The following is a 109,191-nucleotide window of genomic DNA, read 5'->3' on the forward strand; positions in this document are numbered from 1 at the left end:
GCCCAAGATAGACACTATGGGACAGATAATTAGTTTAAACACTGGAAGAACTGCCCCATCCAGTAAAAGACTTCATAGCCAAAAGCAGTCTAAAGTCTGAAGCTGAACAGTCTTGACCCTGCACATCCTCCCTACTCCCTGTTAGTGCTAATGCTATGGCATTGTTTCAGACCAACTGTGAATATGATCATAGGGTCAAAGGCTTTACAATATAACTGCAACATGTATAACTGTGTATTATAAACTCCTACAGAGTGAAAAACCAGCACCTAAAAACAAGTATGTAGGACTATGTAGGATCAAACATATAAACATGAATTCATCAAGTTGCCATTTCAACTAATAAATCTTGAGCTGTCTGGATCCTGGATCAATTATAGGGCTGCCGCAGTGAAAAAATACCCCCGTGAGGTGTTTTATTGGGGCTCATCACTACAATAGGCAATATTACCGTACCAAATTACTAAATTCATCCTGATTCTATTGTTACACGCCTCACTGTCACCTGGAATTGACCTGAACTGTTCCTTTTCAGGCTGCTCCATGACTCTGTGCTGGAGGAGGCAGTTGGGCTTTGATAGTTGGATTAAAAAGGTAGCTAAATGAGATCTCAATTTCGCATATCTTTGTTTCCCTGTGAGTTTTCTGGCACAGATTTTTCATATTGCCTCGTCTGAGTTGCCTGGCTCTCCCTTTTCATTTGGTTGAAAGCTGAAATGCTCACCAACTGTCAAAGCTGCCTTTGGTTTTGCGACTAGGATTGCTGCCCTTGTGTCCATTTTGTAACGAAGAACGAAGTTGTTCAGCTGCAGTTCAGATGCCAACAGTTGGGAAAAATAACACTCTCAACCATTTTTTATACAAATGTATTTAACACTCATAATACACACAGCACAAAGTGTAAAACAAGAAAGACAATGCAAAAAAATAAAAAATAAAAATAAATAAATAAATAAATAAATTATTTATAATAATTAATATTTTTATATTTTATAATTAATATTTTTAATATTTTATAATTTTTATTTATAATTAATTATATAATAAAAAAATATATAATTATATATATATATAATTATATAAATAATTATATATAATATTATATATATATTATAGTGGAGACGGTTCTTGACATTCTTTGCATTTGGCTGGTCAATAGCACGGAATTACTGTACTGCGGTTTTTGCAACAGCCCTAATTAATTACAAAAACAGAATGTAATCCAGATAAATAGTCAGGTACAGGCTAAATGCTTGTACAAATGTCACAATGGATTTTATTAACAGATTTGTATCAAACATAAGGAAACACTTTACCGATCCTCTATTGTTTTATAATTTATCACTTATATTTCAAGCCTCGACACAATCTCCAGGTCTGTACTGCAGATTAGTGTTGTGGATCTAGGACTTGTCACCTATCCACCAGGATCTGAGTCAAAGATCTTAGAGATCAGAAATACAAAGCTGAGAAACTTCACAAACACCAGCTCGTATCACTTCTCTTTAGTGTGAAATTGCACATGCTTTTACTTAGAGGCTCTGGACAATGGTCTCTTTAAGGAAAACTGTAGAAGTATCTTTTATCCTACTTCCCTCCTCTGTCCATTTTAAGAGTCATGCATATGCATGATGACTAAACTACCTCACTCCTATCTCTTATCATTTATCTTGAAAGTCACAATGTTTAGACAAGTATCCGCTTCCTTATTGACTTTATTAAGGGAGCATTTCCATGAAAAACAAAATGTGCAAGGCCAAGCTATGCTTAGCATCTGAAATGTTCTTCTTCAGTTTGGCAATGGAGCTAATAAACTAACATAGCTAACAAGTAATGTAATTGTAATAGCCCTGACCAAACTGCATACCTAAATCAGCACTTTAACTTAAGTTGTTAAGTAACCTCAAAATAGACACTGTATGACATACTGTTATCTGTATATAACAACATAATCTGTAAAATGCACTTTTACTGATTTAACATAATTTAAAGGAACACTGTAGTATTTCTACATTAAAATTACAGGTTGTTATGTTCCATGGAGTAGTAATAGGGAGAATGCAGCCTCTGTAGCGGCTACGCCGGGTCCTCTGCTGGTTACTGCACTAAGCAACTTCTGAATCATGGGGCAGAGGACTCTCCCGATAAATGGGTAATGCTTAACAGCACATAGCTCACAGGTGGATGGTTGCCTAGCTACAAGAAGATTCCAGCTCCATATTCCCGGTACAGACATTATATGATAGAGAGAGCAAGGAGGAAAAAGAGAGGGGGAGGGAGAGAGAGAGAGAGAGAGAGAGAGAGAGAGAGAGAGAGAGAGAGAGAGAGAGAGAGAGAGAGAGAGAATGAGTGGCTGTACACGAGTTAATATTGGACTGAATTTACACAGTAGAGTGAGCTGAAACAGACATGAGGGCAAAAGTTGGGGCAATAAGTATTTGTTGCCCTTGTGGTGCTAGTTAGTGACAGTATTGTTGACGAAAGTGTTATAATCATTTTTTGAGAGTTACTGAGCAGTGATACAGCGATATAATCCGATTTTGAGAGTTACTGATGAACAAGGGCAAGTGGTAGCGCGTGCTTACTTTAGCCAGTTTTTAGCATTGGACATCAATTCTGGTAATAAGTGCTTTACTGTCAGTTGCTATGGTTATAGCGGTCAGTATAACCAACAAGGTTATACTTTATTGTTGTAATAACATTGTGCAGTGTGTACGATTACACACATTTCCCCGGCTCAAAATCAGCTGGAGCCCCAGAGCCGTTCGCTACTTTTGTAAATATCACTCGATAAGCGAGTGAGTAAAAGTGAGATTGAGCAAAAGAGATGTGTGTTTGTCTGTGAGAGAGAGACAGGGAGAGTGTGTGCAAGAGCCGGTCGTGTTTAAGTGAGTGAGCAAGCAAGAAAGATAGAGATGTGTTTGAGACTTGATTTCATATATATATATATATATATATATATACACACACACACATACACATATATATATATATATATATATATATATATATATATCTCACAAAATCTAAATTTTATTTTCAATGACGACACTGGATTAATTTAAGTAAATAGTAGTAATTTAGTAGCTGGTGGTACAGTGACACACAAAGCTATCATTCTAAAATGGTATGATTAGTGCAGTGCTTAGCTAAATAGATAAATGTATACCCTTCCTCTCAGAGCCACACTGACTCAAACAGTGCCACTGGTTAAGAGGCAGAGTGGCAGGGGCTTTACTGAAGAGATACCATTCACAGCTATTTGTAAGTGACTGGTACTCAGCAGGCCGAAGGGGGGGACGCGGCTTTATGGTGGTGGAGGGGGGGATCAATTGATGCTGTGCAACAGGACACACTGGCAGATGTATTAGCATGCCAGGGTAGCATCAGTGTGTGTGTGTGTGTGTGTGTGTACATAATGTGGTGGACTATCAGTTTGCCAGCAGCCTGTTTTCTCTGTCTGAGGAAACGAGGTGGTGGGTGGAAGTTGGAACACAGCTGAGACAGTGTCTCACACTAGGGCTGAACAGTTTTTTAGAACAATATCTCCCCTGTGATTTCAATCAATGCAATGGGAAATTAGGAAATTAGAAATTAGAAAAGGACAAACACATTTTTCCCCACACTAAGAGGCTTGAATGCCCTATTATGCTGAATTATGCTAAAAATTGTTGATTAGTTATATTAATTAAATATACTAGTTTGTTTTTTGATTCACCCACTTAAAATATAAGACAACAATTCATGTTTTCATTGATTTCAGTAACTGGTTCATCCCATTCAGGGTAGTGGTGGGTCCAGAGTCTGGTGCAGAGCAGCAACACCTACAGGGCACCAGTCCATCACAGAATGATGAATAATTGTTGAATATAATTAAAATTGCAGCTCTGGCTTTTTTTTTTTTTTAAAAAAAGACACCTTCTGACACAGAAAAGGCACCAATGACGACTTTCCCTTAAGCTCTGCATGTGCATGCTTCCCTTAGCTGTCTAACACCAATCTAATTAACAAATACATTTTTAGCTTTAAAACAAAAGCATACTTTTGAAGAAATAAAAATGACAATCCTGAAATCAAACAAACACAAGTAAGTGTAGATGTGATATACAAGAAGAGGTTCAAAAACAACAACACAGTTTAATGTGTTTGTGCTGATATTAATATGTTGTAAAACAGCCGGCTGCTTTAGGGGCCACAGCTGGCCAAAATAAATAAATAAACAAATAAACAAACAAGCTGGCTGGCTGTCTAAGGGCCATAATAAATCAGCCAGTATGTTTATTGGTATTTAAATTGTTTTACTCTGTTTGATTTCTTCTATGCTTAAATATGTTTAATATTACAGCACACATAGGTGTTTTAATCAATGTCAGAGAAAGCCCTTTTTTTTCTTCCCCCATTTCCTATAAACACGTTTATCATGAATGGACCGCCAGATCCAAATTTTAAATGAGTTAAATATTTTGTACATTAGCATTCATGATAACTTGAGCCTGTATTTCCTCCTTCCTTTGAAAAGTTATGGTTTAGGATGTACAAGAAAACACAAACATACACTTCTTTTCCATGCATATACATTAGTAACTGCATGCACTATATAGTGCAGAAGGAGATGACATCAGTCATACATAATAGAGAGAGAGAGAGAGAGAGAGAGAGAGTAAAGCACTACAGTGAAGATCAATTACATGCAAAATGGAGAGAAAGTGGATACTCACAGCATAGGCACCGATTAAGACAGCTGCATTAGCCCTCTTGCGCTGGTCAAAGCATGTGTAGTGCACAATCCTCTTTCTGGTCAGTGTGAAGGACTGGAGGGCAACACAACAGGATAAGTAAGGGATTTAAAAAGCTATACATATACAAGTATTTCAGGGCAAATAAAGCAAAACAAACAATTAAACAAAACAGGATGATTACACAGCTGTTAATATAAACATAGGTTGTAAATATAGAAATAAATTTCACCACAAACAATTTATTAGAACGTTATGACATGTTAGGTGTTGAGAAGTGAATATTTAATATCTGACAAAATTCAACTTTCATTTATCACAGCTTAAACAAATATTTTAAAAATCACAGCCATCTCTGAAATGCAGAAGTAAGACAATTCTTTTGCTTTTTCTTAGTGTTCAGCCACTAAGCGAGCAGAGCGTGAAAAAGAGGCTTGAGGCGAACACGAGAGCACCAGACAGATGCTCCAGCATCTGTTCCAGCTGCTGTTGGAACCTTGAGCCTCTGGGCATCACAGGGAGTGGAGCAGCAGGTGGGCTGCAGGTGTGTGTGTGCGCGCGCATACGCAGAGGGAAGCCTGATCATGCAAGAAACAAACAGGCCAAGACATACACTTCTTTATAATCTGTGCTGAATTTGAACCAAATATGCCTTGAAGCATCTGCTCCTCCAACACAGCACATGTGGTAGACAAATATCTTCAGCATTGGCATGAAAACTAGACCATTCAGGAAAGTGGGGTATTTACTGTTTCAAGGGTATTTTGAACACATGTTCAAACCAGTGGTAGCCACTGACTCACTAAAAACTTGCTTCCAGTTTTCCAGCATAATTTAAAGTACAAAGGGAGCAATATGATAGTACAACCTTATCTGTATCAGAAATAATTCTGAAAAAAGTAGACCGTTGTGGACCAGGTGCAAATGAGCATAAAGCCACCAGCCCTCAATAGCAATCCTGCGCTGGAGGGGTACTAGGCTGTTGAGCAAAGTGAAGAATGTCCATTCAGTATACCTGTGTTTGTCCAAAATGATTAATTCCTAAATTTGTTAATGCTTTTATGGACTGAATGCAATACATCTTCAAACAATTGCTTAAACATAGTATAAAGCCATCACAAAGCAGGATAAAGATGTGTACAGAAACAGGGCTTCTGATTTTTTTCTTTCTAATGCACAGGACCTCTCTGCCAAAATGCTATTCAATGTATGTCATTTATGTTTGAATACAGGTAAAAACTCATAGAAAATGGACCTGAAAAGACATCAGTGTACCTTTATTTATCATAATAATACTAATCAATTAATCAATCATTTAAAAAATATATCTGGCAATTAAAAAAAAGGCAATAAATTGATAAATAACATATACGTTTAAAAAGCTGACAGAGAAAACAGACTCTAGAAGGACTAATAAAAAAACTGAATTCCCAAATTGAATGTGAAGGTAGAATTTAATCAAATATATTTTAAATTAATGTCATCATGAGAGCCCTACACATATCATTGTCAAATTTGCAGGATGAGAAGAAAAGCGTTCACGTATTTCACACAGAGCCAACACAAAATATCAGGGTTGACACCTCTTATCTGATAACAGAAAGTCCACAAATATTGGTTAAACAATTGCTCTAGTAAGTCATTTCACAGCAAACCAGGGCTGTAAGCATGCACAGGGGTGCGGATGCTAATGGAGAGGTGAATTAACCATTAGAATGGAACCAAATAAAAATCATCAAGACCAAACAAATTAAAAACTAGCTAGAGCTGGATACAAATAAAATCAAGTTTTGCAGCATGTATTAGCTTAAAATGTTAAAAACAAACTGGTTTAAGACTATAAATGATCCACTCAGCAAAGAGGGAAAAACTGGCTGTAGGTTATCAGCCACACAATCACATGCCAATTTAAAGCACTGTAGTTTCATTAGGTACATGTCCCAGTGACAACTGGAGCAAATATTTTTTTCAGTCTTCCAGTTCCCTCCTTGTTTGATTTGTTTTGTTTGTTTAAAAACTATTTTTAAAACATGCAGGCCCAAAGCAAGTGTTCAGGAAAAAAAATGCTGTCCCCATGGAGACAGAGTAAAATGTAGAAACACAGGGAGGGGACACAGCTGGGAGGGCAGGGCGTGGTGTGAGAGCATTTAAGTATGGGAGGAAAAAAAAAAAAGAACACATACATTCATGCTTCTGCTGGAGGACTTTACCTTCAACAATCCAATACATGAAATCATGAGGTAACTACACCTGGCCAGCTTCAGAAACAGAACAGAACACACAGAGACAGAGCAGGGATTATTTTAACCCCTCAATTTAGTTCTGGGTAGATGGCCATGAATAACAACGAAAGAGACATATTCAGTCATTTTATGGACAACGAAGACTTGGGCCTCCTCTGAGCTTTGGGTTTTGTCCTCCTCACTGACCTGCTCTTAAATTAGGATAATTGGAATCTGAGGCCAGGAGGTTTAGCCAATTAGGAGAGCTCAAATAGCTAATTTTTCTGTAAGCCTTGAACATTGAAAACATAGTTTTAAGTGTAATAAAAAGCTGATTACAAACAGATTTAAGAAAGTGGTAATGTGTATTGTTATTCAGTGATTTAGAGTAGGAGTACTAGCCCTTTGTATACACCCTGCAAAACACACCAATCTAAAAGATATGTGCTCTCATGCCAGATAAACAGTGTGAGTACAGTTTACATCCTAGCTCAGAGCATCATAGGCTTGATAATTAATTGAAACTATCACTACAATGTGAAGAGCGGATGCCATTCGGGTCAGTTAATAACCTCCTCATACAAGTGCACATACATAGAGGGGGGGGGGGGGGAGTTCTGTCTAGAAGTTCTTACTAGAAGATGGAAGTGTATTTGTTAAACCTCTACTTGTCCAGCTGTCATAATCAGGTTTAGAGATACAGGATTGCTATATAAATAGGCCCATAACAAGAATTTTTTGACCTACCTTTTCGTTCCAATTTTCAACTGTGTGGTTTTAAACATGGTAATGAAGCTCACAAACACTGTGGCTTCTTTTCCTGTTTTATGTAATGCATATTTGCACAAATGCAGGGAGTATTTGAAGAAAAATGAAGCACAGAATAAAGAGCACATCCTTTTTTGCGTCTCTGGTCAACTCTTAAGCTTGGACCAGGCAAGACAAGGTGAATGGCCCCAAACACACCCATAACAGACAAACTTGTAGTCTGCTAGAGTGAACTTTGATGCTTTGCGTCACTGCTGGTGTGAACGCCTGGTGTGTGGTATGTTGGATAGGGCCAATATTCTAAGAATCCTCATTAATTACCAGTCCAGAATTAATTTGGTGAAATATGGCTAACAGAAGCTCAGACTGTCCATATCATTTTGTTCTGTGCCCATGCCTATGAGATATGAATTTGACTGTAGCAAATATCAGGACCCTATGAGTTGTGTATACAACAAACACAAACACACATTAATTGGCCACAATGCAATCAATGGAAACACACTTTCTGTTTTCTCTTGAGTAAACATACAGTTGAGAAAAATAACTGTAGAAAAAAATAACAGGCATCTTACTAAACTGATCAGATTCTATTACTGTGAACAGCAGGCAATGCAAAAATGTGACAGGTCAAGGTATGAATTGAACTACCATGTGAAGCTGAATTCAACAAAGAAAACTGTGGTTATGCTGTATTCATAAGAATGTGCTTGGTAACATATTCGGTGATTGGTTTGGCAAATGAAGCTGATTTAAATGATATAAACAGGATATAGCTCTTCCTTACTAGCATCGCTTACATCTGCTCAAGGAACTCGTTTACCTCATAGCTCCCGGTTTTTCTTCATGCTTGACCTAGACGCTGACCCACCCCCACTCTGCCTAATGCGCCCAAAGTAGTACTCAGGCACTCATCTAATCCTTCTCTGACAAACCCTTAGAGACAAGTAAATCCCGGTCATGAGCCAGACACCACTGGATTCTGTTCCACCGGATGAATGAAACACTACAGAATAAAGCACCTGACTTCAAAGAGGAAATACTGTAATATTCTGACAAAACAAAACCTGTTGCACACCACTACTGTTCATTTCAGATCAACCTCATCAACAGTGCCTGTTTTTGTTCTCAGAGAATTTGTTCTTTTTCATACCCTTAGTTCATGTTTATTTAAATCTTGTTTATTTATTAAAAGCATTGTGTGCTGCTTTTTATATGCTTATATTTTCGTTCTGATAAATCATAAATGTTTTAGACATAAGAGTAGGACACAAGGAAGCTGGAAATAAAATGTGAGTTATAAATTAATACCAATTACTAATCTTATTATTTAAGAACTGGACATGGACATATAAAATTGATTTCCAAAGCCACAATCAAATTGCAAATTAGACAAGAAAAAAAATAAATAAATAAACATATCATTATGTCAATATGCTAAAAACACAGAGACGTTGAAGAGGAGGAAAATAACAATTCGCAATCACATACTGGTAAATAGTTTGTATAGTCTAAATGCATATTGTACATGTTTTTATTTTCTATAATATCTCAAAAATTATTAATATGGCAAAGTGTGCCATGGCTGTTACGTATGTTGGTGTACGTCATACTTAAGACTCCTACGTGGAGCATACTTGGTGAAATAAACACCATTGTGGTTTGTAAACATGCAGTCATGTGTTTACAAGGACTGTTATTTTCCCTGGTGCACGAGCTACAGACTGAGAAGTGGACTGAAATCCTGCCAAAAAAAATGCTGGAAAAAAGTACAAGCCAACTTAATGGGACTTTATGGCAAACACAAAAGGAATTGTATGCTCAAGCAGGCCCATGATAGTCCAGTTATTCGACTGTTTTTGTGATTTGTGAATTGCGATTACTGTTTTACTTGAGGCTGCACAAAGTGCTGAGTAATATACAGGCTTTAAGCTACGCATGCCCTGCTCTGTGATCCCTCAGGACAATGTCTATGTCCATACGAAAGTGCCAGAGTAGCTTTGAGATGAAGTGAGTCAGAGGCTAAAAACAGAAAAGCTTACAGTGTGCTGGTAAAGACACTGAACTGAAGAAAAACAGCAGCACATCATTTAGAGAAGTGGGATTAAATTTAAAGGAGATACACAGCAACTACATTTACATGAAAACAAGTATATGAGAATATCTGTCCACTCAGTGGTCACATTAACAGTGTCCCTGGGCAGTTATTTCCACTCATACAATCACTGGCTCCTATGTGTTGAAGGGGAAAACTTTATAAACCCCAAACTAAACACCATAAGACTCAAAAACATTTGAAAAAAACTTGTAAAACAAGGCAAAAATACATTAAACATTTCTAATATTTTAGATATTGTATGCTCACATTTATAGTGGCAAGAATTTTCTCATTTGCAGACCTTCCCACATAAGTGTTCAGAACTTCAAAGTATAATGAATTGTCCCCTTTTCATAACAATCATCATGTAAACTGTGCAATTAAATTGTAATTGATCAAATAAATTCTTAGTCGACCGCTTAAAATGTGCTCAGAATGATTCATTCCAGTCAAGATTTATAATGTAATGGTTTTAACAGCACCTTTATCTCATACACATATTTAGTAACTCTCATACAGCTTTTTTGGTAACATCACATAATGGTAACATGAACAGTGCAAATGTAGGCTATGCTGGCTTGCAAGTGAATGGACCGAGTTTTCAAAGTGCTCTTATAAACATCTTGTTTGGTTCAGGTTCTTAGATTAACTAGGAAATATGGTGGGCTGTTTCGTGCATTTAAATATCGTTACTGGCTTACAGTTATTAACTTGTTTAACGTAATAAACTTGTTTTAGACCCTGAAAGAGCACCTTCTTTGGTGCCAGTTTGAATAACAGATAGCAGCTTGTCTGCATTGGAGCCTACCCTACAACCCACACAGTGCTGAAGTAAAATGTCAGAATGTAGTACATTTGAATGCCAATGACATTACAAATGCAGACACTGAGGAGGAGTGGAAAATCCATGTGCAGCTGTAGCTCTAGTTGCATACCCTAGATATTTTTCTGCAAGTCAGGTGATAAAGCAAAAAGAGAAAGTGTAATTTGCACTCACATTTAGTTTCTTGTTGAGTTTACAGCAGTATCGATACAGCATTGCAAGGTTGAGAGGCCCAAAGTCTGCATAAAAGCTAAAAAGAAAAAACACAGGTCTGTGCTCAACGTCATGCTACTTTCAGTCTGAAAGAGGACAGAGATTTGCACAATGACCCTCAATCAGAAACCTAAATATTTAAATACATGCCAGAAACATTTGACTATTTATATGCTCCCAGTAGGAAACGGAATAAACTGAATGCTAAATGCTGAGTGTAAATTTGGAAGAATAGGGGAAAAGATAACTGCTTTCTAATTCCAGCTGGATGGGAAAATGTCCCATTACAGTCTTTCACAGTGTTGCTGGAGTAGGCTGGGTGGGAAAACCACACTTACTTTTCGTACACAAACTCATCATCCGTGCAGAAATAGTGTGTGTTCACTGTGCTCTTCGGTTTGCTTCTTAATGTGGCAAAATAGAGTCGATCTGAAAACACAAAAAAAGTAATCAACAGCAACAACAACACCAACAGATGGAAAACTTTCAAGAAAACCTTACATTATGGTGTATTTCTTTAAAAAATGATTTAACTCTCAAAGAATATTTGAGGCTGTTCAGTGATGATTACATGCTTTTACTGTACATAGCATCACACTGCAATGACTTCATGAAATAACAAGCAATTACATTCTTTTCTCCGTCTCACATGTTTTGAATATAGCATATATTACATTACACATAAATGTACATTATTACATAAATACAATTATCATTGTTATAATACTATGCAACTGCCTCATAATTAAATACTAATCCATTGACTTATAATTAAATTAGAGAAACACTAAAACAGACCAAGCAAGTCAAGATTGTAGTAAAATAAACACTGTATGTAAACATCATTTTTTAATTTTGCATTAATAGGAACAAACATCCACCATCAAAATTAGCTATCTGCAATGATGCATACACTGATCAGCTATAACATTAAAATGATCTTGTTTCTATATTCATTGCCCATTTTATCAGCTCCAATTACCCGTGCATTTGTAGTTCCATAATTATAGACAGCAATCTATCTGTTGCTCTGCAAACTATAATAGACCCCTTTCACACCTTGTTTATCAATGGTCAGGATGTCCAAGTGGCAGGTATTATTCAGATAGTAAATCATCCTCAGAGCTGCAGTGACATGGATGTGGTGGAGGCTTGTTAGTGTGTATGTATCACTTATACAACTTGATCAGACACAGCAGTGCTGCCGGACTTTCTAACACTGTTCGCACTCACTGGCTACTGTATTAGACACACAAGTTTAGGTCCACCTTGAAGATGTAAAGTCAGAGACAGAATTTCATCTGTTGCAGCATGTTTGTGTTAGTCATTCTCTAGTCCTTCATTAGTAGTCACTGGATGCGACTGACATCCAGTGCTGTTGGCTGTATTTTTTTTTTCTTTTTTTTTTTTGGTGGATTAATCTCAATCTAGCATTGATACAGAGGTGTTTAAAAACTTAAGCAGCCCTGCTGTCTGATCATTTCTCACTACAACACAAACAAGCCACCACCACTTCAGTGTAACTGCTGTGCTCAGAGTGATCTACAACCCAAATAATCCAGTCATGACCACTAAAGAGCAAGGTGAAAGTGTGCTAGATTACAGTTTGCAATTATAGAACTAGAAAGTGTGCTTATTGTATGTGAAGCTGATCAAAAGAGCAATAATGCAAAAGAAGATCGTTTTAAAGTTGTATCTGATTGGTGAAAGTTCACAAAGGTGCACAAGAATATGTCTAATGTTTTCAGAACTAAACAATCTGCAATCTAATATTAAAATAATCCTTTAAGATTAATTCTCCAAAATAAACTAAGGGGCAAAAAAGTAATGAAGATACTTTTAACAGAAAATATCGCTAAGATTTTATCGAATCTGAAATGGGTTATTTGGTACACCTCTAGTAAGATTTGTTTCGCATTTTTTTCGAGTGGTAAATATTGAGCAGTGTAGTGCAAAATGTTGGCTCCTCGGAGCCTAGACTGTCCACAAAACAATACATCACAAACTTAAGACGTACCTTTTATGAACTCGGAGGCTCCTTTCAAGTCATCGTCATCAGCCATTTTAAACAAAGTGGAAAGAAAAGCGGAGTGTTTGAGGTTGTCTAGAGTCATGGGGGGGACACCTAGAACTTTTTGAAGAAGAGAGAACAATTGCTTTCTCTACGCAGCCGCCTTCTTTTCCGTTAATGTTATCTTACTTCTTATTTCTCCTCGGAGCTGTATATTTAGAGCGAAAACAGCCCAAATAAGAACTGCCGAAATCTTTGTTGCTCTCCGTTCGTTTAAAACTCCGAATACAGCGGCTACATTACTCTGTGTCCAGCAGTAGCTAACTGTTATGAATTGAGAATCCGTTAGTAAAAGCTTCCAGCGAGTTCCTGGGAAGGAATAATCAAACTAAAAGGCGCCTGGTCCGCGGAGGGCGCCATGAAAGTCTGGAACTTTTTCAGAAATACTTCTTGTCCCGTTGGAAACTGTCAAAGTCCTCGCGCACCTTTAAAGTTCTCGTGCGTAGCTTGCTCATTATGCGCAAGTATTGTGTGTTCTCGACGCTGACATGCTGTGTGTGTGTGTGTGTGTGTATGAGAGAGAGAGAGAGAGAGAGAGAGAGAGAGAGAGGCACAATAGTGTGAATACGTAAGCGTGGGGAAACATCTTGAAGTATTGTCACGTGATACGAAAAGCATCCAATCACAACCCAGAAGGCCGTGCTTGGGTTAAAGCTCAAATAGACCAATCAGAGATCAGGAAACTGAAAACCGTAATAAAGTCTGTAAACAGTATGGAATTTAAAGGGACATTCAGACCAACACGGAAGCTGTTTATATGATATAAATGTAGTAAAAGCTAAACATATTGTAAACATACATTATGTCTAATTCCTTACTACAGTGGTACCAGAGGAGCTGAGTATATAAGACCAATATAAGACCAATCACCAATGTTCTACAATGATTCTTCTAATTGTGAAGCAGCCATTATACTGGCACCAGGGATAGAGAGGGCTGAGATAAATCCAAGATTTTGTACATTTATTTCAAACCTTGCCTTTGAAGTTGTATGGTATGATGGTTGTATGGTATACGGCACTATTGGAAAGTTTGCTGGTGTACAAAATGATACACCTATCTAGTTAACCATTTCTATCTAGTTAACCACAATGAAAGATGCTTCTGTATGACAAGGAGACCCTCAACAGAAATGACATTGCGTTTTATATTGACTCTCAGTAAGACAGGGATGACCATCTCTATTTTTTATTGGCTCACAGTAAAACAGGAATGCCCCCTCACTTGTTTATGGGTTCATAGTAAGACAGAAAAGCCCATGGTAAAAAATCTCTTGCAGAGAACCAAATGACATACTTCTTCACTTCATATATTACAGTAAGGAATGCAGTTCTGATGGTATTGCACTATTTTGCATAACATCCAATATGGCTTTTTTATTATGTATTATTATTATTATTATTATTATTATTATTATTATTATTATTATTTTTATTCATGCATTTATTAATTAATTAATTTATTGTAGGATTACAGTGAAACAATACTTTTTGAAGATAGGGAAGGTGATTTTTCTTAAAGCAGTATGTGTAAGCAAGTGTTTGAAACAAAATCCAACCGCAAAATACCCACCCTGTACTTTCAATCCTCCTACCAATGCCACTCTTCTAAAATAAAGGAACACCATTGCTTGATAACTCACTCAGAGTGGTGGGCAACACCTTGTCTTCAAACACTATCTACCTACATCAGATCTTATACACATTTAGGAAAATACAACAGCAACACAGATAATCACTTTTGTTTGCCCCCTGGCTTCATTCAGTCTCTTTTGTTGGATGCCATCTTTACCTCCATCCTTCTTTTCCTTTGGTGAGTCCTATATTCTTTTTTTTTATTATTATTTAATCCCTCCCGCTTGTTCTCGAGGGTCATCTTGCCCCTTGGAATTGAGTTACAAGTTGTAATGGTTAAATTCTTTCCCTATAAAATGAGACAAGTCTTCCAGATCCAGATATGTCATCGGAACACAAAATAAAATAATACTTCAGTGGTGCTATGCTGCCAGTCTGCAGTGATATCAGAGATAAGCTGCTGGTTAATTTTAGGGCATGATATGACCTCAAAATGTTTGGCAATCTTATATTATCACCCATTCCTACCTCCCTGTGTTATGAAGCTGAATTCAGCTGCTTATTCAGTGGCTTTTTGTTCTAAATTTCCATTTCCCTCAAAAATGTTGCAGTAGCCACAGACGCTATTTTCACTTTTTAAGGTAGAACTATAAATTCTGAGACATCCACAAAAACTAGAGATGTTTTGTACTTGTTTTGAAGAAAAGGGACATAATGAGGGCATTGAAACTACATTAAGACAACACAGCAGTTACTGTAACAGACTGGAGCCCTGTCCCCTGTGTGTCCCCGCCTTGCCCCTAGTGATTCCAGTTAGGCTCCGGACCCGCTGTGACCCTGAACTGGAAAAAGCTATTACAGACTATGAATGAATGAATAAATGAATGAATACAATGGTCATCATTAGTGGGCTTCATTGATCGTTTGCGCAGCCATCTATTCGGTGATTCAGAAGGCATTCACAGTCCTTTGTTTGAAGTGTGCCTCTGAAATATCTCACTTTTAAGTGCACTTTCCCTTACACTTTCCCTAACCATAGAAAAAATGGAGGAGCTTGGCTAAGTGGTAATGCTAAGGGGTAAAATGGGATTCAGGTTTGTTTAACAGTGCAAGGACCCCAAGTGCATTACTCTGCTGGATTACTCCATCCTTAAACATCATGAGTCGCTGCACATGCATACAGCACACACATGGGGCAGGGTGATGTAGCAGAGTGATGTAGGCCCGAATTCTTTCAAAATCTTTCAGTCTGAATTAAATGATTGGACAAGATCTGGTATCCTATAAAGAAAATAAATCTTTTTTCAGAGCATGTGATCTACTTATTGCTTTTAGGATGTAAAGAGTATTTACAATATATATATATTGCCACACACATTCACACCTACGGACACTTTCGAGTCGCCAATCCACCTGCAACGTGTGTCTTTGGACTGTGGGAGGAAACCGGAGCACCCAGAGGAAACCCACGCAGACACACCAACTCCTCACAGACAGTCACCCGGAGCGGGAATCAAACCCACAACCTCCAGGCCCCTGGAGCTGTGTGACTGCGACACTACCTGCTGCGCCACCGTGCCGCCCGATATATATATATATGTATATGTGTATATATATATCGGGCGGCACGGTTAAATATAAATATATTATATATATATATATATATAAAGCAGTTTTTATTGACAAATAAACTATTTCTGCTTTAATTTTTTCTTGTAAATGTATGTGAGGTAGCAGTTAGTGTCTTTGAATGGTGGTCAAACCAGTCATTAATTACTTTGTTTTCATTTAATTTAATAATGAAGATATTGTTAACTGTCTAAAGAGCAGACCCATGACTGCTCAGCATATCTGAGCCAGGTAGGTCAGGGTTAAACTTTTCCAAATTTGTTTCCTTTCATCCTCTGCTGCTCCTGAGACCCAAACACAAGCATGAAGCACGAAGATCACATATCCATCTTCTTTTGCCAGGTGGCTTTGTGTTTATCCAGGTCACCCACAAAAACAAGCTGTGAGACTGAATAGACCATGCACGGGACCAGTCCCTCAGCATCAGCTCTCACGCAAGAGGTTAGATATAGGTCAGATGGTCAGACCATGAAAACAAGATTCACTTACATTTAGATCTTAATAATTAGCTTAATATTGCATTAAAAGAATGACACATGTAGTGCATAATGCTGTGGGATAATGTATTTAAAAGCTTCAGAATTTTTTAATTACTTGTACTTAATGTCAGTCACTCATAGCAATTTATTATCATTAATATGGGGTTCATTTAATTACATTATTTCTTTAATATTTACAAAACATTCAGCCTAATTTATGTGTTGCCAATTCCATCTATTAGCTATGATTTCCCATGACACACACACACTGCCACCCACATGGAAGTTTAATAGCACAAACATTCCTTATTGGAGCCAACTACAACTTCTTATTGCCATTGGATCTGTCATCCTAACAACCAGATACACACATTGGATAGCATTATGAATGAAATGAAGAACGATGGTGGGTCATCCTTTCCACCAAGCAAACAAGGCCGATTATAGTCTCCTGGGCTCCTGGTCTTGGATGGCTGAGGCATCATAGAGGACAGAAACAATGATCTCCTGATGATAGGGCCAACACTTAGAGGCTTTGTTTAAATTTGACCAATTACATAATGTGCTTTGACAAGCAATATAATTCTAAAATAAGTCTAATTGAAATGTGGGCGGCACAGTGGCGCAACTGGTAGGGTCGCAGTCACACAGCTCCAGGGACCTGGAGGTTGTGGGTTCAATTCCCGCTCTGGGTTACTGTCTGTGATGAGTTTGGTGTGTTCTCCCTGTGTCAACATGGTTTCTTCTGAGTATCCGTATTCCTCCCATGGTCCAAAAACATGTTGGTAAGTGGATTGGTGACTCAAAAGTGTCCACAGGTGTGAGTGTATTGCCCTGGGAAGGACTGGTGCCACCTCCATGATGTGTTCTTGCCCAGTGATTCCAGGTAGGCTCTGAACCCACCATAACCGGTTATGCGGTTACAGACAATGAATGTATTGGTTATGCGGTTACAGACAATGAATGTATTATGTTTGGAAAGTTTAATATACTGTAACAAAACATTTAATTTTGTTAAAATTTGAGGAAATCCCATGATTTGGATCTTTCAATGTGTGTTCTCAGAGTTGTTTTTTTTTTTTTAATTTAATTTTAATTTTAATAAATAGTGGCACTACTTATGAAGCATTGAATAAAAGCATTGTATAAAAGAACTTTACTTGGATTCAATTTATGGATAATTTACCTGTCAATTCTTCCTTTTGTTATAAATATGTCATTATAATGACACCTATGTCCTGGATGTGTCAGAGATTGCCCCCATGTAGGGGACCTGCTCTATGGGCCATATTTGAGTTAATTCAGGCACTACAATGCAGTTTATTCTCATGTAAGATGCATGTGAAAAAGTTTTTTTTAAATAAATATTTTTTGCTGCTTTATGACAGCTAAAGGGCTTAGTGGTTGTTTAAAGCCAATAAATGCTAATCTACAGTGGGATGTTTAAAGCTGCAGAGGCTGATTTGATTTGCAGGACAAACATTTACAGTTCATGATCTGCAGAGCAACAATCACCATTATATTATTTACACATGCGTGTAAACACAACTTGAATACAATTGAAACCAATGAGGACCTATTGTCCACTTTGGGAACACTGCCATTCACGAACAAAAGATAAAATCTGTCCTACCTCCTATTAAAGAGATCCAGACTCTGTGAACAGTTGATGCCGGCTGGCTCCACTCATTACTCTCCTGGCTCCTCCAGGATGTAGCGTCTGACATGCCTTCATGGAAGGTCAGCAGAGCCAGGGGTTTTATGGGAGTCCTGAATCCCCACAATGTCCAAATCCTTAAGCCTGTCTTAGGATGTTATGGACCAAAAACACTGAACCACAGCAGGCTGCTGTACAGTGGTTCTGTGGGGACACAGTGTACCAGTGGAACATAACAGTGGGGATTTGGGCTCTTGTGACTCACTCATGTTTCTGCACATGGGGCTCATATTACAGCCCTGCAGAGGTGTGACTTTCAGGCTTCTTCAGGTTTCTTCACCAATTAATCGGCCCCTTTCTTGTCTTTGGGGGCAGATATGGGCCAAGATTACTGCTGTTTTGGGCAGCCTCTGGCTAACTGTAGGCCTTATACTGAGGTTTGTTTTATATCTTTTTGCTTGCTTTATGTGTAATAGCCTGTGAGGTACTGTTAAAGGTTTAGATTTACAGTTTATATAGGATGAGGTGTCACCCTAGGACTCTTAATAGTGTAGCATAGTGTGCTTGCCTTGAACCCCACTCTGCTAAATGGAAGCCTGCGTTGTTACAGACTACACTTCACCAACCACCATTAATATGATACTGTCAAATTCTGACATCATGGAAACCAGCATACAAGCCAACCTCTGTCCTATTAAGGGGGAGACATTTAGTATGGCAATCAGTTACAGTCTATGATTATGTATTCTAAACAAGCAATGTGATACTAGTATGTCCTATATAAGGCTGTCAGTCTGATATTTTATTAAATGCTGTCTTTTCCCAGATCTTAGTGAGGACCCAAGTGAAGATAATAAGCATTATATCTGTTTTTTAAATAAAAACAAAAGTTGGAGTTACTCTTAATTGAGCTATTTCAATGGTGCACCCATTGTAGACATGCTCAGCTTGTAAAATGATATGCATAATATGAATAGCATACTCTGAAGTAGCTGCACATGCTCAGGGCCCAGCATAGACTAGAGGGGTATAAAGCCTCTCACCACTGATTTTGTGGAACAGAGAAATTGTGTTTTCTGGACTGACAGAGCTCCATTAAAAACTGTAGTGGCATTATTGATCCAAAATAAATTGTGACACATCCAACCGCTCAAGAACTCTCATGGCTGCATTCATTCAAATCCTCACAGAAATATTGCAACATCTCAATAATTCTCAGAAGATTGGACCCTTCTCTTGTTTCTGTAGAAAAATGTACCTATTAAAACATGCTATTTTAATTTTGAACTTAAAAATAGCTCAGACTTTAAATTCTCTTCTGGGAGGGGTCTCTGATAAACACAACAGCCCAAATTTTGTCAAATGAATTTATTGCAAGTGCAATTATTTGTTATTGTTCAACTTACAATTAAATGTCTTTAGAATTTAGCCCATCTGTAGCAGTGAACACACACACACACACACATACTAGTGCACTAGGGGCAGTGTTATGTGCTATTATATGTGAAATTTGTCACACACTAAGTTTGTCTGAGAGTTTCTTACCTAAGATTTAAATATACAACAGAGTATGAAGCAAGTTTTATGAGCTAGTACAACTATTGCTACTGAAAAACTACAAAACTAACTGCACAAGACACCAAACAACCCATGGCTTATCAGCTTGGGTAAAGTTTTTTTACATTAACATTTAGTTTCCAAATATAAAGTGCATGGGAATTTAATTTGACATTAATAGCCAGAACAATATTCAGTATAGATTACCTTTTTTACAGTGCTATAGTTATTTTTGTTGGGACATGACATATCTCTCCATATCATTATCATCTTCATTATTCGCAATCACCACGGAACTAAGACTAAAAATACACTAAAAATAGTTTTTCCGCTCATTTTTTTTCCTGACAGTTACCATCAGACTTTTATAAAATTGTTGCATACTTGTAAAACATGCATGTTTATCAGTTTCACATATTCTTTTATTTGTTTCTGTCCAACAAATAATAAATGAATACCCTTTTCTAACTTAAATTCACATGAATAAACAGTAGTAAAGTAAAATAAATATAGGTCATATTGAGTTCATCCATCTGCACCATTTTAAGCTTCTATTTCCAGAATGAAAGATCCACTAACATTAGTTACTACAAGTAATTTACTGACATATTGATTAGAAATGAAGTGTGATTGTTTACTTGGGTAGACCTGTGCACTTATTTGTACACAGGCTTATCCGTGTCAAGCATATTAATAGGAAGTGTGTCTTTCTGTGCTGCAGCTTTCCAGTAGACATTAGAACGTTGTTGTGAGGATTTGATTGCATTCAGCTGCATAATACTGGATGATTAGTTCATCAAACGCTTAGGGGGTGCTAGCCTGGATGAGAGGGAGGGTTTAGCACATGACATTAATTAAAAATAAAACAATAAGTACATTTTTAAACCGTTTAATCAAATCTGTAGATCGCGAAGGTCTACAGCAGGAGCAGATGAAGATTAAAAAAAAAAAAAAAGGACCCATTCTGGATCACAAACACACTTCAATCCATCTCAGAGATAATGAATTTGGCTCAGTTAACCCAAATACATTTCCACTGCTCCACAAACAAAAGTTGGGGTGTATTTATAACTCTCTAGCTAAGGCTTTGCATTAGGCATGGTTACTTTAAAATCATGTGCAGCTGCTCCAGCCCTTCCCAATCTAAATGCTTCTTAGTGTGAATTGTATTAGCTGTGTACGCACAGCTAAAGGTCATCAGTGAGAGCACATTATATTGACTAACTTGTTAATTAGAAGTGGTGTTAAATCTTATAGTATATAATTATAAAAGCACCTGGACTTTATACATGAGAAATGAAATGATGGGACAAAATTAAATCTCTCAATCCAGCTCAATCTGCTGTTGTGTTTCATAGCAGGTGGATGTATGTTATTTTAAGGGCTATGAGGAAAACGCAAGGCTGCAGACCATAAGCGATACAGGCCTCTGTTACATAACGACCCCTTCTAGAGCAAACAAGGCCGGCTGTTTTTCATCCAGGCCTACAGGAGATAATTCCACTGCACATGCGGAGTCCAAGAGGATAAAAGGTCTGGAAATATTATTGAAGGTCTTCTGTTTTTGAAGGAACACATTTATAACATGGTAATTTCTGTCAAACTTCATTAAAGGAACACTAGGTAGTATTTTTCACATCAAAAACAGTGATGCTCCCTTGACCAGACTTTATCATGGTGGCCCCCTAGTACATAGTCCAGGTAATGTTTCAGCGAGTTTGAACAGAGCCCATAATGTTTAGGAGAATCATACTGTGCCTCACAGGCACCACTACACGAGCAGAGACCCATGCCTAAAGCATGAGGAACATTTCCAGGCTTGAGAATGTCTAACGGAACATTGAAAGGACTAGTTTTCCTGACTTTTTCCAAAGTTCATATATGATAGAAGCGCTAGCGTGCCTTTAACAATGTATTTATTGTTAAATAATTTGCCCATTAGGAATTAATTCTTAAATTAACTGCTTATGGAATAAGACACTTTCACTAGATAAACGTACAAACCAAACAAGCTACAATCATCTAGAAGTATGTAAAATAATCTTAAAGGATTTCCATAAGATTGATTTTTAATACCAACTTGCTATGGTATCATTTTATGCATGATTTTGAAAACAAGTTCTGTACCATAATTGTGTTATAATCATGTAGTTATTTTTTCCATGCTGATCTTGAGGCACCCTTTCACCATTTTCAGGGACAGATGTAGAGGACAGCCTGGGACTCTGACCTGACAGGACATTGAATACACCACACAAGCCTCTCCCACCAGCCCCCACCGAGGATACTCACTTGCAAACAATCGTGGATGCACCCTTCCCAGACCCAAGGGCTCCATGCATATTCATTCATCTCACATGGGGCTACCACATGCTTTATTTCTCCCACTATTGTCCAAGCATCTGCTGGGGGTAATTGTATTGGCCCCCCAAACACAAAGGAGCTTAAAGCTTCAGGCAACAACCTTAAAGTTGCACTCTTCACACCTGATATTTGGGAGCCATCTTCACAGTTGGGTAAACACTTCAGATATATTTGAATGCATTTTTAAATAAACAACACTTACTGAAGGGGTTTAGGAGGGAAAGGAGAGGCTAACTAGCCCAACACAAGCCTCAGCACACCTTCTTAGCACTTTTTATTGTGATTTGTTTCTTTCCAAAAATATCTTAAAGCAAATACGAGGCCATTGCCACCTACAGAAAGGGAACAAAAAATTCCAGGCTTATCCTAACCATCATCTACAATCCCTTCTCATAAATAATAAGTAGCAAACACTACAAATTAAACTTGTGTGCAGGACTTAAGGGGTTTCAAATCTCAAATGCTGTCAAGCAGTGAGCTTCGAATGAAATTAAATGAAATAAAGCATGGTGCCATTCATTCAATGCAACAACTTAAATAATTTACAAAAAGACAAAGCAGCTACATGGACTCAATCTTTTGTTCAGGGGCAAGCCAACTTACCCTCCATGTACACATAGTGCACTATATTTAACAGTGACATACATGAATATTACTAATTCCATGCAAATGATTAGATTATTAGGTGTAAACTGTAAACTGATTGTGGTAACAGATGGTTTTCATGAAAACATTTTTAAGGCTTGTGTTGACACATGACAGCAAATCAGAGCTATCAGGCAATAAGGGGATCAAGGTTAACCATCTGGTCCAATACCACAAAGAGTCTAACAAACTATTTCAAATGCAAAAGCTCCAAAGATAACACTTCGTTACAGTGTAAGGCAATACCCTGAGTAACAAAAGTCAGTTGATAAATGGTACGATATTAAAAAGGGGAAAAAAAGCGTAGACAAATTGAACTGGCCCAGAGCCTGTTCAAAGACTAATAAATCAATTGTTCATTCCATGTGGGAAAGTGAAGAAAACATTGTTGTCCTTGGGCCATCCAGTCAGTTACAGTAGTGTTTCTGCTACACGACCTCCAGTTGCCTCCATGGGAACTTCGCTTAGCTCAGCTGGAGATGGGCCAAGCACCATCGACGCAAGTGTTTACAGGTTAGAGTTAGTGGCACCAATACCCTGGCACTCAATGATGTAGGTGTCATTATTGGCATGCTCATCATCTGCTTTGTGTACAACAAATTTGGCCTGAAAGAAGAAAATAAGTAGGATGTAGATTCTCAACATATTTCAGGACAACGTGCCTTGTATTCCAACTACAATTAATTAAAACTTAGTTAATGCTGAATTTACTGACCTTACCAGAGCATTTTTGTATCATTAGATATATTACCTTAGTGAGCTGTTCAGCAACATGAATGGCAGTCCGTGTGTGTAAAGTAATTGGCCCAGTGCGCATTCTAGATGTGCCCTTAGCCAAGGCCATGAAAATAATAAGCTATAAAAAGAAAGGAAAAAAACTCATTAGAAAAATTGACCCTCATTAGAAACACACAGAACGCTTTAGGACTATTTGTATAGCTTATCCAAGTGTACAAAATCACTGCTTGGGGAAAATCTGAGTGGGTATCTGGCCCTGACCTGGTCTTGCAAGAACTCATCCACACAGCCATTATGCCTGATGTTCCTCAAGAGCATTTCAGCAGCCTCTATACCCACTTTATCTGCATATACACCTGGAAAAAAAAAACATAGCAAATAAATTATTTATATATACACAATCAACCAGACTTAATGTTCAATGTTTTCTTTTGCATTTAAATCAACACTTAAGGCAGAGAAAATGACACCGTAAAGACATATTAACCACCCCCCCACAAAAAAAAAAAAAAAAAAAAAAAAAAAAAAAAAACACCTTACTTTTGCTGTTTGCCCTAATGTCTTTGGACAAAAAAAATGATTACTCTTACTCTTAAAGTACTGCCAACTAGTGGCAAAACAATAAAGTGCATAAATCCGCAGAGAATAAAAGTAATGTAAAAGCTGTGTATATTTAAAAACTAGTATGGAATGTCAAATACAACTAACATGAAGACAACACTCACCTTTCTTGCCAAGGGATGAACCAGCAAATATACAGCCTGTAGAAGACTCTGCAATAATTCTGTGCGAAAACAGAGACTGAAATTACAATCCCGTTTTCAGTTCCAGAATTGCACTTATTCCAGGTTTTGTCACTTACATAATTCCATTGCCATTGCCACAGGCCTTGTCCTTCTCTTGCAGGGACTGGATATTGATGTAAAGGTCCTTAATCTCTTTTCGGATAGTGCGCACTGCTGCAGTGGACATGTCCTTTGCCAGCTAAACACAAATGTCATTCCATCAGCATATGCTGTTTCAGTCAAAACAATAACAAAATACAGCTTTAACCCGTCTGGCACCAAAACTAAAAAACAGTTTCATTGAGAATGTATGATACAAGTGATAAACAGACCACTTAAAATAGGTTGTTTTAAGGCAAAATCAGGACAATAATTAGGAAACAAACTTTTATGGGAGATATACCTTGAAAGGGAGTACCCCAGCAACAAACGCCCGTCCATAAATTTTAGTGATGTTGCCTCTCTCAGTCATATTGAAGGGATTCAACTCTTTCACAGGGTTTATTTTTACCACCACTTCTCCACCTCCCTTTGGGTAATAACCTCTGTGGGGAAAATTAATTAATTAAAAAAAAGCACGTTACAGTTCACCATCAAAGCAAAGCCTGTGAAGAAAAAACCTCAATACCTCATTCTGAGATCACAATCGAACTGGACACCAAATTTCTCTGCAATCGGCTTAAACACCTATGGAATATTTGGAAAAGTTAGATGGATCTGCAAAATATTAAACTTATTGTAATATTTTACACAAAGGAGGACAATAAAATAGCAGCCATTGCATTTTTTTTACTTCTTAAAAATCTATACCTTGATTGTGTAATCAATCTGTGGGGCCATTTCTGCATTGGTACCTCCTTTCAAGCACAGCTCTGAAGGGCCATCAGCAAACAGAGCACAGGGGAGAGAGACCTGAAGCAGAAGCCCAACGCTCCTACAAAAGCACAGAGCATATAATACAGTTAGCTTGGTAACTAAAATTATTCAGTTTTTCTTGTTACCCAGTGTACGATTCTACTCAACCTGTGAAGAGCTGACAGAATGACAGTTTCACCTAACGTACTCCAATTTCACATTATCTGCATACTATCCAGAGAATTTCTAGAGAAACTCTGGAGTACCGCTTTCTGAGATTTCCCAGAGTGGTCTTTCACACATGTAGCGAGAGACCATGAAACACGCATTTTAGGCATGGGGCAGCATTTGCTGGAGAAAGTCCGGAACATTTCCCATGACGTCCTCACATGCGCTTACTCTGCCTTTATCAGAAGCCTTTACTGGGGTGTTACCAGTTTAATACCAAGGCTATATCCAAGTAATATCTGTGACGAATGTTGCGGGCAGTCACATTCAAACATACAGCTCCTCCGGGAAAACTCTGGAACATTTTTGGATTACCGTGCATGTGCAAAAGAGGCATTTCTGTACTTTAATATTAAAACAAAAATTTTGGGCCCGTTTCCTTCACCATGGTTAGGCCTTGCATTAAAAATAATAATAATAAATAAATTAATTAATAAAAAAAAAAACTTATACATGAAATTATCCCTTCAAATTACAAAATTTAACTAAACTTTCTAACCATTTCAATGCAAATCATACATTGAAGACCAAGCTTACCCTGCAGTGTGGGTGTCAGCAATGTGATTCCCACATTTAATTTTCCCAGAAGTCAGTGTGATTTCTGAAGAGCCCACTGTAGCTCCCTCTAGATTTCCACCACACATGTCCCTGATCAACTCCAGTCCTGACAGATGCTGAGGCCTGCCGAGGATGAGGGGAGCAGGGGGGAGGGATAACAATAGAGAAAAGACAGAGAATGAGTACATGGGGGCTGCCAACTGTAGACTTTCCTCTTGGTTAACAATGGTGACAATATATTTGTATATACCACAACAGAGTCAAAATATATCAAAGATATTCTACACTGAAAAGAAATACTTCCAATCTTGATATTTCTTTCTGTAAATCGAGACTTGTTTGGCAATATCAACACAAAAATAGTTATCAGGAAATAGAACATACATCAGTATTAATAAAGTTACTGATATTGAAATGAATGCATTCGCACCTGAATGACTATTCCAATATTTACTAATCTTTCCTCTTCTGTAGAAAAATAGAAAAAAAAAAAAAAAAAAAAAAAGAAATGCTCTTTAATGGAAGATGACTTAAGAGTAATTTTCCTACGTTAGTCTTCTTGACAGTTTTTAGCACTAACACAAAGGCTTTTACATATTTTCATTATATGCGTTTTTACTGAATTTTACTGTTGAACTAAAACAATGCCCCTTCTAGACACTTTTAAAAAGTAATCCTAATAGTATGAGGACATTTGCCTTAAAATAATTGGTACCTGTTTGAGAACGTTATGACAGGTATTGCCCCCTCCTAATTTTCACACAAGCACATATCCTTGTTTGCTGCCAGTAATAACACCCTTCAAGACACAACTTTTCTTAAATAAATGTAAGAATGCTATTCAAAGTTAAGTTAGTTGAGTGGAGTAAGACTGGCCATGTGCTAGTGCTGAGACTAACAAAGGCCTCTATTCAGCTTTCATGACTAAGGCATATTAGAGAAAATTCCCTGCTATAAAGTGTATTCTGCGAGTACATTGGCACCAATATGGAACAGTGATCAATGATACAGTGTAAATTTCAGTTTGAAAGCAAACTTTCGTGTCGTGTTTTGAGGCAAGAGGTTTCACCAGCAACTTGGCTTTTGTTTCATGGTTGCTGAGTTGGGGAGGGGTGAGTGTAGCTTGAGGATGATGACTAGGATAATTCAGAAAACTAACGAGGGAAACAGCAAAGAATATGCTTGTTTTGGGAGGATGGGAGTATTTTACATTACCTCAAACCTGGCGTGCTTCTGCCCGCTCTGATTTTGTTGATTTTAATAGAAGCCCCTTGTATGCAGCTAAGTGCAGCGGACACTCTGAGAATTTGTCCCCCCTGAAAGAGACATTAAGGACGGGACCGTTTTATTCAACACTCGGTGGGTTCTATGGGCTTATAAACACTGTACAAAACCTAACAAACATCAATTCATGTATACAAAAAACAATCGGCTATATACGAGCAGAAATACAATGCTAAAGTTGAGTCTTTATCCAGTTCTTGATCGAATTCTCCGTTCCACCTTAAATGATGCAGTCGCCGGACATCAACCGCTGCACCATTTAAGGGGAGTCAAATAATTAGAGTAAAATAATTAAGATTAACAAGCCCGCTGAAGCTAGGTTTAATTCGGCCAAATAAAAGGCAAAGTTACGACCAAATACTTACCCCTTCCATCACACTTCCGTCCAACTCGTACGCTGTTGCGGCCATTTTTTGTCGATATCTAAACGCACTTCGACGGTTTAAAGAACACAGAACCCAACTGAAGACGGTGGAAAAGTTGAGTAAAAGCTGCAGCGCTTTTTTAAGGGGGAGAATATCTCCCACTAACGCTGCACCGGCGAGCAGCTCCCAAACAATGCGGGCAAAAAGCGCGAAGCAACGGCCGCTCAGTCCTCACAAAACCAGGGAAGAGCCGCTGCGTCCAAACACACGCTTTGAAACTGTATAAAGTATCTGGGTCTTATTAAAAAAAATAAAAAGGGAAAATAACATTAAATGTCTGACATGGAGTAACGACACTGTCTCAAACTGCTTTGCAACTAGTCTATCCACTCCATGTACTACAGGGGGGGGAAAAAAAAAAAAAAAAAAAAAAGGCGCATGCGCAGCTCCAACTCGCTGACGCTATGTGCGCATGATTAGATACAAGTTTAGAAATAAGCCAAGAGTTTAATATATTTTTATTCAATCAAATAGTTTTCTTTAAAACAATACAATTAAATCTAAAAGTTCGACGTATAGTATAATGTTAGATAAAGTTTACAAATAAACAAAAGTTTCCCCCATCATTTTTAAATCTACCAATTTATTTGAAGATTCAGTGTGATTCTAAAGTAACAAACTAATAAAAAAATCACCTTTTTTTAATATTTTGATTCAGTCTATTATTAAATACTACACAAATATCTTTGAAGTGCAAAAATATTTCTTTTAATGGAAATGATAGAAAAGCATGTCAGAGTGCCAAGTTGTTCTCATGTAAAACAGGGCAATAAATTGAAATTGAGCTATAAGCTATAAATAGAAAGTTAAATAAGTAAGATATTTAATCATCATCATCATCATCGTCATCTTTTCCACTTAATCCATTTCAGGGTCACAGCTATATTTACTTGTCAAACCTCTTATACTCACACATCCATGTGAGGCACATATGAGCAACTCAGTTGGGTACCAGCAAGTTTTGTGCACAGGTTAAATGTTGGCTGCTCGTACAGAACCCCTCAAGGGTCAGTGATGGTTACAGGATAAATCATTGGGCATATATGGGCAGCCTATCTGAAAACACATAACTTTTTAAAAAATCATTTTCATTCACAACTGTAATCAAAAACACTTTTTATAAAGTTCAAAGGATATTTCCTCGCCATTTGTTGCTCTCCAGTCTATTTGCATGCTGGCAAATGGTTTAATGTAAACGAGTCAAAAACAAAGTGGCAAGGCTTCTCTTCTCTCTGCTCAAAGCAGAGAAATGGCAAAGAGACCTACAAACATTGAAAATCATTAAAAAATATGAGGATATTGCTTTATTCTTCCTCCATAAGTGGGCAATAATGACTTATTTTTTGCTGTTTCAGATTATTTAGGTAGGAACCCAATCTAAATTCACAGGATGACTTACATGAAAATAAACACAAACCAAATATGATACAAAACTAAACAACTCTAGTTATACATTAAATCCTGTGGTAATTCAAACAGTGAAAAAAACTTACAACTTCAGCATTGTACAAACAACAGATATGTTTCTGCTCAAACATACTTTCCACTTTAAAAGATGCTGAACTTCTGAACAGAAACAAAATGAGTTCCTGTGGTAATTCAAATAGTGAATGAAAACTTACAGACAAGATACACTTCAGCCATGCGCAACAACAGCCAAACAAAAGACATATAGCTTCTTAACATAAACAAACCAGACAGAACTGCAGTACCCCACAATTGTACATGTTGCCTTTAACAATTTCAAGTCCATAAATTCAAATCTTATAAGTTCCATGACAGCACACACAGCTCCAGGCATGTTGAGATTTTTTGACTGAAGAGGGTCTGTCAATACACTCAACATCTGTGGTCGCTGTTTAAAGTCTCTTGTGTCTTTTGTATGCTGGTCCCAAGTCAGTTTTACACGCGCTTTTTGTTACAATGTTTAAGTCTTAACATTGGCAGCTGATTCCAAATCAGCTTATATTCGTCATTTTTGATTTGTCACTAGCTCGGGGCGTGATCCTTACGTCATATGCTTCTAACCAAAGAGAACAGAAGAGAAAGATGGCGGCGCTCATGACCGTGAGAGGTTCATTCCCGTTTATTAGACGCCTGGTGGGTTTTGCATGGCTTTTATAGCGCATTTTGCAGGTGAAAAAACGTACAAACCTTGACAATATTTGAAGTTGGTTTTAGTGGTCTGTAGAACAGAGAAACTGAAGCAGTGTTGTCTGCAGTCTTGTCGAGACTGAAAATGAGCTAACCAGTGACTGTAAATGGTGAGATTATGAGTGTAGTTCATAGTCTTGCTGTTTCTCTGTTGAGCAGAAACGAGACAAATGAACGAGAATGAGAAACATCAAGACTCTAAATTACATTCATATAATCTCTCTGTTTACTTTTATTATTTAGCTCATTTTCAATGACTGTAAACAGCGAGATTATGAGTGTACTTTATAGCCGTGCTGTTTATCTGTTGACCAAAAATCAACGAACATGAGAAAAAGCTGATTAACTCAGCTGAAGTTATAACTACTGATAAACACTTAAGAGCACTTTCGATACAGTATATACCTCCTTCATTACTGGGCTGTGGAGCAGTGAAACTGGTTTCTCTGGGATGATGTGTCCTATTTATAGAAAATATGGGCTAGTTTCAAAACTGTACAGTGCACTATATAAAGAGTAGTGAGTGTTTTGAGACGCAGACTTTATTCCTCAGTGCACTTAAACCTTACCATTTTACTGTTTGTGTTTTATCAGTGAAGGAAATTTTGTATTATACTTGTGCATAAATTAAATAACTAACGTTTTTAATATAGGGGTTTGCAACAAATGAAACATCAACATGCCATGTACCATTTAAACAAAATGATAAATGTGAACATTTTCACAATTTTACAGACAATACATTTTACCCTATATCAGCATACTAATTAAAAGTGTTTTATAGTAGTCAAGATATTTTTTGTTTTTTAATCTTCCCAACTCAAGGAGGATTTTTTTTTGTATTGATTTTTATTGCCCTTTTCTATGATCGATGTGATAGAATATGACTAGAACTGTGCAGTCCACATTTACATGCCTATACGTTTCATCTATATGTGAACTGTAATTATAGGTTATTTTATTTTTTTTTTTGCAGGTCCCTGTACAATGTCTGCACAAGTTCTATCCCAACAAGGTTCAAAAAACTTCTTTTGTATATGCTCTCCATTCCTACTCCATCAGTGTTTTCCATCAGCATCGATTTTTCAGAACTAGTTATGGTAAGGGACATTTTTTTTGCTTCTGAAACACAGCAAATAAGACTACATAACTTAATCATATGAGAATGTTATTTATTTTGCAATGCAATACAGCTGCCTCAGTGCCAATTCTGCAATTCAAGCTGTCAGATATTGGAGAAGGGATCATGGAGGTGACTGTTAAAGAATGGTAAGTTTTTTTTTCATGTATTGTCTTATTTTAATCTTTGTTAGCCTGTAGTAAAATACCAGTAAAGTATCATAATATGGTATAAATAATGTGTGTGTATGTATGTATGTATGTATGAATATGTGTGTATACATGTATTTATATTAATATTAAAGACCATATTTGGGGTAAGAGATTCATTTTAACTATTGCACTGACTACAGTTTTAAATTCAACAAATAAGATATAAATGTTAATTAAAATGCACTAATGTTTTAATTGGAAAGATACCAAATTTTAACATGTTTCCAGAGGATATAAGTCCAAATTAATTTAAAATTAATTTAAAAGATACATTACATTCTGTGTTAGGCCCATTTAAATACAAATATGTGTTTAAATTATCCTTATACTCAAGTTTTCTTCACATAATTCTTTGATAGATACATTTTGGAAATGAGTTCATAATATTTCCTCATTGTATAATTCCAATGTAGTCCAATGTAAATAGCTTTTGGTTACATCTTTGTACAAATGCACTGCTGGTGTCTTTAACTGTACATTTAGTGGAATGTATGTTCCAAAGTAAGGCAAAAAGTGTCAGATTCTTAAGTACACCAGCAGAGGGCAGAATTAAAAAAAAAAAAAAACCTCATAATATATAAAAATGAGTGCATATAATTACAGAAAATATATATTATGACTGCTTTGAATAAAAGAAAATAGATGCCATACTAGAAATGACTTCTGATCTGTTTCATTATGTTTTTGTTGTGAAAGGTATGTGAAGGAAGGTGACCGTGTATCCCAGTTTGACAGTATCTGTGAAGTACAAAGTGACAAGGCGTCTGTCACAATCACTAGCCGCTATGATGGTGTTATCCGCAAACTTTACTATGATGTTGACTCCATTGCTCTGGTGGGAAAACCACTGGTAGATATAGAAACTGACGGAGGCCAGGGTAAGCATCAGATAATAACTGCTGTGCATACCATCACAACTTAGTGAAGTTTGGCATCATTATTGACGAACCAGTCAATAACGTGAATAATATAGATTTTAAAGTAACACTAGATAGTATTTTTCCCTTAATATTACAACTTCAAAATCGTTGTGAGGCTTTAATTGTTGTGCTGACCTTTAATGGGGAGAATAGAGCTTATGTCATTGCAACTCAGAAACTGCATTATGTAACTTTTGGAGGAGGACAATTTCTTGGACAGTGTTGTAAAATTAATTACACTCTGCAACTGTAAGTGGAGGCCAGAGTTAGAGTGTTTGTAAGGAGTGGCTAAATCCTTAGCCTCTCTATCCACTGTGGTTATTTATATTATAGGCTAATATATTTTCCAATTCCAATTATTTGCAGTTTCGTTTCTGTGGTTTTTAGCGTTATTCAGCTTTGGTGCTGAAATTATAAATGTTACACATTTTATATAAGGAATTCATGAAAAATACAAAATAAAATAGTTAAAAATATTTTATTTAAGTGTATTAATAGTTTTGATTAATAGTTTTTCTATATTGTATTGTTGTAGCTCCTGAGGAAGATGTGATGGAAACACCAGCTGTGTCTCAGGAGGAACACACCCACCAGGAAATTAAAGGCCATAAGACACAGGCCACTCCAGCAGTGCGACGCCTAGCCATGGAAAACAATGTTAGTGATAATTCATTAATTCTCATCAACACTTCATCTGAAATCAAGGGCATTAATAGTTAGGCAGAAGCAGCTAACGGGAAATTTTTCAGTACAGCATAATATGTAATAATAACCAGGACATAATTTATGGAGTCAAAAAACCTTGGACGTATTCCTGGTTCCCCTCTAAACGTGTAGAAATGCGGGCCGATTCACTGGAAAGAACCAAGGTTCCAAGAATCAGGAACAGAACCGATTCAAGAACAAGAGTTCTTTTGGTGGAAAAGCGCTATGATTGACAGCAACAAATCAGTGTTCTGATTGGTTAAACCAACCTCACTATCTCATTAGTCCAGGAAAAGCTTTCCTTTTGGTCCAGTAATTAGCTGTCAAAAGAGGGCCAAAAATCTCAACTGCAAAAAGAGATTACATATATTTTTCATATTTGTAAGTTTAAATTTGAGCATTCCAATACATTTGTGGATTTGAATTGTATGTGTATGTAGTTGTTCAAACGCAGTTACATCTGGGAATATTGTTTTAAAAGCTCAAAAAGTCTTTTTGACCCTTTTTTGACTCCATAATATTTCAGTGTATGTTCACGTTGCTTTTCTGCGGTTTTCATCTCATATACTGGAGCTTTAGGTACAGAAGCCCTGAAGGTCAAGCTGAATTCAAAATTTTAATTTATATTCCTGAGACATTGTGTTCCTAAGAAAGTTCCACATTATTTTAATTCTCCATGTTATACACACTAAACCGGTTGATAAAATATTTCAGGCATTACTAGTACATTATTGGCCAGTAAAAGCATCATATTTTTTTTTCTTCCACAATATTTTTCCCTTCTAGCAAGGTGTGCCTGAGGGTTTAAAAATTAATAAATAAATAAAAGGCTAACATGCTCTTCCAGCTTAGACCAGCAAGGGGTGGAGTAAAAAAAAATATATATATTTTTTTCCTCATACCCAGATGAATTGTTTTTTAATTATAAACATATAAATTATGATTAATTACATAAAGAACAGCTGAAGAATTTATCTCTCCTGTGGCTGTATGACAGCCTGTTTGCTTGTATCTCGGAAATTAATTTGCTTTTGATTGCTAAAATTAAAAAAGTGATGCCAGAGTTTCTTTTTTTTTTATTTTTGGTGTGTATATCAGGCAGAAAAAAAGTAATGTGGAACTTAGTCTCAGGAACATACATTAAACGTTTTTTATTCAGCTTGACCTTGGCTTTGGTATTTAATGTCTGAAAATACTGCTGCATCCATATGTCAAATATGTAGAATAAAGGTGTTATTTAAACTATTTTTTGGGTTTTTCTACAGTGTGTTTTAATAATTGAGTAAATCCACTGTATTAAGTCTTACAAGTGTTACCAGCTAGGGTTATTTTCAAGTTCTTGTGCTTCTCCAGAGTGTACCAGTTTGTTTCATGCTTGTCTATGGAGATTGCACAAAGTGTGCACAGGTGAATATTTGGATCCAAACTGAGCGCATTATAAACTGAATTGCACCACAAAGGCGTTATTCAGTGCTTTGCAGAATTAATATCTTTGTTTAAAAAAAGTATAAACCATTAACAATTGGTTATTGATTGGTACTGATGGCTCTGATATCATCGTGCATCCTTAAAATTAGCACATTTATATAATTGGAATATATGATAGATGATATATAATAGATTGTAAGAATTGTAAATGCTTGTTTACTCAACCGCTTATACAAATAATTTTACAAAAAATGACAGAAAACCTTCTTTATTAAATATAATTTATGAGATACAATAAATATTTGTACCTTAGTTCAAATATAATTTTAATATATCTTCATATTTATATTGAACTATTACTTTTTAATCCCATTCAGAGTGTCTGCCAAAGATAAAATAAGAGTAAAGAGATTGTCAGCAGGGGATACATGCTCACTGATGTTGTAATTAGAGGCTGAGTATTTTTAGGTCCAGAAGTTGGTGAACAGGGCAATAGCAAACCATAAAAGGAGGTCATGACTGATTACTGTTAGCTAAGGTTTGTATTGTGTGTGTGTGCTGAGGAAGGTTGTGTCTCTTCCTAGTTAAGAACAAAAGTAAGAATGTGTGTTAAATCCTGACAACATCACATAGTTCACCAGTGTTTGGTTGTTTCCATAGTCACTGGTAGGAGGGTGGGCAAGGAAGAGAGCAGTATAAAATGAGAATCTAGGGGAAACTGAAAGAGGGGCTTTTAGGAAAGCTGAATTAGTAATAATGCAAAATTAAAAAATATAAATAAATAAGTACTTGCGGTATTTGTAGCCACATATCCTCAAATGTACATACAGTGTGGCCAGCAAATTAAATTAATCCACACCTAAAGTTTCCAGCATTTCTTTGGAAATGGTTCATGTTTCTATCATTGCTCTAACACACTCTACAAACCTCCAAACCTAGAGAAAGCAATGCCGCTTCTGGAGGTAAAGCTTTTTTTGCACATACATTTTTAATGGCAATTATGTATTGTAATGCTTTACAAATGTTTGTCAAAGTAATCCCTTGCCCATGGGTTAATATCATCTATAGATGAATGACGCTTCTTGATGCAGTGCTGGCTGTGGGAGATCACGGAGGTTTAGTGCACAGGGAAATTCCTCCTGATTCCTTGAATCATTTAATGATATTATGCATTCTACAGAGAGAAAATTTCAAATCCCTGTCAATCTTTCCTTGAGTAAAATAGTTTTTAAACCTTTCCATAACTGTCCTCACATATTTGTTGACAAACTTGCTAGCGCTTTTGAATCAAATCATGATTACTGTCATGTGTTGACATCACCTGTTTGGAATCACATCATTATTTATTATCACACAGTCTGAAGTAAATGTAAGCAACAACACCCAGGGTTGTATTAACTGTACAATAAAACACATGCTACAGTGCACAACATGCACCTTAATGGGTGCTGAATTCACTCTTTGTAAAGGGAGGCTACAAAGTTTGGACAATTAGTTTATCTATCCTAAAAAGCAGATATGGGAAGTATTTTAACCATGTTTTATTTTTTAATAAAATTTCAGTTTTTTGTTATATGTAGTGCAAGTGATTGAAAAACTGTTTTAGCATTAATCCCAGTCACTCATATTTTCACAGATCAAACTAAGTGAAGTTATTGGAACAGGGAAGGATGGTCGTATTCTAAAAGAAGACATCCTAAACTTCCTAGCTAGACAGACAGGGGCCATCCTCCCGCCGAGCCCTTTCCAGGAGATCCAGCCTCCACCTCCTGCAGCCCCTTCAGCTAAGCCCCAAGTGAAGAAAACCCCTACAAGTCTTCCAACACCAATAGCCCCAAAACCTGTCTTCACAGGAAAAGACCACACTGAACCTCTAAAAGGTGAGATGCTGTGTATTAATATAAGAGAAGCAATGTGTGTTATGATTATTTTTTTTTTATTGGCCAGCAATAAATTACTCAACAGCAGTTTGTATATTGTCTGTAGGAAACCATGAAATGAAATAGGATGGTCTGGAGCAGCTACCCTTGAGCTTATGGTCCACATGTTCAGTGACATACATAGACAGGGTACCATAACAGGGCACAGGATCACACTGTCACTCAAACACTCACACATATGGACACTTTTGAACAGTTTACCCACCTAACATGTATTTTTAAATGGTGGGGAAAAAAACAGCACCCGAAGGAAACCCCCACAGACACAGGGAGAACAGATCAAATTCCTTACTGACAGCGAACCGGGGATTGTTTGAACCCACAACCCCAAGGCCCTAAAGCTGCTTGACAGTGACACAGCCTGTTGCACCAATGATCCACCTCTCCTATGGCAGACCAGTGTAAATAAACATTTAATGGTTTGAATAGGTTTAATACATCTCTCTTTAATTTGAAACCAGGTTTTCAGAAAGCCATGGTGAAGACTATGACAGCAGCTCTCAAGATCCCACACTTCGGCTACAAGGATGAAGTGGATGTAACCCAGCTGGTGCATCTTCGAGCAGAGCTTAAGGGAGTAGCAGAGTCTAGAGGAGTGAAGCTCAGTTATATGCCATTCTTCATCAAGGTACAACATTTTGCTTTGTACTCCTAGCCTAGACAAATAAAGGTTTTTCAAAAAAAGGGCCTCATATGTCTATCAGTTAACTCATCTTACATCTAGTGGCATTCTCATTATCATGTCAAATTCATACAAAGTGTCAATTAATTGTGCATACTTTTGAGGCAAAAGAAATATCCAGAAATCTGTAAAAGCCTTTAAATCCCATAAATCTTATCAAATGGAACTTTTTTTTTTAAACCAAATAGGCTGCTTCCCTTGGCCTCCTCCACTTTCCAATCCTGAATTCTTCTGTGGATGAAGGATGCCAGAATATTACCTACAAGGTATATTTATATTTAAATATTCTTCTCATTGATCATGAATGAAAGGAAATATTGTTGGTAATCATTGAACCTGTTGGCTGGATTCTTTACTCAGGCAGCTCATAATATTGGACTGGCTATGGACACCCCTCAGGGCCTGCTGGTGCCCAATGTGAAGAACGTCCAGATGCTGAGTGTTTTTGACATAGCTCTGGAGCTCAATCGGCTGCAGTCTTTAGGAGCATCTGGGCAGCTCGGCACAGCAGAACTTACTGGGGGAACATTCACTCTCTCCAACATTGGCTCAGTGAGTGTGCCACAGTTAAACTGATTGCAAAATAACAATGTGTGCATTTACAAGTACTCAATAATCCCATCTTAATTGGATTTCCACATTTATCTGATTATTCAAGTGGTCATGTAAATGGCATACTGTGATTTCTGAGATCAGATTACATTCTAGAAACCTGATTAAGAAATATGTTTAAGAGAGTTGGATTTAAGCTTAGTAAACTGATTTCTCATGTATACACATACCCTGATTCTTTTTGATTTCTCTGTCTGCACATGCATGCAAACATAACTGGACAGAGTGTAGAGACATTTCTGACATATATTTTGCTGTTCTCTTACTATTCTGTATCTGACAATACATTGAGTACCTCTCACTTTGACGAGTGCTTACCATGAACACACCTCCAGCAGCTCCGGTTGTGGTCTGTAATGGAGGGACATAATCTGCATCCATGAACAGACGCTCTTTTTAAAAGTTATTCTCTGTCTCAGCAGAAGTGTGGAGAACAATCAGTAAGCTGTGAGAATGGTAGCACTGTGTAATATTAGAAATCATATATATTTATTTGATACAAAAGCTATTGTATCATATAAAAAAAGAAAAATCCACAGTTGCTGGTATAGTGGGTTCATATTTACAAAAAGCTTCAGAAGGAAGTTTGTCTTTCTGTGATATTACTGTCTGTTTTCAAACAGTAATTCTGAATCATGAAATAGTGCGCATAATTGTGAAGTGAAAGGTTTGACTGATTTTTAAAATGAAAAGAAAAACTTCAGACATGCTTCTGCACATAATATTACACATTTTAAATTTGATAGATCAACACATACCAACTATAAACTGCAAAGAAGCTTTTCTTTCAAATCAGAATATAAACACGTAACTTCATAAATCCTTATACAGAAGCATGTATTGTAGTTCATTATCCCAGTTCTAAATTTATGCTGTCTAGTCAGGATGGTTCAATTGTCAAACAATCTTTTAAAATCTTTCAGATTGGAGGCACCTATGCAAAGCCTGTGATCCTGCCACCTGAGGTGGCAATTGGTGCTCTTGGAAAGCTTCAGGTTTGTGAAACTCTTATGAGAGTAAATATTTGTAGGAGATTGTTACAGTTTTAAAGCTGGTTTTACGTAAAGGAAAGTGAGATGATTAGAATAGTGATGTGACAAACACCACTGGCTTATATACAAACGTCTGGGAGTTTGATTTCTTGCTCAGGGAGGACTACATTGTACCAGTAAGAATCCTTGGCCAAAGATCCTAACCTAGTACTTGACTGTGTCAGTAACATGATTTTGTGTGTTGTTCTGAGTTTTCCATATGCAGTAAATGTGGTTTGATTTATTCATGCCAGGTCTTACCCCGATTCAACGCACAGGACGAGGTTATGAAAGCACATATCATGAATGTAAGCTGGTCCGCGGATCATAGAATAATTGACGGTGCCACCATGTGTCGGTTTTCCAACTTGTGGAAATTCTATTTAGAGAACCCTGCCTCCATGATCCTGGATCTGAAGTAAAAAAAAAAAAGCGACGACAAATAGGGAAAGCACATCCAACTATGTGAATCTTTGACTGGAGACTGAATTGTGTTTTTGTTGTTCTTTCTCTGAATAAGTTACTGTCTTCTTTTAGTTTTTGAACACCTCTTGTTATGTTCTCATCACATGGATGGTTGCACAAGCCAAGGACACTAAAACTTTTTTAGCTGCGTGAAGCTCATACCCTGTTAGCAGTCTTACATGGGTCATTGCATTTCTCTATATATGCCCTCAACCACACCTGGTTTAGAGTAATGAACACATGGTGTTTGAGGCATCCAGCACAAGCCTACCATCATTTTCCATTGTTTGCTTACCTCCATCATGGTTTTGTTGTGTTTATGTGAACAGCATACAAAGCGTGAATCCCATTTCTTAATTTTACCCCCACTCCTAGTTTTTGAGTGTTTGTGCCCCTTGGAACCAAGCTACAAGGTGTAGTTTTTATTCCCTCACAGAACAAAAAAAGCAGCACTTCAGCAGCGCTCTGCTGCAAGTCTGCAGTGATATCAGACCTTCTAGACTTGAACGTAGTTAAATTTGCCTTCAAAAGCGTTCCAAAATCCTATATTTTCATCCACTCCTAACTCTCTGTGTTATGCAGCTGAATTAGAAACCTCCGTTTTCACCTTAACTTTTGCATTAGTCACAGGTCCTGGAATGTAATTGCTTTGCCTTTTAATGTGGAACTGGAAATTCTGAGACATCTACAACATATTGGCAATGGTTCATTTGCTTGGTTTGTAAAGGGATTTTTTTTAATATTAAAGAAAAAAGTACTGACATTTGTGGCTGTATTTGGTCTCTTGCACCGCCATCTTGCTGCTGATTCACAAGGCACACTTTGCCCTTCATTTAAGGTTTGCCCCTGAAAAATCTGTTTCAAGTGATAGATAGCCCTCCCCCTTGGCTCTAATTCTCTTTCACAACAAGAATTGAGAATCCCTACACCAAGGCAAAAGGTAGGGCTAAATGGTAGGTCTACGGGGTGAAATGAGGTTTATCCAAAGTCATATGCAAAGGTTTGAGTGCCCTGGAGAAATGATCTATAGCAAACACTCACTTGGAATCATCAGGTTAATTCATGTTTGCTTCATGTAACTTGTAATTTCCACATTTCCACTAGATATTTCTCAAAATCCATGAAAAGAATATAGATGTGTTTGAACTTATTTTCACTTATTAAATGTTTTCTTGATTTAATTTTTCCAGGACTGTTCAAATGTTTGCCTACGACAGTGTTTATGATGTTACAGGTTGAGTACCAACCTCTTCCTCTTACAGCCTTAATAAGTTATGATAGGTTAGGTCATATATAGGAGCATGCCATTGTTAATGAAGTTAATGGGCTCAAAGTAGCAATGGTGGCTGGTGTTCAGCTCTTGAACTTTTTCATCACATTGACCTTGTAATATATGACCTTGATATTATGTGATTACACTTTAACAGCATTATTGCACAAAAACCTTTTGAGTGTATTCATACTAGCTGTGATTATGGAATGGCAGTGGAGAAAATGTCATGTACATGTCCTTGTATCAAATATGCTGCATTCAGCAACATTCTACTGCATTTCTATGTGTCCAGTACTGGTTTTAAGAAATCTAAAGTTTTGAGATCTCTATGTAGTTTTAGAATGGGTTTGTCATATGGGTATTTTGCTCTGTATATATTTTACTGTTGATTTCAAGGAGATGAATACAGGGATATACATGTGAGTAGTATTTATCCTTGAGGGTTTTTATGTGGATTTGGAGGGACAAAAAACTGCAATAAAAGATGCAATTACGAAATGGCAATTGAATTATGTCATTTTTGAATTTGAAAATGTTTGAATGCACCTCCTGTTAAAGGGACATCCAATGATTTTCATCATTATACTGTAAACCAAACCACTGAATTGTTGGGTCTAAAATGGTTTATTCAGTATTGCACACAGTGGTGATTATTGGAACCAGATATTTAAGGCATTCTAATGCCTCAAAAACCTCCCTCACACAATACATGGTATTGTGAGATGAATTATAGCTACAATTTTTTTTTAGAAATTCTCTTACAATGCACAAAGTAAAAATAATTTTTTTCCATTGTCAGAAATGGTGGAATTCCCCTTTAAAAGTGAAAATCCAGTATTGGAGGTGGGGCTTACACAGGGTTGATGTGACCAAAACTTGCCACCTTGCCCTTGTCGTTCGGCAGATTCTAGGACCTTCTTTTCAGCACAGGATTTTGAATAAGGAAGATTTTGAGCAAGATTCTGCTGAGAGGAGACATGCTGGTATGAAGATTTTTTTTACCATTACATAAATTAAACATTCAGTAAGACATTTTAGTGTTGCTGGTGGCTGGAGTATTATGAATATTATGGGTTTTGTCAGTCTGTATAAAGAGGACTGAATTATTTTAAATAATGAAGATATAGAAGTAACCCAGCAAAACAACATAAGGAAAAACTCCAGTACTGTGTTCCCTTATAAAACAATAAAAGACAAAAAGTACTATATCGGCACAGGAACCAAAGTTTGTTTGTCTTTTGTTCTAAAAATACTAAAGCCCCTGTGTCAGAGGTGTAAATGAATATAAAGCAACGCAGGACTAGAAACAACACAGCAGAATAAAATTAAACACGAATAATAGAGAAGAGATTTCCCTATGTTTTGTGTACATATTCAAGTAAAAACAACATTCTGGCCTTATACAGTCATTAAAATGCTCAATTATAAGGGAGTAAAAATATTTAAATGTTTGCTTGTATTTATACAATTTTGGCTTTTGATGGTTTGCAGCTGAACACATTTTAAATAAAATAATAATAAAAAAAAAATAAGACAGCCTTGTTTACTCAGGTAGGTTAAATAAATAAATACTGCGTTCTTTTTAGTGCAAAAATAAAAATCTACTATTTGGGAATTTTTGCTTGCATTTTTGGTGCAAATAATTGGAATGAGAAGCCTATCGTAGCCTTGGAACTGAGTAAATTAAATGATCAACAATCTCTGTTTACATATTAGCGACTTTAGATGGTTTTGTGATTTTTAAATGAGGCATTTACTCAGTTGCATATACTTGCATATTTCTGAAGACATGATTTTTAATCTATTGTTGTTTCTCAAGTTTGAGTCATGCTTATCAATTTAACAAAATCCAAATTATACTAAACTGTAAATGTAAATGTGGTTCTACCCACCTCTTTTTATAATATTTTTTATTTTAATATATGCATTTTTGGCTACACAGCCCTGCAACTCGTGCTCAAACAAGAGATCTGGCCTCGAGAGTGGGAAAGGAGCAATGGCTCAGATACTCAAAAGAGCCATAAATGCTGAAAAGGACTCCAAGCAACAAAGGAACAAGACAAAGAAAACTGCAGGGTCTTCACAAAGACCTCAAAACCAGGCAGTAAAGATAGAATACATTCCCTGGACATCCACCCTCACCATTCATCCAGGAGAGAGTGCAAGGCATCAATATCAAACCGCTCCACACAAGAGATTTCCCAGTGATGTGTTGCGGTCAGTAATGAACAACATAGTGGAGGCAAGGCTCACCTCAGTGGAGTACACAAGCAATTGTTCTGTAATTGCCAGAGAGCTGTCTGACTCTATCAAAGAAGCAGCAAAAAATCTCTCATATGAACGATACAAACTTATTTCTTATGTGGCCATTGGACAACTCAGAGACTCTGATGTCATATGCTCAAGCCGAGGAGTTTGGTGCCAAACTGCAGACACTTTCACAGAATACATTTTCAAAAATGATCAACTTTTTGCTTTATGTATACTCTTTGCTGTGTACCAAGAATAGACAAATTTGTGGAAGTGTGCAGTTTGTGCTATTAATTTCAGTAAATTCACATATACTGCTAGTAGAAATTGCAATTTAGAAATTAATCTATGAATTTAGTTTTTTTTTTTTTTTTTTACCAAAATCATTTTAAAAGCAGACACAACACAGATAGCATGCAGATTTGTGTAACTTTGGGCAAAGCTGTGCCTGAACTGCTGGGCACACAGCTGGCTCATTGTCAATATGGTGAACTGCATGTAACAAATATAACAAAACATACCTGTACCATGCCTGTCTGGCTGTGGAAACTTGGATGTCAGCCAAAATGGTCCAAAAAGTGACTTTTGGAGACTTTCATTCATTATCTGTAACCACTTATACAGTTCAGGGTCGTGGTGGGTCCAGAGCCTATCTGGAGGGGGCGCCAGTCCTTCACAGGGCAACACAGACACACACACCAACGTGTGTTTTTGGACTGTGGGAGGAAACCAGAGCACCTGGAGGAAACCCATGCAGACACGGGGAGAACACACCAACTCCTCACAATCACCCGAAATCGAACCCACAACCTCCAGGCCCCTGGAGCTGTGTGACAGCGACACTACCTGCAGCACCACCATGCCACCCCTTTTGGAGACTTTTGTTGGCATTAATTTTGTGTTTATGTTGTCCTTGTGTGACAAGCCAGAACTATCTGCTCAAGAGCTGCCAATCCATGTGCAAGTGGAGCATAAAAATTGCAGATGTGGTATAGACTATGAAAAGAATAATTTTGTTTCCTTAGAACTACCACTCTTACAACTACATTTTTGATATTTTTATTTCTAATAGACCTCTCAAATCATTTGGAAATTTGCTTAGCTTCAGAGCCCAGACCATACTAGGCTTTCTGAGACAGGTAGTGCTGAATGTAGTGCTGTCTGGGGAAATCTCTATAACTCTTTCAAATATTCTGAGGATATAATTAACTTTAACTACTAAAATTAATTGATTATATAGATTACTTTTTCTTTGCTGGTCTATGGTCTATCCCTACCAGAGGTAGGAAACATAAGGTAAAAGATCAGAAAACCAGACCTGAATAGGCCTTCTGAAAAAGGTAGGGCTAAATGAGTCATCTAATAACTCTGAAACTCTCTTAGTTCTGATTTCTAAATATAACTTATTTTCATTTTGCTGCTCTAATAAACTTTAAAGAACTGAACAGACTTGGTTTTGTCAGGCATTTTAAAAGAATGTCTTCCTTCTTCTTTGTTCATAGGCTTATAGTTACGCCATTCAAAATCACAGCCTAAAGACCTAGGGTCCCTAAGTAGCCTGGTATTCAAGGGTTGACCAGGACCAGTGTTGCTTGGCTTACAGAACCCAAACCAGATTTGGCCTTCTCAGAGAGGTATGGCTGAATGTGCCACCTGCTAGCTGTGGAGTTACCTTTGTCTTTTTAAATTTTCTAAATCAAGAACATTTTCTCATTTTGAGGCTCTAGTAACCTTTAGCATACTGAAAAGACTTGGTTATCTCTGGCTTTATAAAGTTTTCTTCTTCCTTGTTTCAAGGACATCTGTGGTTACTCCTTTCAAAAAAAAAAAAAACACATTAGAGAACCAAGGGTACGTAGTCTCCCAACCAAGAGCTATCTACAACCAGCCCTACTTAGCTTCAGAACCCAGACCAGTTGGGGCCTTGTGAGAGAGGGAGGGCTGGTGGTGCCACTTGATTTGCTCTAACTGGGTTTTCTCAGGCTGTTAAAAGATTTCCTTCTTCTTTGCTTCATGCACTTCTATAGTTACTCCTTTCAAATTCAGAGCCTAAGGTAAAAGCATAGAGGACCAATTTCCCTTCCAAATGTTGAATAGGAACAGTCCTGCTTATCATCAGAAGCCAGACGAGAAGGGGCCTTGTGAGAGAGGTAGGGCTGAAAGTGTCTCTTGCTGCCTAAGTCTCTTTCAAATTTCAAAATCAAGAACTATTTGTCATCTTGAGGCTCCAAAAAACTTTGCCATACTGAAAAGACTTTTCTTTGGTTTAATAAAGATCCTCCTTCCTTGCTTCAAGGACTTCTATGGTTAATCCCTTGATGCAAGGAGCCTAGAGGTAAATATCAGTCCTGCTTGCTTCAGAACCCAAACCAGATCTGGCCTTCTGAAAAAGGTATGGCTAAATGTGCCACATGCTGGCTGTGGACTTATCTTAGTCGTTTTCTAAGTTCTAAATAATAAACATTTTCTCATTTTGAGGCTCCAGTAAGCCTTAAAGCACTGAAAGGTTTGTTTTTTAATAAAATTTCCTTCCAACATCAGAGAATCCCTAGTTAGTCTTCTAGCCAAGTGTTGACCAGGACCAGCCAAGCTTAGCTTCGAAAACTAGATGAGATTAAGTCATCAGAGAGAAGCATCTCTCTGGGTCATCTCAGGCTTTTAAACAATTTTCTTCTTCCTTGCTTCAGAGCCTTCTGTGGTTACTCCCTTCAAAGTCACAACCTAAAGAAAAAGATCAGAGGACCTAGAGTCTCTAGGTAGTCTCCCAACCATGAGCAGTCCAGGACCAGCCCTGTTTAGCTTCAGGACCCAAAACAGATCTGGCAATATTAGAGAGGTATGGCTGAATGTGCCCCGTGCTGGCTGTGGACATAGTCATTTTCCAAATTCTAAATCAAGAACTTTCTCTCATTTTGAGGCTGTATTAAGCTTTAAAATACTGAAAAGACTCAGGCTTTTCTCAGGCTTTATGAACATTTCTTCTTCCTTGCTTCAAGGACTTCTATTGTTTCTCCCCTCAATATCACAGGGTAAGGTAAAGCTCAGATTACCTACGGTTCCTAGGTAGTCTCCCAACCAAGGACTGTCCAATATTGAGCTAAATCAGTGACATAAATATTTGAATCTGAATTTTCAATATTTGAATTATATTTGTCTGAATTTTGAATATTTTAATTATATTTGTCTGAATGTATTGTATCTGAATTATTTTTGTATAGCATTGGATAAGCTTGAAATTTTGAGGTGGTGAAATAAATATTCAGATTTAAAAAATTCACATAAAATATATTCAGAGTAAAAAAATTAGATAAAAAAAAAATACGGACCCATAAATTCAAGTCGAAAAAATTCAAAAAACCCAAAAGTGTTCACCATTTCAATAAAACATCTGCCTATGCAGGAGAACGTGAACGAGCAGCCGACTGTTTCCCTGCATTTATAAGTCTTTACTGTCCAAGTCCACAATAAATATTTTGACTAGATAAGGCTCGTGTCAAATGTCGTTTTAACAGGCACATTTTTATAGTCAAACATTTTGTTTCACCTTACATGTGTTTGTTTACGAGTCTTGTTGGCGTTATTTGCCAGGTTCTTGAATTCTCTATTACACCTTAAGGGCTGAAGCTAGCACTATAGGTTTTTAAACTTTTTGAAGTGACATTTATTCCACTTTATCTTTATTATGTGATGTCACTAAACATTTACCTATTTAAGTAAAACGCAAAAATGGAAAGAGCCACTGCTGTTGCCCCGACATGAATGTAATTTCAAGAATGTAATTTCAAACCACCTTAAAGTTTTAGACTAGACAAGGCTGGTGTTATTTTTCCCATCAACCATAAATGCCATTTTAAGAGGCACACCCTTGCTTCTTATTCTTAATTTTCATATTCAAGCATTTAGTTCCACCTTAAATGGGTCTGTTTAAGAACCTTATTTGCATTATTCTCCAGCTTCTTATTGAATGCTCATTTCCAGCGCTAGGCTTTCTAAAGTAAACTTGTTGTGTAACACTTCTTATTTCCCAATTTATCCATTTAAAACACATGACCAAGGGTACATCATGTCACTAAAACATCTACCTACTAGTGAAATGCTTATGTACTACCATGCTTGATTTCTCTGTTACACTTAAAATTTTGAAACACAATTCTTACTTCTTAATTTGTTTAAAACACACACACACTACAGAGAAACACACATGAATCTGCCTCAATTTCTTTAAAATAAACAAACAGTGGTATTTACACTTTTCAATCATGTTGTTAATCTTTGTATAAAACACACAAAACACAGTTCTAACACCTTTCAAATGTTGCAATGCCTCACTTTCTTTATATAAAACACACAACCTATGGTGTTCACTCCTTTTAATCTATACATAGGTGCCTGTACTTCTATATTCTTTTTAGAAATGATTTGCTGTTACCTGTTCAGGAGAAAATTAGTCAGCTCTGGCTCTGTTCTGTAGTTTTGCTGCATCTAAACTGCCTCTACTTTTCAAACACAAGGCCGATATTATCTCTCATTTTACTTTGTCTTTGGTCATGGAGATTTTTAGAAGGGAAATGGGCATTTTGGGTCCATTAAAATATAACATTAACTCTGTTTACTTGGTCATTTCCTGGCTGCAAGACACTATGTTTGTAGACCTGACCTGGCAATGAGGTGGCTTTGGACTATTTGTGATTGAACAGAGGGCGGGATGACAGGCAGGACCTCGGATGGCTGGATCACAGGAGCACCACTCCACTGGGCATTTCTCAAGGAGAATATACTGCTTTAGCAATGCTATGAGAGGCAGCAGTGATTTAACTTTGACTCTTTCCTTAATCTATGATCACACACCCTAGACATTTTATGATTAAGTACCTTATCACACTGCTGTAACTGCTGCATGTCAAATGGGAGGTTTTGTGTCAAATGGCTGCACAGATACCAGTTTCAACAATTCCAAATGGGCCAACTATTCCTTCTTGCATCAGCAAAGATGGTAAATACAAAACCACTAATAAATAGGTAATTAGAGATTTCCCAAGTCCCATTTTTATTTTTGTGTTTATTACCTTCAACAGGCTTTAGTTATCTGATTTTTCATCACACCATTTTGTATATATTAGTTAATGAAGGACCAGGATCTGCTAGCCAGTAACTGCACTGACCAACAACATTTACAATTGGCTTAAAATGTCTGTCTCATGACAGAAGTCCTACATGTATCACAGAGGCCTGTGTTCCCTATGCAGAACTATGATAATAGTTACAGTCTCCCCTTTCTAGAGCAGTCTGTAATTCACTGTTCTCTGTGCCCAATTTTTCCACTGCTGCCTGCAATTTTGGAGACATTTTGGAGATTCCTGTCACAAAGTATATTTACATTCTCTAGCAATATATACCTCTTTAGCACATGAATAGCACACTTGGTCACTTTAGGATTGTAGGGTACTAGTCTCTCCTGAGCCTTTCTAGCTACCCACCATTCATTAATAAAGGAAAACATTTCTTCAAGCTATTTTCTGATGGAAAGCTTTATTATTAATAGCTGCTATGGGAGTGAATTTCCTGGCACCAGCATTGCTATTGTAAAATGGAAACATTTTTGTAATGGTTTCATTGTAGGAAGACGTAAGTGTCACATGCATTGCTAGGGCATCACAGGTAAAACTGTTGCTCTGACCAATCAGAGCGGACTTAAATCTCTAATTCTGTGTAGTAATGTCACTAACACTACTACAGGTTACAAAAGAATCCATGAGTTGTAACCCCTGTGATCTTTTCCCAGTTAATGACTCTTGCTCCCAAAACATCCAACAATGCCTGTTTATTTTGGCCTTGTTAGTTAATAATATTTTGAGGCCATGAAATGACTGCACACCCTGACAAAACTTATACAAACCTACCTTGTCTTCCTCCATTTTTGCTATTTGATTCTCCTCCATATATCTCTCCCAGAGAAAGTTCTCTAATTCGCTCTGCTTTTCCATGTTGTCCATGAACCTGAAGGCAGTGTGCATTAACATTAACCAACTGCAATCCGGTGTTAGACTTACTCTCAAAGGTTAGTATTTTTCAGCTGCTATGCCAATCACACTTGTGTGGGTTGCAGATGCAGGTCCCTTGGTCCAAACTTTAATATATTAATTCCTGGCCTCAATATATTATTTTGTGGCCTCAAAGTACTATTTTTGTAGCCTCAATATATAATTTTGTGGCCTCAAAATACTATATAGTGGCTACAACCAGCTAAAAAAAAACACCATGTCACCTTAGGGGCTCAGTAAAAAGTCACTATTTTAGGGGATGGCTTTATGAAAAGTGGGAAATTGTTCAAACATCTTGGGGTGGATTCCAGCAAATGACCAATCTCCTTTGCACCTCAACCGAGGGCGAGGGGAAAAAGAACTTAAATTTATCTTAATAAATAGGTGAATGTTTGTAAGGTTATTTGTATTAGTTTGTAGAACTGTGTAAAATATAACAACGTTATATTAGTCTTGGAGATGAAACAGGGAATATGAAATCAACACAACAAAAATCAACCATTATGAAATGATTCCTTAATTATTAAATAATAGGTACATTTTCCTAGGTCATTTGTCATTCCACCTTATGCTTCTTCATGTACCACCAGTGGTATTTGTTTCTCAGTTTGAAAACCAATGGGATAAGGACTTGTTTCCTGTTCTTAAAATATTCCATTTCAAAATGAAAATCGAAATGTCAAATAATGCAACGACCTGAAGCAAAAGTTGTGCTCGTAGCTGCTGTTGGTCCTAGTTCTGTATTAACACTTATAGGTGACTGGGGCAGATCTAGCAAGGTAGATATTTTACAAATTGGCTTGTGGCAAACTTGGCACAATGTGTACAGTCACTGAGTTTTCCATAGGCCCACTCTACAGCCAATGTGTGTCTACAGAGTGTACATGCCTATGTGCTTTCTTATATACATTTCTTAACAAAGGGTTGGGCAGCTATTCCAGGTAGGCTCTGGACCCCCCGCGACCCTAAATTGGATAAGCGGTTACAGATAATGGATGGATGGATGGGTTGGGCAGCTGACAACATACTGTAAGAGTGACTGGATGTTTGAATAAATAAATGAAAGAAAACATGAATGTGTGATGTGAAACTGAATTTGCTTAATTGCTGTGTTCTCCTTAATTAATAATCAATTATAATATATCTCATAGATATTTTGGTTAGCATAGACATGTTTAATATAGTTTTATGCAATGTTAGGAGTCTTGCAGTATGGTGTGCTTACCTGAGCAGGGAATCACACCATAGTATTTTGCATGAAAGGCAGCCTGTCATTGATCATAATTTGTGAAAGTCTATTGTTAATCTAGTTATGTCTGGTCTATTCTTGAGGGTCATTGTGCTGTGTGGCTCAAGGGACAGCTGCTTTTGTGCCAGCTCTACCATGTGACCTAGCTATTCCCAGCTCAGTCCCAGCACTGGCTCTAAATTTGGACCTGGCCAGAGTTACCCTTCATGTGAGAAAACCAATGACAAACACCACATATATAATTACTTTCAAAGCAAAAGGGAAACTTCTTTCAATTCTTGCTGCACACATTAGGACTGTAGAAGGAATTTCAATGCTGGGGAAATGTTGGTGTGATCTGTGTTCAATCAAAGACAGAGAATTTCAGGACAAAATGTGAAGAGACATGGTGAAAACTGAAGTGGACTGATGAGAGTGGTAAGTGCAGTCTGTCTCATAGCTGTCTAGAAATATGTAGTACTAGAGATTTTTTATAGAAATGTTTTATAATTGTTTTCATTAAATGTAATATAGGTTTGATATTTAAGCCTTATTTAATTAATACATATTTTTTTGCAATGTTACATTGTACTGGTCCTGCTTTAATAATGTATTTTATTCCTATTTTGATCTCCACGTAGTTTTTGTGTGACTGTGCCGTAGTTCTCTTACATGACTTTTATTAATTCCTTACAGTTAAATAGACTTTTTTGGCACTGTGCCTCTAAAACACATACACTCCATGTAACTTCTGTATGAATGGGTGGGGCTAAAAAGCTAAGGCTGAATAAATACACCCACTCCATCTGTGCCCACTCACTGTCCACTCTATTAGGCACTCAATCAAAATTGTTGTTCTTTGTAGATGTAAAGTCAGAATTAATAGCTCATGTGGTGCTTCACAGATTGTGTAAGATGTCCCCTAGTCCTTCATAGTCCACGGGATGTCGTTGGCTGTGTATTTTTGGTTAGTGAACTATGCTCAATCCAGGAGTGACTGTGATGTGTTTAAAAATCCCAGCAGTATTCAGTGTCAGTGCACTGCTTAAAGTGATCTGCCTATCAAATAATAACTGATCCATGGTGGACCTATGGGGTTCCAAATCATTACAGAACAGAGCACAACAGTTAACACAGTATGAACAGCAACAGATGGACCACCACAGAGCATGTGTGATTTGGGTGGTGGATCATTCTCATCGCATTGACACTGACGTGGTGGTGTGTGTTGTTCTAGTATGAAAGCATCAGACACAGTAGTGCTGCTAGAGTTTTTAAAGATCTCTGTGTCACTGCTGGACTTAGAATAGACCACCAAACAAAAATATCCAGCCAAATATCCAACTAGAATACGACCAGTGCAAACAGCAGCAACTGTCTCTGACTTTACATCTACAAGGTGGACCAATGAGGTAGTTGTTCCGAACAGAGTGGACAGGGAGTGGACACTGTTTAAACATTTGTGCAGTACTGCTGTGTCTGATCCATTCATACCAGAGCAACACACACTAACACACCACCATGTTCTGTTGAGGTCCTGACCATTGAAGAGCAGAGTGAAAGGGGGATAAGAATATATGCAGATAAACATGTGTATTAGAATCTATAACTGTAGATCTACAAAGTGCTCCTGTATGGTCAGTGAAGCTGAAAAAAGGACAACGAGTGTAGATACAAGGTAGGTGTTCCTGTCCCAGTGATCATTCAGTGTTCAAGCTGTATCAAACATCCACAATGAGTGTACCATAAAGTGGCCAAATTGATTAACGATAAGCGGTGTCCACAAATCACTAAACAGTAGGGGAGTACATTCCAGAGTGTGTCACATATCCCAGCAGCAAAACGAAGTTTGTGTTTTGTGTCCAGGTTCAACATGACTGGGATGATGGTATGTTTTGGGACAGTGAACTCTATCAAATCTTTGTGGGAAACAAGGATAAAAAAGAGCAAAGATGATCTCAAGAGAGAGAAAGAGCAGAGGGAAAGAGCAGCAGTGGGCCGGTACGTGACTCTCACAACTGTTTAAACTAAATAAATAAATATATATAATTTAAGAAATTATGTAGACAGAGATGTACTTTCCTTCTATAATGTCTTGGAGTTGCTTTTCTTTTTTCCAGCCTTCTACATTCTACATCATCTGATCACACACACACACACACACACACACACACACACACACACACACACACACACACATATATATTATTATATTATTATATATATATATTATCAGTCACTGTGACCCTGAAATGGATAAGTGAAAATGATGATGATGATGACAGTGATTTAGAGAAATATTTGTAGACTTTAAATGAGTGAACCTGGCTGCTTCAAATACATTCGTTAATTAAATACAGTGGGGTGGCATGGTAGCACCTAAAGCAGTGTTGCTTTCAAACAGCTCAAGGGTCTTGGGTTTATGGGTTTGAGCCTTATCTCCTGGTCACTGTCTGCGAGTAGCAGAGATCGATTGGCCATGCAAAAGCCAAATGTATATGTGTGACTATCTGGTGCACTGTGATAGACAAACACCTCATACAGGGTGTGTTCCTTACCTGTACCCTGTGATTCTGGATAGTTTTTTAGGATCATTCACGAGGGGGATTTAAGTTCCTCAACCCATGTCTGGTGAAAGCTGAGGGCACAAAACTTTCCCAAAACAGCACCTGTCCAGAACTGGAGACATCACACATGGCATGCTGAGCCTAAAAACCTAAAAATATTACAGAGAAATATACATACTGATTAAATTATAACCATAAATTATGGTTATGTGAATGTGTGTGTGTGTGTGTGTGTGTGTGTGTGTGTCGCACTGTGAAGGACTGGTGTCCCCTCCAATGTGCATTCCTGTTTTGTGCCCAATGATTCTGGGTAGGCTCTGGACACTGAACTGGTTAAGCGGTTACAGATAATGAATGAATGACTGAATAAGGTTGTGTAAACCTAATGATTGTATGCCCCTCTGTCTGTGGTACAGGTTGGCAGGGGCTTGGGAGAACAGGATCACTCTTGCCAAATTAAAGGAAAAAGTGGTGATGGAGGATGGCAGGGTCATTTTACGAATTGAAAATGAAGAGTGGAAGGTATCACTCTCCTCTTCTCAGAAGTGCACATGACACTAGATGTGATGCTGCTCTAGAGCATCCTGGTGTCTATATAACTTTTTGTGCATGGTAGAAAACATGTATCAGCTAATTGTACATACAAAAGTAACTAATTAAAGGTGTCCATTAATTTGTGGACATGTTGCATTGCCCACATAACGTTTCACATTTGTGCTGTTACAGACTCTTCCTCCAGCTCTTGTCCAGCTCACTCACATTCAGGAGTGGCACCTGCACCGGACTGCCCTTCAGAACATACCCGGCTTCATCTCCAGCTTTCAGAGCCTTATAGTACTGGACTTGTCCCGCAACTCAGTCACTCGCCTCCCTAAAGAAATAGGTAAGTTTGCCCCACATCATCCACATCTACTATTGATAATTTATGTTGTTGTGTAATTTCATTTAGGGTATATGTACCTTTTATGAACTTTTTACCAGGTAAATTAACTCGATTACGAGAGCTGCTGATGAGTTACAACAGACTGAGCTGGGTTCCAGAAGAGCTGTGCAGCTGTGAGAGTCTGGAAAAGCTTGAACTCGCAATGAACTCAGATCTGGATGAGCTGCCTGAGCAGGTAGAATGAAGCAAATCTATTCTCCCGTATTTTCTATAAACTGAGTATAGTACAGTCTTTTGAAACTTAAAAAGGGAAATAAACTGCTTTCTTCCCAGTTTAATCATTGCAAACTCCAGCTACTAGCTTGGTCAGCTAGGACATTTATTTCATTAATTTGTTCAAAGTAATGATGATGGAAACCAGATGCGTAAAAAGTTTGTGCCATTCCCTCACAGAAAGTTATGTGAAATAGTTATAAATACACCACCTAAAGCCAGACATTGCTTATTTTGGTAGACAAATAGTCTAAATATTTTGAGCTGAAACAGAATTTATATTTAAAACACATCATTATGTAGAGGAATATGTAAGGAATAAACACATTTACAAAGAAATCTACTGGTTTCTTAGCTCAGCAATCTCAAGAAACTGTATCACCTGGACCTCTCCATGAACCAGTTTTCCACAATTCCTGAGTGTGTAGTGAATCTTCCTGCTCTGGAGTGGTTGGACATGGGTGGGAACAAGCTGGAAAGCCTACCAGATGACATCCACAGGTGCAGTCTCAAGCTAATATATTATTCAAGCTTAAATATACACTCAACTCAGCTCCTGCTCTTTGAGATTTACACTGAAGTTATCTTACATCTAGTTAATGTATTTAATATTTATGATTAATACAAACCCCTTTTCCAGAAAAATTGGTAACTGCAAAATGTAAATGAAAACAATGTGTTATGATTTGCAAATCATTTAAACCACATATTTAATTGAAAATATTACAATGACAATTTTTCCAAAAATATATGCCAATTTTTTATTTGATGCTAGCAACCTGTTTGGACAGGCATCAAAATTGTCATAAAATTGTGTAATGCTACCAACAACTTGATTGGAATCATGTTTTTGATATGACTGGGTTCTTTCAGTCTAGTCTTTCAGAAATAAAGATGGGTAGAGGTTCAGCATTCTGTGAAAGACAAATGGTGCAACAGAATAACCTTTCTCAACTTCAAATAGTAAAGAACTTGTGGATTAAAAAACAGAGAGGTTTCTGTAGTGGAAATTACTGCTTGGGCTTAGAGACACATTGGAAAGCATTGTCAGTGCATCCAAAAATGCATGTTAAATCTCACAGATGCAAAGAAAAATGCATTGTATAAACATGTTCCAGAAACTTTGCTGCCTTCTCTGGCCACAAGCTCATTTAATATGGACTAACTGCCTAAACAAAATTTGACATTATTTTTTTGGAAATTGTGGAATGCCGCATCAATGTTATTTACTGGGAATGCCTTGCTTATTTCAGAAAGACAAGGCCAATCAACATTTTGCATAAATTACAACAGCATGGCTCCTTATGGCGCTTTTCTACTGCATGGAACCTACACGACTCGGCACAGCTCCTTTGCTTTTCCAGTGGCCAAATTTGGTACCTGGTCCCTAAAGGTTTTCAGCCCCAACTCGCTCCGTGTTCCAACCGTGCTTAGTAGGAACTAAATGGTGACGTGTAAACCAGGGCTGATTGGCCAAAGCCATGTCAATCACCACAAAATACAGAGCTCACTCAAATCCAGCACATACTTGCCTCTTGTTAAATCTATTAGGTTACAGCAGCTTTCACATATTTAGTTAACAGCACCTAACTTTACCGCCGCCATTGTGGTTTTCAAAGCCAGTGATTCCTCTTAGAGGCGGGGGTTTTGTGACGTCACTGGCTCCATTTTGCAGGGGAGCCCTGCCAGTGAAAAAGCGGCGTAGAGCCGGACCCATGCAGTGGAAAAGCACCATTAGTAAAAGAGTCTGGGTGCCTGTCACCCACTGAAAATCAATTTGTGCATTATGAAATGAAAAACAGTACAGAGCTGTTAAACACTGTATATCCTATAACTATCAAGAATGGGAAACATTTTTCTTTCAAAAGTACAGCAGTTGGTCTCCTCAGTCTACAGAGTGTTGTAAAATATAGAATTGATTCAACACAGTGGTAAACATGCCCCTGTCCAAACTCTTTTGGAACATTATTTTTGCTGGCATTTAATCAAATGGGCAAAAAAAAACAATTAACCTTCTCAATTGCGACATTTAGTATGCTGCCTTTGTACTATTTTCAGTTAAATGTATGGTTAAAATGATTTGGGCATCATTGCACTTTGTATTTATTTACATTTTGCTCAGTGTCCATCATTCTGAAAACAGGGTTACCCCAGATCATATCATTTTTTCAAGAAATAATATGGATAATTTTGCCTTTCAAGAAAAAAAACATATAAAATTATCTGGCATTAGATAAAGTCACATAATTAAACTTAAATTGTCTAGGAATAGACTTACTATAAATCTGGTTCAATAGACTTAAAATAGTCTTACAACAAATTCATAATAAAATATTTAAGATATTTAACATTTATTGTATGTAACCGCTTATACAGTGCACTAGACAATACACACTGTATGGGATGCCAATCCATCACACCACCACACATTCATACATTCACGTCTGTGAACACGTTTGCATGGCCAATCCACCTACGAAAATGTGTTTGATTTTATTTTTGAACTGTGGGAGAAAACTGGAGTGAAACTGTGCAGGCTGCATATCTCTATGATTCAAATTGGGAGGTAAAAAAGGAATCCATTGAAGGAATGCATCACTTTAAAATATACAAGCGGCTCAAATTTTGTAACCGCTGGTTTTGAAATTAGACAGAGAATTCTACAACCACATCCAAATTCGGCCATGCCTCTCTCAGAACACCTGCTCTGTCCTGATCCCTGTAGCTAAGAAAGTTTGTGACTGCTAAGTACTTGGATCAGAGGCTGCCTGAAACTAGAAATTGCTTTAAACCTTTTCACTAAGGGTTTTAACCTGAAAAGTGAAATATAAACGTTTATGAAGAACGAAGAGAAAAGGCTTAGAATGCCAAGTGTTTTCATTTACACACTTAAAATTTACAAGTGGCTCTAAATTTGCTCTTGGTCCATAAATTAAAAAAAGACTTCTATAGCCAGAAAGATTCACATTCACTACTCTCAGTACACCTGGTGTGGACTGGTCTCTCTGGACCTGGATAGTACTTGGATAGGAAACTGTTATAGGTCTAAAGAATAACCATAGAAGTTTATGAACCACTGAAGAGAAAGAAAAAAGAAAGCAGCAGAGAATGGAGCTCTTTGAAGTTTACAGGTGGTTCTAAATTAGCAAAAGCTCTTGGTTAAGAAATTAGAAAGGGACTAGCGCAGCCAGCAATAATCACTTTATGCCACTTTTTACCATGCTGCAAAACAGGTGATTCTGTGAGGAGTTTGGTATGTTCTCGCAGTGTCTGTATGGGTTTCCTCCAGGTGCACCTGTTTCCTTCTACAGTTAAAAAACATGTTGTTAGGTTGTCTATTCAAAAGTGACCATAGGAGTGTGTGGTGCCTTATGATGCCTTGTACCCAGTGAGTCTGGATGGACTCCAGAACCACCCTGAATTGGATAAGCAGTTACAGACAAGGAATGAATGAATGCTGAATTTTACATTTGTCATTCAACGCTTGATCTAGAATGGAGAAGTTGCACACCCTTTGGCTCCAGAGGAATGAGCTGGAGTATCTCCCGGACAACGTTAGTCGAATGCCCAATCTAGACACACTGGTTTTAAGCAAGAACAAGCTGAAAGACATTCCTCCACTTATGGAGGACATGACAAACCTCAGGTAATGTAGATGTATTAATGATTTCTAAGGTTTTGTTCCATTACTTACATGGACCTTTCCCACTTACACATTAATGTATGTAAGATTTTATTTTGTCCAATTTTCTTCATTTTTCTACCTTTGAGGAATTAATCATAGGTATTATAAAGGATGAGACCAGTCACTGGTTAAAAATGAATGGCAAGTCTTGTAACAATATCTATAAATAATCACTTGTTTAAGTCTTCCATTTAAAATAAGCCCCTCAACCTTGGTAATGCTCCCAGTACGAAGAGCCAAATATTCTTGTGCATATTTTCCAGTTATATGCCATACAATGCCCTGCACAAATACTAACCCCCCTTGCAAACATCAACATAATAGTTTGTTAAAGAAGCAATCTCTAATACTGACAGCATGTCTTAGAAATGGCTACTTTATTCCAACACTGGGAACAGAGGTGTCTGGCCCCCACCCTCTTCTCCCCAGACAAGTTCACACGAGGTGCCCGTATGAGGACACTGAACCTATATGAACAAGTTCAATTCAGCTTAAAAATGTTCTGTTTGGCTTTACACACATTCTGAATCCTCCCTGAACTACTGCCCACAAATATTTTTGTTTCAGCCTTCACGGGTAAGGTCTGTACTAGCAAGTATAACTTTATGCCCAATTCACTTGCTTGCTTCCCTAGCTGCCTTTTTGCTTTTTAGTCTTTTATTAGGCCATCTCTACATAACTCATAATTCAGGTCCTTGAAAAGCTCTTTATATATGTAATGTAATTTGGCATAATGAGCAACTACCTACTTTAGCCTGCTTATAACTATGCTTCAAAACAGTGTGACAAATTTTCTATGAACATTTCCCTCTTATGTTGTTCCTTTTGGGGCATGCTGCAGGGATTACATTTCAAAATTAGATCATACATTTACAAAACACCATTTCTTTGTCATTTTTGTTAGTTAAAAGTCCAAGGAAATGTCACAGTTTCTCATTTTTATTTCTTTTTACAAAATGTCCCAACATTTCTGGAAACTGTAATTTAGGAAATGTAATTTGGTTTGATATGTGTTCTGGCAGGTTTGTAAATTTCAGGGACAATCCACTGGTCTATGACGTTACTTTGCCAGACATCAAAGAGGATGTGGACGAAGAGGATGACAGGGAAATGTTTGGCCTGGAGTTCATGCGCTACTACATCCATGAGGCCCGCAAAAGAGGTTATGCTATACTCAATATTCACTGTGCATATAAACTGTAATGTTCATTCATTATCTGTAACCACTTATCCAGTTCAGGGTCGTGGTGGGTCCAGAGCCTACCTGGAATATAAACTAAAATGTTTTCAACAAATGTAAAAGTAATAAAAAAATGAACTAATAAAACCAAAGGTAAAATCCTTAATGCTGGTGAATAACCTAATTTCAATCTGTGTTTCAGATTCCCAGACTTATACCTCTGTTCTAAATGTGCCACTGGCTGCTGTTTTGGAGATCACTGCTTCTTAACTGTGATGTCCTGCTTGCCATTGTGTGGTCTGTCTGGTCTGGCCTGTCCTGTGAAAACGTTGACTTCTGATTTTTTTTTTTTGCCTCAGAGAACTAGGGGTGCAGTACTGCGGTCTGTTCTGTTGCTCACTCTGCCTATTGCTGCTAGCTTGTCCAAACACATGGCAAAACAACTAAAAGGTGTTGTTAAAAAATCTTGAAAATAAAAAATAAAAATCTCTCTAAAGGTTACTATTTTAATAGTTATAACAAGACCTCTTTAAAAGAAAATTAAAACAATAATCTTTAATCAATGTGTACCCATATTTCAAGTAATTTCAGATAGTATCCTGCAATTTGTTCGTCTTGTAATCTTGTAGCAGAATGTGACTATTGGCTCTGAAATATGAGATTAATTACCAACCGAGGGAAATAAAAACATTGTTACATACATGCTATGAGTATGCTTATGCTCCACCACACTGAAATGACTTCATATGAATGTTTATTAATTTACCTGATTGATTTACAACATATAACACAACTTTGGCAAAAATGGCATTCTTATGAAACAAGTTCAGTTAGCTGGTGTTACAGTATTTGTGTTTTGACTTCTTACCAAACACAACTTTGTTGTTGTGATTTTCAAATGAACAACAGGAATAAATGTTTTTTTTATATATAAAATTTGTATTTGCCGTAGTTGACGTTTGATGTGAACATGTCCTTTTTTCTGCTTTTCACTGAAAACACATCTTACACCTGGAGTTCCTTATATGTACATGTCCCTGACTGCACACTGATGATACATCTTCATAGATCCATGAAACAGCCATTTTCATGAAGAAAAAAAGAGGGGGAAGAAATTGAGATTCCGAAATGCCAGTGATTACCAAGTCCAAGATTTTCATGTAGGATTTCAAATAGGGGGTGGCACGGTAGTGCAGCAGGTAGTGTCGCAGTCACACAGCTCCAGGGACCTGGAGGTTTGGGGTTCAAGTCCCGCTCCGGGTGACTGTCTGTGAGGAGTTTGGCATGTTCTCCCCGTGTCCATGTGGGTTTCTTCCGGGAGCATCGGTTTCCTCCCACGGTCCAAACATGTTGGTAGGTGTATAGGCAACTCAAAAAAAAAAAAAAAAGGTGAGAGTGTATCAGTCGCCCTGTGAAGGACCCTCCAGGATGTGATCCCGCCTTGCGCTCAGAGATTATAGGTGGGCTCCGGACCCTGGATAAGCTGTTACAGACAATGAATGAATTTCAGATAGGAACAGCAGTCAGAAGCACATTCTCTAAAGACACATCTCGGCTAGTGTAATAACTGAGGTTGGGTTTAAAGCCTCTTTGCTGTAGGTAATGAAGCCTGCCATGATCAATCAGCATCTTGCAGAGGCGGCCCATGTGCTCCCGTTCCTCTGCTGAAACAGCCCTGTGAGGGAACAGATATTTATAATCAAATATATAAAGATAATTTATATATACTATCAAAATGACAATGACCCTAGCAAGTCAATACAAAGTCTACTGAATAACTGCTGAGCACCAACCTGTTTAGATGATCTGTTACAGCCTCATAACCCCCTTCATGTTCAGCCTCTTCTTCATCTTCTTTGTCCTCTGTACTGTCATTCTCTTGTGCAGAGATCTTGTGGTCATGGCCAACTCTAGTCATGCCACAAGTGGCCCAGCTGGACATACGCTGGAAAGCTGAAAACTCTCTTGGTCCAAGGCCTCGTTCTTTAAAGAAATCCTTCCCCACGTAATGCCTCCATTCACAGCGATGATGACAGCAGAGAGCAATCGTGACTCCTGCTACTACAATTTCTTGTCTAGTTTCTGTGTCTTCTTCTGAGATGGGTGGAGCCCTTTCCTCCTCTAGTCTTTCACTTAGCTTTATACGCTTGGTAGGTGGTTGACACTCTTTGTCTTTATGACTGTGCTCAAACAAACACCTTAGAGCCAGATCTGTGCAAAGAAATACACTTTGTAAAAGAAAGCCTAAAAGAAAAGAATAACTCAAGGGACATCACAAATAACAGATCAGATCAACTTCTAACCACTTACCAGTTGCTGCACCACAGAGGTGCTTGCCCACTGCAATTACAGGAATTCCCTTTTCTTGCAAAAATGGAACTTTCCCTACAGGTGTTTTTGTGAATTAAAGAAAAGACCAGCCGTATATCAGAATCACCAAGTGTAAATAAATACACATAGTATAAATCATATTTGGTTTATCATCAACTTACTTAAATCAAGGTGCTGAATATCAACCTGCAGTCTGTCAAATGTTGAGTCTGTGTTTTTGTGTTTGCCATCTACCTTAACAAATGAGAAAACAGCACTTTAACAAGAAAACACACACACACAAGTTTAAACCTCATATGTTTAAATGAGCCTTGGGAGAATTCATTTAACCAGCTCCATGGTCCTGTTGGTAGACTGAGAATTCTCCTTACTCAAACTTACAACTATATCATGTAGATAACATTGTTAGAGATGGGTATTTTATTTGTTTTTGCTATTTAAAAATCTATATATTAAATTATAGATCTGGAACTCCTACAAACCCAAAAATTCTGAAATTAAACATCCCAATTGGATGACAAAAATACATTTGTCTAACTTGAGTATCAGATTAAATAAAACAATACTGCGATGATTAAGGATGGAGGTATGTTTGAACAGTCTTGAGCATTTGCCAACTTAAACATATTTACTGTGTAGTTATTAACAAACCTTAAAAAGAATAACTAAATAACACATCTGGAGTTTAAGAGATTTAAATAACCCCTAGTAGTCATTATTGTTGCATACCTTAAAGCGAGTGCTGGACCTCTCCACAAGCAGAAAATGGACATTCTCTTCTTTCTGAAGGGCAATGTGAATCCAATGTGAAAGCTTTCCTTTACCAGCACCAAATTCAATATAACATCTGCCAGGGCCAAGTAGCTCCAAAGTATCCATATTTCCAAGGATTGAAGCCTGTAGAGAAAAGAACATGTTAAAGCTTGTGAACTCTTATCTTGGATGATTTTTTAAAATCTGGATAACATTTTAATGGTTGCATACCTGCTGCTTGAGATGTTTAAAAGCAAAGTTGCCATTCTTTGGATCGTTGAGAGCTTCATTTAGGACTGGATGGGAGAGAATGCCACTGTCAGGTTTGATGTTTAGACCTGAGAAAGGGAAGTCAGATGAAAATTCTGTTGGTTTGGTAAATTCATGTAGGTTGTTGCTACTGTGTATTGGATAACAAAGCTGCCTTACACACCACAGGGTTCAGTTCCCATCTTAGTCAAAGACACCATGCTAAACACATCCTAACACTGTATAATCCTACATACTGTGTCACACAGCATCAGTGTCCTGGGGATGTGGGTGCAATCCCTGCCTCAGGTGACTGTGAGGAGTTTGGAGTGTTCTCCCTTTGTCTGTGTGGGTTTTCTCTGAGTGCTCTGGTTCCCTTCCACTGTCTAAAATAAACATGCTGATAGGTGGACTGGATGTCCAAGGTGTGAATGAGTGAGTGTGATGGTGTAAGATGCCCAGAGACTGGATGTGTTCCTGCGTTGAGCCCAATAATTCAAGGAGGACGCGGTAAGATAAAATGAATTAATTATTTTTATAATTATTATTATTATGTCATAGTATTAGTTCCAATGATTTACATATGTTTTTTACTTGTTTTAAACTTAACTTTAATTCACAGAAATCCCAGGGTACAAATAATCAAAAGATATAGGATTCATGTACCTTGTAATGCAGTTTTCATTCTCCCAATAAGTTCATCCAGTTCATTTTTGGACCGATCAGCGATGGAAACCTTCATATAATAACAGCAAGTTTATTAACAAGCAAGACTACATTTTGTAAAACATAGGCATGCATGTAAAATATTTATATTTGGCTTAGGTTGAATGAGATGTTAGAAACAATCATATTGAAGAAAATTTTCATAATGCTGGCCGCACGGTGGCGCAGCTGGTAGTGTCGCAGTCACACAGTAACCTGGAGGTTGTGGGTTTGATTCCCGCTCCGGGTGTCTGTCTGTGAGGAGTTATGTGTGTTCTCCCGTGTCCGCGTGGGTTTCCTTCCAGAGTCCAAAAACACACGTTGGTAGATGGCTTGGCGACTCAAAAGTGTGTGTGTGTGTGTGTGAGTGAATGTGAGAGTGTATGTGTTGCCCTGTGAAGGACCGCCGCCCCCTTCAGGGTGTATTCCCGCCTTGCGCCCAATGATTCCAGGTAGGCTCTGGACCCACCATGACCCTGAACTGGATAAGCGGTTACAGATAATGAATGAATGAATGAATGAATGAATTTTCATAATGCTCTGAATGTGCTGCAATAATCAGCTTTTCTTAGATTTATAAACAAGCAGGAACAGACAAAAATTATGATGTTTGCTGAGGTAATCACCACATCTATTAAATCTTCCTCTTCATTTATGGACCCAGCATTGATGTCTTTCACATAATAAACCTGTAATGAAAACCAAAAATTATAAAGAGAGGATTACTCGCGGTAATGACCAAGACACATAAGCCCCTTTCACACATGCACGGTAATCTAGAAATGTTCCAGAGTTTACACAAGGAAGTTGTGTGTCTGAACAAGGCCAACAGCAAAATTCATCCCGGACCTTACCCAGACTTTAGCCTCTGTGAAAAGTCTGAGTCAGTGCATGTGAGAACGGCGATGAGAAATCTTCCAGAGATTCTCCTGCAGCTCCTGTTTCATTTACCACTGTGAGAGTGCGCCTGACACATAAAATCTCCCAGTGTGCACTGCATGTGTGTTTCTCTAGAAATTCTCTGGAGTTCATGTGTGAAAGAGGCAATAGTGAGTAAGTGATAACACAGTATATAAGACATTCAATATCAGTGTGAGGGTAAAATACTCACAGGTTTTGGCTTCACCTTTGAGTTACACTTTTTCAAGTGTTTTGCCAACCTGTCTTCAAATACAGTGCTGTGGAAAGAGAGTATATAAAAGCTCTGCCTCATTCCTGTATGGGCTGAGTCCTGAAAGTCAATATTTTTAATGATATTAACGGAACAAGTTTAGTTCTATAGAGTACAAATTTAAATATGTTTATAAACTGATCATGGCATGTCATTTTCTTTTAGGATTTCATAGATCCCCAAATATTTATGCATAAAAAAGGCACCTCACCTACTTAACAGAAAACCCCTAAATGTCTTACTTCCTGTAAAACCAATGATACATTCTGTAAGATTTAGTTATACAGGTTTATATCAGTTGTCATGAAAGCTATGTAGGTGTCATGCTGCCTTGTTAACAACAACCTACAAGGAAGTGCCACCAACACATTTTTATTTAGAAAGCAAACAAAACATAATCTGAACATTAAACGTTATCTGAACTATACGCCACTTTATTTACTGCGGTTAAGCCAGCCGCCGTTTGAGAAAACACGGTTAAACTAGCCGCACGTCAAATTTTAGTGCGCGTATACTAGTGACAAACCGGTAATACTCAAGGAGCGTGAAGACTTGAGCTTATGCCCTTCATTTTAAAGCAAAAGTAACGGCATTTAACCGGTTATATTTCTAGTAAGCAGTCCATATAATCAACAGATATCAGTTCAGGGTTTACTACACTATCTATCTATGAAGTATGAGATGATTTTACTGTATAGTTTTTATGTAAGTGACATTCAAAATCCCTATAATTGTCCATTGTTTTTTTTTTTACCTGAGTCAGGTTCACTGCTTTATAATATGGTTATTTCTAATAAGTAGTCCATACAACCAACAGATATCAGTTCTGTGTGTACCACACTATGTACCTATGAAATATGAAGTAATTTTACTGTATAGTTTTTGAGTAAATGACATTCAAAATCCCTATTATTGTCCATTGTTTTTTAACATGAGTCAAGTTTACTGCTTTATAATATGGTTATTTCTAATAAGTAGTCCATAAAACCAACAGACATCAGTTCAGTGTGTACCACACTATGTACCTATGACATATGAAGTGATTTTACTGTATAGTTTTTGAGTGAATGACATTCAAAATCACAATAATTCTCCATTGTTTTTAATGATGATATAAAGCAGTGGACTTGACTCATGTTAAAAACAATGGACAATTATGGGAATTTTGAATGTCATTTACTCAAAAACTATACAGTAAAATCACTTCACAATTTATAGGTACATAGTGTGGTACACACTGAACTGATATCTGTTGGTTTTATGGACTACATATTAGAAATGACCATATTATAAAGCAGTACACTTGAGTCATTAAAAACAATGGACAATTATGGGGAATTTGAATGTCATCTGCTCAAAAACCATACAGTAAAATTACTTCACATTTTACAGGTACATAGTACGGCAGACACAGAACTGATATCTGTTGGTTTTATATACTACTTATTAGAAATGACCATATTATAAAGCAGTAAACTTGAGTCATCATTAAAAACAATGGAAAATTATGGGGATTATGGGGATTTTGAATATCATTTACTCAAGAAATATGCTAGAAAATCACTTCATATTTCATAGGTATATAGTGTGGTACACCCTGAACTGATGTCTGTTGATTGTATGGACTACTTATTAGAAATGACCATTTTATAAAGCAGTGAACTTGACACATGTTCAAAACAATGGACAACTATGGGAATTTTGAATGTCATCTACTTAAAAACTATACAGTAAAATCACTTCATATTTTATAGGTACATAGTGTGCTACACCCTGAACTGATATCTGTTGGTTGTGTGGACTACTTATTACAAATGATCATTTTATAAAGCAGTGAATTTTAATTATCATTAAAAACAATGGACAATTATAGGGATTTTGAATATCATTTACTTAAAAACTATACAGTAAAATCACTTCATAATTTATAGGTACATAGAATGGTAAACACTGAACTGATATCTGTTGGTTTTATGGACTACTTATTAGAAATGACCATATTATAAAGCAGTGAACTTGACACATGTTCAAAACAATGGACAATTATGAGATATTTTAATGTCATTTACTCAAAAACTATACAGTAAAATCACTTCATATTTAATAGGTACATAATGTTTTACACTCTGAACTGATATCTGTTGGTTGTGTGGACTACTTATTAGAAATGACCATATTATAAAGCAGTGAACTTGACACATGTTCAAAACAATGGACAATTATGAGATATTTTAATGTCATTTACTCAAAAAGTATACAGTAAAATCACTTCATATTTTTTAGGTACATAGTGTGGTACACCCTGAACTGATATATGTTGTTTGTGTGGACTGCTTATTAGAAATGATCATTTTATAAAGCAGTAAACTTGAGTCATCATTAAAAACAATGGAGAATTATTGTGATTTTGAAAGTCATTTACTCAAAAAGTATACAGTAAAATCACTTCATATTTTATAGGTACATAGTGTGGTACACCCTGAACTGATATCTGTTGGTTGTACGGACTACTTATTAGAAATAACCATATTATAAAGAAGTGAACTTGAGTCATCATTAAAAACAACGGAGAATTATTGTGATTTTGAATATCATTTACTCAAAAAGTATACAGTAAAATCACTTCATATTTTATAGGTACATAGTGTGGTACACCCTGAACTGATATCTGTTGGTTGTACGGACTACTTATTAGAAATAACCATATTATAAAGCAGTGAACTTGACTCAGGTTAAAAAAAAATATTGGACAATTATTATTTTGAATGTCATTTACTCAAAAAGTATACAGTAAAATCACTTCATATTTCATAGACACATAGTATAGTAAACACAGAACTGATATCTGTTGGTTGTATGGACTACTTATTCAAAATTACAATTTTATAAAACATCAAACTTGAGTTAACATTAAAAACAATGGACAATTATAGGGATTTTGAATGTCATTTACATAAAAACTATACAGTAAAATCACTTCATACTTCATAGATACATAGTGTAGTAAACCCTGAACTGATATCTGTTGTTTGTGTGGACTACTTATTAGAAACGATCATTTTATAAAGCAGTAAACTTGAGTCGTCATTAAAAACAATGGAGAATTATTGTGATTTTGAATATCATTTACTCAAAAACTATAAAGTAAAATCACTTCATATTTCATAGATACATAGTGTAGTAAACCCTGAACTGATATCTGTTGATTGTTTGGACTACTTACTAGAAATGACCAATATATAAACCGGTTAAATGCTGTTACTTTCTTTAAAATGAAGGGCATAAGCTCAGGTCTTCACGCGCATTGAGTATTACCGGTTTGTCACTAGTATACGCGCACTAAAATCTGACGTGCGGCTAGTTTAACCGGGTTTTCTCAAACGGCGGCTGGCTTAACCGCAGTCTTTATTTCTACAAAACACCAAAACCAAACAGGTGTTGTAAAGCTGAGCTTGAGTTTGGCTTTGGCCTGAGCTTGGCTTCATATTGAGCCTGTTGAACCAGTGTTTGGAGTGAGCTTACTGTTTTGGGTCCAGAGGGCAGGGGATCCTTTTTCTGTCACTGTCATTATCCTGTAAGAAAAAGATACGGAGGATTAAGCAAACAAACTCAAAGTTAAACACATACCCAGTAGTGAGTGAACTTCAGAACTTAATGAACAGTAAACGAGGACAGAGACCAGACCCTTCAGATCAGTGAAAGGATAAAACGGAAACTCATACAGAAGTTGCATGCTCCCCACAAAATGTTTTTCCACTGCCGACGACCATTTTGCAGTAACGCTTCTTTTTTACTACATAAAAAGCGCATCTTCCAGGCAGAGGACCTGCCACACCGTCAGACACAATTTCAGCCATACTGACACTCTACCAGCGCTACTTTTCAAAATAAAAGCTCGCTTCATATAATAATAACTAAACGGTGTTTTACAAACTGCTTCCAGAATATATTTTTTAAATGCGATAAACAATTTTTGATATGTATATTATTTTTAAATAATAAATACTAGAAAATACGTTCCCAAAGTCTTCTCTGACTTACTTTATTTTGTAAATATAAACAAATTTGATGACTACAACACATTAAATGCGGCTGGAACAGGGTGAAAGATTTTTTTAATTACCCAAAGTTGTATTGAAATACTGTAAGATTCTACAATAAGCAGGTGATAGAAAAGCTGAAAAGGGAGCATCCATTGAGGCTCAACCTGTGTCAGCAAAGTGGCTTACTCTGTCAAAATATGCGTTCCCCTTTGCAAAATCACTAATTTTTTTTATGTATTGACTCTAGTGTCAATACATCTTAAAACACAATTCATGGATTTCGCAATGTGTTCGATTGTACATTGGACGAATAAGGCGGTTTTTGGTTGGTAAAGACGGACCGTCACTCGCTATATACGCACTACGTAGGGATCAGACAAATATTCTGGACTGAACCTTGATTTTCACGTCAGCTTTTATTATGTCTGTGTTTAGAGCCCGGGAGGTGGTGTTGTCGTGTGTTGACTGCGCTCAGCTGGGAGGTGGCTAGAGCTGCTATTGTGCTTAAATGAAGAGTTAAAAAATAGACTTTTTATATGGGGCATACCTTCAGTTTCTAAACTAATGCGAGCGGAATGTGGCACAGAACTTGGACACATCGCGGAAATATTGTCCCATATCTGGAGCTCAGGGCTCAGAAGATCACATGCTTCTTTTAATCTGTCATCTACCGCTTGAGGAAAACCGTGTCTTATTTTGAAATTTTGAAATGTTTCTCTCTCAGGCAGAATCCAGAGTCATGTTTTAAACTTTAGAGCCCGGTAAGTCTCCACTGCGAATACAGAATTATTTCTTTCGGTTTAATCCAAGCTGCTTTGTTTCTTCATTGACTTAAAGGGGAACGCCACACAATCTTCAAAATCTTTGTATAATTAAATCGTTATCTAATAAACAAAGTAATTCAGAGAGTTTTTTTTTTATATAATTTGCCCTTGATGAATCAAAAGAGAGTCTTTAATGCTGACAAGAACCAGACATCTGAAGAGGATGAAAGCTCTCTATTAGAGAATATATTGCCTATTTATTACAGCGTGGCTGAGGCTTTGGCCTGTGTATTATGTAATGCAAAGTAGTCCTCACTTTAGGTTTAGCGTTATGGTGAAACTTTTCCTATAATGTGTATTACATCAATCAGCCAAAACATTAACATGACCAACTTGTTTCTACAAACATTGTTCATTTTGTTCAGCTCCAGTTATCATATAGATGCACTTTGTAGTTTTACAATTGAGTCAATTTTTGGTAGTCCATTTGTTGCTCTGTGCACTTTGTTAGCCTCCTTTCACCTCGTATTTAATGATCCGTCCCACCACATAATAGGAAATATTTGTTTTTAAATATTTTAGTCTCATTACTGGACTTGAAATTAGGCCTGTTGCAATAATTACATTATCAATGTGTTGTACAATGGACATTTACTCAGTAATGTTTGCTGACTTTAATATTACTCAGTGTGTTTACTTGTGTGTTTGTTTACATAAGAATTAATGTCACAAATATTCTAGCCATGCGTATTTTTCTGTTCCTGTTTATTTAGGATATTTAAACATTTTTTTATATTCCAATTCCAATGTCTGGTTATTCTTAAATCATTGGCTAAAAATTCATTGCTGTTTAAAGGTGATATTTGCTTTTTACTATTTGATTTATGCTATTATATTATCATTAATTCAGTTAGGTTTTCTTAAATAACAATAATGTTATTTAATTTAATTGTTGGGACAATATACTGACCACAAAAATTGCTATTAGAATAACCAACCAACCAAAAATATTCAACCAACAACATCTTGTGGGCAGTTTCCTGTGACCACTAGAGGATGATTAAAACAGTGCTACAGACAAGCAGCTGACTCTGACTTTTGCAATACAGTGTGGCCCAATTAGTTAACTGTGTATAAGAGAGTGGACAGTGGGAGGGCATCTCATAATTTCAGTCCAGCAATGAGACTGACATTTAAAATCTCCAGCATAAGCGCAACATACATTATGACAATCGCAACCCCAGGTTCAGTGTCATTGCAGTGCAGAGAGTGATCTACCACCCAAAAACTACATGAACTTTGATGGTCCTGCCACTGAAGAAAAGGGTGTAAATGGAGCTGATAAAATGGACTTGAATGAATACCTGAGATGGCTTTAATACAACAGCTGATGTGTTTATAAGCTCAGTATTAACCTTTTTGCTGTGTATACTCTTAAAAACAATTTCATATTAATACTGTTGGAAACAATCAAACCTTATTTTAGATTATACCAAAACCTTTTCGTTCTTAATGTATCAAGAATCAGTGTTCATAAGTACTTTAAAATTAGAAGTCTAGTCAAATTAATGGGTTTTACTGTTTGTTAAGGGTCATTTAGAAACTCTCTTGGGGATAAATTTATGGGCATGCTGGAAGTGTGTTCCTAAGTTGGCCGATTAATCTTCATCAGGCATATGTCCTGCCTTGTCACAACCTAAAAGGACTGCATTTTTTTTCTACATGAGGCTTCTGTCCTGATATGGGAGTTTTTCATTCTGGTTTTTGATTGAATATTGTTTACCTGGGCATTGATGTCATATAGTTAAGGCATGGGGTTACATATTAAAAAGTTTAATGTTATTTTTCTGCTTGGCTGGTATAAGAATGTGGCTACATTCAGTTGCTGTTGTGGCATATTATAAACTTATTCCAAAAATATTATTTCACAAATAAGTATTGTAAATAGTAGTTACTAATCCTTGATATAGGCTTTCCCTGGCATGTTTGTGAAAATACATGTCATTGAAACCAGAATCATGTGCATGGCTGCCTGATGCCTGAGAATGATCACAGCAGCATTTCCTTGTGGAAGCAAGGAAGTCACAAGACAGTGGTTTCTGTGCTTCTCTCCTGAATTCATTTTAATAAACACTTTGCAGAAATGAGAACAGATTTTGCAGTTCTTTGTTGCTTAATCTGAGAACAAGAGAGAAAAAATGTCAAAGCTGTAATAAGTGAGGAAAAATGTCATTTCTGCTCTGTCATGTTTAATCACATGAAAGATCTTGTGCTGCTGACTCATACATTGAATAACATTATATATCAATATATTCACTACAGGGATTTATTCTATATCCCTGTATCACATTCTAGAATTCTCAATGGGTGATATGGCAGCAGTGTACATAATGTCCTCGCGTTTATAGTCCCCACTTTTCGTGAGTGAATTCAGCAATTGTGGACACAGATTTTCAGTTGTATATTGTTTGTGTAATAATCATAGAAATGGTCTAAAATGGTGTACATTTAATGTATCAAATATTGATGTTGAAGGTGTTGAAAGTAACTCCATCACTTCAGAGAACACAGTTCCACTGCTCTAAAGCTCAAATCTGGGCCAAAAGTGGGCATTGAGCATGGTGACTATGGACTTGTGTGGCAGCCCCAATGTCCTATTTCTATGGTTATTGTATATAAATTGTATCACTAATATGCACCTTAAAGTACTTGAATACGGTTATAAAGCATATTATGTATGTACAAAAACAAAAGGAAAATCATTCAGCATCAGCCCAAAATCTGTGCATCTTTAACAGTAATGATAACATATCATCATATTGGTCCTTGAGAAACCCACCTTTTTTTTTCTTTGTTATGAAAGATATGGAGGAGCTGGACCCAGAGGAGCAATTCCTCCAGGATGCCAGGAATGGGAACCTGCAAGGGATACAGAAGCTTTTAATGTCCAAGATAAAGGATGAAGCAAAAATTGACATCAACTGTAAAGGTATGATGCATCTCTCTATAATGTAATCATTTTTAAGTAAGAGACATTACATTTTTTTTTTTAATAAAATTTGAAATCTTCCTCAATCTGTCTCAAATATGCTCAGAAGTCTTTTTATGGCAAATTTATGTTAATTAACAGGCACGCGCAAATCCAATTTTGGATGGACACCACTTCATCTGGCCAGTTATTTTGGGCACAAGGATGTGGTAGAGGAACTGTTGAAGGTAAACATCATAAAGTTTAATAGCTGAACAAATTGGGAAGCTTTGTGAATTGATCTAAATTAAGTTGTCACTGATAGAAATCCAAAGCTTACATTTACCACTCCCTGTTCAGGCTGGAGCTGATGCAAATCTGACAAACAATGTGGGAGACACCCCCCTACATAAAGCAGCCTTCACAGGAAGAAAGGTACTCTAACACAGTTTTATTTTCAATCTTTATGAGCACAGTAATCCATGGAGTTGTCTGTGGAGTTTAAGCCCACTATAAGAATAATTATTGAAGCTGAAGCTTTACATCAGACTTACAATGTTTTTGAAAATAAGTAGATTGAGCTCTTTGGTTTTTTTAGCCATTTTCACTTCTTTGTTCACACCTTTTATAATATGTTTTCAGAACAAAAGCTCATTTAAACTTCTTTTGCATGTAAGTCACTGCATTCTTTTCAGGGTAGTTCAGTGTCAAATATTTCTGAAGACAAAAACATATGGAGAGAGATTAGTCAAAACACTTGATAATGTGTAAATGTTAATCCACAATTAAACACATATGTTTCAATATTCACAAATGTATGTAAAAACGGCAGACCCTGAGACACAGATTGGGATATATTTATTTGTTAATAGGGAAAAATACTTGTGACTTCTGTTTGATTTGTGGATTAACCTTTACCCATTTGTCAAGTATTTTCAGACTAATCTCTCTCCATTAAAAACACACATGGCAGTAGTGGAGGAGGTACTGATAATGCAATGTTACCTACTACAAATAAAGACAAAAAGGCAGTGGTTGTCTGAGAGGTCATTAAATAGTCCACTACATGTGAGTGGAGAATTATTTTTACTTATTTTACCTGTCATGCAGTTTCGTTCCAACTATATTCATACGCTTTCTAAGAATGTGGATAAATATGGACAAAATTAATGCAGAGTACAGACAGAATGCCCTGTGCATATTCATAGCTATATTTAATGTTGAGCATAAATGAGCCTTTAGGTCAGCGTTTTTCAAAGTTGGGGTGGGGCGCTTAGGGTGGGGTGCAAGGAATCTGAAGAAATGAGCATTTCTTTTTTTTTTTTTTTTTATGAGCATTTCTGTTTTGCCTATAAACTTACTCAGAAAAAAGCACCCACTCAAAATGGATTCATTAATAGCCCTTAAACATAGTAAAAGAACTTTAGATAGGAGACCCACACACACACACCATACTTGGTGCTTTCTGTAGTGTAGTATGTAAAGTTCCATATTATGTTGTTTAGGACAAAGACTCACACTAACTTTAATGTTAATCAAATGCTGTTTGACATCATTATAAATGCAGTATTTTACTGCCTTATCTACATAGGAATCAGCTTATAGCTATCTAATATTTTGGGTATGAGGTGGGCTTTGACTCAACGAATATATCCCCCACAAAATCAAACTTACTCCTGTGTCCCTGCACCTGCCTTTGCTCATTTTTGCACAGGTTGAAAAGTGAGAAACTGAGGCACAGTTTAATTAGGTATGTTTTCTTTATTTTTGAACATTGATGTTAATGTTGTGTCTGGTGTTATAATGTTAAGCTGCTGATTTAGAGATAGAAATTGATGTTATTCGACGGCACGGTGGCGCAGCAGGTAGTGTAGCAGTTACACAGCTCCAGGGGCCTGGAGGTTGTGTGTTCGATTCCTGCACCAGGTGACTGTCCTGTGAGGAGTTTGGTGTGTTCTCCCCGTGTCCGTGTGGGTTTCCTCCGGGTGCTCCGGTTTCCTCTCACAGTCCAAAAACACACATTGGTAGGTGGATTGGCGACTCAAAAGTGTCCGTAGGTGTGAATGTGTTGCCCTGTGATGGACTGGTGCCCTCCAGGGTGTATTCCTGCCTTGCGCCCAATGATTCCAGGTAGACTCTGGACCCACCGTGACCCTGAACTGGATAAGCGGTTACAGATAATGAATGAATGAAAGTTGATGTTACTTAAATAAATTAGGAAATTGTTAACTTGTATGTGTATTTTATTACCATTTTTTGGGGGTGATGTGGTATAGGTGAGGTGGGGAATTATTGGAAAAGTTTGAGAACCACTGCTTTAGGCAGACCACAGGAGTTATATAGTTTTTGGGTTGGTAGGAGCTCCAGATCTTCTGTAAAATTTGTCATGTCCTCTTTACAATATTCATCAAAAGCTGGTTGTTTGTGGGGGAAAAATATATCTGGTAAAGTTATTCTTCAAACGTCAGGGGGATAAAGGTTTAAAAATAGGCTTGTTCAACATATAAATGTGTGGGTCAAAGATGGCTTTTGTTTTTCTCCATTGAACAGCACAGCTGTAGCAGTCTTCTGCTGAACATGCTTTTCTGTTTGTCCACTGTACTGTGCAAGGGGTGTGAAGTATTGTCCATAATGGCCAACAGCTTATTAAGGGTCCATCTTTCTGCCACAAACTCCAGAGTGTCCATTTTGGACAGAGCCAGCCTTCTTGATTAGTTTGTCCAATTTGTTCAGTTGATGCTGTTGCCCCTGCACACAACAGAATAGAATACAGCACTAACAACAATGGACTGGTAGAATGTCCAAAGGACCCAAGTTTCCTCAGAAAGTACAGATGGCTCTGTACTTTCTTGAACACTGCACTGTTGTTAGAACTCCAGTCCAAGTGCACTCCTAGGTACTTGTATAAGGCCCGCACCCACAGATCTTCATAGGGCCTGTTTGCATCTGGGAGTGGAAAACATTTTTTCAAATCTAAAATGACAATATTTACATTTACAGCATTTGGCAGACACTTATCCAGAGCAACTTACAGGGTTACTGGTAATACAGGTAGGCAAATGCAGTGTTAGGAGTCTTGCCCAAGGACTCTTATTGGTGTAGCACAGACTGGTTGCCCAGACCTGGAATTGAACCCATGGGAGCCAATGGTTTTACCACTGTACCACATCAGCCACAATATAGGGGAAACATGCCTAGGACTGGTTTGGGCCCTAAATTATAACAAAGGTCATAATCTGTAATGCATATTTGTTAACTCTATTAACACTGTGTAGGAGGTGGTCATGTTACTTCTCCAGTATGATGCCTGTCCCTCAGTCATCAACGGAACAGCACAGATTCCTAAAGATATTACGCGCAATGCTGAAATCAGGAGCATGTTAGAAGGTGAGCATGAGGATGCTAGATGTTCCCATGATTATGAAGCATGACTGTTATGTTTCTTCCCTTGTTTTTGCCCACTGGACTGGTTTCTCAATGACGTGTTTTTTTTTCTTGCCAGCTGCTGAACGCACAGAAGACAGAAAGCTGGAGGAACAGCTTTTGGAAGCAGCAAGAGAAGGAGCCACAGCCAAACTTTTAAAACTGGTATAACACATCAGCATGGATAATTTATGGCATATTTTGTATGGAATCATAATGAGCACTAACAAATATTTATAAGTGTAAGTAATGTGCTTGATTTGTTATATTTCTTTGTAATGATTATATTGCATACAAGTTCATTGTGGAGTTTATATTATATTTATATTATAATTATATTAATTGAGCAGTTTATATTTTAGACTGTTCAAAAGTCAGTTTGTTCAGTTTAAGGGATTCAGGACTTTGAAAATATATTGAAAAATATTTCTTAAATTTTTAGTTTTAGACCCTTTTAGAAATACAGTACCAGTCAAATGTTTGGACACACCCACTCAGGGAGGTTTTCCTTGGTTTGGGCTACAAACCGGATTCCAAAAAAGTTGGGACACTAAACAAATTGTGAATAAAAACTGAATGCAATGATGTGGAGGTGCCAACATCTAATATTTTATTCAGAATAGAACACAAATCACAGATCAAAAGTTTAAACTGAGAGAATGTATAATTTTAAGGGGAAAAATATGTTGTTTCAAAATTTCATGGCGTCAACAAATCCCAAAAAAGTTGGGACAAGACCATTTTTACCCCCCTTCTTCTTACAACACTCAACAGACGTCTGGGGACAGAGGAGACCAGTTTCTCAAGTTTAGAAATAGGAATGCTCTCCCATTCATGTCTAATACAGGCCTCTAACTGTTCAATCTTGGCTGCAGAGAGACACTGACGCTCTGAGAAGCTCTTTTTATACCCAATCATGTTGTCAATTGACCTAATAAGTGTTAATTGGTCTTCCAACTGTTTGTTATATGCTCAATTTCCTTTTTCCAGCCACTTATTGCTACTTGTCCCAACTTTTTGGGATTTGTTGACACTGTGAAATTTTGAATCAAAATATTTTTCATTTAAAATGTTACATTTACTCAGATTAAACTTTTGATCTGTCATCTATGTTCTATTATGAATAAAATATTGACATTTGCCATCTCCACATCATTGCATTCAGTTTTTATTCACAATTTGTTTAGTGTCCCAACTTTTTTGGAATCCGGTTTGTATTTTCCACATATTATCAATGTACGATACAAGTCAAAAGTTTGGACATCTCATTCAATTGTTTTTTCTTTCTTTTTTCATTATTTTCTACATTATACATGAATATGGAAGACATTAAAACTATGAAGGAACACATATGGAATTATGTAGAAACCAAAAAATGTTAAACAAACCAGAATATGTTTTAAACTTTAGATTCTTCAAAGTAGCCACCTTTTGCTTTGATGACAGCTTTGCACACTCTTGGCGTTCTCTCTGTCAGGTCATCACCTGGAATGGTTTTCAGTGAACAGCTGTGGCCTAGTCCTGAGTTAATTTGTAGGACCACTCACCTTCTTAAAGTGTTTGAGACCATAACTTGGGTTGTGCAGAGGCTACCTGCTGGTACACAGTTCTATACAGTGAATAGCCCTATTCCATCAATGACTAATGAGAAAATGTTTCCAAACTTTTGACTGGTACTGTAGTAGCTCTTATCTCAACCAATAACTTACATATATTTACACAATATGTAATATATAATATGCTTGCAATATTTATGAAAAAACTGATAGAACATCTACCAAGGAGAGAGAGACACTCTTTAAACTTCTACAGCGCCTCAGCTTATACTCAGCCAATATTAATAAGGACTTGTACCATGTGCTAAGGCAGATACTTTATGAAAGCCTGTATTATTATTTCCCCCCTTAGTTTAAGCTGTTTATGGGTAATACTTGCCTAAAGCAGGGTTCTAATCTACTTGACCAAGACTTTAATTTCTGCCAGTTAAGCAATGTTTACATTGTTTTCTAGCAAATTCTTAGGTTCACTTTGCTTTTAATGAAACAGTTTCAAGTAAACAAATGTATGTGCTCTAGTGGCCATTAAAATGCTATTAATTAACCACAACCTGCTTTACATACCAAGGACAATGGTGAATATAGTTAATTTACTCTAATGATTTGATACCTTGTATGCAAAGCATTTGTAAACACCCCTTAAAACTAGGTTCAGCTGCCCTAAAGTGCACTTTCTGTGGACACAGAAGTTCTATTGTGCACACAAAGTTGTTTCATGAAGAAAAAATAGCATGAAATTAGATCAGAAGCTCTGGAGCAGCTGCACATGAACATAAGGCCATTATGCCTAATGCCAAATGTCAATTACAGTCATATAAAGTCTCCCAGCTTTGGGCTGTGGAGCAGGGAAGCAGCCTTTTCTGCAGTGTTGAGCACCATCCAATACATTTGGTAAGAGTTTGAGTGGTGCTAGTGATCCACAGCTTATTGCCTAGTGACAGTACCTCAGCTCACTAATGTTCTCATGTTTATATGTCTTGAAATAATCTAGTCTGAAGTCTTTCCTGTAAAGCAGAAACTGTTACTGCAGCAAAGAGGAACAAATTACATATTAATACCAGTGATTTCAAAAACAATGTTTAATAAACAAGTCTTCACAAACCTTGGCCATATATTAGAGCACATTTCTGTTAACAAAGCCTTATTTTGTAACATAATTCACAGTGGATACAATACAGTCATACATCTTTGATGTGTTTTAATGCAAAGCTGAAACACATACTCTTCTAATTATCTTTACAATAAATACTTTGCAAATTCTGACATTTCTGTGTTTCATGCAGGTTATTATATATGATTTTACATTTCTAATTTTATTATTGTGGGTTTGAGGCCCATTTTAACATTGCATTGTGTCATTCTTTCATTATAGCTGAACAGGGAAAAACCTCCCAGCATTAACTGCACAGATCTTCTGGGTAACACTCCTCTGCACTGTGCTGCTTACCGAGGCCAGAAACAGTGTGCAGTTAAACTGCTTCAGAATGGAGCCTGCCCAAACATCCAGAACAAGAATGGTAACAAGGAAATGTAGCATTCCCCTGTAGCAACTCTTTTCATTGTATACAATTTAAAGGAGCATTCTTGCCTGAAAAGTGAGCTTCATGTAGTTGCGTTCTCACTTACCAACAGTAAAATCTGCCTTGTGAAAAATCTCCAGAATTGTTAAATGAGGAATAAGTCATTTTTACCACCAAAAAATACCAAAGGATATTTTTTCTATAAAGCAGTATGCCAAATCAAATTGCATTGTAGTCTGAATAAATAGGCTTATGTTACATTTTTAATAATGTGAATTAGCGTTTTTCTCATGCTTTATTGTTTTACTCTCATTAAAAACAAAATAAAAATAATAAGTCTAAACTACCAGTAATAGTGAACTAGTGAAGCAAAATCCAGGGTTACTGCAGATTTATACAAATGCAAATTTTGTAGCACATAATCATTGGTTTTATTTAAAATTCAAGTTTTTATCCTCCTTTTTCTCTCACTAAAAAGCCCTAAATAAGAGGGAAGTAAATTTCTCTCTTTAGAAGTGTAACATTTTATTTGCTTGCTGTCTGTCATCTTGCTCTAAAGATCCATGTTTAGGAAGATGTTTTGAAAACATGCTCAAAAGGTGTGCAGTAATAAAATGTATTGTTCAGGTTTCATGGATTTCTTTCAGGTCAGACTGTGTTTGACTTGACAAAGGATGTGGAGATGAAGCAGATACTTGAGGGCAACCTAATGAAAGTGAGTTGTTTTTTTTTTGGCATATGTCAGATGATCTTATCTAAAATGACTTACAATTTACATTGTTATAGTTTTAGGCTGATGAAGTTTTAGGGGTGTTTTCAATGACACTTATTGGTGTAGCTTGGTGTCCTGTCCAAGCTTGGAATCAAATTCTAGTCTCTGTAGAGTAAAAAAAAAAAAAAGTGATAACGTGCAGCAAAATTCTTCCTCTGCCTTTGACCCATCTCACATATACACACACGCACGCAGACACATATATTTGTTGAGGCAAGAGACACCCTGCTGGTTTTGGGGATCAAACCAAAAACTTTCTAGCCCACTTTTCTAACCCTTAGGCCATTTCTGCCTTCCAAGGTAACCACAACAGCAACCACCAGTACACCAGTAGGCATCTTAACCTTATATGTTGAATTTCACATTTTTTAACTGACTATGTTCATGAGCAATGTTGCTTCCACTACTATATATATAATTTTTTTTCTTTTTGTACACTATATAATATTTTTATTTATTTTTTGTGTTTAAAGTTTGTTTTTTTTTTGGTTTTTTTCAGGGCATGAGACGCTATGTTCAGATGTTTGAGGGTCCTCTTTGGAAGGTACGATTGAGAATATGGGACAAAATATGTGTTGAGTTGATAATGATTTGATTTGATTATAGAATGATTTAGATTAGAAGGTGATTCAGTGCATCACAAAATCCTGGTTCTGCGCTATTCAATTTAATTAGTGAATGCGAATTTACACTTAAAAATAGCTTGAGAATTTACTTTGGGCAAAAAATCCCAGCATCAGATCAATGCATAAAAATGTGTGAATCAGGGCACAGATCAGAGCTCTGTCTTCAATGAAAATATTTTTAATTATTAACAAGAAAGAAAATCTAAAAATCATAAAACGCTTTAAAAGAGTCACTTTTACATTAAAAGGTGTACATCAGACAGTGTTTCTGATTGTGCTTAATTTTTTTTCTGTAATGTGCTACTGAAATGAAGATCTAGAAGGTGTAGAATCAACTTTCTTTGCAGTTCCTGAATGAAACAGTTTATGCCTAATATTAGAGCAGGTAGAGACGTTTTAGTACACAATTTCTGACACATCCAGGCTTCTAGCTGTCAATATATTGGCTGCTTTATAACATGACGTAGAATGATTACAGATTACAGAATGATTCTTATTGCTCTATTTAACTTTGTGTCTAATACTATTCACGGTTACGGTTTCAGAGCACCAGGTTCTTTGGATGGCGTTCCTACTGGGTAGTTCTTCAGGATGGAGTCTTGTCATGGTTCTATAAACAGTGAGTTCTCTAGATGCTCAAAATTACAAATGTTGAAAATGGTGAAAATATCCAGTCTAAAAGTTTATATACACCTGCTCTTTGAATGTTACTTCTGAAATGAAAGGAGCCGCCTGAGTGAGCAATGGATGACCTTGAAATTGCGGAATGACAAGAAGTGTCTAGAAAATTTAGTACATATAGTATATGAATGCAAACCTGAAATTACCGTAGTCGTTATTGTTATATTATGTACCTTCATTCACTGGTCTTCCGGCCTGTGCTGTGAGACCGCTACAGATGATCCAGAATGCTGCAGCATGCCTGGTCTTCAACCAACTTAAAAGAGCACATGTCACACCCCTATTAGTTGAGCTGCATTGGCTACCCTTAGCTGCTTGCATCAAATTTAAATTACTAATGATGGCCTTCAGAGTATTTACTGGTTCTGCTCCCATCTACCTCAATAGACTCTTAAAACCAAATGCTAGTGCCCGCCCTCTCCGTTCCTCAAAGGAGCGCCAACTAACACGGCCAACCCCCCGTATAGGTCAGTCGAGGCTATTCTCATCTATGGTACCACGCTGGTGGAACAAGCTTCCAAGCACTATCAGAGCAACAGAAACCCTCTCCGCATTCAAGAAATCCTTGAAAACCCAACTCTTCCGAGAGTATCTCTTGCACTGAAAGTCTTTCTTTAATGCAATTATTACTTCCTGGCATATTGCACTCAATGTAAGGTATTTTGTATAATTTGTGCTGTAGTTTGAATGTTAGATCCTCTTTTGTAAGTCGCTTTGGATAAAAGCATCTGCCAAATGCATAAATGTAAATGTAAATATAAATTCATTGTCTGTAACCGCTTATCCAGTTCAGGGGCATCTTGACAAACATGCATTTACTCATACACTCACACCTATGAACACTTTTGAATTGCCAATCCACCTACCAATGTGTGTTTTTGGAACTTTGGAAACCGGAGCACCCGGAGGAAACCTACGCGGACAAGGGAAGAACACACTAAACTCACAGACAGTCACCCGGACTGTATCCCAGATCCCTGGTGCTGTGTGACAGCGACACTACCTGTTGCGCCACTGTGCCGCGCTATACTATGTAGAGGATGTTGAAATAATGACAGGGAACTGTGCTAACTTCTGGAAAAGAGGTAGAATAAAACAATAAATATGCCTGTATGTACTGTATGTAAATGTACTCTGCTCAATGGCAAAGTTTTATATACTTTCAAAGTGTACCCTATTTATTCTTGCTAATGATTAGTTAATGCTTTCTCTCCATTTCTTTAGGTCTGATGTCGCTTCCAGCACACAGAGGCAAGGCTGTAAACCCTTGACCCAGGCCCAATGTAGTGTAAGACTGATGGCTGTTAAAGAAAAACTTAAATTCAGAGTATATAACCAAAATATATATTTTTTTCATTTAGCCGTATTAAGGCTCACAGGTTGGATGAGCAGATTTCCACAAACATTTGGCCTTAAAGTGTATATTCACATCTTTTTTTTGTTAAATATTTGGGCATAGATTAAACTTAAAATGGAGCTAAATAATAAAGACAATGAGCTTAACCTAGGAAAATGACACTTATCATTTCTAACATGCGGTTTAATCTCTCATTCTGTCTTACCTTTAGATTAAAGAGAAATGCTGTTTTACAGTAAAGTGCTTTGATGACAGTATCCATCATTTTAAAGTTTCACCAAAAGGTGACCCTGAAGTCACAAGAAAAGTGAGTGAAGGTTTTTTTTTATTCCCAGATGTGTTCTTACAGCAAATGGTCAATGTCCAATGAAAACATGTATCTCAGTTTTGTCCAATTTTAGTTTACTACATCATTTGAACAGAGAGGCTGTCCTTCATATTATGTGAAAATGTAATGAGTGGACCAATAGAAAAGCTCCAAAATTATTATTTTTTAAAATATTTTTTACTTTACATTGACTTTCTTTGAAAATTAAGAAGGTTTTTCCCTCTCCCGCAAATTTACTATTTTTAGAGATACATTTTTTGGATAGCAACATTATGTTTAAAGTAATAAGAGGAAAAAAATATATTATCACAAGACAATATTCATGTATGACATTTTTATTAAGAGTACCCTGCATTTTTTTTACTTTTTTAAATAAGGTTACAGAGATTAATTCATATTTATATAGTGTGGTGTTCTTTTCAAAGCACCTCTTGTTCATTTGTTTTGGAATGTTCATCATGAAATGGAGATAAATTTTTTTTGTGCAGATGTAGCATTATAAACATGTGTTATGCTTTATCGTGTGTGTTGTGTTATGCTGTGTGTGTGACTTTACAGAAGTGGTTGGATGCAATAGAGGAACACTCTGCCTTCAGCACTCATTACTGCTCACAAGAGCTGGCCAGTGAGGAAGATGAGGATGAGGTGATGTCACAAGGCCAGCTCACTGACTCACTCCAGGTGTATTTTCCTTCTTTCTTATATTCTCTCTCTCTCTCTCTCTCTCTCCATCCCTCCTCTGATGGTAGATTTAAAATGTTATTTGGTCTGCAAGGAATTTTGGAAAAAAAAAATACATTGTATAAAAAACAAAATTTTAGTGATATGGTGTGGGCACGGCTAAACAGTCATTAAAGTTTAGTACTGCATATTATACTGCAACTTAGAATGTGATTTTAGGGAAGCAAGTATTTCATTTTTTTGCTGTCCTACAAATAGTCAAAACCCTTATTTCTTAACTTCGAATTACTCAACCTCAGGAAGTTATGTTGAGTAAACATTGCTGACTTTCTTTTTTCATTTTCTCTTTCTTTCTCTTCCTTTCTTTTTTCTTTTCTTTTTCTATGCACAGAAAGCTGCTATGTGTCATGGGAAGTTGGAAGCGGAAGTGTTGGCTCTTCTCTCAATAGTGAAAGAAGATGGAATTGCTGAATGTGAGATCAGTCCTAGTTTACATAAACAAAGATTGTGCTATTTGAATAAAAAGCTGACTCTTTACTCTGTGTAATACAATGGGCTAGAAGCCATACATTATTATTTTGAGGATGTTACGCCCATGAATTATGGGTCCAAGCTGAATTACTCTATCAACAAATTGCCACTGTTTTGCTTGGTGGTTAAAAAAAGTGCTTTAACCTACATTCATTTTTATTTTGTTGAATGTCACTGGATCTCTGTGGCATCATATGCAGTTCAAAAACCCTCCTTGTGCATGCAAAAAGAGTTGCTTGTCATGAACCATAACTGGCTGACATTAACATGAAGATTCTACAGTAGAAACACATCATAATTCAGATCTACATAGTGGGATAAACTCTAAACTGATATTTGTTTTCTGATATCTATTGGACTACTGGTTTGAAATGACAATTTCTTAAAGCAGTAAATTTAAGGGCGGCTGGTTTAACTGTGCAGCTGGCCTAATCCCAAGTGTGATTTGCTTCATGCACAAACTCTTCTCTTTGTGCACGAGAGGTTTTTAGGTGTGAGCAGTTTTTTTAATTTGATGATCGGGACATGCCTGGATAATATAACACGGCTATTCGTATTATTCATAGGAAATGATATAATTATGATTACATTTTTTACTATCTTATGTCATTAAAACCCGTTATCATCTTATCCCAACAGTAACATGTTATTTGAGTCAGTTTTGTGACTAAGTCACAAAGCAGCACAGCAACAACATATCAACAGCAAAATATAATGAAGTCAGTGAAATGAATTTTTAAATGAAATTTAGGAATTAGTACTTAATGTGAAAGGCTACAATGTATAAAATAGATTCCTTTACTCCCATTTACTACCATTACAATGTGTTTTACCCAAACACATCTACATGAGTAACTGTATCTGATTATTACTTGTGATATTACTGGTCACTAGAGGTTGCTTTATCGTAGAAACAGTGGTTTGATTCCCTTTGGATACGAAAATCTTCCAAATGCTACAAATAAAGGTATTGTCTGTGTCTAAAATGTACTATATTACTTAAAATTAATCTAAACAATCCCAAGATTTTTGACTGATGCAGTGTGTGCAGGCCTTCCAGCTGCAGTGCTACAGAAGCTGAGGGGAGTTTGTGAGGCATCCAATGAGACATGTTCAGCTCTCCGTCAGTGCCTGGAGCTCTTCTCCAGACAGCAGGGGGTAAGTATCATGTATCAGCCCACAGTGGTAACACTGCTAAGGGTGTTTGTTCATAAGTGTAATTGGGTGTAGTTTTTTTGAACTATAAAATAGACCTATCTGTTTTAAACATTCTGAACTAACAGTCAAATTTGGGGATAAGCATCCAGTTTCTGTGATTAAAAAAAAACACATTAGGGATCTAATGGTGTGTTCCTTATCATGTTTTGGTCACAGTGGCACAACGGGAAGTGTCACAGCCAAACAGCTCCAGGGTCCTGGGGTTGCGGGTTCTGTCTGTGAGAAGTTTGGTGTGTTCTCCCCTTGTCCATGTGGGTTTCCTCCAGGTGATTCCAGTTTCCTCTCACAGTCCAAAAACACACGTTGGTTGGACGATTGGCAACTCAAAAAGTGTCCATAAGTGTGAATGTGTGAGTGTGTGTTGCCCTGCAAAGAACTGTATCCCACTTCAGGCTGTGTTTCCACTTTCGCCCAGTGATTCCAGGTAGGCTCCAGACCCACCGCGATCCTGAACTGGATAAACGGTTACAGACAATGAATGAATGAATGAATGTTAGAGGCATTTAAACTGTGGTCTATGTCTAGCCATCAGCAGATTTCTCTATAACAGTACATGCCACTTCATAGTGCTTTGAATATTGGTGTTTATGTCTTAATGATTCAATTATGGAGAACTTTAGCTGTCACCCATTCCAACCACCAGTCTCCCTCAGGAACACAAAATACCAACCGCACTAGGAGGGTGAGTAGGTGCTTCCTCGGAGACATGTGAATTCAACCACCACATCTTTTCAAATCGCTGCTAACACAATGCCACTGTTCATCTGAGAAGCATGCCAACTGCTCAGTTCTGTCACTTTAGCTGGCAGATGCCAATGGTTGAGAAGAAAGAATCTTAACCACCCCGAGACAGGGCCATGTGTGCTTACTAGGACTCTCGTGGTTGAGGCATCATTGGGGATAGAATCAGAACGTTGTCTGTAAATATTACTGTATTTTATCCCAACCCTTTACATTGAATATATAAGCAATAATTTGTCCCAGACTATTTGAATGAGACAAAATACAGGGCAGCAATTCAGAACACAATGAATTGTCATTTAGTCGTCTTTAGCAGTAACAAAAACAACTTGTGTAATTTTAAGGGATTAACAGAAGTTGGAAAAATTTCACGTGAAAAAAATGAACTATGACTATTTTTGGTAAATATAACCACAGAAATATTTGTGGTAAGTCGACAATAAACAAACATATTCATTTGTACTTAGTTGGTCAGGGGAAAAAAAATCTTAATCTAAACAATCCTAGCAAAGAATTATAATTTTACTTGGAATAAATTGACTAAAATGTAATATGCGACCCATCATTGCGGACTCCTGGTAAAATTTTTTACAGAAAATAAGGAACATTATTTTTTCCACTCACTGTCAATTCTAACAGTTTAACTAGTAAATTTCAAAGCATATTTGTGTTAAAATGAGACTGAATATTCCCTACAGGTCCCTCTTTGCAGTGGTTTCTTGTAATACAAAAAAAATCTCTTGTGCCATATCTTTGTGTACTCTAAAACCTTTCTGTAATATTCTCCTATATTAATCAGAGTTTCTGCAGTCTTTCTTCTGTAATACAGACTTGTATTTCAAACCAAACCCTTCAGCAATATTCTCCTGTACTCCAAAGCATTCTTTGATTTTAACGAGTAAATCAGCTCATCAGTAACAGCAGCTGAAAAGATTCTTTTTAGATACAGACATACGAATGTCTGAATTTTATATTAAAACTTTTAAATTATTATCACAAGCACTAAAAAATGAAGATACATAATGTTCAGGGCATTTATTTTTTATTTTGGTTATTTTTTAAATAATTATTTTTTGTAATTTTAACATGAACATCTTAATTAGTTGCCCTTTTGGGCTAGGCCCATTGTTTTTGCATAGGAGTGTAGGTGCTGAATATGAGTGTATGTAGATGCTCGCTTGACAGTTTAAACCTCCCAGGCATAATGTAGTCCTGGATCTAGGATTGACCTTTTCCTCACATGCATATCAGTCACCTTCAGTTTCTGTAAAACTAATACGTTCTGCCTTGGCCTTGCCAGGACTGCTACTGTATTCTTACCAGAGCTAGCAGTTAGATGGTCTTCAAGGAATATATCCAAGAAAGAGTATGGTAGAAATTAGAGGAAGGTTAGCTCTCATAATTGTGTTAATTGCATTGATGTTAATGCTACTATGTATATGTATGTATATATTAATTAATTAATTCATTCATTCATTCTCTTTAACTGTTTATGAGGTTCAGGGTCACTGTGGGTCCAGAGCCTACCTGGAATCATTGGGCGCATGGTGGGAATACACCCTGAAGTGGGCGCCAGTACCTCACAGGGCAACACAGACACTCACACATTCACTCACACACACACCTACGGACACTTTTTTTGAGTCGCCAATCCACCTACCAATGTATGTTTTTGGTACCCCAAAAAACCCATATAGACACAGGGAGAACACACCAAACTCCTCGCTGACATTTACCCACAGTGGGACTCTATATGTATGTATATATATATATATATATATATATATATATATATATATATATATATATATATATATATATATATATATATATATATATATATATATATATATATATATTTTTTTTTTTTTTAATTTCTTGTGTTAACAAGTAGATGTGCACTCTGAAGCTGGAACAAGAAGTGGAGAAAAATAAGATCCTGTCTGAGGCTCTGCAGACTCTGGCAACAGAGCACCATGAGCTTGAGCAATCTGTGGTACGAGGTTCCTCACCCCGCAGTGTTGTGATCAGTGAGGATGATTTCTACGATGCTGTTTCTGGTCAGTGCTACATTCTGTACCCAATGCCTCCATTTGACCCAGTCTTAACAGCAAAATCTGACTGTTGTCAGAATAACTTGCATGTATATTGTTATTAATGCAAACGGTGGACACATTAAATACTAAGAAATTTGGAAATGTATGTAAAGATTTCAAAGGTTATTTTTATACTTATTGTAATTAGATTGTATAATACGAATTTATTTTATTAATTAACATTTATTAGCCTATTGGCCTGTTGTATCAGAGATTTGGCTCTAGATCTACTTTAAATAGTGCTGCCCCCATGTGGCAGACACCATCTATGGAACATAGACGGGCTCATTCAGGATTTTAAAAAATTTACGTGATCCTTCATCTAAAGTAAGTAAATTAAATAAAATAGAATAAATGAGGAAAATACTGCTATGATGGTGTATATATTACCTTTTGCTCCCATAAACAAAAAAATGTAAAATAAAAGTTGTTTTCAAATGACAACAGATTTTGAAAACCCTTTATTTGCATCAAACTGAATTAACGATTTTTTTCACACTGGAAGATGCATTTATGATCAAGAAGTATGCTGTTATCAGCTGGAACAACTAGAATGTGCCTATGAAACTAACTTGGGTCCTACATGCAAAATGTTTGCCCTCTCATTTCTCATGGTGATGCGGTTAAACTCTTCTTAATGTAATGGCTCCTTTAAAGGCCACCCGATCCCCTGCTCTGGTTTCATCAGGTGGCCTAGTACAGTAGAAGGTTCTCTCTTTAGCTCTGCCTTTCCTCTGTGTCTTATCCACAGACTCTGAGTCAGATCATTCACACAGTGGCTTGGAGGTTAGCTGCTCCTTAGAGGACGGAGACGAGAGCAGATCTGAACTCTACTGCAGTGTCCACAGTTGTTTAGGAGAGAGGATGTCACAGGAGGACCGACGAGGTGATGAAGAGGAGGAAGATGAGGAGACCAGAGTCAACGGGGTCAAGAAGTACAGGTGAGTAGTGGTGGACACATACATGGATAAATAATACTGTAAAATGTGTCAAGTCCCCAAAAGTAGTGACATATAGACATGTTGTGTAAGAAACAGTATATAGGGATAAATCCACATGATCCCCAAGAATTCACCATAATATAAAACATGTTTCTTGTATTTGTAAATGTCATAGGATATCACATTCTTCAAGAAATTGTAGACCTTAGTTTTTGCACTTAGTTTCTAAGTTATTGTGTGTTGTTCTAAGCAACATAATTTGAAGTCTAATAGTTTCCCCATTCTGTGTTTTGTTTTGGTCGTAACTTGTGGTGAATAATTTAGATGGCAGAGGAGGAGCTCTCAGTAAAGGAGTAAAAGATTGATGAGATGCCTGAACATAATAGCTTGTAATTTGAACATTTCAGATACCACATGTTGACTGATAGACAGTGTGTGTTTGATGAAAAAGTCTTTGTCAGAGGAACAGATACATTTATTTAATGTTTCCACTTGTTTGATTGAATCGGTTCTTCACGAATATGTTTATATAACAGGTTTTAGACTTTTTGTCTACAGGATATTAATGCACATTGACCTAGGTGGATTATTTTGATTAAAATATAAGTGTCTGTTTTGCTAAATTACATACCTTTTTAAATCACTTTATATTATACTTTTTAATTTAGTCTCTAATGATTTTTTTTTAGCTGCAAACTTCTAGCAGCCTTGCTTATTTTATAGTAAAGTATTGTAAAACGTAATACTGTTGTATTTTTAATAGGAGTTTTGGTATTTGGTGATTTGTGGTGTACATTCTCGTCCCATTCTGAATTTATTACTTAAGTTTATTTGAGCCATGCAAATGATGTGCGCTAGTAGCTCCCTCTCCAATTTTCTGCTAAATACATTTTCATAATGACCTGCAAATGCTCTAAAATAGCAAGATTATTTCTAAGCTAATTATTTAAGAGCACAAATGTTAACTAATGACAGTCAATAATTAATCAATAACTAATTGATTACTGTGGTTAATATTTTACCATAGCATTATTTTTGGATCAAATCTTCAAATGGTAACAATGTGGAAAAAAAATAAAATGTTTTATTAATTTTCAATGGATGTTAATGTCTTAAGAATGTTTCAATTATTTCAGTTTGTCATTGAAATGAATAATTTTAACTCCATGATAATTCAAACTGAAGTTTAAATATTAATGGTAAAAGTCCTAGGGGTGATTTTCTAGACAGTGATTACTTAGATCACTGTTCACAATTGTAATAAAAAAAACACTTTTATAAAATTTGGAAGCTGTTTGCTAGCTCTCTAGTCTGTTTATTCGCTGGAAATCAGTCCAATATATTTTTAATGTCAGTAAATCCGTAAAAAAAAAAAAGTACAAAAAATTTCTTGGTCATACATGCTAGGCTTCCAAAATGGCAAAGAGACCTCCAAACATTGAAAATCATGAAATTAGATGAGGATATTGCGTATTCCTGCTCCATAGGTGGGAAATATTGATTTATTTTTGCTGTTTCAGAGCATTTAGGTAGAAACCCACTCTAAATTCTGAAGACTGCTGCATGAAAGTAAACACAAACTGAAAATGCTAAAAAACAAAACAACTCAAATTACAAGTAAAATCATGTGGTAATTCAAACAGTGAAAAAACTTACAAAGTTAAACTTCAGCCACGTACAAACAACAGACATTTTTCTGCTCAATCATACTTGCCACATTAAAAGATGCTGAGCTTCTGAATATAAACAAACCAGAGAGATCTAAAGTTCCCCACAATTGTAGACATGGCCTTTAAGCCTAGTCCTGGACTACACAGCATTTTAATTGGTGATTTTCCATAGGAGGGAAGGTATAGTCCAGGACTAAATTTAACCCCTGTCCTGGAAACCAGCCCTTAGAATCTGCAGCTACAGTAACTCTATATTGTGTACAGTCTGTGTTTGCTGTTAAATACCCAGTTTTTAAAAGCTAATCATTAAACATCCACTGCTTTTCTTTAAGATATTGAATATTGCTAAAGGTCTTTTGTTTTTTAAATTGTATTTTTATTTTGGAGTGTTCTGCCTCAGATCAAATGTTAATTTCGGGAATGTACTGAATCTTCAGGAAATCAAATGAAGCTGAGCTTTCTTTTCAAGCCACGTGCCGAAACCGATAGGGGTCAAGAACCAGTTTGAATAAGATATAAAGCATCTATTACCTGAGTGACAGTTCCTGTCTAGACAAGCTTTGCCTCTGTGCTTGGATTGATAATGGCAGTTAACATATTCACTTCCTTTAGACTCCAAGTTTTAATAAAAATTTTACAAATGACTTGAAATGAGTCGAAGTCCATCACCCTGTCAGATATTTATTTTTATCCAGTTTCAACCCCAGTCTAAAACAGCCCCCCCCCCCCCCCCCCACAAGTGACTTTCATTCATTCATTTATTATCTGTAAGCACTTATCCAGTTCAAGGTCCCAGTGGAATTCCTACCTGGAATAATTGGGCGCAAGGCGGGAATACACCCTGTAGAGGGCGCCAGTCCTTCACAGGGCAACACTCACACATTCACACTTACAGACGCTTTTGAGTCACCAATCCAACTGCCAAAGTGTGTTTTTGGACCGTGGGAGGAAACCCACACAGACATGGGGAGAACACACCAACTCCTCACATACAGTCACCCAGAGCGGGACCCGAACCACAAACTGTGTGGCTGCGACACTACCTGCTGCACCACTGTGCTACCCCCCCACAAGGGACATAATATACCTATTTTCCACAAGTCCTTTGGGGTCTTAATAAAATATCTTTGACAATACCACATAGAGGGTGGCAACAGTGGCGCAGCAGTTGGTGTTGCTGTCACACGGCTCCAGGGTCCTGGATGTTGTGGGTTCCAGTCCTGCTCCAGGTGACTGTCTGTGAGGAGTTTAGTGTGTTCTCCCCATGTCCACGTGGGTTTCCTCTGGGTGCTCCAGTTTCCACCCACAGTCCAAAACACACATTGGTAGGTGGATTGGCTACTCAAAAGTGTCCATAGGTGTGACTGTGTGTCGCCTCGTGAAGGACTAGCACCCCCTCCAGTGACAGCTCAGGAGTGAGGCACCAGGAGGAGACATTTTTCTAAGACATATTTGATTATTATTATACTTGTGTTTATTATTTTCTCCATATTTAAATCTGCAGAGTTGTTTCCCTGTACTTGTTTGTTTTGCTACTTTTAACCTTGCGTATGAGTTCTCACATACAATACCAGTCAAAGGTTTGGACACATATTCTCATTAGTCATTGATGGAATAGGGCTATTCACTGTATAGGACTGTGTATCAGCCCCTACCGCTGCACAACACAAGTTATAGTCTCAAACACATTAAGAAGGCAAGCAGTCCTACAAATTAGCTCTGGACGAGGCCACAGCTGTTCACTGAAAACCATTCCAGGTGATAACCTCATGAAGCTGACTCAGAGTGTTTAAAGCTGTCATCAAAGGAAAAGGTGGCTACTTTGAAGAATCTAAAGTATAAAACATGTTCTGTTTTGTTTACATATTTTTTATACATATTTACTACATATCTTTAATGTCTTCCATATTCATTTACAATATACAAAATAAAAAACAAAGAAAAACCATTGAATGCGAAGATGTCCAAACATTTGACTGGTCCCGTATATTTACGATATGTGGAAAATGGCCCAAAACAAAGGAAACCCTCCCTGAGTGGGTGTGTTCAAACATTTGACCGGTACTGCATACCTGGGTCCAGGTCATTGGAAAGACTCAGGCAAGGACATTTCTGAAGTGCTAGTCATCGATGTACAATGCAGCGCGAAATCAGAGTGACTTATTTTTATCTTTGCAGACCATAAGAACTGACTGGTTTGGTTTATTTTATAGTTGTGGGTTTGTGAACTCAAGTGATTTCTTTCAAAATATGTTCTCTTTAATATGCATCATTTACAACTGGACACCATATTGCAGAAAACTTTTACCCTTGCATCCACTGCAATTCCATAATGTTTAATGCAAAAAAACAAACAAACCCAAAATTCTTTGAATAGAAGAACAAGACACTGAGGGTCATATATTTGAATTATCTGAAGGTGGGGAGAATAAAACACTTTTACTTTTAATGAGGTTAACTGACACAGCTAAAAGGTGTGTAAAATGAGTGTGTCAGGTTCTGCTTTGATGTGCTTTGAATGCTTAGATCCCTGATACTTACCCTTCAATATTATCACAAATGTTACATTAAATCACCTTAGGGCTTAGGGCAAAAAGTGTTGCAGAGTTGAATAAACCTTCCTCTGGTATTTAGAGTAGAGAAGGTGCTTTAGTTCAGTAATGAAAATAAACTTTTCAAAGCAGTAGAAATAGAATGATTTTCCATGCTTACTACATAAAAATGTATTGTGTGTTTTATGTCTTTTTATATTGCAACATACTTTTTATTGTCTAGTTTTTACTGCCTCCCCTTATTCCAGATCCTGGCCTACTGGGTATAATGGAATATAATTTGGTCATGGTCTACAGAACGAACCCTACTGTTGTTTTTGATTTTTTACAGAACAAGTTTGCCTGCCCCCATGTTTTCCCGAAATGACTTCAGCATTTGGAGCATCCTCAGAAAATCCATTGGAATGGTAAAATATAATGCATTTCTATTCTTAACATTTCTCCAGATCCAAACTCCAAAGATTGATGTTATTTGTCTATTCAAATGCTAAGTTGGTATTTTAACTCTTACCCATCACTCAGTGCAATGCTAGCCAATACAGGCAGCTGTACGCTGACATAACAGTGTTGTGTAGCTGGTGTTCTTCTCCAAATATATTGAACTTTTAAGTTATAATGTGCTGGCAGCAGTTTAAAGAGACACAGTGGCTGGTTTCAAATGTTTTGTAGGAAGCATGTGATAATCTTCCCACTCCTAGCATCAATTGACTGTTTTCTGTGGAATACATATTATTGCTTGGTGTCCATAAACTTTTTTGTTTTTGGTTGCTTCTGTTTTGATTGCATTTAATCAAGAATCTAATCTAATCAAGAATTATGTTCACATTTAGAATATTAATCGAATACTCTCCCAAGGCTCTGCAGCATAGGAAAAATATTAATTATTCCCCTTGAGTGTGTTGTATTAACAGCCACAATCTAACACTAATGCACAACTTTTCTCCCTGCACCCCAGGAGTTGTCTAAGATTACGATGCCAGTCATCTTCAATGAGCCGCTGAGCTTCTTACAAAGACTTACAGAGTACATGGAGCATACAAGCCTCCTCCACATAGCTAACAAGTCCCCAGACTCCATTGAGAGAATGAAGGTAACATAATCAGCTCTTCAGAACTTCAGAACAACACTCCACACTGGGAATACCTATAAAATATCTGCAAAGCAACTAGGCTGAACAGGTGTAATACAGAATTGTTGAGGTTTCAACTGGTAAAAGTGATTAAAAAAAAATACTCCAAAAAATAAAAAAGCAATATTTATTGAAGAGACTAGTTATCATTTTTACATATTTTTCTACAACTCATGGTTTTGTAGTCCCTAAATGAACTAATTTTTCCTTCAATAAGCTAGGTCTCCTGTATAGGGACAGGTATTTTTAAAGCAGGTTTAGCACAAAACCTCTAAAACACCCAGGCCACCTGCTGTCATAATTGTTGTTCATTAATGGGAAGAAAAATCATTGGAGAAATGACTCATTGCTACTTTCTTGTAAATATAGACATAGCAAATGACCTTTATTTTTATTTATTTATTTATATGTTTATTATTTTTGTAATAGCTTTCTGAAATTACTACAGCTACAACTTTTCTCATATAATACTGTGAGTACTGGTTAGTAAGTGATGATGTGATAAATGTGTGTTTTTAGTGTGTGGCAGCTTTTGCTGTGTCAGCAGTGGCATCCCAGTGGGAGAGGACGGGGAAACCTTTCAATCCATTGCTGGGAGAGACGTATGAGCTGGTCAGGTAAGCTTAAAAAACACTCCACTCACTGCTCTCTCTTGTAGACATATCTTATTAGTAGGACGTTTTGCAATTCTACAGTAATCAGGGAGCTTGTTTATTATGTATCATGTGTACATGTACATTCCAGAGCAGCTTACAGTTTTAGTAATTTCAATATCATTTTAATAAATACAATATATGTATATAAAACCGATATTGCTAATTTAAATGATTTTCCCATAATACTAGGGGGCATGTTAGAATTTTAAGATGGGGAGAAGTGATAGCTTTTGAATTCTGTACATCAAGAAATCACAGTACAGAGTGGGCCATTTATATGGATACACCTTAATAAAATGGAAATGGTTGGTGATATTAACTTCCTGTTTGTGGCACATTAGTATATGGGAGGGGGGAAAACTTTTCAAGATGGGTGGTGACCATGGTGGCCATTTTGAAGTTGGCCATTTTGAATCCAACTTGTTTTTTCAATGGGAAGATGGTCATGTAAAACATCAAACTAAATGGGAATTTCACAAGAAAAACAATGGTGTTACATGGTTTTAACGTAACTTTATTCTTTCATGAGTTTTTTACAAGTTTCTGACCACTTATAAAATGTGTTCAAAGTGCTGCCCATTGTGTTGGATTGTCAATGCAACACTCTTCTCCCACTTTTCACACACTGATAGCAACACCACAGGAGAAATGCTAGCACAGGCTTCCAGTATCCATAGTTTCAGGTGCTGCCCATCTCATATCTTCACAGCATAGACTGTTGCCTTCAGATGACCCCAAAAATAAAAGTCTAAGGGGGTCAGATCTGGAGACCTTGGGGGCCATTCAACTGGCCCACGATGACTAATTCACTTTCCAGAAAACTATTCATCTAGGAATGCTTGGACCTGACACCCATAATGTGGTGGTGCACCATCTTGCTGGAAAAACTCAGGGAATGTGCCAGCTTCAGTGCATAAAGAGGGAAACACATCATTATGTAGCAGTTTTGCATATCCAGTGGCCTTGAGGTTTCCATTGATGAAGAATGGCCCCACTATTTTTGTACCCCATGTACCACACCATACCGTCAATTTTTTTGTTCCAACAGTCTTGGAGGGATCTATTCAATGTGGGTTAGTGTCAGACCAATAGCGGTGATTTTGTTTGTTAACTTCACCATTCACATAAAAGTTTGCTTCATCATTGAACAAAATCTTCTGTGTAAACTTAGGGTCCTGTTCCAATTTTTGTTTTGCCCATTCTGCAAATTCAGTGCGCCGATCTGGGTCATCCTGGTTGAGATGCTGCAGCAGCTGGAGTTTGTAAGGGTGTGCCATTTGTGAGTAGCTAATATCCACCGAAGGGATGTTCGACTGATGCCACTCTCCAGTGACATGCGGCGAGTGCTACGCTGTGGGCTCTTGCTGAATGAAGCTAGGACAGCCACTGATGTTTCTTCATTAGTGACAGTTTTCATGCGTCCACATTTTGGCAAATCCAACACTGAACCAGTTTCACGAAACCTGGCAAGCAGTTTGCTAACTGTAGCATGGGAGATGGGTGGTCTTGAACGGTGTCATTGAAATCTGCTGCAATGACCTGGTTACTGCGTTCACCAGACCTCAACACAATTTTTATCCACTCCTCACGTGTTAACCTCAGCGACATGTCAATGGCTGTAAACAAAGAGAAACTTGTAAAGAACTCATGAAAGAATGAAGTTACATTAAAACTGTTTAACACCATTGTTTTTCTTGTGAAATTCCCATTCATTTTGATGTCACATGACCCACTTCCCATTGAAAAAACAGAAGTTGGATCCAAAATGGCTGACTTCAAAATGGCCACCATGGTCACCACCCATCTTGAAAAATTTTCCCCCTCCCAAATAATAATATGCCACAAACAGGAAGTTAATATCACCAACCATTCCCATTTTATTAAGGTGTATCCATATAAATGGCCCACCCTGTACATTATTAAAGCGCATAAAGCATTCAACATAACAATCATACTTAATGGTTCTTAAGATTTTACTTTTACTTGTTTTTTTCAGGGAAGATTTAGGTTTCCGGTTGATATCGGAGCAAGTGAGCCACCATCCTCCAGTTAGTGCTTTTCATGCTGAGGGCTTGCAGAAGGACTTTGTATTCCATGGATCTATTTATCCAAAGCTGAAGTTCTGGGGTAAAAGTGTGGAAGCTGAGCCGAAGGGCACTATCACTCTGGAGCTACCTAAGTAAATCTTTCACTGTAAATCATATTTATCACCAGTAGTTCTAGAGCCTTGAATCAATTTTTCATCTGCGAGTGGTCTTAATGCCTTAGTTCATGGGTGTAATATTGTGTAATGTGAAAAATGACTGTATAGTGGGACAGATTATTTTCAACTATTAACCAAACATTACTGACTCTGGGCTAATCTGGTCATGTCTCCTTGGGTTTTATTTAGCCCTAATTATTTTGCTATGCATTGTGTTATATTTTCCAGGTATAATGAAGCTTACACATGGACAAACCCTACATGTTGTGTTCATAATATCATTGTAGGGCAGCTGTGGATTGAGCAGTATGGCAATGTGGAGGTGATTAACCACAGGTGGGGAGGGATTGAATCACTGGCACTGCTTTCAGATCTGCAAAAACTCTTTCTAGCTCAAAGAATATCTAATATGGGGTACAACTCTTTCCAACAGAACTGGTGAGAAGTGCTTCCTCAACTTCAAACCCTGCGGTCTTTTTGGTAAAGAACTACACAAAGTCGAAGGGTACATTCACGACAAAAGGTAAGAGATATTTATGACTGATTGCTACTATTATATTTACATAACGTATTTCAGAAATTGTGTAGACCACAGATGAATTTCATGCATATGTGCCAGCCTCTGTCATCCATTGCTGTCAACTGTGCATGCGCACACACACCACACACACAGAGCTTGTGGAAGCTCTGCAGCAGTCTCTCCTGAACATAGCCTTCATTTCAGAAGAAACAAATTGGTCAAGTGGGTGTTGAATTTGTGATCATACAAAGTTTTATCATCATTTGGCATCCTACTACATTTCCCTATCTGTTTGTGTCTTTCACACAGCAAAAAGAAAGTGTGTATGCTGTATGGAAAGTGGACAGAGTGTATGTACACAGTAGATCCAGCAACATATGAAGCTCACAAGAAGAATGATAAGAAGGCTTCAGAAGAAAAGAAAAGCACCATACAGGTCAAATTTACTAGATAAATGATGGATGAGAGTAACACAAGCTCCCTGATTACTGTAAAATTGCAATATGTCCTACTAATGAGATATTTCTACAAGACACAGCAGTGAGTGGAGTGTTTTAAGCTTACTAATCTTAGACAACTTCTAGGGGGCAGGGAGAAAAGTTGTGATTATATTGCTGAACTGCATGCAACATCATTTCCATGCAACTTTACAGTTGCACAAAGCAACTTAAAAACAATCAAAGTTGCATATATCATGGCTGTTTAGGGAAATAGCAAATTTTTAATATGTTTTTCGCTATTTTATATACATCATGAAAAATGCAAGTTAACATAGAAGAATAAACATTAGTCTAAGCAGTTGTTTACATGGCTGTTAGCTTGCTTGTTAAAACAAACTCTCTAACAACTGTATAAATTATTTGAGGAACTCATTTGTTCTTGTTGTTATGATGCAAATTATCCAACATACTTGTTGTTATACAAAAATGATGTTATACAAAAAAATATTTGAATATTTTATTAGTGTTTTGATTGGCTGGTTCATGTTTTGTTTTCTCACAAAATTAAAATGTTTGCAGGCATTGCAGTACAGTTTCAAATGGATTGAGGATAACAGATAAATAAAGGCAGTATTAAAATATGTAAGGATCTAATACTTCCATGTACTGATGTTTAAAATGCCAGTGACACAAGTGCTGATTAAATGTTGCATGCTTCTCCAGTCCAGTGTTGAGAACCAGGAGAATCCACAGCCAGGGGGCGACTCTCTGGAGGTGATACCAGGCAGTCAGCTGCTGTGGAAAATCACGCCTCGACCAGCCAATTCTGCTCAGGTGTCTCACTCAGACAGTCATCCAGTCACTCACAGTCACTTAAACATCAATCTTCCGATTATTCCTTTGAAAGGCAAATCTGGTGTAGATTTAAACATGAATGTTCCTATACTAAAATTATTTTTATTTCTTGGTTTTTCTTCCTGGCTTTAATTGTTTTAAGTGTTTATATATAGAAAAAGTGTCATATTCAGTTGACAGATCATTTTAATTATTGCTTTTTAAAACATCCTCATTATTTCTTGAAACGTAAAATTATTAAAGGAAACAAACTTTTACAGGGAAATCTTTCTTCAATACTCTGAGTGAAAATCATAATGAAATATTGTGTTGATTCAAGATGACTTCACATGCTAAGGTATTTTTTTGTAGTGCACTAAGTATGGCGCTTTATCTATTACAGATGTACAATTTCACTACATTTGCAATGCAGCTGAATGAGCTGGATGAAGAGATTGAAGCTGTGGTTCCCAAATCAGACTGCAGACTGAGACCTGATATTCGCGCCATGGAGAATGGAGACATTGGTAAAGAGTCTGTCAAGATATAAATTTACAGTTTCTTCCTTTTAATTTGGTTTTACTTTACATATATATATTGTCTAAAGGTACGTCTAAAGGTATCTACTTTATTTATATATATATATAAGTAGTTACCTTTAGACGTAGACTTGACTTTATTGATCCCACATCAGGGAAATTCACTTGTTACAGCAGCACACAATCTTAGGCATTTGATAAGAAGTGGGGAAAAAACAGTGACGCAATAAAAACAATGGAGAAAAAGACTTAAAAACTTACATACTCACAAACATATAACCCATACAGAGATTGTTGCACATGAGAAGTTATTGCACATGATTATTTGCATTGTTGGAAAAAGGGCAGAGGTAGTAATACTGATATATAAAAAATATATATATGCAAGGTAATAGTATATGTTACATACTGTGATTGTTGTTTTCACTGATGTCACAAGACAGCCCCTTACCTAGAACAGTTCTCATGAATTTCATCATTTAGGCATTGTTCAGGATTTTACTCAGAAACACTTTTAACAAAATTCAGAAGATTTTACCTATTCGTTTGCTAGCTCTCCAGTTTGTTTGCACTTGAAACTGGTCTAATGTGTTTATGAAACCCCAGTGTCAGTAAACGGGTAAAAAAACAAAGGGGCTCTGTCAGACGTGCCAGGTTTCCTCTCTTTCTGCTCACGGCCGATTAATGGCGAAGAGTCCTCCAAATGTTGGAAATGATGATAAAAATATGAGGATATTGCTTTATTCCTGCTCCACAGGTAGGTAATATTGACTGCTGTTTCAGATTATTTAGTTTGGAACAGACTGAACAACTTGAGTAACAAATGAGTTTCTGTGCTAATTCAAACAGTGAATGAAAATTGACGTACAAGTTAAACTTCACCCATGTACAAACATGTACGTTTTTCTCCTCAAATATTCCATTCCACCTTAAAAGATGCCGAGCTTCTGAAGCTAAACAAACCAGAGAGAACTGCAGTTGCCCACAATCATAGATGTTGCCTTTAATGTGGCCACATTACATGACTGGCAAAATAAATAAAAAGAATATTATAAACCTCTGCAAGACTTTACACTAGATGGTATAATTTACTTGTGAGGTTTTTATATGTATTCAGACAGTGTCAGCAGGTGACATAATTGTGCCTTTGTAATATTGTGAAGTTGGCCTAATTTGTAGGGCCTTCCAAACATGTGGTAGGCACATTCAAAACTAATGATTATATTAATGTCTGACCTCTGATTTCTGCCCTGTGTCCACAGACCTGGCGAGTCTGGAGAAGAAGCGTCTGGAAGAGAAGCAGCGAGCTGCACGCAAGAACCGCTCCAAGTCTGAAGAGGAGTGGAAGACGAGGTGCAGAAGCTTTACACGTTCTCTTTCCTTTATTACAGACTACTTGATATACTAAAATTTTATGCACTGCATCATAATTATTAACTACGCCTCATCTCACTCTTCGACTCCTTTCTGTAGATGGACATGGTGTAGAGGGGAGAGTGTGGCACAAACTAATTACTTTTAGATTTGTTTTTATTTTATTATTATTATTTTTTATTTATTTTATTTCACCCATTTGTAATATATTATTTAACCTGTTTCCAGAAAAGCTGGGATGCGGTGTAACATGTAAATAAAAACAGAATGCAATGACATGCCCCCCCCCACGTAATTGGCAACACGTCAGTAGCAGGATTGGGTTTTAAAAAAGCATCTCAAAGAAGTCTTTCAGAAATAAAAGTTGAAAGGTGTTCACTATTCTGTTAAAGACTGCAGGCAGATTCAAGAATAAGGTTTCTCAAATTAACATCTATATATAAACAGGATCCGAAAACCTCATTAAAGATGGACTGAGGCAAAGTACAAATATGTTCTGTGGTCTGACAAATCAAAAATGTTTTGTTATTTTTGGAAATAAGGGATGCTGCATCTTCTGGGCTAAAAAGTGATTTGATGGTGTGGAGGTGCATTAGTGCACATGGCATGGGTGAAAAGCACCATTAATAGAGAACAGTATTGGGGTTTGGTGCAATATGTTGCCAACCGGACAATTTCATTTTTGGGGAACATTGATTATTTCAGTAAGAGCATGCCAATCCGCATTCTATTAGCATTACAACAGAATGGCTTAAGTAAATTAGTTGAGATGCTAAAATATTCCAAACCTATAAAGACCCCATTGAAAACAACTGGTGAATTATAAAACAGACAAAACTGTAATGCAGACCCAGAGCTTTTGAGCAGTGGAAATCCAATATTCTGCAAAAACATTTCACTTTGAAAACTAGAGATTTTAATTCCCAAATGTTTACAGTGTTTATAAATGAAGAGATGACACAACAGTGGTAAACATGCCGCTGTCCCAACTTTTTTTGAATGTGTTGCAGGCAACAAAATTTGTACTATTTTCATCTAAAGGTAGAGTTAAATTTGTGCACATTATTGATTTCTGTTTATATCTATATTTTCCACAGCAACACAGTTTTTATGGAAATGGAATTTGTAAACAGGATCTCTTTATAAAATGTATTTATTTATTTATTCATTGGTTTATATGGGAGAGGCTTAGTTTTAAATTAACAAATGATAAAAGAGATGCCAGTGTAAAAGTGACCAGTTGACCTACTCCATTTTGTTTCCTATAAGTTTCTAATCAGTGCAGTGTTACAGCCATCATGAGGATGAATAACATTTATGTAAAAATGTTAAAATAACATTGTAGTAAGTATGTGACTTTTACACATACGGCTGTAATGAAACAAACCTAAATATGAAAAAAAAAAAATGTTTTTTTATGGCCTCAGGGTGAATCCCTGAAACTATAGGCATAAGGGTTAGGGTTAGGCAAACAGCATAAAATATATACAACTTTGTCCTATACAGGAATAATATACCTAATACATTATATCATATTTTGCGCCATGCTCTTTATTAATACAGAGTTTGGGTACTCTGGTCAAATTAAATGTTTTGTTGATTTAAAAAAAAAAAAAAAAAATTTTTTTTTATAGGGGTTGGACAATGAAACTGAAACACCTGTCATTTTAGTGTGGGAGGTTTCATGGCTAAATTGGACCAGCCTGGTGGCCAATCTTCATTAATTGCACATTGCACCAGTAAGAGCAGAGTGTGAAGGTTCAATTAGCAGGGTAAGAGCACAGTTTTGCTCAAAATATTGCAATGCACACAACATTATGGGTGACATACCAGAGTTCAAAAGATGACATGTTGGTGCATGTCTTGCTGGCGCATCTGTGACCAAGACAGCAAGTATCAAGAGCCACGGTATCCAGGGTAATGTCAGCATACCACCAAGAAGGACGAAACACATCCAACAGGATTAACTGTGGACGCAAGAGGAAGCTGTCTGAAATGGATGTTCAGGTGCTAACCCGGATTGTATCCAGAAAACATAAAACCACGGCTGCCCAAATCACAGCAGAATTAAATGTGCACCTCAACTCTCCTGTTTCCATCAGAACTGTCAGTCGAGAGCTCCACAGGGTCAATATACACGGCCGGGCTGCTATAGCCAAACCTTTGGTCACTCATGCCAATGCCAAACGTCGGTTTCAATGGTCAAATCTTGGGCTGTGAAACATGTATTGTTGAAGCATGGGGGTGCATCAGTGATGGTTTGGGCTGCCATATCATGGCATTCCCTTGGTCCAATACTTGTGCTAGATGGGCGCGTCACTGCCAAGGACTACCGAATCATTCTGGAGGACCATGTGCATCCAATGGTTCAAACATTGTATCCTGAAGTCCGTGCCGTATATCAGGATGACAATGCACCAATACACACAGCAGGACAGGTGAAAGATTGGTTTGATGAACATGAAATTGAAGTTGAACATCTCCCATGGCCTGCACAGTCACCAGATCTAAATATTATTGAGCCACTTTGGTGTGATTTGGAGGAGCGATTCAGGAAACGTTGTCCTCCACCAGCATCACGTAGTGACCTGGCCAATGCCCTGCAAGAAGAATGGCTTAAATCCCTCTGACCACTGTGCAGGACTTGTATATGTCATTCCCAAGACCAATTGACGCTGTATTGGCTGCAAATCTAGGCCCTACACCATACTAATAAATTATTGTGGTCTAAAACCAGGCGTTTCAGTTTCTTTGTCCAACCCCTGTACATATCTACAGGGAACACTGAAAAAACTAAATGTGGTTTTGTAAAAGTTATGACATTTTTATATTTTAATTGTTTATTTTATTATTTATAATATTTGACCAGAGTTATTCAAAATTTTGAGTCTGAATGTATCTGTATATAAATATACGAGGACTGTGACTAATTATTTGCTAAGAATCTGTCTGATGCTGGCTTCATTGGTGTTTTGTGGCTAACACTAAAACTCATTTCTCCACCCTTGTTATCATCTGTTCTGTGGCATTTCCTGTGCTGAGCAGAGGGTCCGTCTTTGGCCCCAGGTTTGAGCTGTTTTTACTTTGTGTGTTTAACAACTTGAGCTGAACTATTTAGGGAAAATATCTAATTGTGATTTTTTCAGACAAATATCCAACTTGCTTTAATTTAAGAGTAATACCATATCTAGGCCTTGTAGTTTTGTAATGTCACAGCATATTGGATATTTGTTTCTGATTAGTCAGATAACTCAGATTCTTGTCGTTATATTAAAATTTGCAACTCTTGCAATTGGAAATGTGCCCTCTTTCTAATTGTAGCTGCAAACAATAACAATCTTTCAAACCTGCTCAATACAGATGCCTATTGTAGGAAATAAGGCTTCTGTAGAGCTGTGGTTTGTAGGCCCAATGTTCTACATATTTTAGTGTTTTCTCAAATGACAATGCGCATAATACAAATAATCAGTTTGTTATCTATGGAGGGTGTGACAATATTATATAATTAAATTAATAAAGAAATGACATACATAAATAAACACTCCCAAGTGCCGAACTGGGAGGCACGGTGGCGCAGGCTCCAGGGGCCTAGAGGTTGTGGGTTCGATTCCCGCTCCGGGTGACTGTCTGTGAGGAGTTGTGAGGAGATATATATGAATAGTTAAATAGTAAATTAAATGATTTAAATAATACATTTTATACACAATTAAATAAATCACAAATTTTATTTCAAATTTGAATTATTTAATGAAACATTGAAATCTCCTTTTAATTATGTTTCTCTATTCATTTAATTAGATAAGATTGTCACAAAAAACCCTCCATAGTTATTAGAACTGAAATAGATAAAGTGTTAAAGCAAGCTCTCTGTTTGCAGGGTTACTATAGGATTAAATATACTGGTTAAGGACAGAAAAAACTATAGCTGTTCTCTATTAACTTCTACCACTGTATTTTCCATAGTTACTGTGCATATATATGATTGTCTTCAATGTTCATAAATACTGATATTTCTGTGTGTCTGAAAATCCAGTGATTTAGTTTAAAAGTCTTGTAATCACTGTAGTTGAGCAGTCATTATCTAAAGGTCTGATCCATGGTTTGCTTATTAACACCCTTGAGAGGCTGTTGACATGTTTTAGCGTTCACCTAACTGTTGAAACTGCCATTCTGAAGTGTTTCTCAATCCTAGTCATACAATTCCAATTCTCCTGCATGTATTGTACTTTCTCTGCTACCAAGACACATATGGCAGAAATACTCTGAGGTTCATTTATCAACTCTTAAAGCCATAAATACAGGGGAGTCAAAAGTCGTAGGACAACCCTTTTATCTTAATATCCCAGCAAATAATGGGTGAGTGGGAAATAATGGGTGTCCAGAATATGGCTACCATCTTGAAAGCTGACATTTTGGATCAGGGGCAAGTTTTGTCAATGGGAAGGTGGTCATGTAGCATATCAAATAATAGCATATTTACTCACCCTGTACAAAAGCAAACAAGCCCCCAAATATAACAAAAAAACAAAGAATGTGCTTTCTGTCTTTATTAGCAGGAGTTTGCTAACGTGATAGTGTTTCACATGACTCTGATAAAGCCATTCCCGCCTTTGTAGCACTATGCAATTGGGGGAGATCTATTTTATATACTGAGGAGAAAATTGAATGGAAAATAATGTTTTAACTGTACAGGGCCGTGATGATTCAGGATTGAGAAGCACAGCTTTAGAATACCCTGCTTTGGTCAATACCGACCTTGCCTGATGGTGTTGTTGTGTTTACTGTCTTCGAGCAGGTGGTTTCAGCAGGGACCAAACCCACACAACAATGCTCCAGATTGGCTGTTCACCTCCAGCTACTGGAACCGGGATTATTCCGAAGTGCCTGATATTTATTGATCTGTTACGTTTAAACCTTGTATTGATCTGTTACCTCCAGCACTGCAGAAACTGTACTATGTAAACTTTGTGCGAGGGTTGGAAACCACACCCCCTCCCTACTGGTTTTAGTACAGTGTTACAAAAATTAATTACACCAAGAGGAGCCCCTGGATAAACTGTCAGGTACAAAATAGCAATAATGATCACAAAAATAATATTAATATTAAAAATAATATAGTCCAAAATGTTATACTAGGGTTTGGTTATCCTCTGTTGCATTTTAGAGCACAGAGATTTTAAACCTCTAGCTCTCTGTACAAACTAAGGACAATGCCGTTTTGAATGATATTTCAGAGTATTTTGTGCCCTCTATGCATGTATTCAACAGTAATGCAAGACACTCCTTGATGCTGCTGTTTATTTCAGAGTCTTATTTTTGTTTAATGAGATATTCTTGCAGTTCTCATTACTGTATTATATAACGGATTTATGTTGGACACATTGCTTGTTTAGCAAAATCATTTCCAAACTTATTTTACACAACTTAAACATTTGTTTTAGTTGCTTATCTTCACTAATATGATCGTGTGTTTGTGTACATATATAGTGTCTTCAAGAACCCAACAATGTGAAAAACTTGTTCAATATAAACGGTATGGAAATGTACAATTAAATTAATTTAATCAATTAATATGGGCTATTTGAAGAACTCCTCTGCAACTAATTTTAACCCATGGATATTTTGTTTCAGTTGTTGTTTGTTTATTTTATAGTTTTATTCCAAAATATATAAATGATTTATTTGAAATATGATGTATATATTACACTGTAAATCTGCAGTTACATCACTAAAAAATAAAAACCTAATTAGATGCAAATAGATGTCAGACTGTTTATTTTCATGAGTGAATCATGATTAGTGCTACAGCAGGAAAAAAACACTAAAGCAGCTCTTTCTAACCCATTACCTACAGGAGGGCTGTCAACTAGAGATGAATGATCGGGGGGGCTAACTTTAACCAGGGGGGTCTAGGGTAATTGTCTCATAGCAGCAAATTTCTTTGATGAGGTACAGATTAAACAAAGCCACAAGGAGCTGCTGCCTTTACAATAAATAAATAAATTAAATATCCATCTACAGGTAGAAAAAATAGTTGTAAACAACTATTAACCCATATACATCTGAAAAATATAGGGTCATAACATCAGGAAAGAATATATACATCGATTCAGTCTGCCCTAAATACTGCAGTGTTTAATGCATGAACACTTTAACTGACTTTTTCAGCAGACACTGCTTGTTTAGCAAAATCAATAACATTTATTTAACTTCAGTACAACTTAAATATTTGTTTTACTTGCTTAACTTCACTAATATGAGTGTGTTTGTGTACATATATTCGACTGTAACACATTTCTCACATCATGATGAGCTGATACTAGATTCAAACAATAGTTTGTGTCACATAATTATTTCAATAATCATTTAATCCGCCCAATATGTAATATTTTTTGTCTGCCATGATAACAGCAGCTGAAAACTTTCCCATAAGTGGATGCTATAATGCCCTTTTCATGTTAGATTTAGTCTGTATACACATCCCCCATAAGGAGTGTGAGGACTGGCTGACTGAAACAACTAACAGCAGCAGCTGTCATTGAGGATCTTGGGCATTCTGGAGCAGAAATACCTGGACCCAACACATTTAGTGTGGTTATATATTATGCTGCTGAAAGCTGTGGGTTTCTTAAGTTCCTTTCATTATCTTAAAGTGAATGGAGAGGTCTAAGAGTGTGGGTTGAAACTCAACATCTGCACTTGCTGACTCAGGTGCCAAACTCAATGATGCCATTTCTGTAAGTGGCAAAATGAGAAGAAACTTAAACTCAATGTCTGGACTCAACTGCTCTAATTGGCAAGCCATTTTCCAGTGAAGGTACAGTATCCTTTTAAAGGGTAGGGCAAATTTGGATTGGGTTGTTTTGTTTACACTCTGAAAAAGAAATCTGCCAAAAGGTGCAGGTTTTCTGAGGCTCTGGTAATGTATTGATGGATTTCAGAGCTATATTGAAATATGTTTTTAAAACAGGAAGGTCAAGATAACAAATGATCTTCTTCTTGCCTCTGATCAAGGCCACGTATCCCTGTTGGTGCTTCTTGACCTAAGCGCAGCCTTCGATAAAATAGACCACAATATTCTCATAGAAAGATTAGAAAACATGGTTGGAATCACAGGGACAGCCCTATTATGGTTCAAATCTTACTTAACGGAACGTTATCAATTCGTAAAAGTAAACAATCTAAATTCAAATTATTCTAAAGTAAGATTTGGAATTCCACAAGGCTCTATTTTAGGACCATTATTATTTACATTATACATGTTACCGCTAGGCACAGTTATAAGAAACCATGACATTAACTTTCACTGTTACGCAGACGACACACAATTGTATATTTCAGCCAAGCCCGATGACAAACACAGATTAAAGAAAATAGAGGACTGTGTAAAAGACGTGAAAGGCTGGATTTTGCGTAACTTCCTCCTCCTAAACAGCAACAAAACAGAGGTCCTGCTTTTGGGTCCAAAAGTGGCAAGAAATAAATTATCAGATTTAATTTTAAATCTGGCTGACTTTCCAGTTAAACCTGGTTCAGCAGCAAAAAATCTTGGTGTCATAATTGACCCGGATTTATCATTTGATCAACACATAGGTAGTATCACTAGGACAGCTTTTTTACATCTTCGCAATATTGCTAAGATTAGAAAGGCCTTATCCCTTCAGGACGCAGAAACATTAGTACATGCCTTTATTACTTCAAGGCTTGACTACTGTAACGCACTACTGTCAGGATGCACCAGCAGCAATTTAAGAAAACTTCAACTAGTTCAAAATGCTGCAGCTAGGGTCCTCACTAAAACTAGAAAATTTGAACATATCAGCCCAGTTTTATCATCACTTCATTGGCTGCCTGTTAAATTCCGCATTGACAACAAAATTTTGTTATTAACATATAAAGCTCTACATGGGCTTGCTCCTCAATATCTTCAAGATAAAATTTCCTATTATGAGCCCCCACGTTCACTCAGATCACAGAATACTGGATTTTTAAATGTTCCCAGAATTCAGAAGGCCTCAGCTGGGGGAAGAGCCTTTTCTTATAAAGCCCCCAGACTCTGGAATGATCTTCCAGAAAATGTTCGGGACTCAGACACAGTCGCAATCTTCAAATCTAGGCTAAAAACACATTTGTTTAGTTTATCTTTTGGTAGCTAATGCTCCCCCATAGATAAAGGCGGCAGATCCGGGGGGTCCATGGACACAGGGAATTATAGTAAACTGAGACGCTGGTGCTTTCGTCCCGCCACTTCTCGCGATCACTTAGGTTTGTTGACGGTGGATCGGAGGGATGCCAGTGTTTCAGGATGCTCCCGTGTCTGTGTGTCCTCCTGGTTCTCTCCTTTTAGTTAAAGCTGTCATAGTCAGATCTGCCGGAGTCATTAGCCACACTCTGGAAAGTTTCATATTTTCTACTTTACAGACACAAAACAGTTCAAAACTAATTCCATCCCTTTACATCTTTCCGAGTAAACAACTGCCCACCTGTCTGTCTGGACACTGATGGATGACTGTCGAGATCCTCCTCCACGCTTCAGACCAGCTGCCCACGCTCCAGCAACCACCAAGTGCCTTGAAGCTGTCCCTACACTGAAGTTCTCATGGACTACTAACTATCATCACCAGTAGATTGACCAGAGGAGGATGGGTTACCCCTCCCAAGGTTTCTTCCTCAGCTGGGGGAGTTTTTCCTTGCCACTGTCGCCCCTGGCTTGCTCACTTGAGGGTTTTACATTTGTTTTTACATTTCATGTCAAATCTTTGTCTTACTGGAATTCTGTGAAGCTGCTTTGTGACAACATCAGTTGTGAAAAGCGCTATATAAATAAATTTGATTTGATTTGATGGTGTTTTGCTTGAATAATAAAATAAACTGACAGATTTGAAAAAGGTTAATGTCATATTCTCAGGCAGAAACCATTCCAGTTCCTCATTGGCAGAAAAGCGCTAATTGTGAACCGATTACAATCTGATCACTCAAATATGTTTCAATAATAGTGATATGATTTTAAAATACATTTTCAATATTTCAATATACATTATTTACAAAGTCGATCACTGACTGACATTCATTACAGGTCACTGTCATCAGTTCAGCGCACACAATTTAAAATGTAGTATAAAAATATTAATATTGACAAAGCCAATGTTTGACGTCATAGTTCTTGTTTGTTCTTGGAAGTTTTTCAGTGGATTTTATGCTGTTCATATTCATAAATTATTATCTGTAAGCACTTATCCAGTTCAGGATTGGAGCCTACATGGAATCATTGGGCGCAAGGTGGAAATACACCCTGGAGGAGGCGCCAGTCCTTCACAGGGCAACACGCACACACTCACTATGGACACTTTTTTGAGCCTCCACTCCACCTACCAATGTGTTTTTTTGGACTGTGGGAAGAAACCAGAGCACCCGGAGGACCCACACACCAAACTACTCACAGTGACCCGGAGCGGGACTTG

General features: G+C 37.0%; 7 protein-coding genes across 13 annotated transcripts in view; 4 read left to right on the forward strand and 3 right to left on the reverse strand.

The window, feature by feature from the left end:
- The window catches only part of cdc14ab (cell division cycle 14Ab), a 69,393-nt gene extending 55,904 nt beyond the window's left edge, over positions 1-13,489 (reverse strand). For all 3 annotated transcript variants that reach the window (XM_066647436.1, XM_066647437.1, XM_066647435.1), the window contains exons 1-4: positions 12,878-13,489; positions 11,199-11,289; positions 10,822-10,897; positions 4,719-4,811 (exon numbers count right to left, since the gene is read on the reverse strand). In XM_066647436.1, coding sequence (XP_066503533.1) covers positions 4,719-4,811; positions 10,822-10,897; positions 11,199-11,289; positions 12,878-12,974 — 357 coding nt within the window. In that variant the 5' untranslated portion in view covers positions 12,975-13,489. The remainder of the gene's footprint in view (positions 1-4,718; positions 4,812-10,821; positions 10,898-11,198; positions 11,290-12,877) is intronic.
- Positions 13,490-20,295: 6,806 nt separating this feature from the next.
- On the reverse strand, positions 20,296-28,049 carry rtca (RNA 3'-terminal phosphate cyclase). Its single transcript, XM_066648388.1, has 11 exons — positions 27,650-28,049; positions 27,216-27,316; positions 25,980-26,123; positions 25,170-25,293; positions 24,988-25,046; positions 24,763-24,904; positions 24,437-24,558; positions 24,300-24,358; positions 23,836-23,930; positions 23,588-23,692; positions 20,296-23,442 (listed from the first exon to the last, which is right to left on the reverse strand). The coding sequence occupies exons 1-11, from the start codon at positions 27,692-27,694 to the stop codon at positions 23,344-23,346; spliced, it is 1,095 nt and encodes a 364-aa protein (XP_066504485.1). The 5' UTR covers positions 27,695-28,049; the 3' UTR covers positions 20,296-23,343.
- A 1,666-nt stretch (positions 28,050-29,715) lies between these two features.
- dbt (dihydrolipoamide branched chain transacylase E2) lies at positions 29,716-40,765 on the forward strand. The gene is made up of 11 exons (XM_066647524.1): positions 29,716-29,809; positions 30,840-30,963; positions 31,057-31,132; positions 31,892-32,073; positions 32,651-32,772; positions 35,885-36,128; positions 36,650-36,816; positions 37,059-37,136; positions 37,231-37,422; positions 38,406-38,477; positions 38,768-40,765. The coding sequence occupies exons 1-11, from the start codon at positions 29,759-29,761 to the stop codon at positions 38,933-38,935; spliced, it is 1,476 nt and encodes a 491-aa protein (XP_066503621.1). The 5' UTR covers positions 29,716-29,758; the 3' UTR covers positions 38,936-40,765.
- A 1,482-nt stretch (positions 40,766-42,247) lies between these two features.
- LOC136671350 (dynein light chain Tctex-type 5-B) lies at positions 42,248-42,760 on the forward strand. The gene has a single exon (XM_066647029.1). It carries the CDS (start codon positions 42,248-42,250, stop codon positions 42,758-42,760), a length of 513 nt encoding a protein of 170 aa, XP_066503126.1.
- Positions 42,761-51,643: 8,883 nt separating this feature from the next.
- On the forward strand, positions 51,644-58,628 carry lrrc39 (leucine rich repeat containing 39). Its single transcript, XM_066646883.1, has 8 exons — positions 51,644-51,771; positions 52,754-52,859; positions 53,064-53,220; positions 53,319-53,455; positions 53,849-53,994; positions 56,987-57,139; positions 58,201-58,340; positions 58,561-58,628. The coding sequence occupies exons 1-8, from the start codon at positions 51,644-51,646 to the stop codon at positions 58,626-58,628; spliced, it is 1,035 nt and encodes a 344-aa protein (XP_066502980.1).
- A 412-nt stretch (positions 58,629-59,040) lies between these two features.
- Positions 59,041-67,424, reverse strand: trmt13 (tRNA methyltransferase 13 homolog). The gene is made up of 11 exons (XM_066647760.1): positions 67,290-67,424; positions 67,090-67,139; positions 63,508-63,574; positions 63,023-63,085; positions 62,358-62,427; positions 61,674-61,780; positions 61,419-61,586; positions 60,851-60,923; positions 60,669-60,743; positions 60,152-60,569; positions 59,041-60,033 (listed from the first exon to the last, which is right to left on the reverse strand). The coding sequence occupies exons 1-11, from the start codon at positions 67,422-67,424 to the stop codon at positions 59,865-59,867; spliced, it is 1,395 nt and encodes a 464-aa protein (XP_066503857.1). The 3' UTR covers positions 59,041-59,864.
- A 630-nt stretch (positions 67,425-68,054) lies between these two features.
- Positions 68,055-105,470, forward strand: osbpl1a (oxysterol binding protein-like 1A). Of its 5 annotated transcripts, none has more exons than XM_066647502.1 (30): positions 68,055-68,371; positions 71,238-71,363; positions 71,505-71,590; positions 71,703-71,777; positions 74,618-74,729; positions 74,845-74,930; positions 77,694-77,838; positions 78,489-78,556; positions 78,914-78,943; positions 79,113-79,157; positions 79,785-79,858; positions 81,145-81,208; positions 81,489-81,584; positions 82,164-82,286; positions 82,678-82,759; positions 83,860-83,975; positions 86,671-86,836; positions 87,624-87,813; positions 92,367-92,442; positions 92,991-93,125; positions 93,684-93,781; positions 95,817-95,999; positions 96,252-96,359; positions 96,457-96,546; positions 96,853-96,979; positions 97,707-97,817; positions 98,221-98,344; positions 99,619-99,709; positions 102,776-102,796; positions 104,526-105,470. In XM_066647502.1, the coding sequence occupies exons 2-30, from the start codon at positions 71,240-71,242 to the stop codon at positions 104,626-104,628; spliced, it is 2,949 nt and encodes a 982-aa protein (XP_066503599.1). In that variant the 5' UTR covers positions 68,055-68,371; positions 71,238-71,239; the 3' UTR covers positions 104,629-105,470. The 5 variants fall into 5 exon arrangements, with proteins under 5 accessions (XP_066503599.1, XP_066503600.1, XP_066503601.1 ...); XM_066647503.1 differs by having other exon boundaries at positions 83,869-83,975; XM_066647504.1 differs by lacking the exon at positions 102,776-102,796.
- The last annotated feature ends 3,721 nt before the right edge of the window (positions 105,471-109,191 follow it).

Source organism: Hoplias malabaricus, chromosome 16 (genome assembly GCF_029633855.1).
Source record: "Hoplias malabaricus isolate fHopMal1 chromosome 16, fHopMal1.hap1, whole genome shotgun sequence".
In the NCBI taxonomy this organism is placed as follows: Eukaryota; Metazoa; Chordata; class Actinopteri; order Characiformes; family Erythrinidae; genus Hoplias; species Hoplias malabaricus.

Excerpts from the sequence above, each read along its gene's own strand:
- rtca (XM_066648388.1), bottom strand. The coding sequence starts at position 27,694 with ATGGCCGCAACAGCGTACGAGTTGGACGGAAGTGTGATGGAAGGG. Across the intron at positions 25,047-25,169 it reads AGATTGATTACACAATCAAG|GTGTTTAAGCCGATTGCAGA; the intron begins GTATAGATTTTT and ends AATATTCCATAG. Across the intron at positions 23,443-23,587 it reads TTGCTGAACAGCTCACTAAG|GCCAAATTTGTTGTACACAA; the intron begins GTAATATATCTA and ends TTCTTCTTTCAG.
- dbt (XM_066647524.1), top strand. The coding sequence starts at position 29,759 with ATGGCGGCGCTCATGACCGTGAGAGGTTCATTCCCGTTTATTAGACGC. Across the intron at positions 31,133-31,891 it reads GAGGTGACTGTTAAAGAATG|GTATGTGAAGGAAGGTGACC; the intron begins GTAAGTTTTTTT and ends TTGTTGTGAAAG. Across the intron at positions 36,817-37,058 it reads ATATGCCATTCTTCATCAAG|GCTGCTTCCCTTGGCCTCCT; the intron begins GTACAACATTTT and ends TAAACCAAATAG.
- LOC136671350 (XM_066647029.1), top strand. The coding sequence starts at position 42,248 with ATGGCTCAGATACTCAAAAGAGCCATAAATGCTGAAAAGGACTCCAAG.
- lrrc39 (XM_066646883.1), top strand. The coding sequence starts at position 51,644 with ATGACTGGGATGATGGTATGTTTTGGGACAGTGAACTCTATCAAATCT. Across the intron at positions 53,221-53,318 it reads TCGCCTCCCTAAAGAAATAG|GTAAATTAACTCGATTACGA; the intron begins GTAAGTTTGCCC and ends ACTTTTTACCAG. Across the intron at positions 53,456-53,848 it reads TGGATGAGCTGCCTGAGCAG|CTCAGCAATCTCAAGAAACT; the intron begins GTAGAATGAAGC and ends CTGGTTTCTTAG.
- trmt13 (XM_066647760.1), bottom strand. The coding sequence starts at position 67,424 with ATGGCTGAAATTGTGTCTGACGGTGTGGCAGGTCCTCTGCCTGGAAGA. Across the intron at positions 63,086-63,507 it reads CAAAGGTGAAGCCAAAACCT|GTTTATTATGTGAAAGACAT; the intron begins GTGAGTATTTTA and ends TTTTCATTACAG. Across the intron at positions 60,924-61,418 it reads GGTCCAGCACTCGCTTTAAG|GTAGATGGCAAACACAAAAA; the intron begins GTATGCAACAAT and ends TCATTTGTTAAG.
- osbpl1a (XM_066647502.1), top strand. The coding sequence starts at position 71,240 with ATGGAGGAGCTGGACCCAGAGGAGCAATTCCTCCAGGATGCCAGGAAT. Across the intron at positions 74,931-77,693 it reads CAGCCAAACTTTTAAAACTG|CTGAACAGGGAAAAACCTCC; the intron begins GTATAACACATC and ends CTTTCATTATAG. Across the intron at positions 79,158-79,784 it reads TTGAGGGTCCTCTTTGGAAG|AGCACCAGGTTCTTTGGATG; the intron begins GTACGATTGAGA and ends TTACGGTTTCAG.